Source organism: Bos indicus, chromosome 8 (assembly GCF_029378745.1).
Source record: "Bos indicus isolate NIAB-ARS_2022 breed Sahiwal x Tharparkar chromosome 8, NIAB-ARS_B.indTharparkar_mat_pri_1.0, whole genome shotgun sequence".
NCBI classification, from domain to species: Eukaryota; Metazoa; Chordata; class Mammalia; order Artiodactyla; family Bovidae; genus Bos; species Bos indicus.
The window spans coordinates 31,431,452-31,575,630 of record NC_091767.1 but is presented as its reverse complement, the minus strand read 5'-3'; the positions used below and the strand labels follow the sequence as shown (position 1 = coordinate 31,575,630).

Here is a 144,179-nt window from a genome sequence, read left to right as displayed (position 1 = left end):
TAACGTGTAGGTTTTACCTTTTTACTTTTACTATCAGTACTGTAAAATGGCTACTACATCTTTGTACTTTATCCCACATAGAAATATTTTTTATTTGGAAATGAATAGCGTCCCGAATTCTGCCTATATGACATTAGAAGTTTATCACATGGAAGGAAAATATAGAAAATGGAGGGAGTTTTTGTTGTTGTTGGTTGTGGTTTATGCTTTGGTTGCTTACTATCCTGAATAATATCAGAAACCTAATTGTAAGGGATAGAGAGAGAGAAACTGCAATTGTGGCAGCTGGGAGTATTGCCACAACAACAGACAAACAAGCACTCAAGATACCTAACAATTGTAGAAGAAGGAAAGAAACATACAGTGTGCTTTCATTTTAAAAAATCTGGTGGGGGGGGTTGCATCTAATTTAGATGGGTGATTAAAGATGAACTAAAGAATTAAGCTGAAACCTGGAGGATGAGAAAATTGCTGGAAAAGTTAATTGAACAGGCTATGATAAAAGCTGAATCCTCATTAGCCACAGTAGCATGTTAAAACATGCTACCTCTAAATTTTTTTTAAGGTAAGAAGTTTAACTATGCTCTTTAGAAATAAGGAGGCAAAATCAGAAGAATCAACTTGAAGAGCTGAAAATTACTGTATCCAGCAAGTATGAGTTGTATGTGGGAAAGACTGGAGCAAAGGGACTTTTATAGTCCTTCATGAAACTGGACTTTTTGAAAGGAGATTTAAAAGAAAAGAGGGATTTCTATTTTGAAATCTTGGTAAAGAATGACTGCCACTAAGCAGAAATTTATTCTTATTTTCCCCTATGAAATAGGAAACTTTAGACTTTTAATTTCGGAAAGAGTTTAAGAACAAACAATGAGTAAAATCTGTCATGGCTTTCAAATGGAAACTGTTAGCAAAATGAGCAAGACAGGTTATCAATCAATTAGATTAAGTAAATTACACATGGAAATATACTCTTGTATTTTTTATGTAGACTTCAAAACAGATCTTCCAACACGTGCTAAAATGTATTTCTGCAGTGTTCTTTGCTGCTAGTCTTCAGATATGGTCAGACTTTCATTAAGGTGAAAGTGAAAGTCACTCAGTCCTCAGTCGTGTCCGACTCTTTGCAATTCCATGGACTGTCCGTGGAATTCTCCAGGCCAGAATACTGGAGTGGGTAGCCTATCCCTTCTCCAAGGGATCTTCCCAACCCAGGAATCAAACCAGGGTCTCCCACACTGCAGGCAGGTTCTTTTCCAACTGAGCTATCAAAGAAGCTCATTGCATCTGCTAAAAACTGAACAGACCCTTACCACAAGGTGGCAGCTTTGAACATATTTCAAAACGTTGATTATGGACATCAAATGTTTCCAACCGAAATGAACAGTGAAGACATCTGCTCTTTCTCTTCGGGTTTAAAAAATAAATGTTCATGTGATCCTTGAAAGGCAGAAGAAATGCAATTTTTCATTTTGGTGGAAAAATGGCCTGTGAGATTAATAATCTCCACATGGCTGAAATTCCCAACTGAATTATAATGACAAAAAATGTGTCTTCTTATTGACTAGAACTCTTGTATACATTATCCTCCTTCATCATGAACACTTATCATGAGGCCCTTCTGGGCCACAAAATGAAGAGTGAGTGGCAGATCACCCAAATGGTTTCATATACAATAGATAATTATGCCAGCACCAAAGACACTGATAATTTGTGACAAGGGTTAAAGGGCTAGTCTGCTATGGGAATCAGCTCCACTCAGCCACTGAGACTACACATAATGAAAGTCATGGCTAACTTTGCAAATGTGCACCTTAAAGCTGTCAAAGAAAAATGAGCCTACTAGAAAGCTAAAAAGAGTATCAATTCATTTTACCTTACTTTGAAAAGAACCCAAGCTAGACAATAGATGCAAAAATACAATGAACTCCTGCATAGTCTCCTACATTTAACAACTGTCAATACTTTGTGCATTTTTGTCACTCTATTTTCATATTACCCATTTACATATTATGATTAATATTTTCTTGGACAAAGTTGAAAGTTAAGTAGCATATACCATGACCAACATTTGTCCCTATTTCTGTGTGTCCCCTAAGAAGAATGGCATCCTCTTACATAACCACAATCCAATTGTCAATTTCAGGAAATTTAACATGGATTCAACACTATATTCCAATATATAGTCCGTAGGAAATTGTTCCAAAAGAGTAATTTTTTTAAATAACCAATTTAATACTTAAAACAAGAAATACTATATTTTAGTATGATATAAGAATGTTAAATATATGAGGAAAACTTATTTAAATCAAGTTGAATAAAACTAAGTAAACCCAAATAGTAGAAGAAAAGTGGGGAACTGCTACTAAATTCCTTTTTAGAAAAGTACTCAACATCTGATTGAAATAGGTAAATTATATGACCAACTCTGAACCCAGACAGCCTTAGGAAGGCCTCGTGCCTCTTCTATTTATTAGCAATATGTCATTGAGAGCAAGTTGCGTTACTTTTCTATGCTGCAGTTTTGTTATCTGTAATAGAAGGGCAGTTTTATTTTTTTTTTTCAAAATAAAAATTTTTAAAACATTAAAACCGACTTTATATGGTAAGTACATTTCCCCATGGCTGGAATGCAGTAGGTGCTTAATAAATTTTATCTTTTATTCCTAGCATCTTGAAAACTTAACTCTTCTCAACAACCTCCCTAAAACTAGTTCAGCAAAAAAGAATTTCTGCTCCGAAGTTAAACTTCATGGTTCAAGATGACATGTTGCACACTGGTTTCCAACTGAACGCTCTCATCCCACGGCCATCAAGGGGCATGTCACAGCTAATTATCTGTCATCACGCCCTGTTGCATAGGCAGTACCCTGCCTGCTGCTGCTGGGACCTCGGTGCTGTCTGTTGATTCATTTGCATCGCCTCCTGAGTGTCTCTGCTCTGTACGGATCACACAGAATGAAGCCCAGGGGCCAACTAGCAGGCCCATCTGAATTGTGGAACATATCTAAAGCCCCTCCTCATTACTTAGTGAGTAATGTGGGGGATGTTCGCTGGTTCACACACCCTGGCAATGCAAACGGTCATCTGCTCCCTCATCTGCTTTTCTGCGTCTGGGGTGCAGGACCAGATCGGCTGAGGAACTTTGCTAGCACTTATGCAAATAGCTATGGGAGTTCCTGGGTTTGGCAACATTTCCTTTCCGAAGCCTCATTTGCGCCTGCACCGTCTGCCTCTTTTGTGCTTCCACGTTTTTGTGAGGAGACCTCAGAATACATCTCTCCCATATTCATGTTGTATTTATGTCAATACATTTAATCCACCCTGTTTAATGACTGTTGATGTGTCTGTTTAAACCCTAAAAGAACATATTTTTAAGATACAATCAGATTACATATAACTAATTTTCCAAATTAAGGAGAGTGTATTTTCCAATTTAAAGTACATAAATAAAATGTTAATATGTGTATAGACATACAGCAATGAGTCCGAAACTGTTAGGCATGCACATGTAATATCTTAATTTCGTACCAATACTGTATTCTTCAAAATACATTACATCATACATACTTAAAAAAAAAAAAAAACAAATTTGATTCAAATTTTTTAAATTATTTTCAACCAACTTCATAGTACGACTATGGAATCAGCAACAGCACATTAATAAATGACAAAGATACAATTTAATCTTGATACAAATTCTTATTCCATTAGTGAAGTTTCTCAACTTTTCTTCTTTTCTCCATGTTGTGTTATAATTTTTAAAAATTTTTATAAATTTTATAATTTAGGAGATACTCCTATAGAAACTAAATTCAAAATTTGCTTAAACAAGAAAGAAAAACTAAAGATTTAGAAATAAGCCACCACTGTAGAGGAGCTTGATCCATAATACAAGGAACTGGGAAAAGCTCTGCATATATGATACTTAAAACTGATTTCCTCTAGGTGGCAGTATAGTCCCAGAACTTAAACCTTAACTGGAATGAAAAACTAAGAGCTCCAAAAAATAATTGCTTATTACCAGTCCATGCTATTTATACATTTGAAAGATTTTTTTTCTTTTGAAAACTAAGCTAAATTTACAACTGTGAATGTTCATCTGCAGATGACATAGTGGATTTTGTACTAGAAAGAATAAAATGTGGTTATATTTCAGCACACATACATTGTTTTCCATATCTTTGTTGGCACTGTAAGATCTTAACATTCATTTTTGGATACTATAATTTATTTTCTTCTTTATATAGACATTAACACAGTTATAAAAACTCAATAAACTTTATCTTAGATAATTACTGATATCCTTTACAATAATTGGACTCAATTCAGTAATGCTCACTGGCACAGAGTCTTGAATTATATCTTATCACCAACTGTGTAGATTTGTTTAGTTAGACAAACAGAATTTTAAAAGCAACACAACAACATACAAAGATTCTACTGAGTATGTAGTTGATGTGTATCCCAAAATGTACTGTATTGAAACACTAGAATCCCCAATTCCTCAGCCATAAAAAAAATTCTTCTTTCTTCTCTGCAAATTAAGCTTCCCCAGTTACCTATATATCATCCTGATGCCTCCCAGTGATCAAACTCAGAATAACAGTGACACATATTCACCCACAGATTTAGAGCCTTCCAGAAATTCACTACACCTTACCATTTAATTTTTCTCCAAACTTTATTTTAAAAACATCAAATCCTCAAAAAACTGAAAAAGCAAAACAAGAAACACTTCATTCATTTCACTAGTTACTAACATTTTATGACATGTTTTAGCTCTCTAAACAAGCACTTTGGCATTTAATTTTAAGTAGAACATATTTCTGAGGAATAAAAAATTCTTGTTAATCAAAAACTTCGGTGAATGTAAATAAGTCTGACAGTTATTCATGATGTCTTCAGTCTAATTATTATACTATATGACACATAAAGGGTTCCTGAATATATGAGTGTGTCTAGTTGCCTACTAGGATGATTTGTAGTCCCCAGAAAGGACTGGAAACCTGAATCAGACAGATAAACATACGGTGCAATCACAAAACACTAAGAGGATCTTTTCAGTGCCTTCCAGAGCTCACACTACAGAGCAAGCACCACCTCTGTCTCCTCTGAACATTCAGATCACCTCACGATTTACACCATTAACATCACTCTGTAAACTGAGGAGGGAGAAATTACAGAGAGGGCTAGATGTCCTGGGTTACCAATCTACATGGGTCTGGAAGACATCACTGGAAAATTCAGAAAAAAATGGTTCTAATGACCTTACAGACAAATCCTGGCAAAATGTAGAGGGGTCTCTCTTTGATCAAATGCCATGAGAATTTTTTTTTAATGAAACTAAACTCTATGATAGAATTAAAGCTGTCTATTAAATAAATGAATGCACTGTATATTTTTTCATTAACAGTCTGAATGGCTGACAGATGATTAGCCTGTGCTGGGCCCTAAATCTCAGTCCTACTCAATTTGCTTCCATAGCTCTGTGGCCAACTCTATTGACCATGTCTCTTTCACAGTTAAGGTGAAAGTTCATGTATCAAAGTTCCCCAGAGAGTAAGATTAGAAACTATGCTCACTTTTTTGGGAGGCTTCATTTTGCACTTTGTCAAAACATATAAAGAAAAATGTCTCTCTCTGTCTAAACAAAAGCTTTTTGGTTTTTGTTTCTTTTTAATAACTCAGGAGATCTCTATATTAATTATTTTATGAGTTTAAAATTGTTTTAGTTTCCTACTTGCCTCTTAACAAATCACTACTATAAAACTGATGGGTTTTAAACAACACAAATTTACTCTCGCACTTTTGGGAAGACAGATATCCAAAAGCAGTTGCACTGGACAGAAACTGAGGTGTAGGCAGGACCATGCTTGCTCCCTTAGGAAGTTTTACAAGAAGATCGCTTTTCTTGTCTTCTCCAGTTTCGAGAGTTTTCCTCCCTGCTTCCCTTGGCTCATGGTCCCTTCCTCCATCTCTGTAGCCAAAAGCATACACGTTCTTGCTCTGATTTTGCTCTGCCACCTGGCCTTCTTCTCCCCTGTCAATCTCCCTCTGCCTTTCTCTTAGGATATTTCTTTTTTGTGTGTGTGTATGTTATTTTATTTATTTATTTTTTTAATTTTATTTTATTTTTGAACTTTACAATATTGTATTAGTTTTGCCAAACATCAAAATGAATCCACCACAGGTATACCTGTGCTCCCCATCCTGAACCCTCCTCCCTCCTCCCTCCCCATACCCTCCCTCTGGGTCGTCCCAGTGCACCAGCCCCAAGCATCCAGTATCGTGCATCGAACCTGGACTGGCAACTCGTTTCATACATGATATTATACATGTTTCAATGCCATTTTCCCAAATCTCCCCATCCTCTCCCTCTCCCACAGAGTCCATAAGACTGATCTATACATCAGTGTCCTCTCAGATAATCCAGGATAACCTCTCCCCATGTCAGGATCCCTAACTTAATCACAAGTGCAAAATCCATTTGTCATAAAAGGTAACATTCATAGGTTCCAGCTATTAGGATCTAGCTACCATGGGAGGCTCATTTTCATCCTACCACAAATACTTTCTTTGTACACCCATTTTGGGAAATTGGCTCAGTTATTACCAACAGAGAAAAATGAACCCAGCTCCAAATTTTTCATTTTTCTTCATTAAACTGCTATGAAAATATTATACTTAGTCTCTTTTCTGGCAATGAGAGAAGATGCTGAATCAAGATGGTAAAAAATACAGAAGGATTCTGCTCTGTCCTCATAAATCTTCCATAGGGACGTCCCTCATGCTCCAGTGGCTAAAACTCCAAGCTCCCAATGCAGGGGGCCCAGGTTTGATCCCTGGTCAGGGAACTATATCCCACATGCCACAGCTAAGACCCAGCATGACCAAATAGATAATATTTTTTAAAAATAAACTTTTATGGAATCAAGATGGGTTTATTTGTCACAGCTTTCACAAGAAAAGTAACCCATTTGCCCTTATTAAAATACCTTTCAGAATTAAGGAGGGTCCCGGGGGGCACCCACAGTCCAATGATTTTTGCAAAGTGCAAACTCTCCTTAGGTCATCTCAACCATTCTTTATGCTACTAATTCCCAAACTGTATATAGTTCACCCTAGCCACTGCTGTGAGCTTCAGTTCCATATAATGAGCTGCAGGTTAAACAAATCCATCTGACTGACTCTCAAGAACTTCAAACTCTATATATCTAAAATGGAACTATTTCTTTTCTCTACATTAAAATGCCTCATCTTCCTTTACCCTGTGACTCAGTTAAAATTGCCACCATCTATGAGAAGTTTAGGAAGAAATCTGGGAGTCATTTTGGGTTCTTCCTTTCTCTTTCATCCTCCAGTCAGCTATCCCATCTTTGTAATTCATCCACACTGCCGGAGTCCAGCCCCGGCTGATCCAGGGAGTTCGAAGCAGGGACGGTGTCGGCGAGGATCAGGATACAATAGCTTCAGTTAGACATTAATTAGAGATATAAAGAGTAATAGAATGAGGATAGCTCAGTAGGAAAAATCAGTGGAGAAAAGAGGCTGAGTAGCTTGGTTTACGCGGGAGACCAATAAAACTTCAAGAAGTTTGCACCACTTACATAGGCCGCAGGCGTCCTTCTGTTCTCCCGAAGGAGAGGAGACACTAAGGCCTCCCTGGTTGGATCTTAGAAGCCTAGGCATAATTAGTAAGCATGGCGGGTTCTGCGTTCTAGATGGAGACTCAGCCAGAGTTTGAGAGAGAGACCGACATGGGGAGACCAGTATTTCCAGGAACTGATCCCAATTCTTTATTTTCCATGATCTACTTTTATACACTGAGATGTTATGCAAAAGTCACATGGGGTCAGCAGTCCTGACTTTTATCCAAGTCAGGTGCTTCATACAAATGTATACAGAGGTCTTAGAGGTGTTACATCATCTTCTGGCCAGGGGGCCTGCTGACAATTTATGACCCTCTCCTTGTGACAGCGGTCAGTCAACCAGGACACTTATTTCTCCAGGGGTGATTATTCTTAAAACAGATGCCACCCAAATGAAGTTACATTCCTATAGGGTGAGGGTGTAGTGGATTTTAGTTAAGGAAAGAATTTACTTAGCCTAAGGTCTAATGTGATTAATATCAAAGGTTAATACTTATTTCTTCTATATATTCATTAATGTGTGTAAGGGCAGGGGATGTGGAGACTTAGCAACAAATATTGGCTCAACAAATGAAAAACCCTTCACCAATACAATTTCTAATCAGCCCACTATACTTATACTAATAGTTTTCTAACTTCTCTAAAGAACCTGTTTTTAGAAGGTTTAAAGCATCTCGTGTCTCTCACGGTTGGGAGGCTGTGAGCAATCACATGTGGCCAGACAAGCCTGTCAGGCACAGGAGTTTGTAAGTTTGGAACACTCCTGTAACGCCCAGGAATTATTATTAACTGGAGCTCTAAGTTAACTCCTTCTCCAAAAGAGGTGGTGGGGGACAGCCCCCGTAAAGTCAGAGGTGTAGGTGAGAGCACAAAGTAGTAAAGTAGGCAGGCTCTGGTTATGGGGGTAGATGCTCGAGGATTTCCAGGGGAACTCCTGAGGCTCGATCCCGCCTTTGTGTATGTCGAGCCTCCTTCCTCATGACCTTTGCCATGGGCGGAGTGCCTCACGCCGGCCCTCAACATCACACCATTTCTGCTCATTCATCTTCCAATTCTCCTCTCTTTCTCTGATCCTTTTAACTCTGACTATGTAAGAAAAGTCTTAGATATTTTCACTTTGTGGCATTTTCAGTACATTAACAAGGGGAAAAAAGCCAAATCAGTTATAAAACGTAGAGTATATATTAAACACTTAATTTGAATAGTGTTCTCAAAAGAGAATTTCCCTGGTGATGTAGTGGCTAAGACTCTGTGCTCCCAATATGGTGGGCGGGGGGTGGGGCCGGTGGGGAGGATCAATCCCTGTTCAGGGAACTGGATCCCACAGGAAGCCAACTAAAAATCCCACATGCCACAGTGAAGATCAAAGATCCCACGAGCCACAACTAAGACCCAGTGGAATCAAATAAATATTTTTTTAAAATGCATGTGAAACTGTGATTCATGAGACAATTACAGGTCTTATAAAAATTCAGGCTATATTACAAGAAATATAGCTAATATTGGAACATGAATTTAAAATCATCTGATACTGTATTCTTGCAAACCTGTCAGTGTTTATCTGAGTCTGAATGTATAATCTCATGTGGAGATGATATTAAAAAAACGTATACTTGAAGTCCTTGGTGAATGTGAGTACAATAGCACCTGGCCTTTCTGTAATTTCCCTCTGCACTGCCTCTGAATCATCAATGGTGAGGTTGGAGATAGATGGGACCCTAGGCTGAACAGCTGGTGTTCGTCAAATGAAGTAAAATTGAAGCTTTGTTCTTACCCAGACACTCCAAAGACAAAGCTAGTGGAGAAGCTGAGCTCTGCTGAAGCAAAGAGATAAGAGGACCACTCCTGAGGTCAAAGAAAACGTCACTGTCTAGTCATTTTGTTAATTTCTATAACTAAACTTTAAAAATCAATTTTACTTGAGACACAATTTATACATAATAAATAGATACTGCTACTGCTAAGTCACTTCAGTGGTGTCCAACTCTGTGCGACCCCATAGACGGCAGCCCACCAGGCTCTGCCATTCCTGGGATTCTCCAGGAAAGAACACTGGAGTGGGTTGCCATTTCCTTCTCCAATGCAGAAAAGTGAAAAGTGAAAGTGAAGTCGCTCAGTTGTGCCCGACACTCAGTGACCCCATGGACTGAAGCCTTCCAGGCTCCTCCGTCCATGGGATTCTCCAGGCAAGAGTACTGGAGTGGGGTGCCATTGCCTTCTCCATAGCACAATATAAAAACATGTAGACTCTCAAACTGAACAAAACTGAGTCCAGCGAACTTGAAGGACAGGTTTTCATGTCTGCTAAACTCCACCAGGTGGCACTATTTATTTTCAGTAGAGATCCAATCACAAAACTGGAAAGAAGTACAGTGTATTTGTATCCCATGCACGTATATGTGTGTGTATGGAACTCTTTTCACGCTACCCATTTATACTAATGCAACATACGGACAGTCAATTTTGGTACCTTTTTGATCTTTTCAAAAGCAAAGTTGAAAAAAATATTAAATTACCAGGCAGTTATTAGAGTCAATCTTTCTGAACAAAAAGGGACCTGGTCTCCTTTTCATTTATAGTGTTATTACTCAAAGGTTTTGAAGAGTGGACAGGACAGTGAATTTCTACTCTTGAGATCATTCAAGTCATTCCCAACTAGAGAGACAGGAGGATAGAAAGATTGGAGGGGGGCAGGTTACAAGCAAAGAGCCCTTGCTTTGTATGAATTTAAGGATACATAATTTTAAGTATAAAATCTGGATAATGATGCTTACCTTTAAAATCTGATGTTAAAGGCCTACACACTATGTAACCTATGATAAAGTACCTGGCACAGTAAAGAAACCGAAGATGTGGATGATGGTTATTATCAGAGAAATTAGATGGATCAAAAACATAAATTTCATCTGCTCTCAAAGTTCATTAAAAGATAACGTGAAGCATACTAAAAAGTTGAAGAGTTTGAGGAAAAAAAAAAAACAGCAGGAATCAGGGCAAGCCAAATCACCAAACAGGAAGGAGTTAGGAGCACTCTGCAGAGAAGAGCCAGGAGGAAGACTTTTAGAGAGAAAGGGGAGGGGAGGAAGGCAAGGAAATTGGTTGATTGGCTATAGCTTAAAGCCTAGTTGGTGCAGTGGTAAAGAATCTGCCTGCAACGCAGGAGATGCAAAGATGCAGGTTCAATCTCTGGTTCGGGAAGATCCCCTGGAATAGAAAATAGTACCCTACTCCAGTATTCTTGCTGGAAAAATTCCATGGACAAAGGATCCTTGTGGGCTACAGTCCACGGGCTCGCAAAGAGTCGGATGCAACCAAGTACTGGCTTTTCATTTTCATGATTAAAGCTGAGTTGGCTGTTTGTAATTGTCTGTCCTCAGCTTTTTAATTTTGTAACCTTGAGGCACTTACAAGCTGAGATTTTGCTTTGCTTAGGTAGACTGTCATGGCATTACAGCCACCTTTGTCTAAAGGCCTCCTGGTTTTATTACTTTAGCAAATTTAAAGAATTCAGACTGCTTTTGGTTTCAACAGACTGCCTGGCTTAGAATCTGTTTCACCTGCTGCTTTGATGTTTAACATGTCACACAGGCCTATTTTTCTCAGTTGTAAAATGAACCTTGTGGCAATCTCTGCCACATGTGACTGCTAGGGGGACTGACTTAAAAATTAGTCATTAAAAAGAAATAATCATTAGTCTAATGGTAATGGTGAAGCAAGAGTGAGTCTAGGATGTAGCCAATTATTTGCCCAAACCTCTATCCGTTAATCTCATACTATGATCTAAATCTGAAATTTCAGTTTAGAATGCTGATCCCACCAGTGATGTTATATTCAGATAATTATGTTTAACCCTTTCAATGGGGCTGAAAAATTGAACTTAATGTATGTTTTATGCCCTTTATCTCCAGTAAGAAGGTGTTCTTTCCCTTTAAGGAAGCAAAGCCTCATCTGCCTCATCTTTATATCTCCTGGGCAATTGCAACTATACAGATACTGCCTTAATTCCTATCCCAGCGCTTCCCTTAGTTGAGTGGAAAAACTTTGAGTAACAATGTCATTGTCAGTGATAGTATTCTGTTTGGGAGTTCCGCCCTTCCTAATTATGGATGAGACACTTCTTTCTAAAATAAGAAATAGAAGAAACCAGGTGTCTTTTTAAACAAAAACTTAACCACCAAGAAAATCATTCTTTTTTAAGTCTTACTTATTAGTCACCAATGCCCACTTGGGTGTTTGACTACTAAGTATGCAGACTGCACACCACTTCCAGAAGTGGAACAGAAATCATGGGAAGCGAATATCTGAGCAATGAATATCTCCTTCAATAATTAGTGCTTAAAATATTAAAATTAGAATTTAATTCCTAAAATTCACAGTTACAGATTCATTATTTGGGCTTAAGACCTTTGGCCCCAGATAAACATATATAAGGGCTTGCCTGATGGCTCAACAGTAAAGGATATGCCTGCAATGCAGACCTAGGTTTGATCCCTGGGTCCAGAAGATCCCCCGGATAAGGAAAAGGCAACCCACTCCAATATCCTTGCTTGGGAAATCCATTGACAGAGGAGCCTGGCAGACTACAGTCCATGGGGTCACAAAGAGTCTGACAGGAGTTAAACAACAACAAACATATATAAGGGCAAGTATACTTGATGCAATATCAGTTATTTGTATATAAATATGAGTAATCTTATCAGATCCTTTCCCCCCATAAGGTTTTGAAAAGGTAAGAATGGAGGAAGCATAAAGTCTCCAAAAGCTGGAAGGCAAAGGAGAGGCTGTTTTGAGTACATTAGCTACTTGATTTTAAATACTCTCAACCATGCCCCAAAGTTCATGTTTTTAAGAGGGTTAATTACATTTTGTAGGTAAAATGAAGCTCAGATAGGCCATATAAAATCGAGTGACAGAGCTTACACAGGCAGAAACCTTGGAGATATTGCAGGCTCTGTTCCACACCATAGCAATAAAGCAAGCCACATGAATTTTTTGGTTTCCTAGTACATATAAAAGTTAAGTTTATACTGTACTCTAATCTATTATGTGTGCAATAGCATTGTGTCTTTTAAAAACAACAATGTACATACAGTAATTTAAAAAGATTTCACTGCTAAAAAATGCTAATCATCACCTGTGCTTTCAGCGAGTCATCATCTTTTTGATGGTAGAGGTTGATGCTTCATTGCTTTTGACTGATCAAGGTGGTGGTGGCAGAAGACTGGGGTGGCCGTGGCAATTTTTTCAAATAAGACAACAATGAAGTTTTGCATTTGCTGCATTAATTGACTCTTCCTTTCACAACCAGTTTCTCTGCAGCATGCAATGCTGTTTGTCAGGGTTTTCCCACAGTAAAACCTCTTTTTTTGTTTTGGCTGAACCACACAGCATGCAGGATGGAACCCACGCCCCCTGCAGTGGAAGCACAGAATCTTAACCACTGAACCACCAAGGAAGTTCCCAAACTTCTTTCAAAACTGGAATCAATCCTCTCAAATCCTGATGCTAGTTTATTAACTAAGCTTATGCAATATTCTAAATCCTTTGTTGTAATTTCCATAATCTTCAACAGCATCTTTGCAGAGAGATTCAATCTCAAGAAACCAATTTTGGTTTGTTCATAAAAAACAACTCTTCATCCATTTAAGTTTTTATCATGAGATTGCAGCTATTCAGACACATCTTCAGGCTTCATTTCTAATTACAGTTCTTTGGCTATTTCTACCCCATCTGCAGTTATTTCCTCCACTGAATTTTGAATGTCTCAAAGCCATCCATGAGGGTTGGAATTAACTTAAAATAAACTCTTGTTAATGTTGATATTTTGACCTCTTCCCATAAATTATTAATGTTCTTAATGGCATCTAGAATGATGAATATTTTTCAGAAAATTTTCAGTTTACTTTGTCCAGATCCATCAGAACAATTATGGCTTATGGCAGCTATAGCCTTACAAAATGTATTTCTTAAATAATAAGACTTCAAAATTGAAATTACTCCTGAATCCGTGGGCTGAGAATGAGTGTTATGTGATTAGGCATAAAAATAATATTAATCTCCTAATATATCTTCATTAGAGCTCTTGGGTGACCAGGTACATTGTCAGTAAGCAAGAATATTTTTAAAGGAATCTCTTTTTTTCCCTGAGCAGTAAATTTTAATAGTGGGCATAAAATATTCATTAAACCATATTTTCAACAGATGCATTGTCATTCAGGCTTTGTTGTTCCATTTATCGAGAACAGGCAGAGTAGATATAGGCAAATTCTTAAGGGCCCTAGGATTTTCAGAATGGTAAATGAACATTGGCTTCGGTCTGTCCTTGGAAGCTTTGAAGCCAGGAACAGACTTTGTCCTCTCTAGCTATAAAAGTCCTGGATAGCATCTTCTTCTAATATATGGCTATTTCTCCAACATGGAAAACCTATTTTCTAAAGTAGCCACCTTCTTTAATGATCTTAGCTACATCTTCTGGACAACTGCTGCAGCTTTTATACCAGCATTTACTGCTTTATTCACCTTGTCCCTTTATGTTTTGGAAGCTCTTTGACTTTTTCCTTTAGACCTCACGAACCAACTGCTACTAGCTTTAAACTGTTCTTACACAGCTTCCTCACCTCTTCTGGCATTTGTAGAATTGAAAAGAGTTAGATCCTGACTCTGAAATAAGTTTTGGCTTAAGGGAACATTATAGCTGGTTTGATCTCCTATCTAGATCACTTAAAATTTCTCCATAAGAGCAACAAGGCTATTTCACTTTCTTATCATTTATGTATTCACTGAGAAGCACTTTTAATTTTCTTCAAGATGATCCCTTTGCATTTCTCTAACTGGCACAGGAGACCTAGCTTTCAATCTGTCTCAACTTTCAACGTGGCTTCCTCACTAAGCTTAGTCATTTCCAAGTTTTTATTTAAACTGAGAGACTTGTAACTCTTCCTTTCACTTGAACATTTTAAGGTCATTGCAGGATTATTAATTGGCCTAACTGGTTTGTCTCAAGGAATAGGGAGGCCCAAGGAGATGGAGAGAGATTGAGGAGCAGCCAGTCTAGTGGAACAGAGCAGTCAGAACACACACAACACATTTCAATTAAGTTTGCTGTCTTACATGAGCATGGTTCACGGTGCCCAAAACAATCTCAATAGTAACATCAAGGGCCACTGACCACAGATCATCATAACAAATATAACAATAATGAAAAGTTTGAAATATTGTGAGTTACCAAAATGTGACACAGATATAGATTGAGCAAACGCTGTTGGAAAAAATGGCACCAAAAGACTTGTCTGATGCAGGGTTGCCACAAACCTTCAACTTATAAAATAACACATTATCTGCAAAGTGCAATAAAGCCAGGTGCAATAAAATGAGGTAAATCTGTATTCAGATGAAATCTTTGTCTCTAAATTTTATATATTCAAAGTTCAGACTATGAGACCAAGAGAAGCCTGACTTCGTCAATGCCAAAGTTCTGTGTTGGGTGTTCTGTCTCACCATCTTTATTCTGGACACTTAAAAGAAAAGGAACTCTGAATAAAACACCCATGATAAAAAGACAACTGCAACTTTACAGCTCTTAGCCATACATTCAGATTTTCCTCCCTTATCCTTTCACACATGTTATCAAGCTTAATTTAATATATGTAAGAAACTTGAAGAGTGTGTTTTAAATTGTAGGTTATCTTCATGCAGCTATGAGGGTTCCCAGAAAATATTACAACTAGGAGGTAGTTACTTGTTGAACTTTTCTGCATAACCAACATTTATTTTATTTGCTATCTACTTTTCCTTCCCCAACTCAAAGCAGCTGTAACATACAAGAGATGTTGTATAGAATCCTAAAATGAATAAATAAATGAATAAATTCCTGCTTTCCTTCACAAAACTAAACATAGAAGTTGAAATTAACCTCTGTTAAGATTCCTGAAGAAATTTTGCCATCACAGCTTGACATATCTAATAGCATTTTGAAAAAGTGATGGCTCTATCATGAAGTTTTCAGAATTTCTGTCACTATATTGACAGGTGGTAAAACACATTTCTACTAGTAAAAGGATAAGAGTGAATTTATCAAAACCTTTTGTAAGCAAATAACGTTTGTTAGTGCAATGCTAGGTCACATCTCATATATCACCTTAAGAGATCAGTCATTTTGTTAACATTCAACAATGATACAGGGCCTGTTCAGTAATCATGATCTATGGTGCAATTTTATTATTTGTCTACAAATGTGGTTTTCTAAAGTGCTTTCTTCAGTTGACTAATGCAGGCAATAAAAAAAAAAAAAATCTTTTTCAAGTAAAGAATTTATAGAATGTGGCAAGGGTTTTATTTAGTTGTTAATTGCTTTAATTTATTCAGCAAGCAATTTATTACAAGCCTACTGTGCACAAGGCGGTATGAGTTGACAAACGTGTAAGGTATGGATGGGCCTTGGCTCCAAGAAACTCATAGGAAATTCACATATGAAAACAACATGCAAAACAGTGTATAATAAGGAAGGGCCCAACCAACTTCGCCTTTCTAAGGGCTCCACTAAAATAATGTGGAGTCAAATGTCTACAGGAGGCACAAGTTGACATAAACAAAAGAAATGTTTCAAAAAACATACACACTTTAAAAGGGCAGCTACCCATTCAATCTAGGTTAAATGTTATTATGCAAATACAAGAAAGAAGATTCAGATTTTTCATGTGGAAATCTCAGATCAGATCAGATCAGTCGCTCGTCGTGTCCGACTCTTTGTGACCCCATGAATCGCAGCACGTCAGGCCTCCCTGTCTACCACCAACTCCCAGAGTTCACTCAGACTCACGTCCATCGAGTCAGTGATGCCATCCAGCCATCTCATCCTCTGTCGTCCCCTTCTCCTCCTGCCCCCAATCCCTCCCAGCATCAGAGTCTTTTCCAATGAGTCAACTCTTCACATGAGGTGGCCAAAGTAACAGAGTTTCAGCTTTAGCATCATTTCTTCCAAAGAAATCCCAGGGCTGATCTCCTTCAGAATGGACTGGTTGGATCTCCTTGCAGTCCAAGGGACTCTCAAGAGTCTTCTCCAACACCACAGTTCAAAAGCATCAATTCTTCGGTGCTCAGCCTTCTTCACAGTCCAACTCTCACATCCATACATGACCACAGGAAAAACCATAGCCTTGACTAGACGGACCTTTGTTGGCAAAATATTGTCTCTGCTTTTGAATATGCTATCTAGGTTGGTCATAACTTTCCTTCCAAGGAGTAAGCATCTTTTAATTTCATGGCTGCAGTCACCATCTGCAGTGATTTTGGAGCCCAAAAAAATAAAGTCTGACACTGTTTCCACTGTTTCCCCGTCTATTTCCCATGAAGTGATGGACCAGATGCCATGATCTTCGTTTTCTGAATGTTGAGCTTTAAGCCAACTTTTTCACTCTCCACTTTCACCTTCATCAAGAGGCTTTTGAGTTCCTCTTCACTTTCTGCCATAAGGGTGGTGTCATCTGCATATCTGAGGTTATTGATATTTCTCCCGGCAATCTTGATTCCAGCTTGTGTTTCTTCCAGTCCAGCGTTTCTCATGGTGTACTCTGCATAGAAGTTAAATAAGCAGGGTGACAATATACAGCCTTGACGTACTCCTTTTCCTATTTGGAACCAGTCTGTTGTTCCCTGTCCAGTTCTGTTGCTTCCTGACCTGCATACAAATTTCTCAAGAGGCAGATCAGGTGGTCGGGTATTCCCATCTCTTTCAGAATTTTCCACAGTTTATTGTGATCCACACAGTCAAAGGCTTTGGCATAGTCAATAAAGCAGAAACAGATGTTTTTCTGGAACTCTCTTGCTTTTTCGATGATCTAGCGGATGTTAGCAATTTAATCTCTGGTTCCTCTGCCTTTTCTAAAACCAGCTTGAACATCAGGAAGTTCATGGTTCACATATTGCTGAAGCCTGGCTTGGAGAATTTTGAGCATTACTTTACTAGCATATGAGATGAGTGCAATTGTGCGGTAGTTTGAGCATTCTTTGGCATTGCCTTTCTTTGGGATTAGAATGAAAACTGACCTTTTCCAGTCCTGTGGCCATAGCTGAGTTTTCCAAATTTGCTGGCATATTGAGTGCAGCACTTTCACAGCATCATCTTTCAGGATTTGGAAGAGCTCAACTGGAATTCCATGACCTCCACTAGCTTTGTTCGTAGTGATGCTTTTCAAGGCCCACTTGATTTCACATTCCAGGATGTCTGGCTCTAGGTCAGTGCTCACACCATTGTGATTATCTGGGTCGTGAAGATCTTTTTTGTATGGTTCTTCTGTGTATTCTTGCCATCTACCAGTATTCAATTAGTGTTATCTACAGATGTTTTTAAGATACTCTACAAACACAGACACATAGGACAAAATAAAAATCAGCTGGAAAATTCTGTAGTTTTCAAAAGAATAAGGAACCACAGCTGATCAGCAAGACCTAAAAGGCTGTGTACAAAAGATAGTATTTTAGCTGTGTCTTAAAGCAGAAATAACATTGTCAAAAGATGATGTGAAAAATAAGCATTCCAAATGGAAAGTTTTAAAGAAGGGGAGGTGGCTAGAAAATATATTTAGGAAGCAAATAAGTGGGTTTCTTTTTTAATATCTTCAGAATTCTTTGTAATTTGATCAGAGTAAACTACTGATCTAGAAGATGTAAAGACAAGGAATCTCTCTTGAACTGTTGGTGGGAATGTAAATCAATACAGTCAACTGAAAATGGTATGAAGATTCCTTTAAAAACTAGGTATAGAACTACCAAATGACTCAACAATCCAAATACTGGGCATATACTCTGAGAAAACCATAACTGGAAGAGACACATGTACCCCAATGTTCGTTGCAGCACTTTTTACAGTATCTAGGACTTGGAAGCAATCTAGATGTCCATGGACAGATAAATGGATACAAAAATTGTGGTAAATATACACAGTGGGATATTACTCAGCTATAAGAATGTATTGAGTTGGTCCTAATGAGGTGGATGAACCTAGCCTATTATACAGAATGAAGTAAGAAAGAGAAAGACAAACATTGTATATTAACATGTGCATATGGAATCTAGAAAGTTGGTACTGATGAGCTTATTTGCAGGGCAGCAGTGGAGATGCAGACATAGAGAGCAGACTTGACACAGTGTGGGAAGGAGAGGGTGTGATGACTTGAGAGAATAGCATGGAAAGATATACATTATGTTAAGTAAAACAGATAGCAAGTGGGAATTTGCTGTGTGACACAGGGAGCTCAATGCCATGCTCTGTGACAACCTAGAGGGGAGGGGTTGGAAGGGAGATGGGAGTGGGGTTCAGGACGGAGGGGACATATGTATACCTGTGACTGAGTCATGTTGATGTATGGCAGAAATCAACACAATATTGTAAAGCAATTAACCTCCAATAAGTAAACAAAAAAAAAAAAAATTAAGAGTGAAAAAAAAAAAAGATGGTGAAAACATACTAGAACTTTAAGATTTAAACGATTTTGAAAGAGCTGTTTTTTCTTATTGTTACGAAATGAACTCAATTTAAGAAAATACAGATAGGCCAAGGTAAGAAAATAACATGATCCTTTTCCCATTGCCTAAATATAGGGACTGTTAACATTCGGTTAAATTATAATAACTAATATTTTATCAGGTTGGCCAAAAAGTTTTCTGATTTTCCCACTATATTAGCTATGCACATATAATATACTATAAGCACTGTACTAAGCACTCTTCAAGTCCTCACCTCATTTTATGTAAATGCAGATTTTAAGCCAAAATTGATCATATGTATATGGTTTTTAATTTATCTATATACAAAAATATTATTAATACCATTCTGTGAACCTAGTCACAGAAAAAATAATTTCTTCCAGAGTGACATCTTCTAATTCTTCCACAGTGTTACCTTCTATTTCCTACTTACTATTCCATATATTTGTGATTTTTTATTGTCAGTTCTCTATTGATAGATATTTAGGATGTCTGTAGATTTGCCTTCTATGAAAGTATCAAATGTGATTAATTCAACCAAATGAAATGATCTGATTCAAGCTGCTAAAACAACATTAAATAGCTTATTAAGGCTCACGTAACTGGCTAAAATTCCAGATGTAGGGCACAGGTCAGTTGTGGCTCCAGAGTTTTTATCTCTGAGATCGTTTTGACTCTGCTTTTGTCAAAGGGTCTGCTTAGTCCTTTGGCTGGTGAAGAAATGAGAGCAACAGTTCTGGGCTTCATATACAAACACAGCAACATCCAGAACAGAAATCACCTCTTCCAGGGCTCCCAACAGAAGGTCTCTTATGTCTCATATACCCACTTGTGAACCATTTCCTGAGATGGGCAGAAAGCCATCAATAGGTTGGCAAAGGCCAGTGTTTTTCAATAATCATTGGAAATAGAAAGTGGATTTACCATAAGACCTATGAGGCTCTGCAGGACTGGAATAGAAAAATGTCAGCCCTGAAACAATAGGGGTGAGATGGATAATTGAATGCAAGTTAAAAATACTTGGGAAGGGGAAAATAGACTACATAAGCAACCAGTGATGTTCACTACAATAAATAATGCAGCAAACACCCTTAGGAAAGGAAAGGTTGATGTCCATGTGACTGTATTAGGTTAGTGCAAAAGTAACTGTGGCTTTGCATTGGTGAAATTTGCATTTGGTATTGGAATGCATTATTAAACAAATGCAGCTATGCTATACAACATTTTAATGTGTATTTCTTGCTTTATGTTTTTTGCTAATGACTATTACTTACTGTTTACTTTATATTTATTTTAGACCATGGAAATGATATTAGACAAAAAGCAAATTTGAGCAATTTTCTTATTTGCATTCAAAATGGGTCTTAAAGCAGCAGAGACAACTCGCATCATCAGCAATGCATTTGGCTGAGGACCTGCTAACGAACTTACAGTGCAGTGGTGATTCAAAAGTTTTGCAAAGGAGAAGAGTGCCTTAAAGATGAGGAGCACAGTGGCCACCCATCACAAACTGACAATAACCAACTGAGAGCTATCATCAAAGCTAATCCTCTTACAACTACATAAGAAGTTGCCCAAGAACTCAACATCGACCATCTTATGGTTGCTCAGCATTTGAAGTAAACTAGAAAGGTGAAGAAAGCTCGGTAACTGGGTGCCTCAAGAGCTGATGAAAATAAAAAAAAAAACTGTCATTCTGAAGTGTCATCTTCTCTTATCCTATGCAACAAGGAACCATTTTTCAATTGGATCATGATGTGTGAAGAAAAGTGGATTGTATATGACAACTGGTAATGACCAGCTCAGTGGCTGGACAAAGAAGTGCCAAAGCACTTCCCAAAGTCAAACATGCACCAGAAAAAGGTCACAGTAACTGTTTGGTGGTCTGCTGACCATCTGATCCAATACAGCTTTCTTAATACTGGAGAAACCATTACATATGTGAAGTATGCTCAGCAAACTGATGAGACACACCAAAAACTGCAATGTCCACAGCCGGCTTTGGTCAACAGAAAGGGCCCAATTCTTCGCACAACAACACCCCACCACACGTTGTACAACCAGTGCTTCAAAAGTTGAATGAACTGGGCTATGAAGCTTTGCCTCATCTGCCATATTCACCTGACCTCTCACCAACCAACTACCACATCAAGCATCTCGACAACTTTTTCCAGGGAAAATCCTTCCACAATCAGCAGGAGGCAGAAAATGCTTTCTAAGAGTTCATCAAATCCGAAAGCATGGATTTTTACACCACAGGAATAAACAAACTTATTTCTCATTGACAAAAATGTGTTGATTGTAACAGTTCTTATTTTGATTAATAAAGATGTGTTTGAGCCTAGTTATAACGGCATCCGGTCCCACCACTTCATGGGAAATAGATGGGGAAACAGTGGAAACAGTGTCAGACTTTATTTTTGGGGGCTCCAAAATCACTACAGATGGTGACTGCAGCCATGAAATTAAAAGACGCTTACTCCTTGGAAGGAAAGTTATGACCGACCTAGATAGCATATTCAAAAGCAGAGACATGACTTTGCCAACAAAGTTTCGTCTAGTCAAGGCTATGGTTTTTCCTGTGGTCATGTATGGATGTGAGAGTTGGACTGTGAAGAAGGCTGAGCGCCGAAGAATTGATGCTTTTGAACTGTGGTGTTGGAGAAGACTCTTGAGAGTCCCTTGGACTGCAAGGAGAGCCAACCAGTCCATTCTGAAGGAGATCAGCCCTGGGATTTCTTTGGAAGGAATGATGCTAAAGCTGAAACTCCAGTACTTTGGCCACCTCATGTGAAGGGTTGACTCATTGGAAAAGACTCTGATGCTGGGAGGGATTGGGGGCAGGAGGAGAAGGGGATGACAGAGGATGAGATGGCTGGATGGCATCACTGACTCGATGGACGTGAGTCTGAGTGAACTCTGGGAGTTGGTGATGGACAGGGAGGCCTGGCGTGCTGCAATTCATGGGGTCGCAAAGAGTCGGACACGACTGAGTGACTGATCTCTTCTGATCTGATCTGATAAGGATTTAAAATTCACCATCTGAAACTGCAATTACGTTTGCACCAACCTAATACACAATTATTTCCTTAGGAGTGATTCCAAAAAGAGGAATTTCTAGAGCAAAGGAGATTGTTTATAATGTTCATTTTGGGTTTGTTTTTATGTAATGCTGAATTTCCAACCAGAATTGCTATATCAATTCATACTTCTTCCAGCAGTGTCTGAGTTTCAGGAAGTGTTTATTACGGTGGCATAGAAGTATACATGAATGATGACTGATAAGACTAGAAACATAGATTGGACTGAACTATGGATATCTTAAATGCCAAAATGAGGAATCTGAACTTTACTAAGCAAATATTTTTAACTCTTTTTTAAAAATTGACATGCTATGTTTTTCTAAAAAGGGTTTTGAAAGGTTTAAATATATAACAATATTAATTAAATATAGATGTGGGAGCATGAGAAGACAAGCCACACTGGAAGAAAATATTTGCAAAAGATATATCAATAAATGGCCCCAATCTAATATGAGGCTTCCCTCATGGCTCAGACGGTAAAGAATCTGCCTGCAATTCAGGAGACCCAAGTTCAATCCCTGGGTCAGGAACATCCACTGGAGAAGGGAATGTCAGTATTGCTGAGAAAATCTCATGGACAGAGGATCCTGGTGGGCTACAGTCTGTGAGGTTGCAAAAAGTTGGACATGACTAAGCCACTGAGTATGCACAGCACACATACAATATATATAAAGATGTCTTAAACAACAATAAGAAAACAAGCAACCCTACTAAAAAATGGGCAAGAGACCTTAACAGACACCTCACAGAAGAAGATATACAGATGGCAAGTAAGTATATGAAAAGATGTTCAATGCCATATGTTGTTAGAGAATTAAAAAAAAAAAAACAAGTTATCACTACATACCTATTAGAATTACCAAATCCAAAACACTGCTAACGCCAAATGCTAATGAGGATTTGAAGCAATAGGAACTCACATTTACTGCTGATGGCAATGCAAAATGGTATAACCACTTTGATAGTCTGACAGTTTCTTACAAAATTAAACATACAATCCAGCAATCACACTCCTTGGTATCTACCCAAATGAGCCTGCACAAGGATGCTTATATCAGGTTTATTCATAAATGCCAAAATTTGGAAGCAACCAAGATGTGCTTGAGAAAATGAATTAATAAACTGTAGTATATTCATGTATATACTGAGTATATAATGGAATGTCCTTCAGTCCATCCAGACAGTACAATATATTCAAGCCAGGAAGGGTATGAAGATAACTTAGGTACATAGTACTAAGTGAAAAAGGCAATCTGAAAAGGATACAATAATTATCTTTGACAAAAAGGCAATATGGTTGCCAGGGTGTTGGTGAAAGTGAGGGATGACAGAGGATTTTTAGAGCAGTGAAAATACTCTGTACGATACAACAATGGTAGATATATGTCATCGTACTTTATCAAAACCCACAGATAGTACACCACCAAAAGTGATCTGTAATGCAAACTAGGAACTTTGGATGATAATGATGTGTCAGTATAGGTTCATCAATTGTAACAAATGTACCACTCTAGCAGGTTAATAATGGGGAAGGTTGTGCATGTGTGCTGACAGGGATTACATGGAAAGTCTTTGTACGTTCTGCCCAGTTTTGCCATGAACTTAAAACTGATCTAAGAATAAAGTGTGTGCATGTGTGTGTGTGTGTGTGTGTGTACATGTGGCTTTTTTTTTTTGCACAAGATAGTAGTACGTGCTTTAGAAGATTAAACCTGTGATGTTGTTAAGGAAGAACTGAAAGTCACCAAAGCTGATGGAAAAACACAGGTAGAAAGCTGCTGTAACTGTTCAGACACAAAGTCTTAATATAATAAATTAGGAGGGTGTCAGTAGGCTACAATAGGCTACACATGGAAAAGCAGAAGGAACAGTGACATTTGCCAATGGATTGTCAATGGTGGGTGTGTGAGAATCAATCTCCTACTGAATATTCATGGAATTTGAGGAAAACTGGATCTAATTCCATAATTCTCAGTTGGTGAAAAGTCACTTAGAGTAACTTTTGTGTACCTTTACTTCCTTATATGCTGTAAATTCTCATTTATACTTTTACTCAGACTTATTGCATTATTTAGCAATCTCTAAATCACACCATGTTCTTTTATGCCTCCATACCCTACACAATCTATTCTTGAAAATTAAAGTAGACATTATCCTGACAAAGTAAGTTTAACATAATAAGATCTGCCACTAACTGGCTGGGTTACCTTGGGCAAGCTAATTCCCATTTTTGATTTCACCTTCTTCACCCATAAAATTGAAGCAATAAAATAAAAATATATATCTCATAAGAATATTGAACTAATTAATTGATATAGTATAAAATATTAAGCAAAGTTCCAGGAATGAACTCAATGTATAATAATAGTTTTTTTTCTCCTTTTCCAATGATCCTTCAAAACATACAAACACACACACACATACACACACACACAAACACACACAGGTTGACTCTATCAACCTTATTTACTCTCTACCCAGCTTTTTTTAAAAGCCTGCTCTTGTATAAAAACCTCACAAAGTGATTCTTATAAAAGTGTAAATAACTGGTAACTGATGGAGTGTTCCTTCTTTGGTATGTACTTACACTAAGTGAAACATAATTTTCTTTATTTTCACTAATGGAGAACCAGTCTGGTAGAGTCAGGCCTCTGTCAGAAAAATGAGCTTGTCATGGTAAACTGAAAATAATATGCTCCCAGAGACATGTCCATATACTTACAGCTCAGGAACATGTGAATGTTATCTTTTTTGGAAAAATGGTTTTTTGCAAACGTATGAACTCAATGGTATTAAAGTAAGGAGACTCTTCTGGATTGTTTTTGCAGGCTCTAAATGCCACTGCAAGTGTCCCTATGAGAGACAGTCAGAAGGAGATCAGATACACAGAGAAGAGGAGGCAATACAAAAATGGAGGCAGAAGTTAGAGTGATGTGGCCACAAGTCAAGAGACATATGAGTCACCAGCGGGTAAAAGAGGCATGGACTGGATTCTCCCCCAGATTCCGCAGAGTGAACATGGCCCTGTTGACACTTTCCATTTTTGACTTCTCGTCTCTGTGATTTTAAGACAATAAACTTCTCTTGTTTTAAGCTACCAAATGCATGGTGAGTTCTTACAGCAGCCACAGGAAACTAAACAGGAATGGAACTAAAGCAGATAAGCTATCAATGATCCGGGTAACTTCAGACATGGTCCATTTCCCTGTATTTCTCCTATAGAGAATGCCCAGCTTTTTATTCTGTCCTGTTCTTCTTTTTCTCAATGGAGCTTTTCTCCTCTGCTACCTTTAATTCTCTACCTCATGGTTTCCAGCAGCTCTTAGTATGTGTTACCTCATAGTTTTAGCTTGCTTTTCATTCCACCTACAATTGATAGAATCATTCTTCTCATCCTTTATGTGTTAATTCCTATCTCCACATGCCAAGTCATTTCATTCCTTTCCAGTCCAAAATCCTAAAAGAGCTAAAATAACTGACCTAGCAAATCATATGTTACTTTAGATTAGTTTCTTTGAGATTATAACTACAGTTCTATCTGCTACAGCTCATGTCGCATGGCACCAAATGGCTGCCTATGGTTGGTCCTTTGGCAGGGATCCTATAAATATGCAATTTCCCCTAAACATGGCTGTAGGTGTGACCTTCTGTGACAAACAACCTATAATGCTTCTTATGTTCAGAAAGTTATAAACAGGCTAGTGAGAGACTAATTCACCCATTATCATGGACACAGAACTTTTACATGACCTTTCCCTTATAATGCCTAAAACCAAATGGAAATTTGGTAGCCTCATGCTATCATAATAGGGTTCATTTTCCTAGACCCTTGGGTTAGATTTTGCATATTCATCACTGGAGTAGTTTTGACAAAAAAATAACAGTGCTTTGACTAATCTATTTTGAACATATCTGTGTGTCCTTAAGAAGTAAAAGGACACATCTGTCAGTTTACAAGTAGATATAAGTGTACATACGTGAGAGGCTCAAAGTAATTATGAAAATGGAATGCTGAACAACTATTACTAGCTATACATTAGATCATAGCTTTACATTGCTGTGCTTTCATGAGGTCATTTTACTAGACTGAACCTATCTGAGTTAGCACAGTAAGAGGAACTAAGCAGGCTTCTTTTTTCAAGATATCCTAAGTAAAATTGCACTTGGGATGCAGGAAGTTTCAGAAATACTTTTGGGGGATTTCCTGAGGGTGGTTACTGAGATCCACCAATCATTTTAAAGCAGCTTTTGGCATAGGAAGACAGCAGCAACAGGATATAAAGCTATACACAAAAGCACACTCACATTCAATAGCTATAAATACAGGCAACAGGACAAAGACCGTTGTTCACCTTCCCAGTTCCATCTGCTTGCACTCAAAAGGTAATTGAAAATGCTTTAAACATGATACCTGTAGACATCAAGGACAATGAAACAGAGATAAAAAATTCAAGAATATTTATAGTTTAACTGCCTTAATATTTTAGTCATATTTCCAAACTTGTACATCTAACCACCATTTAAAAATAATATTTAATCATATTTTCCCTGTGCCATTTCATTTATTGTTATTTAAATTTTTACTTAAGAGACTGTGTTTCAAAAAATGCACTATGACAATTTAGACTTACAGTCAATTAGTATAAGAATGAATGATCAGAAATTACATAAAATGATAAGGTTATTTTGATGAAATATTAAACTATTTTTAGAAAACATTCTGCTAAACTAACATGAGATAATTCAAAGCACTGTTTTTTCTAATGTAGGTATGATTTTACTCTGGATCTGTGTTAACTTTAAGTAGCTAATCTGATTACAAAGTTGACGTTTGGTCTGATGTAAGCATATCTATAGCTCCAAGTAGAGAGACAAGCTCTGTGTAGCCCCGGAGCTTTAGAATCACAGCAGCTGGTCTGACCTCCAGTCTCCTCATTAAGGGAATCAAATTACACACATAACGCCCAGGGAGATCCCATCCAAACATGTTGGCACCTCCAAGACTTGGAGATTCCCCTAGAACTCCCACCAGAACTTCCATCTCACTTCTGTTTTTCCATCTGAATAAACTATTCTTATCACATTATTGGCCTGGCAATGACCTCATGTTGAAGGTGAGCCCTCAACATGTTCATGTAGAAGCACTACATTGTGATTCAAGTTGGTGGTGGTGGTGTTTGGTCCCTAAGTCGTGTCCGACTCTTTGTGACCCCCATGAACTGTAACCCACGAGGCTCCTCTATCTGTCGGATTTCCCAGGCAAAATAATGGAGTCGGTTGTCATTTCCTTCTCCAGGGGATCTTCCTGACTCAGGGATCCAACCCCATGTCTCCTGCATTGGCATGCAGATTCTTTACCATCTGAGTCACCTGTAATACAGGTACATCCTTGTTATTATATCTTAAATCAACACATCTGTGGTTTTCTTCAAGCAGGTGGCAGGACACCAGAAAGTGACAGATATTTTAGTAATATCCCACAGAGTATTTGCTTAAAGAAGCAAATACCATGTTTTAGTCTAAATGAGTTGCAAACCAATACCGGATGAATAGTAGCAGACATCAAATGTTTCAAAAAATATTAAGGGAGAAAAAGCCAAAGTTAGAAAAATCTTTAATTACAATATCATTTTGCTGACTACTCTTCAAGAAATTAGACATACCAAGGGAACATTTCATGCAAAGATGGGCTCGATAAAGGACAGAAATGGTATGGACCTAACAGAAGTAGAAGATATTAAGAAAAGGTGGCAGAATACACAGAAGAACTGAACAAAAAAGATCTTGACAACCCAGATAATCATGATGGTGTGATCACTCACCTAGAGCCAGACATCCTGGAATGTGAAGTCAAGCGGGCCTTGGAAAGCATCACTACGAACAAAGCTAGTGGAGGTGATGGAATTCCAGTTGAGCTATTTCAAATCCTAAAAAATGATGCTGTGAAAGTGCTGCATTCAATATGCAGCAAATTTGGAAAACTCAGCAGTGGCCACAAGACTGGAAAAGGTCAGTTTTCATTCCAATCCCAAAGAAAGGCAATGCCAAAGAATGCTCAAACTACCGCACAATTGCACTCATCTCACATGCTAGTAAAATAATGCTCAAAATTCTCCAAGCCAGGATTCAGCAGTACGTGAACCATGAACTTCCTGATGTTCAAGCTGGTTTTAGAAAAGGCAGAGGAACCAGAGATCAAATTGCCAACATCTGCTGGATCATGGAAAAAGCAAGAGTTCCAGAAAAACATATATTTCTGCTTTATTGACTATGCCAAAGCCTTTGACTGTGTGGATCACAATAAACTGTGGAAAATTCTCAAAGAGATGGGAATACCAGACCACCTGATCTGCCTCTTGAGAAACCTATATGCAGGTCAGGAAGCAACAGTCAGAACTGGACATGGAACAACAGACTGGTTCCAAATAGGAAAAGGAGTACGTCAAGGCTGTTATATTGTTACCCTACTTATTTAACTTATATGCAGAGTACATCATGAGAAATGGTGGGCTGGAGGAAGCACAAGCTGGAATCAAGATCGCTGGGAGAAATATCAATAACCTCAGATATGCAGATGACACCACCCTTATGGCAGAAAGTGAAGAGGAATTAAAAAGCCTCTTGATGAAAGTGAAAGAGGAGAGTGAAAAGGCTGGCTTAAAGCTCAACATTCAGAAAACGAAGATCATGGCATCTGGTCTCATCACTTCATGGGAAATAGATGGGGAAACAGTGTCAGACTTTATTTTTTGGGGCTCCAAAATCACTGTGGATGGTGACTGCAGCCATGAAATTAAAAGACGCTTACTCCTTGGAAGGAAAGTTATGACCAACCTAGATAGCATATTGAAAAGCAGAGACGTTACTTTGCCAACAAATGTCCATCTAGTCAAGGCTATGGTTTTTCCAGTGGTCGTGTATGGATGTGAGAGTTGGACTGTTTAGAAAATTGAGCACCGAAGAATTGATGCTTTTGAACTGTAGTGTTGGAGAAGACTCTTGAGAGTCCCTTGGACTGCAAGGAGATCCAACCAGTCCATTCTAAAGGAGATCAGCCCTGGGATTTCTTTGGAAGGGATGATGCTAAAGCTGAAACTCTGTTACTTTGGCCACCTCATGTGAAGAGTTGACTCATTGGAAAAGACTCTGATGCTGGGAGGGATTGGGGGTAGGAAGAGAAGGGGACGACAGAGGATGAGATGGCTAGATGGCATCACTAACTCGATGGATGTGAGTTTGAGTTAACTCCGAGATTTGGTGATGGACAGGGAGGCCTGACGTGCTGGAGTTGCAAAGAGTTGGACACAACTGAGTGGCTGAATTGAACTGAACACTTTATTTACAGCCATTAAACAATGGCACCCAGAAAGAAAATGTGTGGAAATTTAAGCTTTTGGAACTTTTAAATCTAAAGTTGAACTCATTTTAAGTCACAGAATTTGACTGGACTTTGAGGCAAATTTGGGTCCAGGGTGAATCAGTTTGATGATCCTGATAATGTATCCTTGGAATTCATTTATTATTTTTTTTAATGAGATGAAGCCCACTACTCCCCATTACTCTTTGCTGTTCAGTTGTTAAGTCGTAGCCAACTCTGCAAACCCATGGACTGCAGCGCTCCAGGATTCCCGTCCTCCACTGTCTTTCATTGAGTCAATGATGCCATCCAACTATCTCATCCCATCCCCTTCTCTTCTTGCCCTCTATCCTTCCCAGAATCAGGGTCTTTTCCAATAGTCAACTCTTTGCATCAGGTAGCCAAAATACTAGAGCTTTAGCTTTAGCATCAGTCCTTCCAATGAATATCCAGGGTTGATTTCATTTAGAATTGACTGGTTTGATCTCCCTGCAGTCCAAAGGACTCTCAAGAGTCTTCTCCAGCACCACAGTTCGAAAGCATCAGTTCTTTGGCACTAAGCCTTCTTTATGGTCCAACTCTCACATCCCTACAAGACTAATGGAAAAACCTTTGACTAGATGGACTTTTGTTGGCAAAGTGATATCTCTGCTTTAAATTTAATACACCATCTAGGTTTGTTATAGTTTTCCTTCCAATGAGCAAGCTTTTAACTTCATGGCTGCAGTCACCGTCGGCAGTGATTTTAGAGCCCAAGAAAAGAAAACCTGTCACTGTTTCCACTTTTTCCCTTCCCATTTGCCATGAAGTGATGGAACCAGATACCAGATACCATGATCTTAATCTTTTTTTAATGTTGGGTTTCAAGCTAGCTTTTTCACTCTCTTCTTTCACCTTCATCAAGAGGCTTTTTAGTTTCTCTTCACTTTATGCCATTAGAGTGGTATCCTCTGTATATCTGAGGTTGTTAACATTTATCCCAGCAATTTTGATTCCACTTGTGATTCATCCAGCCCAGCATTTCACATGACATACTCTGTATATGGGCTTCCCCAGTGGCTCAGTTGTACAGAATTCGCATGCAATGCAGGAGATGTGGCAAGAGCATGGGTTTGACCTCTGGGTTAAGAAGGTGACCTGGAGAAGGAAATGGCAACCCATTCCAGGATTCTTGCCTGGAAAATCCTATGGACAGAGGAGGCTGGGGCGGGGTGGGAAGCGGTCTACAGTCCATGGGGTCATAAAAGAGTTGGACAAAACTTAGTAAATAGACAATAACAACTCTGTATATAAGTTAAATAAGCAGAGTGACAATATATAGTCTTGTCACATTCCTTTTCCAGGACGGAACAAGGCAGTTGTTCCATATCTGATTCTAACTGTTGCTCCTTGACCTGCATACAGTTTTCTCAGGAGTCAGGGAAGGTGGTCTGGTACTCCCATCTCTTTAAGAATTTTCCTGTTTGTTGTGATCCACACAAAGGCTTTAGCATAGTCAATGAAACACAAGAAGATGTTTTTCTGGAACTCCTTTGCTTTCTCCATGATCCAGTGAATATTGGCAATTTGATCTCTGGTTCCTCTGACTTTGCTAATCCAGCTTGTACATTTGGAAGTTTTTGGTTTATGTACTGCTGAAGCTTAGCTTGAAGTATTTTGAGCATAACCTTGCTAGCATGTGAAATGAGTGCAATTGTATGGTAGTTTGAACATTCTTTCACATTGCCCTTCTTTGGTATTGGAATGAAAACTCATCTTTTCCAGTCCTGTGGCTACTGCTGAGTTCTGCAAATTTGTTGACATGTTGAATGCAGCACTTTAACAGCATCATTTTTTTAGGATTCACCTTTGTGGTTATCTGGGTCATTAAGACCATATTTGTATAGTTCTATGTATTCTTGCCACTTCTTCTTAATCTCTTCTTCGTAGGTCCTTAATGTTTCTGTCCTTTATCCTGTCCAAACTTGCATGAAATGTTCCCTTGATATCTCCAATTTTCTTAAAGAAATCTCTAGTCTTTCCCATTCTATTGTTTTCCTCTATTCCTTTGTATTGTTCATTTAAGAAGGCCTTCTAATCTCTTGTTGCTATCCTCTGAAAGTCTGCATTCAGTTGGGATAACTTTCCCTTTCTCTCTTGCCTTTTGTTTCCATTATGATTATTATTATTACTAATAGTGCTGTGAAATTCATTACTCCCCATTACTCTTAATGAGCTCACTTTTAAATGAACCTAGTCTCTCTTTCCTCAGAGACCTTTTAGGAATCTTAACCAGATGCTGAAGCAGTAACATCTGCTGCTCATTTCAGATCTTCTTAATGGGACTTCTGCATCTCTCACAATAGAATAATATCATTTTATATGTAGCCTCTGCCATCAATAAGACCCTTCAGAAAGAATGTTTAACAGTCCTCTTGACCTATGTAATTCATTATAAAAAGACTGTAGTTCTCCCTCATGCTTAGGTGGGCTGAATAAGCTATGTCATGAGGGCTTCCCTTATGGCTCAGTGGTAAAGAAGCCACTTGCCAATGCAGGAGATGAGGATTTGATCCCTGGTCTGGGAAGATCCTACATGCTGCAGAGCAATGAAGTCTGTGTACCACAAGTACTGAGCCTGTACCATAGAGCCTGGATGCTGCAACAACTGAAGACCACGTGCCCTAGGGCCCATGCTCTGCAACAAGAGAAGCTACCTCAATGAGAAGCCTGCGCATGACACCTAGAGACAAAGCTCTGCTCGTTGCAACTAGAGAAAAGCCTGCACAGCCACAAAGACACAACACAGCCAAAAATAATAAATAAATACATAAATATACCATGAACCAAATTTGGGATCATGTTGGAGAAGGAAATGGCAACCCACTCCAGTGTTCTTGCCTGGAAAATCCCATGGACTGAGGAGCCTGGTAGGCTACAGTCCATGGGGTCCCAAAGAGTCCGACATAACTGAGCAACTTCACTTTCACTATCTTCTTGTCAGCTTTGTATTTCATCTTCTCACAAAATCTGTGAAGAGTAGAGCCCCTTAACTGACATAGGCCTGGCTTTAATTATTTTATCCCAAGGAGGATTCCTTCAACCAAACCTGCCTTGGAAAGCATGGGGTCACTGTCATGTCTCTGGTCACTCTGGTCTTACACATGCCTGGATGAGGACAGGTTGTATGCTATGCAGTTACCATCACAACTAGCTCACAATGCTTCCTACAAGGGTAGTTCATGAACACCTCATCAGAATCCTTTTGGGGTGCTTGTTAAAAACACAAAGTCTTGGATGTCCACCCAGATCTACTGAATGACAGCATCTGAGGGTGGTGCCCAGGAATCTACACTGTCCGAGCAATCATAGACGCATTCATTTGAGAACATGAGAGAAAGTAGGATGATAATATTATAGTCCTTAAACAACAGTAGTTATCTAAATGTGGTATCTAGTTATTCTTAGGAAATTAATTTGGTCTGAAAATAAATTTAAATGCAGAGAAAGCTTCCCCCTCACCACTTTCTGTGGATTTAGAAACTCTAACTCAATGAAACCCATGTCTTCAGAGTTGACTTAAATCTAGAAGATTGAATACTAGTCCATCTGGGTTTTAGTATTTTTATGTTCCTACTTAAAATTGACTTCAATTTGACTTCGCAGCAGAAATTTATGAAAGCATTTCAACTATATCATTAAATCTGATGTGTAACTTTATAGCCAATAGGAACATCTGGGAACCAAGCTCTATTACAAGTCAAGTTTTAAGTCTGTTGCCATTGGCATCCAGGAACTGGTTTTTATGCTGCTCTAAGAGGCAGTGAGAAAAATGTGAGTGGAAGAAACGCTTTAGTGGTGACATATGCTTCTGTGCATGTTTTATAGCTCTCGGTACAATTACTTGATTATTTGGAGGGAGTCACACTACCTTTGCTTAGCAACCATTTTTCTTGTGTGGTCATTTTCATGTTAATGTGCAGCTGGCTAAATATTTCTTTAACTACCCATAAAAAATAAACACTTCATACAGTGAGATTACAGCCTGGATAAATGAGAGGACGAGGGCAGGAGGGAGTGAGAAAGAGAATGAATGGACGAGACCACTCAATTGACACTTGTCTCAGAAATCTGGTCTCTCACTGCATTTTGAGAATGCAGTGTCTGAAAGAGGCTGAAGAATGGAGGGCACACTAGACTATAAGTCAGGGCACCAGTCTTCACTCTACTCTCTTACTATCCAAAGGATTGGATAAATACTTTAAATCTCCAACCTACCATGTCCTTTTCTGTAATATAAAGGAAATAAATTGAAGTGCCTCAAGGGTTCCTTTAATTTCTAACACTCTAGTACTAAACATAGAAAACTTTCTCTAACTTAGTAGAAAAGTAAAATATATCACAGAAATGAATTAATTTTATTTATGTTCAATAATAAGAAGCAGTGGTTCAGAACGTTTTATGGATGGGAAGCTCTTTTTAAGAAAATACAATAAATCTCACATGAAAGTATGTCTATTTTGTTTATAGATGGATTAAAAAACAAAATCTAATTCTTCCAGGAATTCAGAAAATACTTAAGTAAAATCTTATTAATCAGAGCAGCATCCACACACTCTTGAAAAATAACACTTATAAAATAAAACTCATTCAGTGTAAAAGCAATGTTTGGTTTATATAAAGATTCTTGGATCCCTTGAACTAACTCCAAAAATAAGTGAGGAACTACCTAAATAGTGTATGAGAGATAAACATGAGCATCCCTAAATAGAAGTTAGATCCTCGAATCTCAGTCAGTTTGGTTCAGTCGCTCAGTCATGTTCGACTCTTTGCGACCCCATGAACTGCAGCACACCGGGCCTCCCTGTCCATCATCAACTCCCGGAGTCCACCCAAACCCATGTCCATTGAGTCGGTGATGCCATCCGACCATCTCATCCTCTGTCATCCCCTTCTCCTCCTGCCCTCAATCTTTCCCAGCATCAGGGTCTTTTCAAATGAGTCAGCTCTTTGCATCAGGTGGCCAAAGTATTGGAGTTTGTTTCAGCTTCAACATCAGTCCTACCAATGAACACCCAGGACTGATCTCCTTTAGGATGGACTGGTTGGATCTCCTTGCAGTCCAAGGGACTCTCAAGAGTCTTTTCGAACACCACAGTTCAAAAGCATCAATTCCTCAGCGCTTAGCTTTCTTTATAGTCCGACCCCCACATCCATACATGACCACTGGAAAAACCATAGCCTTGACTAGATGGAACTTTGTTGACAAAGTAATGTCTCTGCTTTTTAATATGCTATCTAGGTTGGTCATAACTTTCCTTTCAAGGAGTAAGCGTCTTTTAATTCCATGGCTGCAATCACCATCCGCAGCGATTTTGAAACCCAGAAAAATAAAGTCAGCCACTGTTTCCACTGTTTCCCCATCTATTTGCCATGAAGTGATAGGACTGGGTACCATGAGATATCAAAAAGTAGAGAACCACTCAAACAAAATGGCCAGGACTGTCTTTCTGAGGAGGTGACATTTGGGGCTGAAATCTAAAAGAACAGAAAGATCTAGGCACACAGAATTGGGGTGGTGTGTTCCAGAGACAGGGTAGCGCCTGTGAAAGGTCCAGAAGATAGAACTTGCTGCACTTGCGACGCTACAAGTGGGATGGCCTGACTTGGGGACAGACAGATGAGTGTTGTAAAACAGGCTTCTGGTCCACTGCAGAGATGGTGGATTAAGACTAAGCACAAGAATCGAGTGGGAAGTTGGTGTTAGCAGATGTAAACTTTTATGTATAGAATAAATAAACAAGATCCTAATGTATAGCACAGAGAGCTATATTTAATATCCTATCCATAAACCATAATGGAAAACATAAAAGCAGAGAATATAAAAGAATGCATGTATTTATATATACATATGTATAACTGAGTCATTTTGCTGTACAGCAGAAATTAATACAACATTGTAAGTCAATTATACATCAATAAAAAATATTGGGGAGAAAAAGGCTATGCACAGGAGATAATAATGAAAGGTTTTAAGCAAAATTGTGACACAATGCAGCTACATCTTGAGAAAAATAAATTCCACTGCTATGAAGGTAATGGGTTGGAATGAGAAAAAACCAAGTGAACAGGCTAGTGGAGACTTGTGCTATAGTTCAAGACAAAAATTATGATCATCTAGAATAAAGGTGAACAGGAAAGACAAAATGGAAAAATATGAGATCACATGGAATTAACAAGACTTGATGATAGGTTGAGCACTGGGGATAACAAAAACTGGGTAACTAGAAATTACTTCTAGTTTTTTGCCATTACTGGGTGATTGATAATGCTTCTAAGATGTGAAAGAGGAAATTAGTGGAGTGGGGACAAATACAAATTATACTTGAAAATTTTCTAATAACCTATGCAATTATTATTTAGGAAGTAATAAGAGCATGGACTAGGTGGTAAAGGAGAATGTGTTAATTAACTCCAACTTTTTCAGATAAAAATATTCTAATAAACCTGTACGATCTCTCAGGAACTTCAACCTTCACTGTCTACACTGATCTGACTCTTGTCTCATTTGTACCTGTGTTCCCAGAGGGGACTTGTGTTTCAGTTACTGGCAGCCCTGGGCCGGAGGCAGCATGATGGAATGGGGAGTGGTAAGTGAGTGCTTATTAACTAATCATAACAGTATCCACCCACCCTGTGACTTCATTTCTGCATTAATGGAAGGGTGGGTGTGTTGTCTGCCTAAGAAACAGAAGACTACATTATTATCTTAAGCCTAGCAGATGCTAGAAAATGCAAGAAAGAACATTTTCCATATTTTTATTCATAAAATTTTCAATACAAAGGAAAATTTTTAAGATTTTACAGTGAATATCTATGTATCTATCACCTAGATTCTATCAGTAATATTTAGCAAAGGTGCTTTATAATGTATTTATCCACTTATCTATCCCTCTATTAATTTATCTTAACTTTTAATGCATTTCAAAGTAAACAGTGAAAAACAGGACACTTCCCACCCTGCATACCCCAGTATGCATATCCTCAGAGTCAATGTTTGTGTTTTTCTTTCAATGACAAATCATATATGTAATGCACAGTTCTTAGCTGTACATTCACTGAATTTTGATAAATATTTACATCTGTGAAATCCAAATCCCTATATGTCAACATAAAGAAAATCAACATTATTCCAGAACATTTTTCACACTCTTTCCAATTCAACCTCTGCTTCCACCTCCCCAGAGGCAACCACTGTGCTGATTTTTTCATACTAAAATTAGTAGAATTAGTAGAAAGGAATTCATACTGAATATACTCTTTGTGTGTGTGTGTATGTGTTTTATTGACTCAGCATAACATTTTGGCATGGCAGTAAAGAGTCAGCCTGCCAATGCAGGAGACACATAAGATGCAGGTCCGATCCCTGGGTCAGGAAGATTCCCTGGAGAAGGAAATGGCAACCCACTCCACTATTCTTGAATGGAAAATTCAATGGATAGGGGAGCCTGATGGGCTATAGTCCATGGGATCATAGAGTCAGACACGACTAAGCACAAATGCATACACATACATAACATTTTTATTTGTGTAAATTCTGTTTCTCCATGTTGTGTAAATCAGAATTTATTCCTTTTTATTGATGAGTAGTATTCCAATGTACCATTTGATGGATATCTGAAATGTTCCAAGCTTTGCTATTATGGATAAAACTGCTATGAATATTCTTAAACAAGTCTTTTTATGGAAATACATTTTTTTCTCTTGGATAAATAACTAAGATTAGAATTACAGAGTCATTATGTAGCTGCATGTTTAGATTTTTAAGTAACTTCCAGAACCCTTCCCAAATTAGTTGTACCATTTTACATCCCAACCAGTAAAAGTTTCAGTTGCTCCACACTCTTACCAACATTTGGTTTATTTATTTTTAAAATTCTAGATGTCTCAGTGAGTTATCACATCACTGTGATTTTAGTATACATTTTCCCTGATGACTAATGGCATTGACAATTTATTGTTAGGTGTTCATTACCATTTGTATAATTTCTTTTTTATGAAATATCTGTTCAAATCTTTTGCCTATTTTTTAAATTGGGTTGTCTCTTTTTTATTATTGAGTTGTACGAGTTCTTTATGCATCTTTGACATCAGTTCTTTCTCAGGTATATTTCTTGCAAGTATTTTTCCTGTGCTGTGACTATTTAATATTTTACTAATGATTTCTGTTAATAATCAGACATTTTAGATTTCAGTGAAGTAATTTTTTTTTTGTTTATGGTTATTTCTTTTTATGACATAAATATCCTATGTTTAATGCTGAATCAAAAAAGATCCTTCCATGTTTGCTTCCCAAAGCTTCTTAGCTTTAGCTGGGGGCTTCCCTGGTGCCTCAGACAGTAAAGAATCTGTCTGCATTGCAGGAGACCCGAATTCGATCCTGAGGTTGGGACAATCCCCTGGAGAAGTGAATGGCAACTCACTCCAGCATTCTTGCCTGGAGAATCCCACTGACGGAGGAGCCTGGTGGGCTGCAGTTTATGGGATCACAAAGGGTCAGACATGACTGAGCTACTAAGCACACTAAGCTCACAGGTATACATTTTGAATTTATTTTGGGGTATGGAGTAAGACAAAGATCAAATTTCTTTTCCTTTTTATTAAAAAAAAAAAATGATTATCAAGTTACTTGGTACCATTTCCTGGAAAGACTTACTTCCCCAGCCAAGGAATTGCCTTCCCACCATTCCTATACTTCTTTGAAATACAGGGCTGTTTTTTTTTTTTTTTTTTTTTTTGCTGGAGGGGTGTACAATTTTATGTTCTTATTCACTTTAAAGAGAAATGTAAAACAAGTGAGCAGTTCTTACTTTGTGTAAATATTACAAAACTTTCTCATTCTCCCCCAGCAAAAGCCAGTCATAATAGACCAGTTGAATCTGGCCCTTGTTGTCATCTTCCTTTCACAGACAAATTCTGTTTATTACACTGAATAGAACAACTCTGTTCTCTGATGAACAACTCTGATGATTCAGAGATCCAGGAAAGCAATGAATTAGCTTTGATTCACGAGGCACTTCCTTTAGTGCCACTCACCAGCTGTGGTTTGTGGGTAGCTCATCTGCTACCATTCTCCAACAAATACCCTGCCTTCTACAATTCTGAAATCCTTATATCCAAAAAAGTCCAGATTTTTCTCACTCCCAGGGATCTGCATGTCTTATTTCTTTGCTCATAATGCCTTTGTCCTAATGTCTAAGAAATTCTATTCATATCACCAGGGACTTTCCTCAACCTCCTCAACAGTGTTAAATATTCTCTCCTAGATGACCCATGCACATAGGTCATAATGGATTACATCACTTATCCACAGTCTTCTGATTATTCATCCTGTATTGCTCTCTCCTTCTCACATATGGCCTTCTAAATATAAACCTCTAGAAAGTATAAACCTATCTTTCTCTGCACCTTAGTAAGTCAAAACAATAACCACAACAATAGTAGATTTTCTGGATGAAAAAATTTAAATTTTCCAATGTAGTTTAAATGTCAAACGTCTTCCACCTTACACTTAAGTATATTTATATTTACTAGATCTCACAGCCTTTGATCATTTGGTTTGGAAACCATAATCATCTTCCTATGTTCCAGAACAGAGGGGAAAAAACTTCCTGGAACAAATAATAAACGCCTGGTAGATATTTTTAAGTTTCCTTATATATGAAGATTGAAAGAACGATTATAGTAGGACCTTTGAGGCACATCTTCTCAAGTGTCCTACATGCAATCTACTGTTTATTGTCTACACACTAAATTTCTAACACACTGTTGAGATTCTGTAAAGAAAGTACACCAATAAGTAGATGGAGCCCCAAGTCTGCTGTTAACTAGCTATGTGTATATATCAGTGAGAGGAAGCTGGATTTTGCTGCAGTAATAGCGATCTTGAACACTGTAGCTGTTTCACTCACACTGCAAGACTCATCATGGGTCAGCCACAACCCTTTTTCATATTGCCATCACTCTAAAAATCAGGAAAACGGCCTCACTGAGACAAAGAGAAAAGAGACAAACATGACAATCTGTACCCTGACTCTTAAAGCATCTTCCTGAGAATGTCACTCACATTACTAATGGCCACTCCTGAGTTAATCAGAGCAGAATCTTCAGTTAGGAAGGATATTTAGAATGCAGCATTTAGTCAAAGTAATTCAATCTAACAAATAAATAATTTTACAGAAAACATATATTGTACCTGAATCTAAGTTTCCTCAAATATAAAATGACAAGTATGCAATGATAAAATAAATTACTTCATAGGGTTATATGGATTAATGGAGATAATGATTTTTAAAAAATACTTAGCATGTTTCTACAATAGCCAGGACATGGAAGCAACCTAAATGTCCATCAACAGATAAATGGAAAAAGAAGATGTATTACATATATACAACAGAATTATTACTCGGCCACAAAAAGAAATAGAATAGTGCAATTTGAAGAGACATGGAAAGACAAAAATAAATATCATATAATATTGCTTATGTGTGCAGTCCAGAAAAATGGAACAGATGAACTTATTTGCAAAGCAGAAATAGAGACACAGATGTAGAGAACTCATGGATACCAAGGAGGGAAGGGGGGATGGGATGAATTGGGAGATCGAGATTGACATATATACATTACTATGCATAAAAGAAATAACTAATAAGAACCTACTGTAAAGCAGAGGGAACTCTACTCTGTGTTGACCAAAATGGGAGAGAAATCTAAAAAAGAGGGGGGGGGTACATGTATACATATAACTGATTCACTTTGCTGTACAGCAGAAACTAATATAACACTGTAAAGCAACTATACTCCAATAAAAATTTAAATATTCATTAACTAATTAAAAAACACTTAGCATGACACCTGGCATGTAATTATTGCTCAGTAAATGTTTGCTTAAAACGTTGGAAAAAAGAAAAAGGACCTTGGTTGCTGTATCTGTCAAATAAGTAATAAACTCAAATAGCTCCATGATGTCAGGGTGTTAGCTGCATGGTTAAAACAACTAGAGATAATTGAGAAGTGCTAGTCATTCAATCATGTCTGACACTTTGCAGCCCCAAGAACTGAAGCCCACCAGGCTCCTCTGTCCATTTCTCCTCTGTCCATTCTCCCTTGGGAATTGCTACCCACTCCATATTTTGGCCTGGAGAATTCCATGGACTACACAGTCCAGAGGGTCACAAAGAGTTGGACATGACTGAGTGACTCACTTCCACATCTTTCTCAGCCTTTTGGGATGCTGTTCTTGTGGAATTCCCCAAGTTAGAACACTACAGTGGGTAGCCATTCCATTCCATTCTCCAGGGGATCTTCCCAACCCAGGGATCAAACCCAAGTCTCCCGCACTTCAGGCAGATTCTTTACCTGAACCACCAGGGAAGCCCAAGAATACTGGAGTGGGTAGCCTATCCCTTCTCCAGCAGATTTTTCCAAAAAGAGGGCTTATTCTGATATTGCCTCACAAACGCAGAATATCACTTTCAGTGTATTTTATAAGTCAAGCAAATCACTAAGGTCTGCAGTGTTCTTATCCCTTTACTAAAATAAGTTAGCTAAAAAATGAGGGTTTTGTTACAGGGAAAAATATTATAATAGATGTGTGGTGGCTTATTTATCTCGCATTTCCCTAATGCCTAATTAGGTTGAATATCTTTTCATAAGCTCGTTTGATATCTGTCTATGCTCTTTATGAAGTGTCTGTTCAGATTCTTGATCCGTGTTTAAATTTGCTTTCTTATTAAGTTTTGAGAGAATTTTAAAGATATACCCTAAATATGCCTTTTGTTAAATATGAGATTTATAAATTTTCCTAGTCTCTAGTTATCCTTTTATTCTATTTATAGGCCTTGTGCAAAAAGTTGTTGTTGTTGTTTTTAATTGATGATGTCCAATTTACCAAGTTGCTTTTTCTTTTATGGATCATGCTTTTGGTGTCAGGTCGAAGAAGACTTTGCACAACTCAAAGTCACTAAGTTTTTTCTCCTATATTTTCTTATAAAAATTTTGAAGTTCTAAATTTTAAACTTAAATCTATAAACCATCTTGGGTTAATTTTATATAGTGTGAGGTATAAGTCACAGTATGACATTAGCAAAAAGATTTTTTGGTAGATGTCCTTTATCACCCTAAAAGTTCCCATTTTCTTCTTAGTTTGCTCAGAGGTCTTTTCATGGATACTTATTATGTTTTGTCAAATGTTGTTTCTGCATGAATAGCTAAAAACATGTGTTTTAACATTTTAGTCTGTTAATATGATGGGTTACATAAATTGTTTTTCAAATGTTGAACTAGCATTCCGTCCCAGGACAAATCTTACTCTGCTATTATATATTGTTCTTTTCATATGTGGCTAGACTCTGAATTGCTAATATTCTGTTGAGGATTTTTGTGGCTATGTTCATGAGGAAAATTGGTCTCTAGTTTTCTTTTCTTGTACTGTGTTTTGGCATCCGGGAAATCCTGCCCTCATAAAATGAGTTTGGAAATCATCTCTCTTCTTTAATTTCTTGGAAGATACTGTGTAGAATTGGTGTGATTCCTTCTTCAAATGTTTGGCAGAATTCACCATTGAAACCATCTGGAATTGGAGATCTCTGGAAATTTTTAAACTACAAATTCGATTTCTCTAATAGACATAGCTGTATTCATGTTACCTACTTCTTTGTTGAATTTTAATATTTTATAGCTTTCAAGGAATTGACCCACTTCATCTACATTATTAAATATATGTGCATAGAACTGTTCTTGGTATTTGCTTATTTATATTTCAATGTCTGTAAAAAAAAAGCCTATTCTCTTTCATTGCTAAAAATGATAATTCTGTCTTTTTGGTAATTTCAGTTATAGATATATCAATTTTATTGATTCTAATATACAATTTCCTATCTATTTATTTTTTTTACTATTTTGTTCTGTTTTCTGTGTATCTCTGACCTACCTTTTGATTCTTTCTGATTTCTTTGGGTTAATATTCCTCTTCATTTTCCAGTTTCCTAAGATGAAAACTTAAATTGTCGATTTGAGACTTTTCTTCTCTTCCAATACAAGTATTTAATGCTACAAATTTCCTTTGGAGCACTGTTAAGCTTCATTCCATACACTTTCATATATTGTACTTATATTTTCATCCAGATCAAAATAATATCTTTCAATTTTCCTCAAGGCTTCATCTTTGACTTCATGGATTATAAAGAATAATGTTTTTATTTGAGGATTTTCCAGCTATCTTTCTGTTATTGATTTCTAATTTAATTAAATTGTTTTCAGACAATGTACTTTGTATGAATTCACTTCTTTTACATTTGTTAAGTATTTTTTTTATGATGTATGATTTGGTCTGTTAATATATTGATGAATGTTTCTTGGACACCCAAAAAGAATGTATATTCTACTGTAGTTGGATAGGGTGTCCCATGAATATCAGGTAGACCCAACTGACTGATGGTGATGTTGAGTTCTTTATACTTGATAACTTAATGTTACCTTGTTTCAACAAATATAGGAGACAAGTTTCAAAAGGTACCTTCTAGCTATATTTTGATTAGTGTTTGAATAGTATCTTTCTTCATCCTTTTATGTTTAACACAGTTTACTTAAATCATATGGGAAATGTTGAATTGTTGTAGTCATTTTATCTTTTTTTAATATATATTATTTGGCTACACCAAATAATAAATATTAAAAAAAAAATACAGTCAGCAAAAACAAGACCGAGAGCTGACTGTGGCTCACATCATGAACAGGATCCTTATTGCCAAATTCAGACTGAAATTGAAGAAAGTAGGGAAAACCACTAGACTATTCAGATATGACCTAAATCAAATCTCTTATGATTATACAGTGGAAGTGACAACTAGATTCAAGGGATTAAATCTGATAAACGAGTACCTGAAGAACTATGGATGGAGGTTCGAGACACTATATAGGAGGCAGGGATCAAGACCATCTCTAAGAAAAAGAAATGCAAAAAGGAAAATTGGTTGTCTGAGGAGGCCTTACAAATAGCTGTGAATAGAAGAGAAGGGAAAGGCAAAGAGAAAAGGAAAGATATACCCATTTGAATGCAGAGTTCCAAAGAATAGCAAGAAGAGATAAGCCTTCCTCAGTGATCAATGCAAACAAATAGAGGAAAACAAGAGAATGGGAAAGACTAGAGATCTCTTCAAGAAAAGCAGAGATACCAAGGGAATATTTCATGCAAAGATGGGCTCAATAAAGGACAGAAATGGTATGGACCTAACAGAAGCAGAAGATATTAAGAAAAGGAGGCAAGAATTCACAGAAGAACTATACAAAAAAGATCTTCAGGACCCAGATAACCATGATGCTGTTATCACCAGCCTAGAGCCAGACATTCTGGAATTGGAAGTCAAGTGGGCCTTAGGAAGCATCACTACGAACAAAGCTATTGGAGGTGATGGAATTCCAGTTAAGCTATTTCAAATCCTAAAAGATGATGCTGTGAAAGTGTTGTACTCAATATGCCAGCAAATTTGGAAAACTCAGTAGTGGCCATAGGACTGGAAAAGCTCAGTTTTCATTCCAATCCCAAAGAAAGGCAATGCCAAAGAATGCTCAAACTACTGCACAATTGCACTCATCTCACAGGCTGATAAAGTAATGCTCAAATTTCTCCAAGCCAGGCTGCAACAGTACATGAACATGAACTTCCAGATGTTCAAGCTGGATTTAGAGAAGACAGAGGAACCAGAGATCAAATTGCCAACATTTGTTAGATCATCGAAAAAGCAAGAGAGTTCCAGAAAAATATCTACTTCTGTTTTATGGACTATGCCAAAGCCTTTGATTGTGTGGACCACAACAAACTGTAGAAAATTCTTAAAGAGATGGGAAAACCAGACCACCTGACCTGCCTCCTGAGAAATCTGTATGCAAGTCAGGAAGCACCAATGAGAACTGGACATGGAACAACAGACTGGTTCCAAATAGGGAAAGGAGTATATTTCAAGGCTGTATATTGTCACCCTGTTTATTTAACTTATATGCAGAGTACATCATGAGAAACACTGGGCTGGATGAAGCACAAGCTGGAATCAAGATTGCCAGGAGAAATATCAATAACCTCAGATATGGAGATGACACCACCTTTATGGCAGAAAGTGAAGAAGAACTAAAGAGCCTCTTGGTGAAAGTGAAAGAGGAGAGTGAAAAAGTTGGCTTAAAACTCAACACTCAGAAAACTAAGATCATGGCATCTGGTCCCATCCTTTCATGGCAAATAGATGGGGAAACAGTGGAAACAGTGAAATACTTTATTTTGGGGGGGCTCCAAAATCACTGCCGATGGTGACTGCAGCCATGAAATTAAAAGATGCTTGCTCCTTAGAAAAAAAGTTATGACCAACCTAGATAGCATATTAAAAAGCAAAGACATTACTTTGCCAACAAATGTCCCTCTAATCAAAGCCATGGTTTTTCCAGTAGTCATGAATGGATGTGAGAGTTGGACTATAAAGAAAGCTGAGCACCAAAGAATTAATGTTTTTGAACTGTGGTGTTGGAGAAGACTCTTGAGAGTCCTTTGGACTGCAAGGAGATCTAACCAGTCCATCCTAAAGGAAATCAGTCCTGAATACTCATCGCAAAGACTGATGCTGAAGCTGAAACTCCAATACTTTGGCCACCTGAGGCAAAGAACTGGCTCATTTGCAAAGACCCTGATGCTGAGAAAGATTGAACGCAGGGAGAGAAGGGGACGACAGAGGATGAGATGGCGGATGGTATCACTGACTCAATGGACCTGAGTTTGAGTAAATTCTGAGAGTTAGCAATGGACAGTGGGCCTGGCATGCTGCATTCCATGGGGTCTCAAAGAGTCAGACATGACTGAACCACTGAACTGACTAACTGACTGACTGACTTCGCTACACCAGGCCTTAGTTGCAGCATGAGAACTCTTAGTTGTGGCATGTGGGATTCAGTTCCCTGACTAAAGATTGAACCCAGCCCCCTGCAATAGGAGCATGGAGTCTTAGCCACTGGACCATCAGGGAAGTCCCACTGTAGTGGTTTTTTTCCTGGTGTTGTTTTAGAAGGCTAGTTAGACTCTTCACATACTCTGATTCACATTCTATGGACTGTGGTTCCAATATCAATTAATTATCCAAAGTCTTTGCTGGCCATTTACAACTTCCCCGTGAGTCCCCCACCCAGTGGCCAATTTGGGACCTGGGCTGTGTCTATCCCACAGTTCAATTCTCAAAGCATTTAACACATTCTTTAGCATCATATCCATTCCTGGCTCAGGGATGAACCCAAGAATTCAAATGCATTTTATGGGATCATTTTCACAGGTTGTCTCCACCCAACTAACTTGCACATATAAAAAAAAATATTTTATCAAATTAGTAATCATTCATGCTCTTCATTCAACTTAAGTTTTTGAAGCTGTGAGATAAAGTCACTCAAACTTTTCTATCCATGTTTCATGGTCTTTCACTCAATTCCACCCTAAATGCCTCGTAAGGATTTATTCAGTGTTCCCTTACTCAACTTTCCTTCTTTTCTCTCTCTCTCTCTGTATGGAAATGTCCACCAGAATATAGTCACCCTGGCCCAGTGACTTATCATATATCTATCTTCTATCCCCTGGCATTAGTGACTATTGTCTGACTAAGCCTTAATCTTACTTTCTCAGCTCAAATGCATGAGGGATAAAGCACATCAACGTTCACTTCAACAGCCTCTCTTCTTTTCACAAGCAGTGGATTATATTGGTCTTGGTGCATATTAACACTGGAGAACCCATCATCTGAATACCAGAACTAGTCCTAAACCAAATGTTTAAATAGGAGAGGTGTCTTGAGTTGCCTGCGGCACTCTGTCTCTGCTTGTAATTCTTTTTGTCCCCTCAGCACTTAGCTTAAGCTAGTTAACTGGCCAAAATTCCAAGGCTTGTCTGCCCTCTTGTATAAGATGAGAAATTATTAGATAAATGAAATCATACTGAACTGCTCAAGTCATACTCCTTCAGAGAGTATTTACATTTTAAATGAGCTTGTCAAGACATGTTACTCACTTAATTTTGCATTTTCTAGCATGCTGACACCTGAAATAGCAGGTTAGTGTGAGGCAGAGATGACCCTAATTTTTAAAAATCCTTCTGCTAGTACAAAGGGTTAAAAATGAGATGCGTATTTTGTTTAGTTTGACTGGAGAGGGGAGGTGTCTGTATGAGTTTATGAGAAGGATAATTTTTACAATTCATCGTCGGCAATATTCTAAATTTCAAAATACTTATGAGATCAGATGTAGAAATGAGTGACAGAAATGTAGTAACTTCCCTTAAAATTCATCTCTTGATTCTCCTACTTAAACTGAATGCAAAACAAACAACTTCACAAGCTATATGTGGTTATAATAAAGATCTGCAATGATTTGCAAAGTACTTCATATTCTTCAGTCATATTAATAGGCTTATAAGTACAGAGAAAAGATCTAGTTCACTCACAAATAGCTATATATTATAGTTGACAACATATGTGTGTTATATATTTCTACTTAGACTTTAAAAATCTAACATTTTTGGTCAAACTTTTCCTAAACTGATTAGACTACCAAACTCTTCTCTTCACATGACATTCATTAACATTGTGAGCCAGTGTACTGCATAGCACACTGTGGGGAACATTCTGGTAGATTCTTGGCATTTCATAGGGATATATTCTGCAGGTTTTATAAATCCCCAAAGTCATGAAAAACTCTGTAGTATATAATTTCCACCATAAATTAAATTAAAATTGATTCTTATTGAAACAATTTGTTGAATTGTTTTTCCTGTTCCTGTGAGGGGTACACGGTTGATTTAGTAATGTCTTCAATTCCACTACCTTCCACTGAATTAGGCGTTTCTCTCTACACTGATCTGAAGCTTCTTTGGTTAGAAACACCACTTTTTAAAAATTCCAAAATAAGGATTCAGTTCAGTCGCTCAGTCATGTCCAACTCTTTGCAACCCCATGAATTGCACCACGCCAGGCCTCCCTGTCCATCACCAACTCCTGGAGTTCACCCAGACCCACATCCATCGAGTCAGTGATGCCATCCAGCCATTTCATCCTCTGTCATCCCCTTTTCCTCCTGCCCCCAATCCCTCCCAGCATCAGAGTCTTTTCCAATGAGTCAACTCTTCGCATGAGGTGGCCAAAGTACTGGAGTTTCAGCTTTAGCATCAGTCCTTTCAAAGAACACCCAGGACTGATCTCCTTCAGAATGGACTGGTTGGATCTCCTTGCAGTCCATGGGACTCTCAAGAGTCTTCTCCAACACCACAGTTCAAAAGCATCAATTCTTAACAAAGGATAATTTGGGGAATATTTTTTGTCTCTTACTCTGCTTCCTGCCTCCATACACACGTATGCGTGTGTGGTAAGTCTCTTCAGTTGTGCCCAACTCTGTGCAACCCTATGGACTGTAGCCCACCAGGCTCCTCTGTTCATGGGATTCTCCAGGCAAGAATACGAGAGTGGGTTGCTATGCCCTTCTCCAGGGGATCTTCCCGACCCAAGGATCAAATCCTCATCTCTGATGTCTCCTACGTTGGCAGGCAGGTTTTTAACCACTAGGACCAAATGTACAGACACAGTTTTCATGCTTTTGTTTTTTTAGGCAATGCCACGTGGCATGTGGGATTGTAGTTGCCTGACCATTTGACCATGGGTCAAATCCATGCCCCCTGGAGTGACAGCACAGATTCTTAGCCACTGGACCAGCAGGGAAGTCCTTCATGCTTTTGTTTTATTTTATACTCTATGGAGAGGTGGTCCAACTCCATGGAGAGTCGGACTTGGTTGGACTCTATGGAGAGTCACTAAGTTGGGTCCGACTATGTAAACCTATGGACTGTAGCCCACCAGGCTCCTCTGTCCATGGGATTCCCCAGGCAAGAATACTGGAGTGGGTTGCCATTTCCTTTTCCAAGGGATCTTCCCAACCCAGGGATCAAACCCATGTCTCCCGCATTGAGGCAGATTCTTTACCACTGAGCCATTAAGGATTCCCATTCTATGGAGTAGTAAAAAGTAATTGTGACCTAAGCTCACAAGGTACTATATTAAATAAGCAGAAAAAAGACATAAGCAAATATATATAATCAACCTTATCCCTTAACCCATAATGACCTACCCATAATAGAGGAATTTGGGGGGAATGTTGGTATTACATTTGAGATGGTTTTGGAGTCAAACAGAACACGGTGGATTCCAGATACCTTGAGTAAGTTACTTTATGGAATGTGCTATCCTCATTTGTTAAGTGGGATTGTAATAGTTATTTGAAGACTAACTGACATAAGATGGAAATACACGGCACCCAGTAAATCTTCCAAACATAGTAGTAATTATGTAAGGAATAGTCTCATGGCTGACAAGTCATTAAAATAGAAGTCTTTAAAGGTTACATGTGTGCCCATGTGTACAGCAATCAAAGCTAAGAGAGCCTTGATTTTCTCAACACCTTTTGCAAGCTAATTCAGATTTATGCCATGTTAAAATTCAATAAGCATCTATTTGGACACTCTTCCTGCCCTACATAGAGAAAGCAATATTATTTGACCCAAATTCTGGGAGCAGACAACCTTCCTGTACCAGCTTTCTTTCTGAGTGGAGACTAATAGGACATTAATTTTACATACATCTCCATATGTTTTATTTCTTCAGGAACTAGTCTTTCTCTGTGAATAGAGGCTTGGACAACAACTTTTTTCTTACTTCGATGTAGGTCAACACTCTATTTTTTTAGTAAAGAAAATGAATATTAGATAAAATTAACAGTAGGTATTTACAGCAACGACCAACGTGGAAAGGAAAATAAAATCACACCCATATATCCATTTTCCAAAATACAAGTTTTTTTTTTAATTTTCATATCATTTTTTCACCTCTCAAATACTCTTTATATGACCTAAAACAAAAAAAAAAATGTGTGACTAAAACATAAAGTAGAAAACCTTCACGTTTACTCTTCTTTTATTCAACTTCTCTTCATAGCAATGATGACACAAAAATCTCTCTGATGCAACACATCAGAAACAGTGGCAGAAACACAATACTCAGTGCATTATCACCTCTCTCTGTCACACACACACACACACACACACACACACACACACACACACACAGATGGAAAGCCATAGCACAGTAGATGGTGTTTTCTGTGAGGAAAATTAAAACACAATGGCTGGATTACTATGACGACAGAGTACATGTCATGGGTTCTGGGAACATTTGGGACAGCTGCTTTCCATTTTGAGTGTTTGCTCCAGTACTTTCTATCATATTAACAGCTCTGTAGATCTTAGAAATTTCACTCATTCTGTGTGCTTCTGCTGCTACTGCTGCTAACTCACTTCAGTTATGTCCAACTCTGTGCAGCCCCATAGACGGCAGCCCACCAGGCTCCCCCGTCCCTGGAACTCTCCAGGCAAGAACACTGGAGTGGGTTGCCATTTCCTTCTCCAGTGCATGAAAGTGAAAGGTGAAAGTGAAGTCACTCAGTCGTGTCTGACTCTTAGCGACCCCATGGACTGCAGCCTACCAGGCCCCGCTGTCCAAGGGATTTTCCAGGAAAGAGTACTGGAGTGGGATGCCATTACCTTCTCTGTCTGTGTGCTTCTCAGATCACATCAGTAGTTCAGTTGTGTCCGACTCTGCGACCCCATGAATCCCAGTACGCCAGGCCTCCCTGTCCATCACCAACTCACGGAGTTCACTCAGACTCACGTCCATCGAGCCAGTGATGCCATCCAGCCATCTCATCCTCTGTCATCCCCTTCTCCTCCTGCCCCCAATCCCTCCCAGCATCAGAGTCTTTTCCAATGAGTCAGCTCTTCACATCAGGTGGCCAAAGTACGGGAGTTTCAGCTTTAGCATCAGTCCTTCCAAAGAAATCCCAGGGCTGATCTCCTTCAGAATGGATTGGTTGTATCTCCTTGCAGTCCAATGGACTCTCAAGAGTCTTCTCCAATACAACAGTTCAAAAGCATCAATTCTTCGGCGCTCAGCCTTCTTCACAGTCCAATTCTCACATCCATACATGACCACAGGAAAAACCATAGCCATGACTAGACGAAACTTTGTTGGCAAAATAATGTCTCTGCTTTTGAATATGCTATCTAGGTTGGTCATAACTTTCCTTCCAAGGAGTAAGCGTCTCTTAATTTCATGGCTGCAGTCACCATCTGTAGTGATTTTGGAGCCCCCAAAAATAAAGTCTGACACTGTTTCCACTGTTTCCCCATCTATTTCCCATGAAGTGGTGGGACCAGATGCCATGATCGTTTTCTGAATGTTGAGCTTTAAGCCAACTTTTTCACTCCACTTTTACTTTCATCAGGAGGGTTTTGAGTTCCTCTTCACTTTCTGCCATAAGGGTCATGTCATCTGCATATCTGAGGTTATTGATATTTCTCCCGGCAATCTTGATTCCAGCTTGTGTTTCTTCCAGTCCAGCGTTTCTCATGATGTACACTGCATATAAGTTAAAGAAACAGGGTGACAATATACAGCCTTGATGTACTCCTTTTCCTATTTGGAACCAGTCTGTTGTTCCATGTCCAGTTCTAACTGTTGCTTCCTGACCTGCATACAAATTTCTCAAGAGGCAGATCAGGTGGTCGGGTATTCCCATCTCTTTGAGAATTTTCCACAGTTTATTGTGATCCACACCGTCAAAGGCTTTGGCATAGTTAATAAAGCAGAAATAGATGTTTTTCTGGAACTCTCTTGCTTTTTGCAGGATCCAGCAGATGTTGGCAATTTGATCTCTGGTTCCTCTGCCTTTTCTAAAACCAGTTTGAACATCAGGAAGTTCATGGTTCACATATTGCTGAAGCCTGGCTTGGAGAATTGTGAGCATTACTTTACTAGCGTGTGAGATGAGTCCAATTGTGCGGTAGTTTGAGCATTCTTTGGCATTGCCTTTCTTTGGGATTGGAATGAAAACTGACCTTTTCCAGTCCTGTGGCCACTGCTGAGTTTTCCAAATTTGCTGTCATATTGAGTGCAGCACTTTCACAGCCTCGTCTTTCAGGATTTGAAATAGCTCAACTGGAATTCCATCACCTCCACTAGCTTTGTTCATAGTGATGCTTTCTAAGGCCCACTTGACTTCACATTCCAGGATGTCTGGCTCTAGGTCAGTGATCACACCATTGTGATTATCTGGGTCGTGAAGATCTTTTTTGTACAGTTCTTCTGTGTATTCTTGCCATCTCTTCTTAATATCTTCTGCTTCTGTTAGGTCCATACCATTTCTGTCCTTTATCGAGCCCATCTTTGCATGAAATGTTCCTTTGGTATCTCTGATTTTCTTGAAGAGATCCCTAGTCTTTCCCATTCTGTTGTTTTCCTCTATTTGTTTGCATTGATTGCTGAAGAAGGCTTTCTTATCTCTTCTTGCTATTCTTTGGAACTCTGCATTCAGATGCTTATATCTTTCCTTTTCTCCTTTGCTTTTCGCTTCTCTTCTTTTCACAGCTATTTGTAAGGCCTCCCCAGACAGCCATTTTGCTTTTTTGCATTTCTTTTCCATGGGGATGGTCTTGATCCCTGTCTCCTGTACAATGTCACGAACCTCATTCCATAGTTCATCAGGCACTCTATCTATCAGATCTAGGCCCTTAAATCTATTTCTCACTTCCACCCTATAGTCATAAGGGATTTGATTTAGGTCATACCTGAATGGTCTAGTGGTTTTCCCTACTTTCTTCAATTTCAGTCTGAATTTGGCAATAAGGAGTTCATGATCTGAGCCACAGTCAGCTCCTGCTCTTGTTTTTGCTGACTGTATAGACCTTCTCCATCTTTGGCTGCAAAGAATATAATCAATCTGATTTCAGTGTTGACCATCTGATGATGTCCATGTATAGAGTCTTCTCTTGTGTTGTTGGAAGAGGGTGTTTGTTATGACCAGTGTATTTTCTTGGCAAAACTCTATCAGTCTTTGCCCTGCTCCATTCCGCATTCCAAGGCCAAATTTGCCTATTACTCCAGGTGTTTCTTGACTTCCTACTTTTGCATTCCAGTCCCCTATAATGAAAAGGACATCTTTTTTGGGTGTTAGTTCTAAAAGGTCTTGTAGGTCTTCGTAGAACTGTTCAACTTCAGCTTCTTCAGCGTTACTGGTTGGAGCATATACTTGGATTACTGTGATATTGAATGGTTTGCCTTGGAAATGAACAGAGATCATTCTGTCGTTTTTGAGATTGCATCCAAGTACTGCATTTTGGACTCTTTTGTTGACCATGATGGCCACTCCATTTCTTCTGAGGGATTCTTGCCCACAGTAGTAGATATAATGGTCATCTGATTTAAATTCACCCATTCCAGTCCATTTCAGTTCGCTGATTCCTAGAATGTCGACATTCACTCTTGCCATCTCCTGTTTGACCACTTCCAATTTGCCTTGATTCATGGACCTGACATTCCAGGTTCCTATACAATATTGCTCTTTACAGCATTGGACCTTGCTTCTTTCACCAGTCACATCCACAGCTGGGTATTGTTTTCGCTTTGGCTCCATCCCTTCATTCTTTCTGGGGTTATTTCTCCGCTAATCTCCAGTAGCATATTGGGCACCTACTCTCCTGGGGAGTTTCTCTTTCAGTATCCTATCATTTTGCCTTTTCATACTGTTCATGGGGTTCTCAAGGCAAGAATACTGAAGTGGTTTGCCATTCCCTTCTCCAGTGGACCACATTCTGTCAGATCTCTCCACCATGACCCGCCCATCTTGGGTTGCCCCACGGGCATGGCTTAGTTTTGTTGAGTTAGACAAGGCTGTGGTCCTAGTATGACTAGATTGACTAGTTTTCTGTGAGTATGGTTTCAGTGTGTTTGCCCTCTGATGCCCTCTTACAACACCTACTGTCTTACTTGGGTTTCTCTTACCTTGGGCGTGGGGTATCTCTTCACAGCTGCTCCAGCGAAGTGCAGCCATAAAGCACACATAAATAAGGCCACAACACGTGAGTCGTGCTCAAGTCTGAACCACTTCAGAAGACACACTCAAAGAGAACCCAGAGTTCTTCTCAGTCTCTCATAGGCTATGGAGAAACTACAGTAGCTACGTCTGGACTGGCCAACCTTTTTAAAATTACCACATAATTCTTAATTTCAGACCATGTGAGTTTTAAGCACTATCATCTTTTCTTCCATGGAGAAAAATATTCTGATATGAAATAAGAAGTCATCTTTTTAAAACAAGATTGTTAGATAAAATTAATTTAACCATCCAAAGAATTCTGTGCTTTAAGTATTATCAGGTTTATTTTATGAACAATAAAAGTTGAATTTAGAGGGGTAAATCAATTTGCATCAAACCCACAGTCTGAAAATAGAAAATCCTAGATTAAAATAGTTACTCTGAAGCACTATTTGATTCTTCCTAATTTGGACTGTTCTATGTCTTGTACCGGAGAAGGCAAAGGCACCCCACTCCAGTACTCTTGCCTTGAAAATCCCATGGACGGAGGAGCCTGGTGGGCTGCAGTCCATGGGGTCGCTAAGAGTTGGACACTACTGAGCAACTTCCCTTTCACTTTTCCCTTTCATGCATTGGAGAAGGAAATGGCAACCCACTCTGGTGTTCTTGCCTGGAGAATCCCAGAGACGGGGGAGCCTGGTGGGCTTCCATCTATGGGGTCGCACAGAGTCCGACACGACTGAAGTGACTTAGCAGTAGCAGCAGCATATCTTGTACTGCATTCATGAGCATGGCTCAGGAAATAATGTTTTGGGAACGTCTTTGTCTAAGAAATATTTAATAAGGACAAATAGTACAACTAACAATAGTGTTTATTGTCATCAGTCTCCATTAGGTATGTGTGTACATATGAGAAAGTAAAAAAAAAAAAATCAGTGAACACTTTTGAAGGTCAATAGATGCATTTTAAAAGCAAATAATAATCTACTCTCATAGATAACTCCTAAGAATTTTAGTGGAAAATGGGAAGATGTGGCTGTTTTGATCCCAGGTCACATGGAGGATTTTTCTACTACTGGATAGATTGTTTAATCCTTTTATGTATGGGTTTTACAGCTATAAAATAAAAATTATACAACTTGGGTGAGTTGTCAAACAATGAATAACTATGGCCTATATAATTTAAAGCTTATACACAATCAACGGATGGTCCTTTATTGCCCACATTGAATCTAGATGCTCTAGGAGACAAAAATAAACATATGAAAACACATGGTCTCCTGGAGAAGCCTATCAGGTAGTTAGGGAGAAAGAATTTCCAGACATAAAAGAATCAATATGCACTAGAAGATAATATATTAATAGAATCAAATGGTATGAAACATGTTGCCCCCATCTCGTGACTATTGTTAGTCATATTTTCCCCCCAAAACAACTAAAGCTCCATTTACTTTGGGAAATCTTTCCCAAATTTTCTGATTCATAGATTCCTTCCTTGATCACTTTTATTTGAGCCACACTTTAATCAACTTTTGTCAATTATTATATATATCTGTGAATTTGTTAATATACAACCTGATTTCTCCACTAGATCTTAAGTCTCTTGATCAAAAACCACATGCAATATTTTATTATATCTTCAAAGCCAGATACTTTGTTTTGCACACTGGATGTACTCCTGATTCTTTCTCCTGATTACTATGAAAACAATGATAATTGCTAGTGAGAAGTATAAATTCACAGAATGGAGCCACCATAGGAACAACACTTGTATGAATGAGGTTATGTTACAAACACATTGGATTCACTTGATCTTGAGTTTCTTAAGCACAAGGATTAGGTCTTTTTCACACATGTCCTTTATTTTCATCCTAGTGTGGTTCCTGACATAGAAATGGTAATGCTTGACAAAGGAAGGAAAGTAAGAAGGGGAGAAGAACTGGAAGAAGAGAAAAATAAGTCTGTTTACCGAAGAATGGACTCATGAAAAAAGGTAGGAAATCCTAGACAAGAAGGACATTATCAGAAAAGGCAAAGTGGTTTAAACTGGCAGTGTGTGAGTGTGTACATGTGTGTGAAACTATGTGGAAGGCATTCCAGCTGGAACAGGCAATTTTCTTTGTGAGGACATGTGGCATTGTGTTGAATAGGTAAGATATTTTTCATGTTGTAGAGGTCATACTGTGAAAGTTAGAATGAATAATTTAGGACCGGGACCAGAGGCAGTGGAGCCATTACAGGTTCTTAAGATGATGAAAAGCCTGTTTAGGAAAACTACTTAGAAACAGCAGCATGCAAAGTAGATGAGAGGAAACATTAAAGGTGGCAAATCCATTTAGATCCAATTGTGATAATGTAATCATGGGGTGATGAACCTGAAACTACAGCAGAGTCACCAAAATAGAAAATCTTTTTATTAAAAAATATCAGCAGGGTTTGATGATTAACTGAATATAAGAGTAAAAGAGATAAAGGCATAGTAAATATTCTCAAACTTGTAAACGACGAAAGAGATTGAGTTCACAAACTGTGGTACAATGGGCTTCCCTGGTGGCTCAGACAGTAAAGAATCTGCCTGCAATATGGGAGACCTGGGTTTGATCCTTGGGTTGGGAAGATCCCCTGGAGGAGCATGGCAACGCACTCTAGTGTTCTTGTCTGGAGAATCCCCATGGACCAGAGAAGCCTAGCGGGCTACAGTCTATGGGGTCACAAGGAATTGGACACAACTGAGCGACTGAGTACAACACAGCACAAATTAAAATAAGGATGTACAGAAACAGCTAGCTTGAAGAATATGACAAATTTGAGACATGCTGATTTTACGTAGCATGAAGTAGTAGAAAGAACATCATAGTTGAGATAAAATAAGCAAAGACTCTGGCTCTGTGCAGAGCATGAAGAAGATACTTGTTGAATTATTGTTTTCATTAGGTCATTTAACATTTCTGGGTATTTAAGTTTCCTAAAATATTTTTAAAAGCACATAAATTCCTGTTATAATTACAATGCTGTTAGGATAAAATAGATCGTGCTAGTTCGATTTCTTGGTTATTGTCAAATCTTATGTAAGTTATAAATTCAGGATCTAAGGCAGAGGTATACATTTTTGCCTGATTCACATAGAAGTGGTTTATCTGCTCTTTCTAGGGTCTTACAGAGGTTGTTCCTCAGCCATATCTACTTTCAAAGAGATGGAAGATAAAACTGCAGTGAACATAGGAGTAATTTTCTAAAAAAAAAAAAAAAAAAAAACACACATATCCTAGGATAGACTTAATTTTCCCTTGCCAACCAAGCACCTACCCCTATTTTCCTAACTATAAAGTAAGAACAAGACACCCCAACTCATTTAACTGATCTGTTCTACAAGCTTCAGCAAACACAAGGACAGGTACATTGGGAGGGTAGAAGAGGGAGAAAGTAGTTATGAGTGACAGGGGTACACAGCCGAGTTACACCAGTCTACAAGGAGATAGCATCAAATAGAAGCAAGGGACCTGATCACAGGCCTTTGATGAAAAGGGAAAGCATTCAATAATGATTAAGTTAAGTGCATGGACTCTGGAATCAGAAGAGCATTTATCTTGAGATAAAACACAGCTCCTAGCTGTGTGGCCACAGGAAAACAGCTGAAGTTAACTAAGCCACATATTGTAACATGGGCACCATAAGAACACCCACCTCCTAGAGTTGTGAAGATAAGATGAAATATAAGCAAGTACTCAGTAAACACTAACGAACATTATTAAAAGGAAACAGTGTTAGATCAGCCTGAATCAGCATGAGACACCACTAACTGTTTTCAGTCTTTACATCTAAGGATTAAAGAGAGAAAATGGAAGAAAGGAGAGCAAGAGGGAGAGAGAGAAGTGCTAGCAACCAGGATAGGGAAAGGAGAAATGAGATAAAAATGAGGAAGAATGGAGAAAAAGTGACAGGGAAGAACTGAAAAGAGCTGTGGGGAAAGGGAACAAGGGAGGGAGTCTTATTTATTTACATATTTTAACAAATTAATTTCACTGAAGTGTATTTGCTTTATAATGTTGTGTTAGTTTCTACTGTATAGTAAGGTGAATCATCCATACGTATACATATATCCCCTCTCTTTTGGATTTCAGAAGGAGTCATAGTTGACATTTCCAAATATCATTCCTTTGTCATTGAAATAGAAGTAGAACACAATAAAATTATGAACAAAACTGTAAAAAAAAATTTAATGGCAAAGGAAAGCTTAGTTGGAGAGCAGAAACACAAGGGAGGAAAAATCCTTAGTGTTGTACAAGTGGGAATTGATTAAAAGAAGAATATAATTTCATCTAATTATTTTCTGTTCTTTTTCATACTTCCATAGCTACATAAACATGCTTGTTCAAATAATGTGCACTGAAGCCTTCTTAGTCAAATATGGTTTGGCCCTTCTACACTCTTTTAAACGAAGTACACATATAATTAGGAAAGGTACCATAATACAAAGCGAAGATATTACATTACACCAGGAAACTTAACTTCTATAAAAGGGAGGCTACATTCTGGCCAACTAGCAAATGTTTTTTTATAATCCCTATTCATACACAATTCAGAATGATGTAATGCCAGGTTATATGTCAACTAAGCCATTCTTTGTCAGTGAATCTCTGACCCAAATGCCTAGGAGTCTGTCTGGAGTTGACGGCATGTTGAAGAAATGAATAAACTCTATGGTATAACTATATATTATGGATCACTCCAGTTCTCACACAAGAACCAAAAATAATTCAATTTACAATGCTCATATTATGCTAAGGAAATGAAGATGAATAAGTGATACAAGTTTACTAAGATAAAACATGCAGTTTTCTTGTAAGTTAAGAAATCATTCATATAAACAGAATTACAGATTTTATGGCCAAGAGACTTTAACATGTAAGGCATGTACATTCATGGATGACCACAGGGAAACTGTAGCTTCGGCACTTGTATCTGATGACCCATCTCCTCTCAACTCTCTTTTCCTCCTGTATATCCAGATACATGTACCCAGACACTCATCTATCTCTCCTCCAGACATAGGACTTCAAACCAAGTCCCTATACTCCACTTATGGCTTTGGACTCTTCCCATAATATTATCCCATCTCTCAAGTACCCCTACCAAGTTATTTGCTACCCAACATGGCACAAACAAACCAGGCTAAAGGGTTCCTGAACATTCATAGATGAATTCCTTTCTAGTTAACATATTTGAATGGGAATGTGAAAGAGAAAATAATAAAGTTCAGTGATAGTGCTGTGGGAAGATAACTTTGCTAGATCGTTTACTAAAAATATAGAGCACCCATTATTTTATGTCACACGTAGTCTGCTTTTAACTATGGCATTCCAGGTTATATCAGGCAATAATCCTACTCAAAATTTGTCTTTTCAGAATCCTATTATCTCCTTAAATCATTTGTAGCACAAAACCAAAACTGAGAGGATGAGAATGAAAGGTGTTTCTGCTCCCCATTTCTCCACAGCTGTCAGATGAAACTGGTTGCTGTTACAAGAGCGATCTTCACTGTCTGCGTGGAATTGCGAGGTGTGCACCTGTCAGAAACGCTATTCCTCTCCCCCAATTCCCACTACCCATCCTTTTTTTCCCCCTTCTTTCTTTCCCTCCTTCTCTCTTCTGAGACCACATCTTGGCCTATAGTACCTCAGATATTTAGGATCACATCATTTCCACTGACTCCTAAGGACCAGCACTGATGCAAACTCAATTCAAATTTGAAGTGTTTCTGGTAGAGCATACTGAAATTTACATAGAATTGAGCAATGTTCTTAAATCAAACCAGGGCATGTTTGAAGTACCAAAGTATAACCTCAGGCAATAAGCCAAAGCTTATGGAAAGCAGGATCAGCTACTGCAAAACCAGCTACACCACGTGGGTTGGGTATAAAATGAGTGCAAAAGGAAGAGATTGAGCCAGGCCACCTCAGTTGCCTTTCATCTTCTGGAATGGCTGGGGGCCTTGGGCTTTTTCTAACCCCTGTGAATTTGCATTGCCCTAAGCGGTTGTCACATCACACTGGAAAAGAGCAGACTCCCTGGACAAAAGGTCGTAAACCTTTCTGCCCAGCACTGACTATTGCGCAAGCTTTCAGACAGCACGTTTTTATGACCTCTCTGCTTGCCCATGTCTATCATTTCTTATAGGCCATCACTTTGTGAACCAAATAATTAATTCCCACATCTATTCAAATCTGGCACTCCATGAAGTGCCAGATTCAGCCTCAAACTCCAGCTCCATGCTAGAGGAGGGAGTAATAATTCATTTGAAATCAAAGGTAGAGAATGGGAACAGCATTCCAGAACACCCTAATGCTCCCTAATGATGCACTGTAAATGAATCTCCCATGAATGCACTTTTATTTTTTCTAATCTGTTTTACTTTTTAACTCTATCTTATTTGGAATATGAGTTTTTCTAAGAACATAGGAAGCACTAATTCAATGTTGGTTTCTTAAAAATATATGTGTAGCAGTGGAACCCATACTGAAAGAGGGCTAATGCCTATCTTCAAAATATAAAACATGGAAGCAATAGGAGTTTGGGAGTCAGAAATGCTGGGCTGGAAGAAGCACAAGCTTGGAAGAAGCACAAGCTGGAATCAAGATTGCCATAAGAAATATCAATAACCTCAGATATGCAGATGACACCACCCTTATGGCAGAAAGAGAAGAGGAACTAAAAAGCCTCTTGATGAAAGTGAAAGAGGAGAGTGAATAAGTTGCTTAAACCTCAACATTCAGAAAACGAAGATCATGGCATCTGGTCCCATCACTTCATGGGAAATAGATGGGGAAACAGTGTCAAACTTTATTTTTGGGGGCTCCAAAGTCAAATACAGATGGTGATTGCAGCCATGAAATTAAGAGATGCTTACTCCTCTGAAGGAAAGTTATGACCAACCTAGATAGCATATTAAAAAGCAGAGACATGACTGTGCCAACAAAGGTCCATCTAGTCAAGGCTATGGTTTTTCCAGTGGTCATGTATGGATGTGAGAGTTGGACTGTGAAGAAAGCTGAACGCCGAAGAATTGATGCTTTTGAACTGTGGTGTTGGAGAAGACTTGAGTCCCTGGGACTGCAAGGAGATCCAACCAGTCCATTCGGAAGGAGATCAGACCTGGGATTTCTTTGGAAGGAATGATGCTAAAGCTGAAACTCCAGTACTTTGGCCACCTCATGCGAAGAGTTGACTCATTGGAAAAGATTCTGATGCTGGGAGGGATTGGGGGCAGGAGGAGAAGGGGACGACAGAGGATGAGATGGCTGGATGGCATCACCGACTCCATGGGCGTGAGTCTGAGTGAACTCCGGGAGTTGGTGATTTACAGGGAGGCCTGGCGTGCTGTGATTCATGGGGTCACAAAGAGTCGAACACGACTGAGGGACCGAACTGAACTGATGAAAGTGAAAGTGAAAGTTGCTCAGTCCTGTCTGGCTCTGTGACTCCATGGAACAGTCCATGGAGTTCTACAGGACAGAGTGGGTAGCTGTTTCCTTTTCCAGGGGATTCTGCCAACCCAGGGATCAAACTCAGGTCTCCCACATTGCAGGCAGATTCCTTACCAGCTGAGCCACCAGGGAAGCCCTGGGAGTCAGTAGAGCTGAGGGCAAATCCCAGCTTTCCCACTTATGCTCTTAGAACATTAGGTGAGTGGTTTCACCTCTTGGAGCCTCAAATGAATCTTACGAGATCAGGGTTAATAACATTTGCTTCTCTGGGTTGTTTTGAGGATTAAACGATACAAAACATGTAAAGAATCTCACAAAATAATGTCTAACATATAACACTTATTCCTTTACCCAGTTCTGCTTCAGAGTTTCTTCTTTATTTTTAAATTATTGTTAATTACTTTTTTGTTGGGATATAATTGCTTTACAATGTTGTGTTAGTTTCTGCTGTAGATGCAGACATATAGAACAGATACATTCTCCACTTTGTCACTGTGATTTGTGCTGCTCTGATTTAAAAGTGCTTTTTAAAACTCCAAAAAGGTTCTTGCTTGATTTGTTAACGGGGTGTTATAACCAGTAACTTTCAGTCTTAATATTTGAAGATGTAATTACAGTATTTATCTTTTATAAAGACGTATATGCTCAATATGTCTTATTATGGTCACATAAGTATTCTCATTGAATCATACAGACTTCTGAAAGAAAATCACATTCTCTTTCTCTCTGACTCTCCATGCAGCAAGGTTTTCATTTCAACTGTTGAGTAATGCTCTTAAGTCCTAAGACTAAGATCTATAAATCTACTATGAGAAGTTCTTGAGTTTTCACTACCAAATAATACTAACTAACCCTATGTGTGTGTTTATATAGAATCTTTATGATCTTTTTGAAATTAAAAAAATGCATAAAACTTGTTTTCCTCATTCTCTTCCTCCCATGCTTTTGAAAGGCATTTTTGCTTTTCCATCTGTACTTATAACCCTAAGAATAAGGAGAAACTAAAGTGCTGCACTCAATATGCCAACAAATTTGGAAAACTCAGCAGTGGCCACAGGACTGGAAAAGGTCAGTTTTCATTCCAATCCTAAATAAAGGCAATGCCAAAGAATGCTCAAACTACCGCACACTTGCACTCATCTCACACGCTAGTAAAGTCATGCTCAAAATTCTCCAACCCAGGCTTCAGCAATATGTGAACCGTGAACTTCCTGATGTTCAAGCTGGTTTTAGAAAAGGCAGAGGAACCAGAGATCAAATTGCCAACATCCGCTGGATCATGGAAAAAGCAAGAGAGTTCCAGAAAAACATCTATTTCTGCTTTATTGACTATGCCAAAGCCTTTGACTCTGTGGATCACAATAAACTGTGGGAAATTCTGAAAGAGATGGGAATACCAGACCACCTGACCTGCCTGTTAAGAAACCTATATGCAGGTCAGGAAGCAACAGTTAGAACTGGACATGGAACAACTGACTGGTTCCAAATAGAAAAAAGAGTTCATCAAGGCTGTATATTGTCACCCTGTTTATTTAACTTCTATGCAGAGTACATCATGAGAAACACTGGACTGGAAGAAGCACAAGCTGGAATCAAGATTGCCGGGAGAAATATCAATAACCTCAGATATGCAGATGACACCACCCTTATGGCAGAAAGTGAAGAGGAATTCAAAAACCTCTTGATGAAAGTGAAAGTGGAGAGTGAAAAAGTTGGTTTAAAGCTCAACATTCAGAAAACGAAGATCATGGCATCCGGTCCCACCACTTCATGAGAAATAGATGGGGAAACAGTGGAAACAGTGTCCGACTTTATTTTTCTGGGCTCCAAAATCACTATAGATGGTGACTGCAGCCATGAAATTAAAAGACGCTTACTCCTTGGAAGGAAAGTTATGACCAACCTAGATAGCATATTCAAAAGCAGACATTACTTTGCCAACAAAGGTCCGTCTAGTCAAGGCTATGGTTTTTCCTGTGGTCATGTATGGATGTGAGAGTTGGACTGTGAAGAAGGCTGAGCACCGAAGAATTGATGCTTTTGAACTGTGGTGTTGGAGAAGACTCTTGAGAGTCCCTTGGACTGCAAGGAGATCCAACCAGTCCATTCTGAAGGAGATCAGCCCTGGGATTTCTTTGGAAGGAATGATGCTAAAGCTGAAACTCGAGTACTTTGGCCACCTCATGCGAAGAGTTGACTCATTGGAAAAGACTCTGGTGCTGGGAAGGATCGGGGGCAGGAGTAGAAGGGGACGACAGAGGATGAGATGGCTGGATGGCATCACTGACTCGATGGACATGAGTCTGAGTGAACTCCGGGAGTTGGTGATGGACAGGGAGGCCTGGCGTGCTGCGATTCATGGGGTCGCAAAGAGTCGGACACGACTGAGCGACTGATCTGATCTGATCTGAGAAGCCTAAAATACAGATAGGAATTGAGATATTCACAGGACATTGCCAGAAATGGGCACTGACCCTGAAGCCGTGCATCCAGTTTCAAATTCTATGGCATAAGCCACATCTACAGGTCGAAATCTTTGTGTAAAAGCATAGCTCTCTGTAAACTTTCTGGACATTCTCCTCTCTGTGAGCATTCACCATTGCTTTTTTCTACCGTGATTGAGGTTCTAGTTCGATAAGCTTAGCTTCCGTGTTCTATAAAACCAATATTTCAAATAAAATTTATCAAATCATTTTCAAATCAAATTTATAAGTTTGCCTCTAAGCTAGGACATAGAAAGATGATATTTATTTAGTCCTTTTATGTTTTGCTGGTGCTAAGTTGCTTAGTTGTGTCTAACCCTTTGCAACTCGAAGAAATGTAGCCTACCAGACTCTTCTGTCCTTGGGATTCTTCAGGCAAGAGTCCTGGATGGGTTGCCAATTCATTCTCCAGGAGATCTTCCTGACCCAGGGATCTAACCCACGTATCTTAAGTCTCATGCATTGGCAAGTGGGTTCTTTACCACTAGTGCCCTCTTTATGTTTTAGTGTTATAAGGCAATGGCAACCCACTCCAGTGTTCTTGCCTGGAGAATCCAAGGGACGGGGGAGCCTGGTGGGCTGCCATCTGTGGGGTTGCACGGAGTCGGACACGACTGAATTGACTTAGCAGCAGCAGCATACACTATTAGAGCCCACCTCAAATTCAATTTCAGAAATTGTCAAGGTATTGGATGAAAGATATCAAAAGTGGATTGTATGAATTATGTCAAAGACTATGCCATTTCAAGATCAGGATGTTTCAGTGATCAAAGTTTCCTAGTCTATAAAAGCTAATAGCTGTTATTATCTAACTCATAAGTGATTATTAATAGAAGGGAAAGAGTCCTTTAACTATTTCCTTTCTGTGGCTTTCCACCTTTAAGGTGACCTCTATACATCACTACCAAATATAAAAAACTACCAAATAAAAATAAACTTCCAGTTCTTTGATATGATTCACAGCCTCATGCCTGAAGCAAATCTGTAAGACCAGACATTATTTCACAGTGTTATGGGTTGAACTGTGTTGCTGGAAAAGCTATGTTGAAATACTAGCCCTATCACACCCCCGCTGCTATTGTTTAGTCACGTAGTCATGTTCAACTCTTTGTAACCCATGGACTGCAGCACACCAGGCTCCCCTGTCCTTCAGTATCTCTGGGAGTTGGAAGAATCATCCCTCAGAATGTGACTTTATTTGGGGATACAGTTGTTACCGTTTTAATTTGCTAAGTGAAGATATACTTGAGTAGGATGGGTCCTTGACCCCAAATGACTGACCTCCTACAAGCAGACAGAAATTGAGATACAGACACAGAAGGAAGATAGCCACGTGATGACTGAGGCAGAGATTGGAGTTATGCTATCCAAGGAATGTGCAGGGCTACCAGAAGCTGGAAGAGGTGAGGAAGGATCTTTCCCAAACTCTCCAGAGGCATTATGGCTCTGTCAGCCTTGATTTTGGACTTCTTATTCTCAGAACTATAAGACAATTTTGTTTCAAGCCACTCCATCTGTGTTGTTAAGCAGCTCCAGGAAACCAACAGAGTTTTATGAGTCCTCTAAACTTTTGGCTCCAACTTCAGGACTCACTTCCCCATTACCACTTTTCCAAGCCCTTAGATTTAAAGCTTCACTGCTTTCTCTTGTTTTAGTTTTTATCTCTTAACTATAATTAATGATCATCCCCCAAGATTTTATGAGACACAGGTATACTGGAGCCAGCACATACCAGTTTATAGCAACCAATTGGAATTTTGTAAGCCAATTGCTAAACACAGCCATAATTTTTAAAATTACATTGTATAAGCTTAAAATTAGGTGAATTATACTAAGACAAAGGTAATGAATATCAAAACTCATCACTTCCTAATTATTTGACTACACTTTACTACAATCCGTGCTCTTGACGCTATTTATGTCAATTTATCTGTTCGGTGGAAACAGTAGGGAAAAAAACGTACTACGGCCCATTTTTTTCCAACTCACACTGGAAGCTTGAAATCAGCTGTGGTGGAAATATTTACGCCATGAAAACTGTCAAAAGCTACAAGTCAGCTATTTCTATATTTGCAAACAGCTAATTGTAAACATTTAGCGGCACTCCACTGAAACAACCTTTAAGTCCATTCAAACTGGGATGGCTATAGAAGAAACGAGCGGTAGAAATTCAGAGTTTAGGACATCAAGTAAAAGGAAATAAAAGACTCTATTACAAACAATGAAGGCAGAGAGATTTGACAGGGATTATGAAGAGGGGATAAGACAGACTTAAATGCTGGTGACCTACTTTTAGTATTGTCTAGTGAACCTCTCAGGATAGTGTTTAGCTCTGGTTATAAATATTAATTAGATTCCAATCAGAGTACTATTTAAAGGATCTGTGCTTCTTGGGAAGAGATATTTCAGAAATATATTAGATGGATATATAGAGCATACACATGTATAAGTTGTTCAAGTTGGTAACAAACCAGATGATTTTACTTAGTTAAACAGATCCAACTCAGCTACAAAATTATACACAAATTGAATGACAATAAACAGGCAGGGAAAAATCTTTGCAGCTTTAGCAGATATGTAATTCCACTCTAAGATCAACAGTCTTCAGTTTTGCTATGACAACTTCCTTGTTAAACACATAATCAGCTGAACAACAACAACAACAAAGAGGAACACCACCTCTACACATTTAAAACAGAGATTTAAAGAACCCCACACCCATTAAATATAACAGATATTTCCTAAAATCATTAAAGGTAACCTGAGGCTGTTGACTGCTTGATATTCCTCTGAACTGTGGGGAGTGGAATCTCAGGTTAGAGACTTTGTCCTAATCCTTGAACTCTGTGCCAGCAGAGCTGGGAAAGCTGAAAACTTCCAGTCAGTGACAGAGAGAAGGTAGAAGGACTTTTTAAATTTTTTTTCCCTTTCACCACAAGGCCAGCAGCAGATTAAAGAGTGACATTACTCACAACATACACAGTCTTAGAGACTGTACTTTTGCTCTAAACACTGTCTCATACCAGGAAGTGTTCTAAGGGTGGAATGTGTGAAGCTTAGATCACATCACTCTGTTTTTGTGACTGAGGCATTCTTTTAAAATTTGTCATCTGAGTTCAACAATGTTCCCACTTCATTAGATACTGGATTTTTTAAAATGATAATAAATAAGAGGCTCTCTTTCTTTCTCTGTGAACAGAATCCAACTGGGGAAGAAACCCAGTCTCTTAAAGTTCCCCATAGTTTAATGACCATTCTTAGACTCCTAGCTAGTCGCTCAGTCGTGTCTGACTCTTTGCAACTCCATGGACGGTAGCCTACCAGACTCCTCTGTCCATGAAATTCTTCAGGCCAGAATACCAAGTGTTTTGCCATTCCCTTCTCCAGGGGATCTTCCCTACCCAGGGATCAAACTCAGGTCTCCTGCATTGCAGGTGGATTCTTTACCATCTGAACCACCAGGGAAGTCCTAGATTCCTTAGGCATTTAAACGGACAAAAGGCAAATACAGTTCATATATAATGCAGTCAGATAAAGGATGTATATAATAAAGTAGTCTGGGTCCAGAAAATTATATTACAAATAATACAGTAACCCTAACTTTAACTTTTAGGATTTTACTTTTCAATATATTAGGCCTTGGGGAAACATCCTGAATTTAGGTTGTTGCTGGAAGATGCAATCAATTATGGAAATAAGAGGTGGTTGGAGATGGATGAGAAAAGCAGGAGTAGGAAGTCAGCACTGCTAAGACTGAGGGCTTAGTGAAATACAGAAAAAAAAGAAAATTGCTCTGAAGAGTTTTTCCTTCCCATTTTTTTTCCGCTTTACTCACCATGTGCCCTCTTCTTGTTGATGACCCTACTTCCTCCTCAGCCGGCATCCTAGACCCAGTACTGCAGTTCTTGTCAACTAATCCCCCAAATCAGTGTGTGATATAGGGCTAACAACAATTAGTTAAAGCTCTCACACATGTTTTTTCATCATAGAAAAATCTTGAAAACAAAATAGTCTCAAGACCCAAAAGTAAAAAAGACCCTTATTTTTGAACATTTTGGGTAAGGAATGTCCTCAGATCAAACCAAATAAAACAGTAGTGACAGGGTTCATACAATCTACTGGTAGCCTACTAAGACTACTGTGATTCTAACATGTTTTGAAAATGATCATTTTGGCATTCAAAATATCTCTGTTTTAAACTAAAATGTCATTAGGCATTAAGTTGAGAAATTTTAAAGGTGTAACATAATTAAACTTTTCCTAAAAAGTTTTTGTTTGTTTTATATTGCACTGGCACAAAGTATTAATTTACATATAGATCATATTTTTTCTTTTGGAGATGCTTTCTCTGCAGAAATCTAAAACAGAAAAAAAACATTTTCTATTTTTTAATTACCTTCAGTACCAAACACACATTTTACTGTCTGTGACTCACAGCAAAGAGGTGTTCCTCTTTTATACAGTTACATCGATGATAATTTTAAAATAAACTATTTTTATGGACCAAGTTCAAGTTAGATACTGTGTTTATATGCTCCTTTTCACAACCAGCCCTATGCTGAACTTTGTAAGGGCTTTATGACAAAAAAAAAAAATTTTTTTTAAGTAAAAAACCTCTTCATTATAATTCCTACCCAATGAACTTGTGGTTTTCCAAATTTAGGACAAAGCATGAAGTTTTATCAGTGAGTTGAGATTTAGTTTTCTTCCCCTTTGATTGGGTCACTTAATTTACAGCTTTTTTTTTTTTTTCTTTTTAAGAGAAGAAATAACCTATAATTTCTGACATGCTGACAAGAGAACTTTAGCAACTTTCTCCCCGATATGAAATACTTTACTCAGAAGGCCTATTTTCTATCCTTAGACTTCTTGGATATGGCTCTGCTTAAAAACATACTCTGAGATGTACCTGCCCATGTTCTCATAAGTGTAAAACCTGAGCGATGTCTCTGGGAAAGACCAAGAACACAAGTACTTATTTATCCCAGAAAGAGAGGGGTCCCTATTTTGAAAAATCCTAATGGAATCCCAAATATTAGTTTAGCAGACTGAAAAACAGTACCCTCTGCTTGAAGATTCTTAATACAAATTCAATGTTAAATCAAGACTATAATCCACAGAGTTCATAATAACTTATTTGGTAGAAGTGTCTCAGATCCATAGATGGCATGCTTTGGGTTTCTTTTAAATAGCTGGGGAAAAAAAAAAAAAGATAAATTACCAAAGACAACTTTTTACTAGTTAGATTCAATATTCTTCCTCCATAATTAAGGTAAAAGTATATCAGCAACTTTCCCCTTTTAAAATCTACCACTCAGTAATCATATAGGTTATTCTGGCTATTTAATTTTTCACATCTGCTTGTGCTGCCATAGCGTAACGTTTGATAAGACAATTAACTTTGGTTGCACACTCTCAATGAACTTTTGGTGGAATTATTACACCTTACATTAGTACAAAATTATTAGGAAAGGCTTCTCTGAAGCAAAATTTTTGCCATATAGGAAGATGAGGGAGGGGGAATACTACAGTTAAAGACATTTTTCTGCCTCTAGTATTTGTTACCAGTTCTAGAAGTTGTAGTTACCCGGCAATTTTGAAAAACTGAACCTTTAAGTCTAATCAAAGTGCTTTCAACTAAAACAGGACGTTGAAACTACAGGGAGCAGCAGGGGTGGGAAATTTTCTATTGCTCTTCTTGCCTATGCTTTACGGTACAAGGGTTGGCCCTGGTTTGGTCCACCTGCCAGCAGAGTTTAAAGTTTCTGAGGCTTGGGGGAACACAGTGACTTGGATCTAACAGCCTAAATGGGAAGAAGGGGATTTCTGCAGCATTGAGAAAGCCGTTAAACTCCTGTTAAGCAAACTTTTTTTTTTTTTTTAATGTGTCTGTGCACACGTCAGACCTCCTCTCTCATGGATCAGAAATTATTTCTGATAATCCAGGATATACCAAAAGCTTGAAGACATATGGCTGGGAAATGAAACAACCCTGGAGTGTGGCCACATCATTATTTTGTGTCGCATGGTACCAGATGGGCAGTTGGTGAATGGCGCTGGGATGTGAATGGACAGTTTTATAACGTGAATTTTTCCCCCATTGAGCTGAAACAGACATTTCCCTCTCTTGTCTTTTGGTCTCTAGCACTCGGAATTTCCCCCTCTCTGCAATATCAATTAACTTAACTTTGCAGTGGGGTGGCCAAAAAGGAAGAGGATGAAGAGGGCTTTATAATCTTATAAGTGCTGGACAAGTCACAGCGCCCCGGGAACTGCGGCTGCGACCCGCCGCGTCCTGTGTGGATTTCAGGACTTAAACTGCGCGCAGGCGGCTATGGAGTGGACAGTGCGTTTGAACCACGGAGGATAGACACCCGGGCTTGGGAGGGGTGTGTCGATCTCCAGGCAGCCTTGGAGGCCGCTGCTGACTCTCATCCGTAGTATTTTATTACCATTTTCATCGTTCTTGAAAAGTCATGGAAGACGGCCCGCTGCCCGACCTCAGAGACATCGAGCTGAAGCTGGGACGCAAAGTGCCCGAGAGCCTAGTGCGCTCGCTCCGTGGGGAGGAGCCGGTTCCCCCGGAGAGGGACAGAGACCCCGGAGGGGGGAGCGGGGGCAGCGGCAGCGGTTGCAGCAGCAGCAGCAGCTGCTGCAGTTTCCCTCTCTCCTTGTCGTCCTCCTCTTCATCCTCCCCAACCTCTGGCTCCCCACGACCCAGCCACTCCAGTAGCACCCTGGAGAGGCTGGAAACCAAGATTCACCTCCTCAGGCAAGAGATGGTGAGTGTGGTGCGCCGGCTGTGGGAGTGGGAACCTGGGAAGCAAGACCCGGGAGGTGGGGCAGGGGAGAGAGGGCAACTGGGGCGGCCGAGCAGAGGGCTGGGTGCATCGGAAACACTGGTGAGAGGGGCGCGCAGCGGGCGCGCATATGGATGTAGCTGCAGGAAGCTTGTTTACCGGAGACTTTGCTCAGTCGCAGTTCGCTAAGACCGGAAAGCCTGCCCTGCTCTGTGTACTTTCTGAAGCCAACTCGCTGCTACCGGCTCTGACCATTCAGCTGCCGGTCCACAGCCTCCCAGGCATAAACCCACCCGAGGGTCTGCAGTTACTGCACCCAACTGGGGCCTGCTGTCTGCCGTTCACACTTTCGTTTCGAAACGTGGGTCGGTCCATTGCGCTTATTGCAAAAACACTTCCTGGTTTGCCGAAAGGTGGCGCGGCGGGGTCCCTGCAGCCCTTCTTCCTGGCTCACTCCTTTTACACGACTACTGCTCCCGCCCTTTGGTGCAACCCCCCCCCACCCCCCCAAAGCCACCATGGAGCTGATTCTCCACTGCTGGTTCTGAAAACAATGGCTCAGTCGTCCTCCATGTCCTTATGAATAGCTTGTTTCACGGTTGATCCGAAAGAGCAGGTGATCCCCAGGCCCAGGGATTTGCTAATAACCACTTCCTACCCTTCCCCCCGCCCCCAGTCCTCAATCTGCAATTGTTTTCTGTGCTGTTTGCAAACGTTAGCCTAAGAATAGGACAATGGGGCTAACAGGGGTCCTAGAATACTTGTTATTCCGGATGTACTTAGAGAGAGACACTTTATTTACTTGCCGTGAACTCAGGCAAATTACTTAACCTCTCTGGACCTTGGTTTATTTTTTACAATGAACTGGTTGGAGGAAATGATTCCTTCCCAAATCCTTTTAAGATGACCACACAACAAAACCGCATTTCCCACCAGCTTGGAAAGGAGGAAAGTAACAACAGAAGCCTCAGCCACTTCTACATACATCCTATCTATAGGGGCTTTGCATGAAAAAGAAGTAACCCATAGTGTTACCCTAGCTCCTCTCTTTTTGCAGCTGGAACTCTGGGAGGGAATAAATTCCAAAGCATAAAGTAATCTTGGCAAACATATTTGTACAAAAAGCCATTCTTCAGAGATCATGTCCTACGTTCAGAATTTTTACCACACTGTCAACACAAGGGCTCCAAAAACCGCTTTTAAGATCTCTTAAACTGGTCTACTTAAGAACTTTACTTTTTATGCCTCAAGTATCCATTTTCTTCCCAACTAGAATGCACCAGATGTGGAAAGCAAACATGTAGAGATTCATACATACATAGTTCTATGTATGCATGTATATATATGTAATGCAAAGATATCATTACTCTATTCACTCTTACTATGTTTCACTAAATATATACACACACCACAGGTTATACATATTACTCAATAATTATTCAGTAAGCACATTTACTATATCTGGTAACTAATCAGGTGCTCAAAATACACAACATAAAAGTTCAAGGAGCCTATTTGCTGCTCCTGCTGCTGCTAAGTCACTTTAATTGTGTCTGACTGTGCAGACCCTGTAGACGGCAGCCCACCGGGCTCCCCCATCCCTGGGATTCTCCAGGCAAGAACACTGGAGTGGGTTGCCATTTAGAGCTCTCAAATCTCATGCACTCACCATTAATTATTTATATTAATAGTATATCAAGCCAAGTGTACTGAAGAATTTTGTAAGATTTTTAGAAAATTGTTATTTTTCAATGAAAGGTATTTTCTAGCCTTATTTATTTTTCTCCATGAAAATGTTACTAGATCAGATCAGTCGCTCAGTCGTGTTGGACTCTCTGCGACCCCATGAATCGCAGCATGCCAAGCCTCCCTGTCCATCACCAACTCCTGGAGTTCACTCAGACTCACGTCCATCGAGTCAGTGATGCCATCCAGCCATCTCATCCTCTGTCGTCCCCTTCTCTTCCTGCCCCCAATCCCTCCCAGCATCAGAGTCTTTTCCAATGAGTCAGCTCTTTGCATGAGGTGGCCAAAGTACTGGAGTTTCAGCTTTAGCATCATTCCTTCCAAAGAAATCCCAGGGCTGATCTCCTTTAGAATGGACTGGTTGGATCTCCTTGCAGTCCAAGGGACTGTCAAGAGTCTTCTCCAACACCACAGTTCAAAAGCATCAATTCTTCGGCGCTCAGACTTCTTCACAGTCCAACTCTCACATCCATACATGACCACAGGAAAAACCATAGCCTTGACTAGACAAACCTTTGTTGGCAAAGTAATGTCTCTGCTTTTGAATATACTATCTAGGTTGGTCATAACTTTCCTTCCAAGGAGAAAGCGTCTTTTAATTTCATGGCTGCTTCATAAAAATCTGTTTTCCCAAGCCAGATCTGGCTATATATGATGACTATGTTATATAAGTAAATACATTAAAAAATAACAAACAGAAACAGCAACAACAGCAGGGGCAGATTATTAAATTGACTATATTTCCTATATGAAGCATAGCTATCTATGCATCTGGGAGAATTTATGCCAGATCAGATGTTTTTATCTTTAACTTTGTCGTCTAATAAAGGTCTCCACTGAGCAAATGATAACACTGACACTGGCCATGGGAGTTTAGAGGGAAGGAATCAAAAACAGGTATATTCCCTGCCAATGAGATAATTTCCCCCCATTTTATGTAACTCTTGTGGGTGCTAAAACCTCCAGCTTCAGCACAATTGCAAAGCAACATATTTGTTTTTATGTAGACTTGGCACTTTTGTTATAAATGTGGAACAGATGTAGTTCCTTTCTGTTCTTTCTGTCTCCTTCTAGCATCCTCCTGGAGAGAAGTTGGGGTGAGGCCTCTGTGAGTTGTATGTTCTTTTCTGCCCTCTCCTGTGAGCACTGAGTCAGCCTGTTTGGACTTATGCCTGACCCACATTTTATGCTCATTACTTTGTGTTCACAGATTTTTCTTCTGGATGATCTGGAATTATCAGGCTTGGCTCCTGCCCCCAGAACCCCTTCCTATGAAACACCTTAGCCTTGTACAAGACTTTCTGGACACTTGCAGGAATTAAGACTTCCTTCTTTTCCTATTAAAATGTATGTGCTAACCATTGACAAAAGGCACCATAGACTTTTCTAAGATAGAATCTCAACACTTTAAGTTCTTGACACGCACCTGGTTTTCTCATTGTCTCTCTCTCATCTCCTTTTATGGTTTTGTGAATCATTACCTTAACTCTTATCTGTAAATATTACAATCAAAGCTCTTAGAGCTCTGTGAGACTCAGGTGTAAAGGAAGGAAGATGAAAGAGATTGAAGTGGGGAGGAACTATTTTTGTGGCCAAACTTCTTAACCTTGATACTCTTGTTAGAAACATGAATAGCACATGTTCATGTGGGAAGGAAGAGTGTCGGAAGGAAAATATTGGAAAAGAAAAATTTCAGGCATATATTTGATTGCTGCTGTTTTTGTTTTAGTGGCTAAGTCATGTCTGACTCTTCTGTGGCCCTATAGACTGTAGCCCACCAGGTTCCTCTGTCCATGGGATCTCCTAGGCAAGAATACCAGAGTGGGTTGCCATTTCCTTCTCCAGGGGATCTTCCCGACGCAGGGATGGAACCCATGTCTCTTGCATTTGCAGGTGGATTCTTTACCACTGAGCCACCAGGGAAGCCCATATATTTGATACAGTAGGGCAAATTCAAAGTAACAATCAGGATATTTTTGAGAGGGAGCACATTTTCCCAATGGGTAAAATATTTTTCAATTTAGAGATAAGGAAATTTGACAATACAATAAGCAAATGCAGGAATACATATAGGAAATTTACAACAAAATTGGAAATAGATGTCTGATGTCTTGTGCAAAGTCTGCCCAGTAGTATTTTTTCACTGCTCTTCAGTTTCACAGAGTGTTTTACTATCTGTCATATTATTTGAGCCTCAGGTCATAACTGAGAAAAAAGTGTCTTCACATTTTGGGAATGAGATCATTGTGGCTTAGAGGTGGTTGAGAAAACAGGCTAGGGTCACATAGCTAATTAGTAAACAGAATCACAATTTGAATGCATATCATCTGACTCCATGTACTATGCTTTTCCCCCATTCTAGTCTGCATCCCAATAAATTATCTTCAAAATACAGAATAATTTTTATAAATCTATGATAAGTCACAACCCTTACAGTACTTAAAGGACCAACAAAAAGAAATCATCATGATGTCATGTCCTGGGTAGTTTCAGATATTGGTTCATTCAATAACCAACAAATATTTATTAACTGCCAACACTGTACCAGGCCTGCCTTGAGACATTGGGGATTTAGTACAAAATGCTTACTTTAAAAAGTCAGTCTTTGCAGGCTCTGTCCTATATTTGGACTTTTCATTCTACTATCTATGCAGACTCCACTTGCAAAGCTTTCTTAAGAATAAGACTTTAAATATTGCTTGTCAAATACTGTTCTAAGTTTTAGAATGTCACATAATATCTGAAATATTTTTCTAATAAATGTAAATAATCTCTGTCAAAATCTGTGTTTACCAGTTAGCGGTAAATTTTATACTGCAGTTTTCTTTAACAAGATGTTCCAGGGATTTTAGTGTTATCTCAATAACATCTGTACCATACCTCTAGTTTAAGACTGAACGTTATGTGCGTTGATTTACTCTGGAAAAATTTTGGAATGAATAAGATTATAATGGTAACCACTCAAGAATCAGAGTCTGGAGTTAGAAGGGATCTAATGGACCCACCCAAGTTTGCTTTCCTAGATAATTGCTGTTCAGAACAACAAAGTATGCTAAATGAAGTATATACTATCTATTTATGCCACATCCCAGATTTTTGGAATTTTAGTCAATTCTGTCATGCTGGAATGGTAAATGCTGTGCCATTAAGAATGACTAATCTGAAAATATGGTTTCTTCGTCCCATATTTTAGCAACTACTGTTGCAGCTGTGTAATAGTGAGGGATAAACAATTTCAAGTTAGTTATTTGTCTTACTATTAAACCATTCAAATACCCTACCTAATTCTTCAACTCTTGCTTTAATAACGTTTTCTAGATAATACCCAGAGCTAGACACAAACACACATAAATACAAGGCACATAATAATACTGGAACATAAATTGAAAATTTTTGAAAAGGATAGAATTGTATTTGGTTTTTATCAATACTTTCTCTTATCTTTTCCATGCCCCTTCTCATAACAAATGGTTTGTCTATTTTGTAATAAAAAATAAAGTTACTTTATATTTCCTCAAAAAGTGATCATAATTTCATTAAATTAATTTCACAATTGCTTTGGACATGTTTCAAATTAGGCTAGGAGATTTCTATCATTTGTTCCATAATACTGTTTCAATAGTATTGTTAGTGTTTTATCATGTAGTGTTTTTTTTTTTTCTTTCAGTTGGACAAAACTTTATGTAAAACTCTTGGGTATAAACTTGAGAAGTCATAACATGGAAGGCATTTTCCTTGATGAGTTCACAAGACAGCTGAAAAGATAAAACAGGGATATAATTTTGCCAGAGAAAGATTACAAACCAATATGTCAGCAAACCATAGTGGAAATCGGACATAACTGCTGAGATTAAAAGATAAAGCTCAGGAGATTTCTCGTGGCAAATGTGTCTTGTACAAGGAATTAAAAGTGCTGATAGCCATGCAAATTAAGGGCTAAATATTAGTGATAAAGACATCAAAGAGATGAGAAAATCTGATTCCTAAACAGTAGCTTCTTCTGTTATTTTGCACATGGAATGTTATTATACTTAATCTAATAAATTATGTTGGTATGTGTTTCCTTACACAGTGGCTTAAAACTGACAGCAGTGTAGGCAAAGGTAGTAGTTTTTCTTTGCTAGAAACACATAGAATTCAGAGGATTTATGCATAAGTTAAAAAAAAGTAACCTATCAAAGAACTGATGAGCCCTGCCCTGTCCCCAGGAACGTACATCAGATGGAAAGAATTACCTTCCATTCAAGTTGTACAACCATACTGCTTCAGTCTTGAGAGACCACAAACTTTATGAGGATTTTTTAACTTCTCATAAAAGATTATGTTTACTTCCTTGGTAGCATAAAAACATTCAGTTTACCTTCTATATTATGGTAATGAATCATAATTAAAACACTTTCTCACATAAGACTTTAGTTTTTGAAGATACTACTTCTGAAACTGTGATTCATGGCTGGAATCTCTGGGATCCCTGACAAGTTGTTATTTTTGCGGGGGGGCGGGCAGGGCACGGGGGCAGTTCTTTGAAGAACATTCCTTTTTGATTGTCTTTTAAAGCTTGTTCAGTCACTACTCAAGTGGTGAAACTCTGGTTCGGTGGAACCTTCGTAAACTTTGGAATCAGACAAGCTGGGATTTCCAGTCAAGCCTAGAGCAAGTCAGGGTGCAGACAAACCACTGGGCCCACCAGCCTGCCAAGACCCTGAACCTTGTTCTTGCAGAGACTTTTAGTCCATCTTCCCTGGTGGGAGGGCCTGTCCCGTTCTCAGCAACCCTCATTCTAATCTTGGCTCTTTCACTCACTGCTATGTGGCATCTGCAAGTTATAGAACTACTCTAGGACTCTGCTTTCTGTTAACATAGTGATTAAAGCATCTCTCATAAGGCATTGTAAGACTCCAATGAAATAATATAAAAAAGAAATCAGCTATTATTGATGCATCCTAGAGCAGTAAGAATGATGACAGTAATATGTGTTCTGTCAATTACATGGCTGTTCTGTTGATCGTACACAGAGTCCTTGATGGGACTGATGATAGTGTGGGCACCTCTTCTATCAGACTGACCATCATAGCACTTCTCATCATCAGATCTTCCACAGAGACTGCCTTTCCATAAAAAGCAAAGAAGAAACCTGTGAAGCCTTTCCCCAGCTTTAATGCAAGCAAAGTATAGTAGCATAAAGAATTGTAGAACTTAATTTCTTTAGGAAATCTGAGGAATCGAGACTAGTATTTGGTTACTTATCGTGAGTCTTTTCTATGTAGAAGGCACTGTGTAAGTTTTAACAGTTATATGTACTATCCCATTCTTATAATAATCATAACTAAATATATTATTCACAAATATTTTTATAGATAAAGCATTGAGGCTTGCTGTTAATGCTCAAAACTACTGAGAGAGTGGGGATAAGCTAGGTTGGGGTCAGAGTCTGAGCTTTAAACCCGTGTTGCTACATTTCACCCTTTAGAGAACCCTGGTGCCCGTGTTGACACTCAGGTTTAAATGTACATGTGTGATTGTCTTCTAATTTACAAAATAAGTTAAACTGTGTGGTTATTTAACATAAGCCCTCCAAGGAGGAATAAGAACTAAAGACATCTGTCTAGGAACAACCAAGATTTGGACGGACATGTTTAAAATCAGCTTGTTTCCAGCAGTTGTACCCTCTCTTTTTGCTGCCATCACCAACATCCCCATAAATACTTTTCTACAAAAGCTCATGGTGAATTAATGCCCTGTCTTAACTTCAGAGTTCAATACTGGAGCTCGATTGTGTTCATGACTTGGAGTTTTAAAAACTTACCACTGGTAGCATTTTAGTTCCCTGAGACATTCTCTGAAATTAAGCTTGGCTCTTAGATAACTCACTAGAAAGTAGTAGAAATGAGAAATCCTTACACCTGCCAGGACTTTACAGATGTGTGCTCAAAACACCTTGATCCAAACTGTGCTCAATGTAAACTAGTCATAGAATTCCATAAGGAAAAATTATATTTTCAAACATACATTTGAAAAGTCTCAGTCTTTAAAATAAAACTCAAGTAACTCTCCTTTGAAAAAAGGGGATAAATACTGTGCTCAATATTTATTATATTAATTTTACAGATAAGGAAGCTATGGCTCACAGGGGTTAATAATTTGACTAGGTCACCATAAGTGGTTTCCCAGCCATTCATTCAAACAAGAACCACTGGGTATCTGCTGGATCCAAATTATTCCCAAACAGCGCTATATCTCAGCACCATGAAGTGTGCATTTATTGTGAATGGACATTTTTAGAATAATTTCATCACACAACTACCAGTGGATATTTACGTATCCCTTTAAAATATTATTTTTTCCTTTTGAACTTAAATATATGCTCTCTTATTATAAAACTTTCAGAAATACATAAAGGAAAACAAAAGTCCCTTTTCACCTACCTTTAACACATCTTCCCTGTTATTCCTGACCCCAAGGGAAACTACTGCTGGCAATTTGGTGTGAATCCTCTTGGGTGTTTCCTCTATGTCTTTGCCTGCATATATAGGCATATATACACTTACAGAATTTAACATGTGTGGATTTCATGTTTCTTGTTTTACACAATAATATTTTATTATGTCACCTGGCATTTATTGGATTAGTACAATGTACCAGTTGGAACTGTACATAGGTTTCATGAATTGTGCCATTTCGTTCTCACTCCTAACCCACTTGTGAGGTAAGACCTGTGGGGTGTTAGGTAATATAAACAGATTACTGATAAGAGTTTAAGAAATGTTTATCTAGTCAATTTGTATCTTATTCTGTCAATTCACTTATATGAATCTCAACTAGTCACTCATTAAAATGAAAAAGCCATTAGTTTGCTTTTAATAATAAACGATTATCCCAATATTCAGTAGTTCTTTTAGAATCAAATTCCACCCGTGGAAATCTGACTTAATCAGACCACTTCATCACTCCTTTGAAGAAAGTAACCAAGTCTTCAAACTGGAATGTACTTCTCATCAGTCACTTGCTATTTAACATAATCTCCGTGTTGAGTTTTTTTTAATAATAATATGAACAAAACTTTTTAAAGTTGGGTCAGAATGCTAACATGGCACAAGATGATTCATGCCGCATGGAGGAACCAGAATGGCCATCCTTGAAACTAAAGTGCCCTCTGTGGTCATGTCTCAAAACCATCTTAGATTTTTCAGACTTTGGAAGGCTCATGAGGACAAAATAGATTCTACTCACAGAGGTCAGACATAATCACAACACTGGATTCTTTATTTGAAGAAATAACTAATATTCTTCAAACTGATTCTTACATGAAAGTGATGTATAAAAGTGGGACTATATTACTGACCAATTTGCCCTCTCCCTGAAGGCACGTCTTATGGACAGTTGGAAGACTGCAAAGCAAAAAATCAGAAGAGTGAGGTATTAAAGGGCTTCCCAGGTGGCACGAGTGGTAAAGAAACCGCCTGCCAAGGCAGGAGACATAAGAGATGCAGGTTCAATCCCTGGGTCAGGAAGATCCTCTGGAGGAGGCCATGGCAACCCACTCCAGTATTCTTGCCTGGAAAATCCCATGAACAGACAAGCCTGGAGGGCTACAGTCCATGAGGTCACAAAGAGTCAGACATGACTGAAGCAGCTTAGTATGCACACACACAAATAACTTCTTGTCCTGCATGAACTAGATCCCAGTTGCTAGCAATGGCACCCCACTCCAGTGCTCTTGCCTGGAAAATCCATGGACGGAGGAGCCTGGTGGGCTGTAGTCCACGGGGTTGCTAAGAGTCAGACACGACTGAGCGACTTCACTTTCACTTTTCTCTTTCATGCATTGGAGAAGGAAATGGCAACCCACTCCAGTGTTCTTGCCTGGAGAATCCCAGGGATGGGGGAGCCTGGTGGGCTGCCGTCTCTGGGGTCGCACAGAGTCGGACACGACTGAAGCGACTTAGCAGCAGCAGCAGCAGCAAATAGGCCTGGAACATACTTTCCCAAAAGCAACATCTGAAATTATTATTGCCCAAGTAGGAAATGATCATTTCAACAGTGACAAGTCCTTTCTATTGAGTAAGGTGAATTACAAATCAATGAGTCCTTAGGATCTTAGTTGAAATGGCTGATGGTAATCGTGGACAAGTCCACCACAAGGAAGGTAACGGACTGGACGACTACTTTGAGAACATTTACCACGCATTCCACAGTTTCCTCCTAAGAGCTCATGCCTCATGCCAGAAATAGGTGGGTAGAAAATATTGACTCTGGTAGATTTTACATAGGATTTTAGTGAGAAAAGCAGTCACTGCTCAGAATGCAGAAAAGGACAAAAAGTAACTGATTATAAACAGACAAAGCCCTTTATAGGATTTCATGGATAAGCATCTGAAACCATACTCTAGCCTCTTACCATCTTACAAAGGAAAGGAAAGGAAGGTGAAGTCATTCAGTCGCATCCGACTCTGCAACCCCATGGACTGTAGCCGACCAGGCTCCTCCATCCATGGGATTTTCCAGGCAGGAGTCCTGGAGTGGGTTGCCATTTCCTTCTCCAGGGATCTTCCTGACCCAGGGATCGAAGCCGGGTCTCCCGCATTGCAGACGGATTCTTTACCAGCTGAGCCACCAGGGAAGCCACTTACCATCTTACAAGGTGATGATAAAATAGTATTGCTAGAAGGCTACCAGTTTCATCATTTAAATCAGTGATTTTATAACCACACTATAAAACTTAATGATTTAATGGTATTTTAAATATTGTTCATTGACACAATTTTTCTGCAGAAAAAGCACATGATTATTTAAGATATATTTATAAATCTCTGGAGCTAAAGAGTTCTATAAGGTGAAACTCTGATAAAATCCTTTGTTCAGTTCAGTTGCTCAGTCGTGTCCAACTCTTTGAGACCCCATGAACCTCAGCACACCAGGCCTTCCTGTCCATCACCAACTCCCAGAGTTTACTCAAACTCATGTCCATTGAGTCGGTGATTCCATCCAACCATCTCATCCTCTGTCATCCCCTTCTCCTCCCGCCCTCAATCTTTCCCAGCATCAGGGTCTTTTCAAATGAGGCAGCTCTTTGCATCAGGTGGCCAAAGTATTGAAGTTTCAGCTTCAACATTAGTCCTACCAATGAACACCCAGGGCTGATCTCCTTTAGGATGGACTGGTTGGATCTTCTTGCAGTCCAAGGGACTCTAAAGAGTCTTTTCCAACACCACAGTTCAAAAACATCAACTCTTCTGCTCTCAGCTTTCATTATAGTCCAACTCTCACATCCTTACATGACTACTGGAAAAACCATAGCCTTGACTAGATGGACCTTTGTTGACAAAGTGATGTCTGTGCTTTTTAATATGCTGTCTAGGTTGGTCATAATTTTCCTTCCAAGGAGTAAGCGTCTTTTAATTTCATGGCTGCAGTCACCATCTGCAGTGATTTTGGAGCCCAAAAATAAAGTCAGCCACTGTTTCCCCTGTTTCCCCATCTATACGTACATGACTTCATTTGTCACTTTGTATTTGGGCCAAATTTTGGCTGTATATTTCAGTTTGGTTAAGAAAACTACTGTCTTTTTCTCCCTCTCTATAATAATCCTGAGGGCAGAAGCTGTGACTAAGCACTGCACTGCTTGTGTTTCCCTAATGCCCAAGCAATCATTTAGGGACTCAGCATTTGTTTAACGTGTAAATCAAAATACATCTTACTCCTGGTTCTAATTTTTGGTTTTGGAAGGCATTAACAACACTGCCTTTTGGGACTCGAACATAGAACCCCAATCCCTCCACTGCTTCCCACCAGCCACGCCCAGTCACTGGAACTTAAGTTTTTGGTTAAGAAAGACAGACGTTTTTCTTCCTATTATCTGTTACTGTGACATTTGACTTAAGAGAGAGAAACAGGAGGGAGGGTGGGGAGAAGAGAGAGGAAGTGCGGGAAGGACATTGAAGAAAAGGAGGAAGGAAAAGAAAAGAACCCTTTTTTCCTCTGTGAAGTGATACAGAAGAATTTTTCTTGGTTTCAGGACCTATTCTATTCTCACATATGGTCAGTTTCAGAATCTGTTACTCTGAGGGATACTGGCCACATAGGAATGAAAGGATGTTTTTCATCTCCATTAGGTGCACACAGAAATGCACATTTTAGTTTCTGCCATGTTCTTTGCCTATTCTGGAATGAGGTTCTGAAGTCCCAGAGTTTAAAAAAAAAAAAAAAAAAGGAACTTATAAGAAAGATAGACATCATTTATAATATTATGCGCAATACATATTGATATATAACACAGTTTATGTGGTTTTGGTTGAAAATGATAATTTATTTTGCAGTCTACCTTGGTACTCAGAGAGCACTGATTTCTTGGGCATACTTCTCTGCCTCTCCTTGGCAAATCCTGAATACAGACGTGGGAACCCTGTGTCTGAGGTGTTTAAGGCAGTCTGCAAACTCGCAGTGAACATCATCAGCAATGTCCAGATGGGTAAATTAGATTGACAGAATGAGAAAAGTTAGGTTTCTTCCATATTTATTATAAGATTCTAGAACTGGAGACTGTTTCAGAGAATCAACCAAGGTTTCTGTTTTTAATTTGTAACTAGATTTCAAAGATGAAAAATGGCTATCAGATATGTTAGTATCACTACTAAACTAGCAGCTGCATGGGTTTCCTTCAGAATTGTTTTTGTCCCTATGTGAACTTTTAAATACTACTCACTTTCCCAAAAGCATTGGTTTTATCCCCTTCCAAGAAGCTGCACTGCATGGTCTTTTGCTGCTTTTAATCTTCCTGCTTCTTGTTTATATTACCAACAGGAAAAATTTACAAATATGTGGGGAATTTTTTTAAAACTGTATTTTAAAATAATTTTGGACTTTACGTTAAAGCTACAAAAACAGTACTGAAATCACGCTATACCACCTCCCAGGCTCTCCCATGTGTTACCTTTACCTTTTCATTCTTTCCCCCTCCCCTTCCTCCTTCTCTCCATCCTACACACATATCCACATACACATATGAAAACACACTTTTCCTTAAATATTTTTCAACTTAAAAGTTTCCCTCTAGATACTTCAGTGAAAGTTTCAGCACAAGAAGTTATAAATATTGTCCTTCCTCCCTCCTATATGCAGTATATTCATAATTAATGACTTACATCACTTTTTCCTGCTGAATTTAGACCTGTCCTAAGAATATTTTTCAACAGAGCACTACAGGTGGCCACCTCACATCAATAAGAAGCATACCTCAGGCCAGTACTCAGTTAAATTTTACAAGTGTGTCTATCTGAAGTGTATTTGGGGCAATTGGAAGAATATGCTCTCAGTTTCCTACCTTCCTATTGACTTAATGCCAGAAACCCTGTTCTTACAAAATCATCTTGTCAGTCAGAGTTTGGGCTCCATATGAAACAATGAAAGGGTAACTGGAAGATTTTGGACCCTAGGTGGTATTCAGTAAATACATTTGGCATGTTAGACACTTTCTACTACTGATATTTAAGCTGTAGAGGGGCAAGGACGCTGGAAGCTAGAAGTGAGGAAGAGCAGAGAAGACTATGCCGGAAAAGGAAATAATCTTTTAGCACTTTTTTTGTCTAAGAAAATATTTCTCCTTTGAGTTGTTATTTTGCCCTGTACACCATAGTTTACAAAGCATTTTCACATATGCTATCTTCTTTTCTCAGTCATGGGGTTATGAGGTTACAACAATTAGACAATGAATATAGCATATGCTATTTTACAATGTTTATAGCATTCATTTATTAGAATATAGTATCTGCCTAGTAAATGTGGCTAATAATAATAGCCTTCTGCCTGATATTATACTCACTTGGCTAAAGAAGTAATAAATCAAGCTTTGCTATGACCATCATCGTGTTATGTTAAATTTAGCATTTAAAATTCAGACAAACTCCTTTTGGGGATTATATTTAATAGTAAAATCCATATATCGAAGTAAGTCTTGAAAAATACCCACTTGTTTTTCCTTTAATCTGGCTATGTTCAGAGTTTGCCAAGAACTACGGCTCTGACAAGCTTGATGAAAGAGAATTTTAACTTTTATATTCTGCTTGTTAATTTTGAGTTTACTACTTCAGTTTTAAAATTTCTGTTTGCTTTATAAAGTAATACTTGTTCCAATTATTCCTTATTTGGAAGTTTTTAAAAGTTAGTTTGGAAAAACCAGAATAAATATGTGAGAAGAAAGTCAGGATAACGAAGAGTTGAGATTTATAGTTTTCTTTATATGTGTATTTTTGTCAGTGGGAAAAAATGAACTAGAATATGACAAGGATTATTTTGGTAGACACTGGACCCATGATGATGAACCCACAAGTTTTCATGCGGATCAAACTTACATAAGGACTTAGACATGGATTTTGAAATTTCTTCCACTCTGTCCAGTTCCCTCCCTCTAACCACCATCCTTCAGCCTATGAAATTATACAGAAATTAAACTGCCATGTCTACCATCATGTGTCCTGCTTCGAGATAATCTGGTACCAGAGGAAAATGACATTTGAATTTTCCATATCAGTATGCTTATGCATAATGAAACTATTTTCTTAGATGTCTGTATTGGTATAATTTCTTTGGGTTATTATTTGGGTTGATTTTTATCAGCATAGTATTGTCCATTGCCTTGATCTGTACTTCAAAGTGGAGTCTGATGAATATCCTGTGGGTCCTGGTAAGCATTTTTTGAACTTGTTCAGTTGCTCACTGGCAGTAAATTTAATGGCCCTCCTTTCCAACCAAGTTATCACTTACATTTAAAAGTAGGATTAAAAAACACCAATTTCACAGAAGATGGGAAACTTATTCAGTGAAGCAGCTGACTACTTCTATTCTGTTGCAGTTGAAATATCATCTGGATTCATACATGATAAAAAGTGGTAGTCACTTAGTTGTGTTCGACTCTTTGTGACCCCAAGGACTATAGCCCACCAGACTCCTCTGTCCATAGAATTCTCCAGGCAAGAATGCTGGAGTGAGTAGTTCTTCCTTTCTCCAGAGGATGTCCCTGACCCAGGGATCAAACCCTGGTCTCCTGCATTTTCAGGCATGATGAGATTAGGAATTTTGGAGGAATTTTTAAGATCAAGAGACCTTAAGGGTTGTCATGTATTGTATTAATGTAGTATTGTTGTTTAGTCGTTAGATTGTGTCCATCTCTTTTGTGATCCCATGGACTGTAGTATGTCAAGCTCCTCTGTTCATGGGATTTTCCAGGCAGGAATACTGGAGTGGGTTGCCATTTCCTTCTCCAATATTAACATATACTATAGCTTTAAAGGGAATTTAAGAAGACAGTGAAAGAATTTCTTTAAACAGTATTCCTTCCAGTCACAATACAAAGCAATCTTTTTAGTGAGCCATAACTTTACTTGGCAATAGACAAGGAAAATCAACAGGCTTTGAAGGGTGGTGCCAGCTCAAAATGGAATTGCCCAAACATTTTGATTTAATTAATAAACAAAGTGAGATCAGAATATTGTGATTAGCAGTCAATAAATTAAAAAACAAGGCTAAACTCACAAAAGGATACTACTTTCTGTGTTGTATACTTTTAAATAATCCCAGCACAACTGTCTTACCTTATTGGCATTAACAAGCAAATGGGTTAAATGATCACTGTTAAGAGTCCGTAACACTTTTACTTAAAACCATGAACCACTAATTAAGTTTCCTAGGAGCGCTATCAAACGCTCACATTGCTGAGTCGGAAATGGAGATACAGAGACAGAGTGATTTACAGTAGATTGAGACAAGGCCAGACTTCCCACTTTCCAGACTGGCTGTTCCGGACGCTGTGGAACAGCCAACATAAATAGAGGAGATGCATTTCCATTTGTATGTTAATTCCCAAAGCCCAGATATCATTATGGGATTCTCAGTAATTTCTTAATATCAAGTGTTGTGTTATGTTTGTTTGCTTTCAGTCTTAAGACAAACTGATTCTGTTTGGATTTCACCCAGTATTCCTTAAGGAGAGATACACTGTTCCTTTTTAGAGCTTTTTTTACATCTTTGAGTCGATTTTTTGTCAATAGGATCAAATAACTTGAAAAATTTATCTACGTGAAACCCAGGGCCTTTTTGTAAGCAGAATTCTGTGCTACTCAAGGACACTAACTCCTCTGAGAACAAATAAAATAAGTATATACTAAGAATGTCAAGTTGATTCTTGTTAGACTCATTTCCAAGTGTGTGAATCTATTTTCTCTCCCTTATACATGAAATTAACTTTGCTGAAGCCAGAAATTTTGGTTGTTCCAGTATCTATAGTAAATATACATCTTTCCAAATCCTCACTCTTTGTTGGCCCTTAAAGACAGATGGAAACTCTCAATTGCAAATCATTTAACTATGTAAATGTCCACCCTGGACACTATTCCCCATCACTGCTTCTAGAAATGTTTTCTAGAATAGAGATCAAGTAAATAAAACACATTCTAAACATCATCTTTATCCCACTACCATATAAACGCCAGGAAAAATACAAATGAATTTGAGACAAGAATTTCAGGTTACTTGCAAATCAATCAGATAAGGCATGAGGTTGTTACTAAAACAATAGCAATATTTAACCTCCACATTATTGAAAATTCTGGTCTAAAGCCAAAAGGTTCTGATCCATAATAAAATGTAATTTTTATTGGAAACAAATTATATCTAACTATTTATACTATGCATACACACTTTTCACCCACCTCAACTTCTTCAATGTGCTGTGTATACTCTTGTCTCGACATTTGTACATGCCATTCCTTTTGTCTGCATCTTTTTTCTCTCCCATCCTTATCCTTCCCACTTCCTGTTAACTCTGATTTTTTAACCTTCCAGTCATATCATGGATAATACTGTATTTTTTTTTATATCCCTCATAAGACTATAAGTTCTCTCAAAGCCAGAATCTCATTCAGTTATTTCATTTCTAGAATTCAGCAAAGTTTAAGAGCTCAGTATTGGAGGAATAAATGAATAAATCTGTCTAGAAAGTAATTAGGAGAGTAACTGTCAGTAGAAATAACAGCTTGAGCAAATTTAGGATAGTATAAAGCACTGACTGCCTGTTCAACTGTAATGAGAATGATTGAGGTGGATGAGAAGATTATGCTGGAGTCAATGAAAAGAATATTGGAAAGGTAAAATTACCCAAATGAATAGAAAATACTAATCTAAGAAGTTTGAATATGATTTGACTGGCACGAAGGACAAAGAGTAGCTACCCACTCCAGTATTCTTGCCTAGAGAATTTCATGGGCAGAGGAGCCCTGTGGACTGTATATAGTCCATGGGGGTCACAAAGAGTTGGCCACAACCAAGCAACTAACACTTTCACTTTTTTCACTAAAGACCATGTAACAAAAGCTGTGTTATATTTTTTAATATATTATTTTTCTCTTAAGTTCTCTTCTTGAGAACTAAATGGTTTCCATGTGTTTTATATTACAGGATCCTTAAAGTATGCTGTCTTTTTGAAATACTCATAAACAAGAAAGCATGCTGTTTATTACTGAGCAATGAAAGTATGCACCGGAATAACAAAATGACAAAAATATTTTTGGAACGAGGAAAGAGAAAAGATTATACTTATTCAAAATATAAATATGTCAAAAATTTTTGGTTTCTTCCTACTAGGTATAATTTCATAACTACAGATTATATGATTATAATATATGCCCTCAATAAATTTAAGTTGCCTTTATTAGTATGTTGATATTTTCTAAGCAAAAAAATTATGTTTTAATTATCCAAATGACATTTATCTATGAACTATATAATTCTGACTGATTTATTTTGAAATTAAAGTAGTTTTATGATTAAAATGTAATATACATTCCTGATACATATTTTAGAAAGTACATAAAATACAAGGAAAAGATGGAGGGACCAAAAATGATTACATTACCCTGAGGCCACTAGTGTAACATTTTTGTCTTAAAGTATTTTTCTCCTGTAATTTTTCCTTTCCATTGTTGAAGTTACACCTTATATTTTACTTTTTGTAGCTGGACATTGTATTATAAGCCTTTTCCTATATGATTTTTCTAAACTTAATTTTTATTGCCTGAAAAATACTCAGTTTTGTCTGCATTTCCCTAATACTGGATAGTTAACTTGTTTCTTATATTTTTGTTGTAATGATGTAATATTTCCTTAATAATTCCTAGGCAGGCAGAATAATTGTCATTCCTCTTGCAACAAGGTTTTCCAACTTTTCATTCCTTTTTTCTTTTGTCGGACTGAATATTTGAGTAGTTTGTTTTTCTTTAAAGGGTGCAAGAATACTCTGATCTCTTGCAGAGGGGAAAAGAGCAGGTAAGCATCTGCGTGACCACACGTTATAGATCTCAGACTGAATCCCAGCTCCATCAGTTTCCAGTTGTATGAAGCTGGCAAGTTATAGATCCTCTTTGAGTTGCAATTTGAAGATGATGATATCCATCAAAGTTTTTGTGAAAATTAGGTGAAATACACACACACACACACACACACATCATGAACTAGTGCTTTACTAAAAACTAGCCATTATTTTGTATGCAATATGGTTATTGTTGGAATTCTTTGTTGTCACTTTGGAAGTTATTCTAAACTTATTAAAACTTATTAAACTTATTAAAACTTATTAAAATTTCTAAGTGGGATTATATAAACAATATAACAAAAATTCAAACTCTGAATACTTTTATCAAAATAAAACCTCCACTACCTTTAAAAAGCACTGCTACCAGGATTTCTCCTATTTCTGACATTGGTCACAGGGCTTTACTTATGGTACCTATGCTTATTTCCCAGAATTCAGTACATAAGCTCCAGCTGCTCTTTATCTGAGCAGTGAATTCTGACATTGTATAACCAGCCTAGAAAGATGCTATTACTGAAGAACGGTAATGGGAATCACTCTGATAAGTTTAGAGAAGCCATATATACAGACTGTTAGGTGGGACCAATGTCAAGTTTTAGCTGATTGCAAGAATAACATCTCTGAATCAGAAGATGGAGAATAGGAAAAGAGAAAAAAAAATTTCCCTAGTTTTAGAGGAACCTAGGCACAACAATTGGTTATGTTTTAAATTGCATCCAACAAAATTTTAACTTCTAGACAATAATTATAAATTCTATTTTTTTTTATTTATACATTTTTAATTAAAATAGAATAGGCATAAGCCAAAGAGAGGGGAAAAAAAAATCAGGATAATGTGTCATTCTTTGAGCAGGGAGGAGGCAGGAAATGGATTTTATAAATTTTTATAAATTTTTTATTATTTTTAAAATAATTTATTTTTAATAAATTAATAATTTATTAAAAATTTATTAAAAATAAATTAAATAAAAAATTATTATTTTTTAATAATTTATAAATTTTATATATAAAATTATATAATTTTATAAATTTTATAAATTCTAGTGATATTTGACTGTAAGTCTGAACTTACATTATAGTAGTTTTGCTTTTATTCTGTATTAAAATATGGGATAGGGACTTCCCTCATAGCTCAGTTGGTAAAGAATCTACTTGCAATGCAGGAGACCCAGGTTCAATCCCTGGGTCCGGAAGATTCCCCTGGAGAAGGAAATGGCAACCAACTCCAGTATTCTTGCCTGGAGAATCACATGGACAGAGGAGCCTGGCAGGCTATAGTTCATGGGGTCTCAAGAATCAACATGACTTAGCGACTAAACCACCACCAGCACAATATGGGATAGGGCTGCTCTGAAGGACAGGGAAGGCTGGCGTGCTGCTGTTCATGGCATCACAAAGAGTTGGACATGACTTAGCGACTCAACAACAACAATATAGAATGGGGCTTTCCTGATGGCTCAGCAGTAAAGAATCCACTTGCCAATCCAGGAGACTCAGGTTCTATCCCTGGTTCAGGAAGATCCCCTTGAGAAGGAAATGGCAACCCAGTCCCATGTTCTTGCTTGGGAAATCACATGGACAGAGGAGGTTGGTGGACTACAAACAGTCCATGGGGTTGCAAAAGAGCCAGATAGACTTAGCAACTAAACAAGGACAACATCAATAATAGGATAAGCTTTTGACTTGATGAAAGTGAAAGAGGAGAGTGAAAAAGTTGGCTTAAAGCTCAACATTCAGAAAACGAAGATCATGGCATCTGGTCCTATCACTTCATGGGAAATAGATGGGGAAACAATGGAAACAGTGTCAGACTTTATTTTTTTGGGCTCCAAAATCACTGCAGATGGTGACTGCAGCCATGAAATTAAAAGATGCTTACTCCTTGGAAGAAAAGTTATGACCAACTTAAATAGCATATTTAAAAGCAGAGACATTACTTTGCCAACAAAGGTCCGTCTAGTCAAGGCTATGGTTTTTCCTGTGGTCATGTATGGATGTGAGAGTTGGACAGTGAAGAAAGCTGAGTGCCGAAGAATTGATGCTTTTGAACTGTGGTGTTGGAGAAGACTCTTGAGAGTCCCTTGGACTGCAAGGAGATCCAGCCAGTCCATTCGGAAGGAGATCAGTCCTGGGATTTCTTTGGAAGGAATGATGCTAAAGCTGAAACTCCAGTACTTTGGCCACCTCATGGCGAAGAGTTGACTCATTGGAAAAGACTCTGATGCTGGGAGGGATTGGGGGCAGGAGGAGAAGAGGATGACAAAGGATGAGATGGCTGGATGGCATCACTGACTCGATGGACGTGAGTCTGAGTGAACCCTGGGAGTTGGTGATGGACAGGGAGGCCTGGCGTGCTGTGATTCATGGGGTTGCAAAGAGTCAGACACAACTGAGCAACTGAACTGAACTGAACTTTGACTTTTAACTTCAGAAAATTCTTCAAGGATTTTATTTCAATTGAAATTATGTATTTTCTTTAATAGACAGGTATCAATAGATATTAATAGAGAGCTTTATTAAGAAGATTGACACCCAAAGGAAAAGAAATGATTTGGCATCATCTGTGCTAATTCTTTGGCACACACTTAAATAAAATCCAGCTATTATGTAGTATAACATGAAAAGTGAAAGTGACGTTGCTCAGTCGTGTCCGACTCTTTGCAACTCCATGTACTACCAGGCTCCTCCATCCATGGGATTCCCCATGCAAGAATACTGGAATGGGTTGCCATTTCCTTCTCCAGCTGATCTTCCCAACCCAGGGATCAAACCGGAGTCTTCTGCATTGCCGGCAGACTACTGTCTGAGCTACCAGGGAAGCCAATATAACATGTGTGAATGCAAATATTTTGTTTCTTTTTTATCACCTGAATTTATAGTTGTATTTATAGAATCAAATCCAAATAGATTATTGACTATTTCTTGAAAATGAACAGTAGTTTAGAGGCTAATGTATTAGGCAAGCATCACATCTTAGGGTATCTCTGTACTGGTTTATAGGTATTAATAAGTTTTATCATAGGCATCATTCTTATTTCAAATTTATTAAAAAGGGCATATATAATTATAAATCTGTAATTGCTTCATAGATGAAATTTTCAGTGTAATATTAGGATAAGGCATCATCTGAGTAAAAATAGTAACACTTCATATTATTATGAATCTGGGTGTCTAGACATGTCCTGATGAATTCATCATGTGCCATCTGTTCAATAAATCTTGCCACTAGCAGACTTATTTTTTGCCAATAGGTATTGTAGGTTTCTATCCATATTTGTTTGACTTTCTATTATTGATTTTTCTACATGGTTATGGACAACACTATGATGTAAAACAGGGGCAAACTAAGTCCTGTATTTTAAAAACACATTTTAAAACTATAGGAAAATTGGAGCCAATTATGCCTGCATTGCCTTGACTGTTTTCATTTCCATCCTTTTCACCTTATGTGATAAGAATTAAGTAAAGTGAACCATCCTGTTCCCAGTAGCTCTTTTTAAATGTGGTGACCCATCTGTTGCCATATGCCAGGCATCTGTTTTTATCACCCTCATTTGTGATCTTTCAAAGCTAGAAGTGATGAATTAACATTGAATTTATGCTAGTTTTTCTATTGTAAGAGAACTGCTATTTGCAAACCATTTAATTTGACCTCAGTGATTTTTCAGGTGGAACAGAATATGCAAGGATAAGAATAGAAATCAACAATATATTTTTATTCTCAGTTACCTTTTTGAATAGGTGTGTAAGTTTTAGGTAATTATAGTACTTCCATGACTCCAATTTTTCAACAGCAAAATGTGAGATGGGATTCTTGATTCTAAAATACATGTTAAATTTAGATCAAAGAAATATAACATCAAATATAATAGTATCGAATAGCTCATGAATCCTTATTCAAATCAGTGCCTGTTTAATCCAAGTATATTTCTTTAAAAAAAAAAATGATTCATTTTTATCCAATCCTAAACTATCATCAAAAGGTATGGATGGTCTGTTAAAGGCTAATACTACAGACCAGACCATAATTTAACATACCTCAACTTTTTAGTGTTGTGGAACTATTAATGAATTGAAACTAGAAGATAGGTTACTACTATTTCTGCCACTAAGTGGTGATACAGTGTGGGGCAAGTCATCAATCTTAAGTTGACATACAGGTCTCATAGAATGTGGTAGCCTGATTTAATTATTAACTGTGGTTTCTTTTACCACTAGCAATCTGAGAGTCTTATTCCTGTCTTTAAGGTATATACTTTTTGGTTGCATGGAATTAATCATGCATGCGTTCATCAATGCATTTAATTTTTCATTGTGTACATGTAATTCTGAAGTATTATAGGTATCAATGATATTAGATATTTTGATTGAAATATCAATGACTTTAAAAATTAAAATAAAAATGACTTAACTCACGTGTATCGTGCAGATTTTCTATCCTGAAACCATAGTATAATCTTTTTGAGCAAGGGAACAACCAGATTTTTATTGGAAACAAATTCAGTCAGTTTCATTGACCTGCTAAATTACCTTGAATTTCAGCATCCTTAAATGTGGTAGACTTTTTAGAAACAATTCAGGATGTCAAATTTTGTCAAATGCTTTTTCTGCATCAGTTGAGATGATCATGTGGCTTTTGTCCTTCAGTCTGCTACTGTGGTATATTTAATTGATTTTCCTATGTTTGAATCATCTTTGCATTCCAGGAATAAATCCTACTTGGTCATAGGCCCTTTTAATTTGTATTTTAATTCTATTTGCTAGCATTTTGTTGCGGATTTTTGCATCAGTGTTAATCAGGGCTATTAGGGCTATAGTTTTCATATTATATAGTGTCTTTGATTTTGCTATCAAGGTAATGCTGCCTCATAAAAGGACTAAGGAAGTACTTCCTTCTTTTTAAGTTTTTTGGAAGAGTTTGAGAAGGATTGTACTTAATTCTTTAAATGTTTGGTAGAATTCTCCAGTGACGCTGTCTGGTTCTGGTCTTTTCTTTGTAAGGAGGTTTTTGACTGATAATCCAACTTTCCTACTAATTTATAAGAAAGAAAAAAATTTCCTGCTGGTTCTGGTCTTTTCTTTGTAAGGAGGTTTTTGACTGATAATCCAACTTTCCTACTAATTTATAAGAAAGAAAAAAATTTCCTGACCCTCTTAGGTGCCCTAACTGGCTCTGAAAATTAAACTGACAAAGACAAATTAACAGGAGGAAAGCATGCAAATTTATTTAATATAAAGTTTATATAACACAGGAGTCTGCATAAGGAAATTAACATCTGAAGAAAAGATTAAAACTGACTATTTTCTGTTAGGTTTGCTGAAGAATGGACACTCATGGAGAAATAGCATAGGCTGAAGAGTATGCGCTCAGTATAGTGAACTGGAGGAAATCTAACAAGGCCTATTTGTTCAGATTCTTTTTAGCATACCCTTGGTTTTTAAAGACAGGGATGCGTCTTTCCTCTGAAGAAAGGGAAGGTACTTCTCACCTGAGAGTTTTAGCATGTGTTTCAGGAGAAGAATGTGGAAAGGTGGTCAGAGTGACCTTCCTGCTTCTGGTATCTTCTCAAACTCCTTCAGCTTGAAATATTCAGTATACCAAAGTGCCTTTTTCTTAGAGGTAGCCTGTCATGAATAGGTCTTTTTAGGTTGTCTTATTTATTTATGATTCGGTCTTGGTAGGTTTTCTAGAAATGTAGCCATTTCAACTAGGTATCCAATTTGTTGGTGTATAATTGTTTATAGTAGTCTCTTAAAATCTTTTGTTTTTGTGGCTTCAGTTTTCATGTCTCCTCTTTTATTTCTAATTTTTCTTATTTAAGTTTTCTTTCCGTTTTTCTTAGTCTAGCTAAGGGTTTGTCAATTTTTTTAATCTTTTAAAAGAGGAACTCTTAGCTTCATTGATTTCTTTTTTTAAAATCATTTTTCCTATTCTCTTTTCTATTTATTTCTGTTCTTTTTTTTTTTTTTAATTTTCTTCATGTTGCTAGGTTTCAATTTAGTTCGTTCTTTCTATAGTTTCCTTGAGGTATATTACATCAGGTTGTTGATTTGAGACTTTTTTTCTTTTCCAAGTAGGCGTTTACTGCTGCAAACTTCAGGAGTTAATTACACTTTGTTGAGCACCATTGGGCCAGGCTCTATGTTATGTGTATATATTATTTCATGCAGTTCTTCCAGCCATACTAATACAGTAATCTATTGGGTAACATATACCATTTTATGGATTAAAATTTTGGTGCAGAGAAAATATTAAATATCATGTCTCACTGACAAAACCTAAGAGCTAATTAATGGAATAAATGGATTTTATACCTGAAGTTTCAAGATCCAAACTCTGGTTCTTTCCGGGATACCAAACTGCCTGGGATACCATTTTCCTACCTGTTTGAGACTGGAACTTCATAAAGAAAAGAAATGCCCAAATATACTAAGTCAAAAAGGAAAAGACAAAATAAAGCAAAAATGTCTACTTCTCTTAGTTTATTTGGAGGAAAGAGGCAAAGTCTTTCTGTAAAATGGTATTGCCAATGTGTGAGCAAGAATCTGTTAAGATCATTTAAACGTCTGGTATCTTTGTAATTTTCACATTGAAAAAGAAATTATTTCTGAACAGCACTCTCTCTTGAGAAGCTCAAACAGAAACTGATACCTCTTAATTTGGACTAATCATAAAATTAAGGTGTAAAAGCAACTGAGTCTATTTAGGTCTTTTATTAATACATAGAGATAAGGATCAAATTCTAACCCTTGGTACGAAAAATTTCCCCAATGAGTTGCATAAGCTGAGAATGTGATTTCTTAATTATGATAATCACATTGCTATTCCACACAGCATCTTTTTTCCAAGAACATCTAACAACTCTACTAGCTAGCAGAGTCTCTGAGGTAGCCTCAGGATATTATTTTGAAAGTGGTTAAATATATAAAAGATAGCTAAAGCTGTCAAGAAATTGGCTCACAATGAAATGAACCAGGTGTCACTGTATATCTGAGGAATCTATATCCTTGTTTATAGGATGGAGTATCAGACATTTCTTCTTCTAAAGGGAAATAGAAATTCTCAATCATCACTCCTTTTAAGAAATATTTACTGTATTAACTTCATTAAACTGCTGTTAAGGATGTAATTTCAAAAGGAAATCTTGCTTGTTTCTTGAGAACACTTTAAATGCACTCATTTAAAACATAAAGTTTGTTTAGCATTTAAAACATAGTTTGTTTAGTAATTAAGTTAGAAACAATGTTATTGCATTTGAAAGGCATGTAACAAACTTCCTTTGTAGTCACACAAAAAAAGGCAGCATAAACATAGACTTCAGAGAAATTTAAATATGTCCTTAAATAGGGAGAACAAGTCAAAACTCAAGAGGAAATGCATATTTCTTATGAGAATTTTAAGAACAGTAAGACTGGGTTTACAGGGAGGAAATCAGAGATCAGAATAAGAATTTGGAGTCAAGACCTCTGGGCCTTTCTCTGTCACTTCACCCACATTTTTGCTTCTGATTGAAAAACAGAAAACAGCCTTGCTTCACATGTACAAACAGACTTTTATTTATTTATTTTTTTAATGCTCAGCCCAGTTCCTCCCAAACATGAATCTATCATTTTTCATTCAGGAGCATGAAATAGTAGGTTATTTAGTTTGGCAAATTAGTCCTAGAAAGAGTTTGCATCCATCCTGAAAAAGAAAATGAAATGCAAATTGGCAAAACAGTTGTCTGAAGAGGCCTTACAAATAGCTGAGAAAAAAGAGGTGAAAGGCAAAGGAGAAAAGGAAAGATATACCTATCTGAATGCAGAGTTCCAAAGAATACATAAAAAGCCCTCCTAAGTGAACAAAGCAAGAGCGTTCCAGAAAAACATCTATTTCTGCTTTACTGACTATGCCAAAGCCTTTGACTGTGTGGATCACAATAAACTGGAAAATTCTGGAATACCAGACCACCTGACCTGCCTCTTGAGAAACCTATATGCAGGTCATGAAGCAACAGTTAGAACTGAACATGGAATACAGACTGGTTCCAAATAGGAAAAGGAGTATGTCAAGGCTTTATATTGTCACCCTGCTTATTTAACTTATATGCAGAGTACATCATGAGAAATGCTGGACTGGAAGAAGCACAAGCTGGAATCAAGATTGCCGGAAGAAATATCAATAATCTTGGATATGCAGATGACACCACCCTTATGGCAGAAAGTGAAGAGGAACTCAAAAGCCTCTTGATGAAAGTGAAAGTGGAGAGTGAAAAAGTTGGCTTAAAGCTCAACATTCAGAAAACTAAGATCATGGCATCTGGTCCCATCACTTCATGGGAAATAGATGGGGAAACAGTGGAAACAGTGTCAGACTTTATTTTTGGGGGCTCCAAAATCACTGCAGATGGTGATTGCAGCCATGAAATTAAAAGGCGCTTACTCCTTGGAAGGAAAGTTATGACCAACCTAGATGGCATATTCAAAAGCAGAAATATTATTTGCCAACAAAGGTCCATCTAGTCAAGGCTATGGTTTTTCCTGTGGTCATGTATGGATGTGAGAGTTGGAGTGTGAAGAAGGCTGAGCGCCGAAGAATTGATGCTTTTGAGCTGTGGTGTTGGAGGTGAAGACTCTTGAGAGTCCCTTGGACGGCAAGGAGATCTAACCACTCCATTCTAAAGGAGATCAGTCCTGGGTGTTCTTTGAAAGTAATGATGCTAAAGCTGAAACTCCAGTAGTTTGGCCACCTCATGCGAAGAGTTGACTCATTGGAAAAGACTCTGATGCTGGGAGGGATTGGGGGCAGGAGGAGAAGAGGACGACAGAGGATGAGATGGCTGGATGACATCGCTGACTCGATGGACGTGAGTCTGAGTGAACTCCAGGGAGTTGGTGATGGACAGGGAGGCCTGGCATGCTGCAGTTCATAGGGTGGCAAAGAGTCGGACACAACTGAGCAACTGAACTGAACTGAACTGAAGTGAACAATACAAAGAAATATAGGAAAACAATAGTATCAGAAAGACTAGAGATCTCGTCAAGAAAAAATTAGAGACACCCAAGGAACATTTCATGCAGATAGGTGCAGTAAAGGACAGATGGTATCTACCAAACAGAAGCAGAAGATATTAAGAAGAGGTGGCAAGAATACACAGAACTATACAAAAAAGATCTTAATGACCCAGATAACCATGATGGCGTGATCACTCATGTACAGCCAGATATCCTGAAGTGCAAAGTCAAATGGGACCTAGGAAGCATCACTATGAACAAAGCTAGTGAAGGTGATGGAATTCCAGCTGAGCTATTTCAAATCCTGAAAGATGATGCTGTGAAAGTGCTGGACTCAGTATGCCAGCAAATTTGGAAAACTCAACAATTGTGACAGGACTGGAAAAGGTCAGTTTTCATTCCAATTCCAAAGAAAGGCAATGCCAAATATTGTTCAAACTACTGTACAACTGTACTTATCTCACACGGTAGCAAAGTAATGCTCAAAATTCTCCAAGCTAGGTTTCAACATTATATGAACCATGAACATCCAGATGTTCAAGCTGGATTTAGAAAAGGCAGAGGAACCAGAAATGAAATTGTCAATATCTGCTGGATCATTGAAAAAGCAAGAGAGTTCCACTAAAAACATCTGCTTCATCGACTATGCTAAAACCTTTGACTGTGTGGATCACAACAAACTGTGGAAAGTTCTTAAAGAGGTGAGAATACCAGACCACCTCACCTGGCTCCCGAGAAACCTGTATGCAGGTCAAGAAGCAATAGCTAGAACCGGACATGGAACAAGGGACTGGTTCAAAATCGGGAAAGGAGTACATCAAGACTGTATATTGTCACCCTTCTTATTTAACTTCTGTACAGAGTACATCATATAAAATGCCAGGCTGGATGAAGCTCAAGCTGGAATCAAGATTGCCAGGAGAAATATCAATAACCTCAGGTATGCAGATGATAATCACCCTTATGGCAGAAAGTGAAGAGGAACTAAAGAGCCTCTTGATGAAGGTGAAAGAAGAGAGAGAAAAAGCTGGCTTAAAACTCAGTGTTCACTGGTGAAAGAAATCAAAGAGGACACTAATAGATGGAGAAATATACCATGCTCATGGATTGGAAGAATCAATATAGTGAAAATGAGTATACTACCCAAAGCAATTTATAGATTCAATGCAATCCCTATCAAGCTACCAACGGTATTCTTCACAGAGCTAGAACAAATAATTTCACAATTTGTATGGAAATACAAAAAACCTCGAATAGCCAAAGCTATCTTGAGAAAGAAGAATGGAACTGGAGGAATCAACCTACCTGACTTCAGGCTCTATTACAAAGCCACAGTTATCAAGACAGTATGGTACTGGCACAAAGACAGAAATATAGATCAATGGAACAAAATAGAAAGCCCAGAGATAAATCCACGCACATATGGACACCTTATCTTTGACAAAGGAGGCAAGAATATACAATGGATTAAAGACAATCTCTTTAACAAGTGGTGCTGGGAAATCTGGTCAACCACTTGTAAAAGAATGAAACTAGAACACTTTCTAACACCATACACAAAAATAAACTCAAAATGGATTAAAGATCTAAACGTAAGACCAGAAACTATAAAACTCCTAGAGGAGAACATAGGCAAAACATTCTCTGACATACATCACAGCAGGATCCTCTATGACCCACCTCCCAGAATATTGGAAATAAAAGCAAAAATAAACAAATGGGACCTAATTAAACTTAAAAGCTTCTGCACAACAAAGGAAACTATTAGCAAGGTGAAAAGGTAGCCTTCAGAATGGGAGAAAATAATAGCAAATGAAGCAATGGACAAACAACTAATCTCAAAAATATACAAGCAACTCCTCAGCTCAACTCCAGAAAAATAAATGACCCAATCAAAAAATGGGCCAAAGAACTAAATAGACATTTCTCCAAAGAAGACATACAGATGGCTAACAAACACATGAAAAGATGCTCAACATCACTCATTATCAGAGAAATGCAAATCAAAACCACTATGAGGTACCATTTCACGCCAGTCAGAATGGCTGCGATCCAAAAGTCTACAAGCAATAAATGCTGGAGAGGGTGTGGAGAAAAGGGAACTCTCTTACACTGTTGGTGGGAATGCAAACTAGTACAGCCACTATGGGGGACAGTGTGGAGATTCCTTAAAAAACTGCAAATAGAACTGCCTTATGATCCAGCAATCCCACTGCTGGGCATACACACTGAGGAAACCAGAAGAGAAAGAGACACGTGTACCCCAATGTTCATCGCAGCACTGTTTATAATAGCTAGGACATGGAAGCAACCTAGATGCCCATCAGCAGATGAATGGATAAGAAAGCTGTGGTACATATACACAATGGAATATTACTCAGACATTAAGAAGAATACATTTGAATCAGTTCTAATGAGATGGATGAAACTGGAGCCTATTATACAGAGTGAAGTAAGCCAGAAGGAAAAACACCAATACAGTATACTAACACATATATATGGAATTTAGAAAGATGGTAATAATAACCCTGTGTACGAGATAGCAAAAGAGACACCGATGTATAGATCAGTCTTATGGACTCTTTGGGAGAGGGAGAGGGTGGGGAGATTTGGGAGAATAGCATTGAAACATGTATAATATCGTATGAAACGAGTCACCAGTCCAGGTTCGATGCATGGTACTGGATGCTTGGGGCTGGTGCACTAGGACGACCAAGAGGGAGGGTAGGGGAGGGAGGAGGGAGGAGGGTTCAGGATGGGGAACGTGGGTATACCTGTGGCGGATTCATTTTGATATTTGGCAAAACTAATACAATATTGTAAAGTTTAAAAATAAAATAAAATTAAAAAAAAAAAACTCAGTGTTCAAAAATGAAGACCATGGCCTCTGATCCCATCACTTCTTGGCAAATAGATAGGGAAACAATGGAAACAGTGACAGACTTTATTTTGGAGGGCTCCAAAATCAATGCAGATGGTGACTGTAGCCATGAAATTAAAAGATGTGTGCTCCTTGGAAGAAAAGCTATGACCAACCTAGACAGCGTATTCAGAGAAGGCAATGGCAACCCACTCCAGTACTCTTGCCTGGAAAATCTCATGGAGGGAAGAGCCTGGTAGGCTGCAGTCCATGGGGTCGCTAAGAGTCGGACACGACTGAGCGACTTCACTTTCACTTTTCACTTTCATGCACTGGAGAAGGAAATGGCAACCCACTCCAGTGTTCTTGCCTGGAGAATCCCAGGGACGGGGGAGCCTGGTGGGCTGCTGTCTATGGGGTTGCACAGAGTCAGACATGACTGAAGTGACTTAGCAGACAGCATATTAAAAAGCAGAGACATTACTTTGCCAACAAGGGTCTGTATAGGCAAAGCTATGGTTTTTCCAGTAGTCATGCCTGGATGTGAGAGTTGGACCATAAAGAAGGGTGAGCACCAAAGAATTAATGCTTTCAAATGTGTTGAAGAAGACTCTTGAGAGTCTCTTGGACTGTATTGAGATCAAACCAGTCAATCCTAAATGAAGTCAGCCCTGAATATTCATTGGAAGGACTGATACTTAAGTTGAAACTCCAATATTTTGGCTATCTGATGCAAAGAGCCAACTCATTAGAATAGACCCTGATTCTAGGAAAGATTAAAGGCAGGAGGAAAAGGGGACGGCAGAGGATGAGATGGTTGGATGGCATCACTGACTCAATGGACATGAGTTTGAACAAGATCTGGGAGATGGTGAAGGATAAGGGAAGCCTGGCATGCTGCAGCCCATGGGGTCGCAAGAAATTGGACATGATTGAGCAACTGAACAAGAAGAAAAAGATGCACACAGTAAAGCTTTCTGGTGTCAGTTTAAGCTCCAGTCCTAGCTAATGTCCCTACATGGCCAAATTGTTTTCTGTAATATCTTTTGTTGCTGCAACTAGTAAAATTTTGCCCGTACTAAAAACAGGCGTGAGATACTAATGAAGCCCTCTGAAGCTCTCCTGAGGGCAGCTAGATTTAGTAACCCACAGCACAGCAGTGTGGCGAGACTCTGATTGAGAGCTTCTGTTTAAGAGAATGTGGTGAACTCTTCTAAGGCATGGATTGTCACAGCATCTTATCCTTGCCCAGCACTCCAGACTCTCTTCATGATATGCTTTCAAACTACATTCCCACCTCCAACCACATTCTTGATCTTCAGGTCCTCTAGTTGGCTTTCCACTGCCTGAGCAGGAAGTGAACTTATACATTTCTAGACCTTTGCCTATTTTCCTCATTATGGGCTCAAATTATAATGTCCTTCCTGACTGGCCACCCGTACCCATCTCTCTATCCAAATCCATCTTGTTTTTCATTAGGCAACTGAAATACATTCTCTTTTCCCAAAGAAAATTAATACATACTTATCTCTGCTACATTACTACTACTACTACTAAGTCGCTTCAGTCGTGTCCGACTCTGTGCGACCCCATGGACTGCAGCCTACCAGGCTTCTCCGTCCATGGGATTCTCCAGGCAAGAACACTGGAGTGAGTTGCCATTTCCTTCTCCAATGCATGAAAGTGAGAAGTGAAAGTGAAGTCACTCAGTCCTGTCCGACTCTTACCATATACATATGGACCTGTTTTTTCCATTCTCACTCATTTTTTCATTCAACATACCTTTGTAGATTTGGCATGTACTAATAATTCCAGTAAGAAACTAGGATGAATGGACAGGATAGACCCACTGCACTGGAGGACACCCTGCTTACTACTTCCTTGTCATTTGCCTCTATATTCGATTGTTACCACTAAATTTGTTGCTGCCATGTCTTGAAAAATTCTCTATCTTAAAAGATCCCCTCGTTCCTGCATAAACTCTTTCTACTGATGCAGTCATCTACTAGAATCAAACTCTGGGATCATCCCGACAGTGTTCTATTGGACAAATGGAACTTCCAATTTCCTTTGCAAAGTGTATACTGGTCATTTACTATTAACATGTTACATTTGAGAATCAAGACAATTTAGGGCTGAAAGGAATCTAATGGGGAAATGGAGGCATGGGAAGATTAGGGGACTTGTTACAAGTTACTAATGGAAGCAAGACTAGACTCAAAGTTCTAGGTTTTCTTGCTATCCTCACTGAACTCCACCATCAATGGGTAATTGAATCACAGGACATCTTGAGTATCAATAAGTAACAACTCAGCCATCACCTCTGTTTTAAAAGCATAGTATGTTATTTCTTCCAGAAATAGATCATTGTAGATATAAACATGACAAACTACATCACTCTTCAAAGAAGAACAAATTCTTATACATCCAGGTGAAATCATCTAATTAGAGTAAAATTCTAGGAGAGTTCTAAATTGGGAAAATGAATATAGCGTTTGAGGCAATGTTAAAGAGCTAAAAAATTTCATTTAAAATAAAGCAAACACAATAATTTTTCAAAATCATATCATGCAAAGAGGCAGTTTAAACATTTGAGTTTCTAAAACACTAAAGATAGAAGCATATAAATTTAGTTACCGATGATCTTTGGGGACAGAGATATCATTAAGCTATTTGTGGAAAATCTAAAGCACTCAGTAAAATGAAGAGCACTGACTGGATCATCACAATACTAGATATATGCTGAATCACAGATAATCGGAGAGAGGAAGCCAACCAAAATGAAGAGCTAATCCATTCCTTCCTCCTGGAAATCACCTTGACCCACCCAGAAGAAACAAAGCTTATGGAGTCTTACTTGAAGTATTAAATTCAGAGTATGCAAGTTCTTTTATACAATAAAGGCAACTTTTTATGGAATAAATTGGAGATTAAAAGTGATTAAAGATAAAAAGGAGTTAGACTTAGTGACGCATACTTAACAGAAACTTTTGTCACAGCAAAGTCACATTTTTCGGTTCCTTCACATACATCATCTGTGTTGCATATACTTTCCTGGGCCCATCTGCATTTGTGTCTTTTCTAAGTAGGTTTCTGGCAGTGGCTCTGTTTGAGTCTACCAAAGCACATTATTCCAAAAAAAAAAAGGCGGTGTTGGGGGGTAGTGAATGACTCATACAAACCTAAGGCAAGCATATGCTTAGGTGTCTTTAGCCCTTTAATGAGGGGAAACTATAAGGATGGAAAAGGTGGATAAAGGAAGAATAGAGGCGCAGAGGTCAAATAAGTCCCTGAAAAAAAATATATTGAGTTAAATTCATCAGGATGTGTTTTTTTTTGTTTGTTTGTTTGTTTTAATACCTGTAAGACTAGGACCCTGGCAGCCACTGCCTAAATCCAGTTCACATGTTTTTGTAAATACTTTTATTGGAACACACGCTTGTTCAGTCATTTGCTGTGCCCACTGTCTAGCAAATGGGGACCTTTGCAAAGACCATAAAGAACAGCTTGGGCGTAAAAGATATTCAAAAAATTTCCCCCTGAATTTAGGGTCTTATCTTGGGAAGGTAAAATCAAAAGGGTTAAAGTATTATTAGCCTATATTTAGTTGTTTGATTAAAACACTGGCATTATGTGCTTGGAAATAATGAATGGTCATTGTTTGGCATTAAGAACATGACACAATTTTAAGTAATTCTTTAAGTAACTTGTTTTTTTTTCAAGGACAAGCCAAAATCAGCCCAAAGAATAGAAAATTTTCAGGTTAGATAAGGCATCTCTACTATCTGGGCAGATAACGGAAGAATAACCTTTTACTATATCTTACTAAGAGTAAACTAAATTCTACACCAATTTTTCATTCCAACAGAAGAAGGCAAAAAAGCAACTTTGAGCTTTGCATTGGTAATGTAGTATTTTATCCATAAACTCCTTTAAAAAATTGTTGCCTAACATATTGACTAAATGTCTTTGATAACTAAACTGTTTAACAGTCAGTGACATTTGTTGCTATTCATTATTTTAAACCTGTTTTTCTTTTAATAAAGATCTAAATCTTTAAAGATTAAAAAATTTTATCTCCTAATAAAGCCATCAAAACTGAGCAAATTTTACCAATATTTTTATACATTACATTGCTTTTTTCCCAAATAATTCTTTGTGTGTTATTCACTCAGTCATTTCTGACTCTTTGCAACCCCATAGACTATATATGCCAGCCAGGCTCCTCTGTCCCTGGGAATTCTCCAGGCAAGAATACTGGAGTGCTAGCCATTTCCTTCTCCAGGGGATCTTCCCGACTCAGGGACCAAACCTGGGTCTCCTGCATTGCAGGCAGATTCTTTACCATCTGAACCACCAGGGAAGCCTTTGTAGATATGATATTTAAAAGCAAATAATTTGGGGTTTTTTGGTATAGTCAGTTTTCAATTTCAGTTCAAGCTCTATTCTTTACTATTTCCTTTCACATTCTGGAACAAACCACTTTTACTGAGAACAAAAATATTCTTCTTCTTTTTTTTTTTTTTTACTTATGAATGTATTATTTATTTATTTTTTAATTTTTATTTATTAATTATTTTCTTTACTTTACAATATTGTATTTGTTTTGCCATACATCAACATGAATCCACCACGGGTATACACGTGTTCCCAATCCTGAACCCCCCTCCCCTCCCTCCCCATACCATCCCTCTGGATCATCCCAGTGTACCAGCTCCAAGCATCCTGTATCCTGCATTGAACCTGGACTGGCGATTCGTTTCTTATATGATATTATACATGTTTTAATGCCATTCTCCCAAATCATCCCCCCATTCCCTCTCCCATAGAGTCCAAAAGACTGTTCTATACATCTGTGTCTCTTTTGCTGTCTTGCATACAGGGTTATCATTACCATCTTTCTAAATTCCATATATATGCATTAGTATACTGTATTGGTGTTTTTCTTTCTGGCTTACTTCACTCTGTATAATAGGCTCCAGTTCCATCCACCTCATTAGAACTGATTCACATGTATTCTTTTTAATGGCTGAATAATACTCCATTGTGTATATGTACCACAGCTTTCTTATCCATTCATCTGCTGATGGACATCTAGGTTGCTTCCATGTCCTGGCATATTTTAGTTATAGTTCTTTGCCATGATTATTTCTAGTCTAGTCTGAATCACCTAGATAAGCCATAAGTTTTAATCAAACTTACTAACATTTCAGAGAAAAACTGGAGAGTAACCACTATCATATACAAGCTATTAAGGAGACCAGCAAAGCTTACACAACTACTTTATAAGATCTTCATAGCCAAGTGTACACCTTTAACACTTTTGTGGATGCAAAAATATGTTTATTAAAATGACCCAAAGATTCAGCCACTCTGTTACTATTTAAATAAAAAGCAATGATATACATAACAACTAACTGGTGACACATCTGAAAATTCTATTTTCCTTAGAAATTATTTATAGCCATAAATTTTCATTTATTAACTTGATTTATATTAGTTTAAATTCTACAATTAATATCCTCCAAATTATGTTTGAACTGACAGAACATAACACAATTACCGTTGAATAAAAAAGATTAAGAATTATAACTTAATATTGTTTTTGTTCAGTTGCTAAGTTGTTTCCGACTCTTTGTAACCACATGGATTGTAGTGCACCAGGCTTCTCTGTCCAGCACTATCTCCCTGAGTTTGCTCAAACTCATATCCATCAAGTCGGTGATGCCATCCAACCATCTCATCCTCTGTCACCCCCTCCTCGTCTTGCCCTCAGTTTTTCCCAGCATCAAGGTCTTTTTCAGTGAGTCAGCTCTTTGCATCAGGGGACAAAGTATTGGAGCTTCAGCTTCAGAATCAGCCCTTCCAATGAATAGTCAGGATTGATTTCCTTTAGGATTGACTGATTTGATATCCTTTCTGTCCAAGTGACTCTCAAGAGACTTCTCCAGAACCACAGTTCCAAAGCCTCAATCCTTCAGCGCTCAGCCTTCTTTATGGTCCATCTCTCACATCCATATATGACCACTGGAAAACCCATAGCTTTGACTATATGGACCTTTGTCAGCAAAATGATGCTCTGCTTTTTAGTATACTATCTAGGTTTGTCACAGCTATTCTTCCAAGGAGCAAGCACCTTTTAATTTCATGGTTGCAGTCACTGTCCTCATTGATTTTGGAGCCCAAGACAATATAGTTGAATACATTAACCTCAGCTTATTTCAACAGTAAACCAGTTAAAGGAATTCAGGAAGTTAGCATTAACTTATCTCTTCATTAGAAAATAAATCCAAATCTTAAACAAGAAAACTTAAATTATATGTTTAGTCTCCATATTGAAAAAAAGCAAGGAAAAGACATTTAGTTATTTATAACCTAAATTTACCAAACCAATTCATGTCTAAAGATTCACTTTGATGTTTCTAAGCTAACATTGTGAGGGATTTGTTTTTCCCTTAAAAATGTCAGTACATTAAAATATTAACGTTCAACTTACATTCTTGAAATTCTGAGAATATTAAATTTTCCAAGTATTTATTAGTATCTCTAATGAGAAAATTCTCTTTTTTCCTAAGACACTATAACTTAATTTATTCTATAAGTAGGGAAATATTTCATTTTCTTATCTATGAGCAGTAAAAGGTTTTTCTCAAATACACAGCCACCAACAGGACTTAAAACTTCAGTTCTACCACCCTAGGCACAGGACACTAGAAAACACAAAACACACATTCTCAAAGTGTTTTTCTCCTAGTCAGTGGAAATAATATGTTCTACATGGATTTGAGCACAACAAAAGACAAACAATATAGACCAACTGACCAAACTCTGTGTCATCTCTCACCCAACAGAGAATAGATTCCCATCATCCTATAGAGATCCCAAGTGAGTACATCATGAAACCAGATTGCCAATTAGATCTACCCCAAACAGGAAATCATTTATAGATTATGGGACCTTGACTGGCCTGTTGGTTCAGTGCACGTGTTCCTGGAATTGGCTGGTTTTGCATACTACTACTTTTTTTTTTTTTTTTTTAATACAGGAGGGTTCAGTACCCAGTTGAGAAAATGGACATTACCTAACATTGAGTTAACCAAAACTGGTAACTATTAGCCAAGGATCCAAAACAATAATAATGAAGCAAGGAAACCAGAATAAAAGGCACCAAATCAGAAGAAAATGGAGAGTCAGATTTCACTCAAGAGGCCACTTCTTTGGAACTGTCTCACCAGTTCCAGCAGGCAGGCATACTATGTATTTTGATGGCAATGTCCAACCCTATCAAAGTGTAATTTTTAAGTAGTTGAAAACATGGTTCTCATACAAACATAGAGGGAGCACTTGCCGAAGATTTATTTAGCTTATTTAATGAAAAAAGCAGCAAGATGATACAGCTGGCCCAAAAGAGAATTAGAGTTTAGGTAATTTCTCAAGAAAGACATATGAAATAATCTGTTTAGAGACAAAGCCATTTAACATCAAACAGGACAATAAAACCATAACTTTGAGATGTTTTTCTTTCCACTGGGCCAAAATCACTTTCAGGTCTTCAAAACACAAATCTACACGTCAACTTACAACTTCATAAGTCTGAGCCAAATTAGTAGTAAATTACAGGTCATACAAGCGTATCTGTCCATTGGTAATTAAATTATGCTTTGGTAAGCCTCTTAGGCTATGCTTCAACACATTGTTGAAGAGATTTTTAAACTCTTTGAGCTCATGGATCCTTTCCTTAGCTGTGTCCAGTCTACTGATATATTCATCACAAGCATTCATCATTTATATTGCAGTGTTTCTGACTTACAGCATTTCCTTTTGATTGTTTGTACAAATGTTATCTCTCTGCTCACATGACACACCTATTCTTGCATGTTGTCTACTTTCTATATTAGATTCCTTATCAAATTAATCATCAGATCAGTTGCTCAGTCGTGTCCGACTCTTTGCGACCCCATGAATCACAGCACGCCAGGCCTCCCTGTCCATCACCAACTCCCAGAGTTCACTCAGACTCACGTCCATCAAGTCGGTTATGCCATCCAGCCATCTCATCCTCTGTCGTCCCCTTCTCCTCCTGCCCTCAATCGCTCCCAGCATCAGAGTCTTTTCCAATGAGTCAACGCTTCGCATGAGGTAGCCAAAGTACTGGAGTTTCAGCTTTAGCATCATTCCTTCCAAAGAAATCCCAGGGCTGATCTCCTTCAGAATGGACTGGTTGGCTCTCCTTGCAGTCCGAGGGACTCTCAAAAGTCTTCTCCAACGCCACAGTTCAAAAGCATCAATTCTTCAGTGCTCAGCCTTCTTCACAGTCCAACTCTCACATCCATACATGACCACAGGAAAAACCATAGCCTTGACTAGACGAACCTTTGTTGGCAAAGTAATGTCTCTGCTTTTGAATATGCTGTCTAGGTTGGTCATAACTTTCCTTCCAAGGAGTAAGCGTCTTTTAATTTCATGGCTGCAGTCACCATCTGTAATGATTTTGGAGCCCAGAAAAGTAAAGTCTGACACTCTTTCCACTGTTTCCCCATCTATTCCCCATGAAATGATAGGACTGGATGTCATGATCTTCGTTTTCTGAATGCTGAGCTTTAAGCCAACTTTTTCACTCTCCACTTTCACCTTAATCAAGAGGCTTTTTAGTTCCTCTTCACTTTCTGCCATAAGGGTGGTGTCATCTGCATATCTGAGGTTATTGATATTTCTCCCCGCAATCTTGATTCCAGCTTGTGTTTCTTCCAGTCCAGCGTTTCTCATGATGTACTCTGCATATAAGTTAAATAAACAGGGTGACAATATACAGCCTTGACGAACTCCTTTTCCTATTTGGAACCAGTCTGTTGTTCCATGTCCAGTTCTAACTGTTGCTTCCTGACCTGCATACAGGTTTCTCAAGAGGCAGAACAGGTGGTCTGGTATTCCCATCTCTTTCAGAATTTTCCACATAGTTACTTAAAATTCCCAGTCTAATAATATCAAAATCTGTGCCATATCTGAGTCTGGTTCTGAGGCATTACTTGTCTCTTCAGAATTTTTGCTTTTTCAGAATGTCCTGTAATTTTTTGTTGTAAGCTGTGTATGATATAAAAGGAACTGAGAGAGACCTGAGATGTGAGGTTTTATATTTATCTGAATAGGAGTTAAATTGTGTTTACTGTTAGCTGTAGGTGTCAGAGACTAATATTTCCTCTCTTTTTTTTTTTTTTTTTTTTGCCTTTGGGTTTTCCTAGAGACTCCTTAAATAGAGTCTGAGGCCTGTGGGATGTTCAGCTGCAGTCCCTGTTATTTTCAGGAGCCCTATTGATATGGTGTACGGTGTAGGGAGGAGAGGCAGTCTAGAGTCCATGGTCAGGTCTCAGTCTTTTTGTGAGCCTGAGATGGGCATTTCTCTTTACCCCTAGTTGGTTCTCTGGTGACTCAGTAAAGAATTCACCTGCCAATGCAGGAGATGCAGGAGGTGAGGGTTTGATCCCTGGGTCAGGAAGATCCCCTGGAGAAGGAAATGGCAAGCCACTCTTGTGTTCTTGCCTGGGAAATCCCATGGACAGAGAAGCCTGGCAGGCTACAGTCCATGAAGTCGCAAAAGAATTGGATATGACTTAGCAACTAAACAACAACAAAAAAGGTTGGTTAGGCTTTGATAAAACCCCAGTCAGTGAGGCTCTGGTAAATAGTTTTCCTTGACAGCAGGCCTTGAGAAAGAGAACAGAGAGCTTTGGGCATACTTTACTTTGCTCCTGCCCCTAACAGAGCATCAAGGAAAGTTGGAACCTCGTGGGGCTGCTGGAGGTAAAACTCATGAAACTGTGGGGCTTCCCCTGAAATTTTTAACGTGGAGTTTTTAACTTAAAAACTAGTTACAATGCTAGTAACTAGTCTACAATGAATCTCCAGCAATTCTTCAACTTTAGTTTTAAGTCTTCCTACTAACTCCAGCGGGGGGGCTTCTGCTTCTGGGCATCTGTTCTTGGTAAGCAAAGATTCTCTGTATCCACTTCTTTGTCTCCTGGGGGCAGCAGTTTACCCTGTGACCTTAAGTCTCTGGTGGATGTAAGAAGAGTTGTTGATCTTCAGTTTATTCCATTTTTTTCTCTTTGGGGAAACAGTGATAACTTTCAACCTCTTTATATGTCAGACTGGAACCACAATGAGAATCATAATCAGCTTTACAGATTTATTATGATAATGACATTAAATATATAAGTTAATATTTAAGACATGATATATAGGAAGCAACTAATAAATGGAAGATATGTTTATTAATATTCCTACAGATTTTTTTAATCAGACAAAATAACTAAATAAGAAAGTCAGTGTATTTTCAGTGAGTTGTTTCTCACTGGCCACACTTTATAGAGTGAGATCACTGCTGCACTGCAACTCATGTCATCTGGAGAGCCCCACTCACATTTTCCCAAATGTCAATATTTAGTTGGTGTTTAGGCATCATATGAAAAATAAAACTAATCTTCATCATAAAAGGAAGCATTCCAAATATTATAAAATTATCAACATTAGCTAAAAAATGAATGGTTCTAACAAAAGGTTTGTGTCTCAGTTATATTCCCTATGCACAAGGACCATTCTACAGATCAGATCAGTCGCTCAGTCGTGCCCGACTCTTTGCGACCCCATGAATCGCAGCACACCAGGCCTCCCTGTCCACCACCAACTCCCAGAGTTCACTCAGACTCACGTCCATCGAGTCAGTGATGCCATCCAGCCATCTCATCCTCTGTCGTCCCCTTCTCCTCCTGCCCCCAATCCCTCCCAGCATCAGAGTCTTTTCCAATGAGTCAACCCTTCGCATGAGGTGGCCAAAGTAACAGAGTTTCAGCTTTAGTATCATTCTTTCCAAAAAAATCCCAGGGCTGATCTCCTTCAGAATGAACTGGTTGGCTCTCCTTGCAGTCCAAGGGACTCTCAAGAGTCTTCTCCAACACCACAGTTCAAAAGCATCAATTCTTCGGCACTCAGCCTTCTTCACAGTCCAACTCTCACATTCATACATGACCACAGGAAAAACCATAGCCTTGACTAGATGAACCTTTGTTGGCAAAGTAATGTCTCTGCTTTTGAATATGCTGTCTAGGTTGGTCATAACTTTCCTTCCAAGGAGTAAGCATCTTTTAATTTCATGGCTGCAGTCACCATCTGCAGTGATTTTGGAGCCCAGAAAAATAAAGTCTGACACTGTTTCCACTGTTTCCCCATCTATTTCCCATGAAGTGATGGGACCGGATGCCATGATCTTCGTTTTCTGAATGTTGAGCTTTAAGCCAACTTTTTTACTCTCCACTTCACTTTCATCAAGAGGCTTTTGAGTTCCTCTTCACTTTCTGCCATAAGGGTGGTGTCATCTGCATATCTGAGGTTATTGATATTTCTCCCGGCAATCTTGATTCCAGCTTGTGTTTCTTCCAGTCCAGCGTCTCTCATGATGTACTCTGCATATAAGTTAAATAAACATGGTGACAATATACAGCCTTGACGAACTCCTTTTCCTATTTGGAACCAGTCTGTTGTTCCATGTCCAGTTCTAACTGTTGCTTCCTGACCTACATACAAATTTCTCAAGAGGCAGATCAGGTGTTCTGGTATTCCCATCTCTTTGAGAATTTTCCACAGTTTATTGTGATCCACACAGTCAAAGGCTTTGGCATAGTCAATAAAGCAGAAATAGATGTTTTTCTGGAACTCTCTTGCTTTTTTCCATGATCCAGCAGATGTTGGCAATTTGATCTCTGGTTCCTCTGCCTTTTCTAAAACCAGCTTGAACATCAGGAAGTTCATGGTTCACATATTGCTGAAGCCTGGCTTGGAGAATTGTGAGCATTACTTTACTAGCATGTGAGATGAGTGCAATTGTGCGGTAGTTTGAGCATTCTTTGGCATTGCCTTTTTTTGGGATTGGAATGAAAACTGACCTTTTCCAGTCCTGTGGCCACTGCTGAGTTTTCCAAATTTGCTGTCATATAGAGTGCAGCACTTTCACAGCATCATCTTTCAGGATTTGGAAGAGCTCAACTGGAATTCCATCACCTCCAATAGCTTTGTTCGTAGTGATGCTTTCTAAGGCCCACTTGACTTCACATTCCAGGATGTCTGGCTCTAGGTCAGTGCTCACACCATTGTGATTATCTGGGTCGTGAAGATCTTTTTTGTACAGTTCTTCTGTGTATTCTTGCTATCTCTTCTTAATATCTTCTGCTTCTGTTAGGTCCATACCATTTCTGTCCTTTATCGAGCCCATCTTTGCATGAAATGTTCCTTTGGTATCTCTGATTTTCTGGAAGAGATCCCTAGTCTTTCCCATTCTGTTGCTTTTCTCTATTTCTTTGCATCGATCACTGAAGAAGGCTTTCTTATCTCTTCTTGCTATTCTTTGGAACTCTGCATTCAGATGTTTGTATCTTTCCTTTTCTCCTTTGCTTTTCACTTCTCTTCTTTTCACAGCTATTTGTAAGGCCTCTCCAGACAGCCATTTTGCTGTTTTGCATTTCTTTTCCATGGGGATGGTTTTGATCCCTGTGTCCTGTACAATGTCACGAACCTCATTCCATAGTTCATCAGGCACTCTTATCTATCAGGTCTAGGCCCTTAAATCTATTTCTCACTTCCACTGTATAATCATAAGGGATTTGATTTAGGTCATACCTGAATGGTCTAGTGGTTTTCCCTACTTTCTTCAATTTAAGTCTGAATTTGGCAATAAGGAGTTTATGATCTGAGCCACAGTCAGCTCCTGGTCTTGTTTTTGCTGACTGTATAGAGTTTCTCCATCTTTGGCTGCAAAGAATATAATCAATCTGATTTTGGTGTTGACCATCTGGTGATGTCCATGTATAGAGTCTTCTCTTGTGTTGTTGGAAGAGGGTGTTTGTTATGACCAGTGCATTTTCTGAAGCCCTTTCTAAAAAAAATCGGTTAATATGTGAAACACAAAGTCTGGTTCATGGGAGACAATAAACACATTTGTTGTTTTCCTTATCTCCTCCTTCCTTTCCGCTAGTGAGGACACATTAAAGTGAATTCTTCAAATTAAATGAATTCTGAAAAGCAGGGTTAAAATTTAGTCAATTTGTCAGTATTGAAAACTCAAAGATGTCACTAGTCTTAGTGTATTCTAAGTTCTTAAGCTATCTGAATGTTAACATCTAAGTTTATTATCTTATCATTGTACACCCTACTGTTTATGGCCCTCAAATTATAGGAGTATTATTTATAATTGATCTCTATTTAAAGCATTATCTGTGTCACTAAATATCAGAGATATCATTTGTCATTTAGCCTCAGGATAATAAACCATGCATTTGTCCTGTGGGTGATGCAGATGGCCCCTCAAAGAAGACCATGACTTCTAACATTTCTTGTCTCCATCAATGTATATTTCACTATTTACTCTATTTTTTACTTTTCTCAAGCTATAAAACAATATGCCAATAGAGTAGCATTCCACAGACATGGTGGTCCAGCATCTACTACCCCAAATTATCCACAAATAGAAAAGATATATAAGTCCTTGCTACTCACGGTGTAGCCCATATACCAATGGCATTGATGTATGTTTTTCCATTCTGTGTAACAAATACTCCAAAATTTAGCAAGGCAAACAACAAATGTGTTATCTCAGTTTCTGTGAGTCAGAAGTCTGGCACAGGTAAACTGAGTGTTTCTGGCTTGAGTCTCTTCAAAGTCTGCAATTAGCACATCAGATGGAGCTACAGTCATTTCACAGCCCCCTCACTGCTTCATGCTCACTCACATAGGAAGTAGTAGTGGGAAGGCCTCTGTTCAGTTCAGTTCAGTCACTCAGTCATGTCCGACTCTTTGCGACCCCATGAATCACAACATGCCAGGCCTCCCTGTCCATCATCAACTCCCCGAGTTCACTCAAACTCACATCCATCGAGTCGGTGATGCCATCCAGCCATCTCATCCTCTGTTGTCCCCTTCTCCTCCTGCCCCCAATCCCTCCCAGCATCAGAGCCTTTTCCAGTGAATCAACTCTTCGCATGAGGTGGCCAAAGTACTGGAGTTTCCGCTTTAGCATCCTTCCTTCCAAAGAAATCCCAGGGCTGATCTCCTTTAAAATGAACTGGTTGGATTTTCTTGCAGTCCAAGGGACTCTCAAGAGTCTTCTCCAACACCACAGTTCAAAAGCATCAATTCTTCGGTGCCTAGCCCCTTGCTAACTATTGTCCAGAGATATCAGTTCCTTATCATGGAAATCTCACAATAGTACACCTCACAGCCTGGCAGATTCCTCTCCTCTCAGCAAGTAAAAGAACGTACCCACGACAGAAAACAGTCTTTTTGTAATCTTTTCTCAGAACTGACATCCCATCATTTTTGCCATATTGTATTCCTAAGAAACCAGTCGAAAGGTCCAGTCTACACTCAGGCCGGGATGTAGATATCAGGAAAGAGGGGGTTTTATTTGGAGGCATCTTAGAGGCTGCCTATCTCTACTGGCATCTGCTGAGAACTTGTTTGAAATGCAGGATCACAGAATTAGTGGAGAGAATCTGAATTTTAACAAGACTCCAAGGTAATGTGTATGTCAAGAAGCACTGCTCCAGGGAGCAAGGCCTACGTGCTTTATGCTTTGCAGAGGCTGCTTCTTCACCTAATTTTACTCACTGCTTAAAGTCACTTTCTAAGAATTGCAAAGGTTAATTTTCCTTGCAACTCAGTTCTCTCATACTCAACAAATAGGAAAATTATAGTTACTGAAGTATTACTGAAGTACTGCTGTGCTGCAGATAGCAGATTAGAAAAAATTGAGGGACTCAGGAAGAAAAAACGGCATAAGAACTGTGGCAAACAGATCTAATATCAATATCTAGTAGTTACTGAAAGAGAAAATTGAGCACTTTTATAAGAAGGGACCATATGAACAAAGGACTAACAAGCGATTACCTCAATAACCCCTAAGTGCATTGTTGAATAACTCTGAACTAGAAATACTCTGTTCATGGTGGTGGCCTCTTACTACTACTTGATTCTGTCTGGTTCTACTACTTTGTTCTATTTACAGAGATGGAGAAGTGCACAGCATATTTTAGAAATAAATCCATGAAAAATTATAATATAGAAATGTAAATACTAAGTGGGTCTAAGTATCTTGATTATTCCCTTTCCAAATAGATTTTATATCTCAATGATGCTTAAAAGAATAATCTGTATTCAGTATTTGAAACCTTTCCATAAAAGACCACTAATAACTTTGGTATAAATATTTTACATCTCCCTCAAATTCTACTTAGGGGAAAAGATAAAATTCCATTCCATACTGACTGTATGCTTAGTGACATCATGTTGGCAGCTTGACACTGGCCATTGTAGGAGTATTTACAGCATAGAAACTGTAAAACTTCATAAATCAGAACTTGACTTAACTTTGTTGATTATCTTATGACAAGATCTTAAGGGGAAAATGATCCAATGGGGAAAATGTTGATACTACAGATTTGACTTAAAACTGTGTCATGTCCTTAGCTATTACATTATCCATAGCACAAAAAAATTACTGGGAAATACTCTGTATGCAGTCAAAAACATATCTAACTTAGCCAAATTGCTCCCATCACTGACAAATCCATAAAGCTCAGATGTTAATTCATGCTGAGGCTGAAACAGATTTCAGTTTAATGAATATAATTTGCACTAGGGTGGAAAATGGTTAAACAACAGATCACATATCAGACTTAAGGAAGAAAAATTATTTAGAAAAGAGTTAGTGGACTGGGATCAATTCTATTTGTTCAATTATGGTTGGACTGAAACTAGAAGTTGCTGTCTGTATAATAATTCAACAAAAATAAACAAAAGGAGTTTCTGAGAATCAGTTACAGTACATGAAATTGACAATAAAAGGTACTGTATATTTTATTTTATAAAACATTCTATATAAATTATATATAATTTTATATAAATATTTTAGTATTATTTGTATCAGCACAGTTTCTATTATGTGCATGTGTGCATGTTTGTGTGTGTGTAGCTTTCCAGGCAGCCAACCGTTCAACATTTCCCAGCACAGCACCCTGCCTCCTGCTTCCCTCCCATTGGAGACACAGCCACTACAAATCACGGGGGGGCACATTACCAAATCCGAGCCTTCCGTGTAAAAATCGCACTTTAAATTCTAAATTAGAAAAATGAACATGCAGAAAGAACATTTATTATAGGTTAGCAGAAACTCTTCTGGTCTGTGTTCTGTGTGGGAGCTCTTCTATTACAAATATGGGGAGTCCATGTTTCAGTGACATCATTCCAAATGAATTTCAGCTCAGGTGATTTATAGTCTTATACATTAGCCAGAATTATACTTTGCATATACATATTGAAATCTCTCAAGAAAGAAATTTTCACTGTATTAGGTTATGGTAAAGGAGTTTTCATCACAGGCATCTAAGTATCAACTGGAGCTAAAACCTGACTGAAAAAAAAAAAAAAAAAACCTGACCGAATAAGGCTGTAGAGTTCTCTGTCTTCCTTTGGTAATCAGAGGACTCACCAGCAGACACTATACAGATCTCATGAGCAGGCCTGATGGCAGGAATTTATGTTCAAGATTCAGGAGAGTCACATGTGCCCCTTTCAAATAAACCAGATGCAGCTATGTAATTTATCAAAACAATATCAATTGGTCAGCTGTGCTGATGATAGTGTTTTTATGTATGTAATTTAGTCTTTGGGGAAATTACCCCTCTATGAGGTTTTGGGAAAACAGTGAACTGTTTTAGTTATTGTTCATTTCCACATAAAAACAATTCTAATGGAGGAAGACAAAGCTGACTGATAGAAAAATGGAATCCTCTGTTGCCCAATTCAAAACAAATTCTGTTGTAAATTTTGAACTGGCTACGAAAGCAGAGGAAAACTTTGGCAGACTAGCTCTGACTTGCAAATGCTACATGCTCTTCTCCTAACGCATTCTAAACCCAAAGCATTGGATGCAAGTATTGTACTGTGTCTTCTCAGACTGCAGTAAGATGGTGCCATCCTTAAGGGTCCTCTGGACAAAACAGGAGTGCTTTAGAAATACAGCTATTAATAAAACTGCTAGAAATTTTAAGGATGAGTAGACAAGAAATCTGTATTCTTCAGAGGATGTGGCAAATTTGAGGAGGGAGTACATTTAGACAAGAGGAGGTTATACAAAGGGAACATGCAGATAAACTGGCATAAACTATTAGAGAAATAATATTCTAAGTATCTTTACAACAGCCCTTTAATTTAGTACATTAGATGCTTTTGATTTTTTTTTTTTAGATATTTAGAAATAAATACAGCTAGAAAAAAGGCCTTCCGCCAATTACAAATTTGAAAAAAAAAATGCTGATTTTTTTTTCACCTTAGACACTAGGATTAGGACATCACATTAAAAGGTAAATCTAATTTATTCTCCTTCCTTCATATTCATGATCACTAACTTGCTTGCAAAATAGTCTTCCTATAACAGCTTGCTGGACATTTGGGATTTGGGTCGTGGATACTGTGGATTTTACAGTAGGTTGCATAACTGGGAGATGGCCTGCTTTTATCTGATTAGTCAATTCCCATAAATAAAAAGATAAGAATGGTACAGGGGAGCTTTGTGCGAGATATGAACACTGGTGCTATGCAAGCCTGCAGGATGACAAGAAGGAATGAGCAATGTCCCTATTTGGCAGATATATTCAGCAGCTCATGTGCACATTTCAGTTAATATATAGACCCATTAAATATGGTATGTATGTTTATCTTGGCACAGAACACAAATATTACTTTTAGTGAAACCCAAATGGCAAGAGCTAAAATTACTATCGCCACAGAATTTCTGATAAGGTGATTAAAATTCACATAGAGCTCAAACTCTAGCCATGAGCTTTTACTAGCAAAGTAATTTGCCAGAGATGGAGCAGTAAATTAATTGCTCTGTCTCCTGTATAGCTTGAATGATTCTCTCATAGCAGAAACAATTTAGTAATCAAATGGCCACAGGAATGACAATCAGAGACTATGTTAGAATGAAGGGAAATCCTGAGATGATCTGATCTACAGAATCTTCTTATAACAATTTCAATGAAACCTCAATACAGAGAGCAGAGAAAAGTGATGTGTGGATTTCTCTACTGAATTACATTTTCAATATTGGGCAGAAATTAGACTTTGTTCATAGACTACTTTACTATGTCTATTGAGTCCAGGGGTTCACCAGAGCTCAAAATTAATCCCCAGGATTCTTCTTCTTGTATAAGAAGATTGTATATGCCAAGTCACCTTGCCCAAAGGTAGACTGTGACAATGACAGGCCAGAGCTCTGTCCTGGGTTCCTTACACACCACCACCAAAGAAGTCAATTTATTTGGCAACTTCGTGATGAAGTGAAAGCATGACCATACTCTTTCTTGGATTCCAGTGAGACAATTCATAACCTTTGTATTTTTGTAGTAGTAAAATGATAGATTGGACAAAAACATAGATCTGGAAAAGTTTATTATTAAGAATATTTGCTTTTCAAGACCCCCCATTAAGTTCTTCTATAGACCAGTTCATTGATCATAATTGACATGAAATTTCAGTCTTCATTCTGTCTAGAGTTGAGAGACCTATTTTGCTACAATTTTGAGGCACGAGAGGCTTATTAAGTACGAAGATGGGCTGTACTGCAATACTAAGGGCCAGAGGTGACAAGTGAAGAGGAAAAGAGGAAAGGACATTGACATCTCTTTGGATCAATTAATGCAAACCTTACAAAAAAATCTTTTTTTGGTAGCATCCTATTTGTTTGTTCCCTTTGTTTAATTTCTTTCACCAAGTGTTTACAGAACAGTGTTGTTGTATTAGTACGAGTTATCACCTCCGAACACACAGAATAATGCTTGGAGTGTGATTTACGTCGTGAAGTCCACTTCCTTTCAGAGATACTCTCTTGTAACCTGTACATTTAAGCTGGGAATAACCTTGCCCTAGTTACTCAGTGTTTGAACTCTGTGAGTTGGTGGGAGTGGGATTCCGTGCTTGGAATGCTTTAATACTGAAGAGCTCTTTCTTGCTACCTTATTCTTTCCCCTGAAGCACTGTATCACTAGCAAGTGTTAGTCAGTCATTTGTGTCCGACTCTTGCCGGTTCTTCAGGCAAGAACCCTGGAGTCGGTTGCCATTCCCTTCTCCAGGGGATCTTCCCAACCCAGGGATTGAACCTGGGTCTCGCATATTGCAGGCAGATTCTTAACCATCTAAGCCACTAGAGAAGCCCTATGGTATTACTGACTTATAGCAAAACTCAAGGGAGGGGCATTCTTGACAGATGGTTCATCTTATGGCAATCATTCAGGCCTTGGACAAATAAGACTTGTACATCCACTATGCGTTAAGCACTCTTAGAGGTCTTGGGTACAGTAGTGAACAGGACAGACCAAGTCCCCTGCCCTCTGTGATGGCTTACATGCTCATATGGGAGACAGAAAATAAAAAGTAAACAAGTAATAAGTAGGATGATTTCCATTAGTCATAAGTATTATGAAGGGAACATAAAAATGTAGAAATGCTGTGTACAACTAAGCACAGGAATTAGATACTATGATTGATCAGCAAGGGGCTCTCCAAGGAGGGGTCACTTAAACTCAGACCATGAGGAAGTCCTCCCAACCACCACTGTCCTCAGAGAAACATCCTGGGATCTTGTAAGACCTCAAGTGGGAAAACCACACAGGTTCCCGCCCACTGGGCAAGACTGCTGTCTTCTGAATGGATGGGCAGACTTCCTAAGGACTGATGTGCATAACAGTGAGGAAAGGCAGGGCAGCTGCTGGAGACAGAAGCCACATGGTGATTTAGTCCTGGTGGTGGATCGTTCCTACTTTGAAGGTTCACCAGGAGTAACATAATTGTACCTTAATTCCAGGAGAAAGCACTATTAGGTGGAGTGCCAGGTAACAGGCAGAGAGCCGTGTGAACCGAATGGCCCAGGGCTCGCTCCCACGGTGGGAAGCTGTTTACTCTCTCCCTGGAGGACACAGGGTTAGATGCAGTTAAGTGTGTAATCATTATCAGCCTGACCAACACGTTCTTAGTGACTTGCTTTCGTCATATTTTCCCCTACAGTGGTTCAATGGCCTGTGAATGTTTGCTTTCAGAAGAAAAGAATTTTTTTATTTAAATAAATCATTTCATGGTCAAAGGAAGCTTTTGTTACTTCAGAGTCTACTCCCCTCTCATTCATATTGCTCAACAAAACTGAACACTTCTTATGTGATGCAGCCACTGTGTAGCTCAGACAAAAACTGCTGGGAAAAGAGTATAAGTATGTTTTAACCCTCCAGTGACACAGTTGCTGGGAATGTGCATTATTGTCTTAAGAGCTGAACTTTCTCAGATCCTAAAATTACGACTGTTTCCCCTCCGCAAAATCAATCCATCCTTAAAACAGACCATAAGAGATGGACAAAACATAAGACACAGCTTTTTTAAGGAACTGAAAGCTTAGCTGAAGAAACAGCTAAAAGACAATAATAGGTAGCAACATAAGTGTACAAAATTAAGGTAGACTGTCAGATACAAACTACACAGTAGAGGGTAAACAGGCCAGCAGAAGAGATACTTCATGGAAGAATTAGGACTTCAAGAATGGGGAGGATTTGAAGGGGAAAACAGTATTTCAAGTGAAGGGAGTAACAGGGAATATGTCCAGATCTGGGCATGCGCAGGAACATTCTGACAGGACAGGGTGGGGATGTGAACAAATGCAGCTGTGGTTCATCTGGGGAGCTGTTGGGAAATGGCCACACTTCCATTGCACTGTTCCTACAATGGGCACAGCATGTTTTATCGGCTACAGATGCTTAACTGAACAATTTTGCAAGACTTTGACTTCTATTGATTTTCCTGGCTCCTCTGTGGATGTTCTAGGCAAATTGTTGGTCATTTGTAAATATTTGTTGTATTACTTGTAATTTGAACAGTATTTTGATGACTCATAGGGTGTGGGGGTAAATTCAAATATAAAAAATTGCCACAAAACCTCCTTCCCCCACACAACCTTAAAGCAAGGTCACTGAGACAACACCACAAATAGAAAACCATCTCAAGACTTACTAAGTTCTGTTCTTGAATGTCTCAGAGAAAATTGATTTTCCTTGCTGACTGCCTAAGAATTTTTGGTACATTTCTCAGAGAAGATAAGGTAGTCTCCTAAGTCACTTTATTTAATATCCTAGGTAGATTAACGGTTTTTAAATTATACTTCATACTTTATACATACATACGTAAGCATTTTTGTACATATACACATGGAATTTACCTGCAATCTTAAATCTCTGAAGTCATCCTAAAAATTTCATCTCTCTTAATAGCTGTCTGTCACATTCACTCAATCCAAAGTTCTCCTTCAGAGATGGATTGTTTCCTAGAAATACATTTACAATATAAATGCATATATAAGCTTCTTTCTCTCTTCTGACTTGAGTCACTCACAACAGAGTGCCTTGGATAATTCTAGAAACCCATAAATCTGAATTATCCTGGGTGTTCAAGAGAGAATAAGCAAGGCCCAGTCTCCTGGGTTAAAAGACCTCAGGCGAAAAAAAAATTGGAATTTCATTTAAACCCTGATGAATGTGACTAGGACCTCTGGTGGCTAAATCTGTCCTTGCCTCACAGTCCAGTCCGCTGGAATCTCTGTAGGAGCCTTATCTCTTCAATTCCAACCAGAACAAGGGCTATCTTGCAGCGCTCTCCCCCTACTTCCTTCAGAAACAATCTTCATGTTAACAGATATTCCTGTTGAACTGTGGGGCCTACAGAGAAATTCTGCTTTGTAACTAAGACAGATTTCTCTGAAGTAATTTAAAACCATCAGAAAGACTACATACCTAGAAGTCATTTAAGGGAACTGTCCCAGAGTCTCATATCCCAGTTTTGATTGGAGCTGCTCTTGACACATCTGAAGGAAATAATGAAATATACAGAAAATACTTGTACACTTCATTGTGTAAAGTAGATCAGCCTCATTTATCAGCCTCTTGGATTCAGGGAATATTGAAACAATTTGGTTCCTGTTAAACATGAAAGCATTTTTCAGCACTACATATTTGTCAGTATAGTCATAAAAGGTACAGACATTTTCTGTACTCTTAATTTTTTATTTGCAGATTTCAGTTTCTTCATCTATAAAAGAAGGATAGAAATAATAATACTTAAGGCACAGGGTTATTATTGAGTTGACCAAATGTTCGCTTGGTCATTTCTATAACATCGAAAAACCTGAATGAACTTTTTGGCCAACCCAATATAATGCGTGTTGAGCTTTTATTAATGGTGTTTGTCACCTAATCTCTCAAAAATAGGAGCTGCTACAATGATGATGATGATTCCTTAATTTCTACAGATTCCTATCCCCCCTTCTCTCAATATCCACACACATACTCTCAATTAACAAGGATAAACTATTAAATCTGAGCTTCCCTGGTGGCTCAGTGGTAAAGAATTCTGCCAATGCAGGAGACACAGGTTCAATCCCTGGGTCAGGAAGATCCCCTGGAGAAGGAAATGGCAAGCCACTCCAGTATTCTTGCCTGGGAAATCACATGGATAGAGGACTACAGTCCATGGGGTCACAAAAGAGTCAGACACAACCAAGCAACTAAAACAACAACAACAAACAATCTGGCCATAGAGAGCACAAGTCTCTTGACAGAATCTGTCATTCAATAGGCTATTTCCAGGCAGCTTGGTGAAGGTCAGAGATGCAGTGAGAGTTCATAGTCCCTTTCAGAGCCTGTTAAGGCTGGAAGGAAGTGAGTTCTTTAAATATGACTCCTAGCCTTTGTCAGCAGTTTTCAAAAAGATCCTGCGCTCAAGTAAATTTGTATTTTATTCTCTGAATGTAAAATGATGGACTGCAGGAGACAGAATTTAAATGACTCTGGGGTCTTTCAAGAACGCAGACTAACTGGCAGGTCTCTCCTCTCTCCCTGCCCTCCACAGGTTAACCTCAGAGCCACAGACGGGAAGCTCATGCGCCAGTTGCTCCTCATCAATGAGAGCATCGAGTCCATCAAGTGGATGATTGAAGAGAAAGCCACCATCACCAGCCGAGGCAGCAGTCTGAGTGGCAGCCTGTGCAGCTTACTGGAGAGTCAGAGCACCTCCTTACACGGCAGCTGCAACAGCCTCCACGATGGCAGTGACGGGCTTGACGGCATCTCCGTGGGGAGCTACCTGGACACTTTGGCGGATGACGTCCCAGGCCATCACACCCCCTCAGACTTGGACCAGTTCAGTGACAGTTCAGTCGTAGGGGACTCACACGCACTGTACAAGCGTCCCAAGTTGGATTCTGAATACTACTGCTTTGGCTAATGCCCCAGTTTTATGCATGGGATTGGTGTGCAATTAACTTGTATTTATCTTCCTTCTCCGCTGCTATATTTTTGGTGTGAATTTTTTTTTTTTTTTTTTTTTTTAGTACGACAACCTTTTAAAAGGAAGCTTATTTTGAATGGCTTGATGGTGTTTCTGTTGCTCCTAGTATTTCTCGTCTGGACTGATTTCTCTTTCTCTCTTAAGTCTCTCTATTTATTATGATGATTTTTCTCCCTTCTTTCACAGTGGCACAAATAAAGTAGGGGGAAAAGAATAAGCAATAATTATATCTTTGCTTTTGTTTTCAGAGCAAGGGGTCAGGGATTACAAGATAAACTTTGCTAAATTTTACAATAAACCAAAATCTCATAATAGCTGATTTTGTTGTCTGTATTCTTAAATGATTCAAAGGTTTGTTTTCCAGAAAACACTGTGGTTTATTACTGTTTTTATATTGGTTGGACAACATGCTTGGGACTAAGCTAGGCATTATTTTGAGGCCACAAGTTCCTAGTGTGAAATCAATAATACCGCTAACCACACATTGCTCATGACAACCATTAGGAAGCCCCAACTCTATGCAATCTATTCAATTCAAGTTTGTGTTCATACTGTAGATGATCATTTTGTCACCAGTGATTCTAACTCAAGCTGTAGACAAATTTGTGTAATTAAATATATGATTCTCCCAAATTTCAAAGAATAATTGAAATTAAGTAAAAAGGTGATTAGAGGTTAAGGTGTCCTAGATTTATTGTATTCTGAGATTTTGTTGATGTTTACTATAAGCACTTTACAATTATAGGATATATAAAAACATAGATTCATACAATGGATGTATGATGGATGAATGAAGTCGGAAGTAGTATAACTATTTACTTACAAAACCTAATAGATCCTTTCATTCTGAGAAGAATAAATAATTTCTTTGTTTTCTGGAATGATGTCTGAAATATCATTCATGTAGTGAAAATTTCAATGTGATATTAATCTTCTACATTTCCTTTATCTTGATGATTCCTCGTGAGTAAATCTAATTGAGATTTCAAACTGTTCTCTGTAATGATACATGTTTCTGCACTAAACACTTGACAATGTGAACCAAAAACTCTACTCGTAACTGAAAAATGGCCGTACTCCAGAAATAATTTCCCCCAAATTTCCTTTGTTATTATACATATTACACACAGTCAAATTTATTATTTCCAAGTTATATATTATTCAATTTCCAATTAAGATCTACGGGGTCTATATTTCACACTGGTCCTTTTTTCATAAATCGTAGATAAAATCCTGATCAACAACAATCTCAAGATGTCAGGATTGTCTCCCTTCTGTGTTTGAGGAAAATGAAACACAAAGAAGGCAGGTAACTGGGTCAGATCTCCCAGTAATTGTCAAAATTGGAATTTAAACTTAAGTCTGTCTAATTCTAAAAATAAAACTTGGTAATAAAACTTGGTACCTGTAGTTTTCTTTTTTCGTGGGATCTTTGTCAGGTTTTGGTATTAGGGTGATGGTGGCCTCATAGAATGAGTTTGGAAGTTTACCTTCCTCTGCAATTTTCTGGAAGAGTTTGAGCAGGATAGGTGTTAGCTCTTCTCTAAATTTTTGGTAGAATTCAGCTGTGAAGCCATCTGGACCTGGGCTTTTGTGTGCTGGAAGATTTTTGATTACAGTTTCAATTTCCGTGCTTGTGATGGGTCTGTTAAGGTTTTCTATTTCTTCCTGGTCGAGTTTTGGAAAGTTGTACTTTTCTAAGAATTTGTCCATTTCTTCCTCGTTGTCCATTTTATTGGCATATAATTGTTGATAGTAGTCTCTTATGATCCTTTGTATTTCTGTGTTGTCTGTTGTGATCTCTCCATTTTCGTTTCTAATTTTATTGATTTGATTTTTCTCCCTTTGTTTCTTGGTTAGTCTGGCTAATGGTTTGTCAATTTTATTTATCCTTTCAAAGAACCAGCTTTTGGCTTTGTTGATTTTTGCTATGGTCTCTTTTGTTTCTTTTGCATTTATTTCTGCTCTAATTTTTAAGATTTCTTTTCTTCTACTAACCCTGGGGTTCTTCATTTCTTCCTTTTCTAGTTGCTTTAGGTGTAGAGTTAGGTTATTTATTTGACTTTTTTCTTGTTTCTTGAGGTGTGCCTGTATTGCTATGAACTTTCCCCTTAGCACTGCTTTTACCGTGTCCCACAGGTTTGGGGTTGTTGTGTTTTCATTTTCATTCGTTTCTATGCAAATTTTGATTTCTTTTTTGATTTCTTCTGTGATTTGTTGGTTATTCAGCAGCGTGTTGTTCAGCCTCCATATGTTGGAATTTTTAATAGTTTTTCTCCTGTAATTGAGATCTAATCTTACTGCATTGTGGTCAGAAAAGATGCTTGGAATGATTTCTATTTTTTTGAATTTACCAAGGCTAGCTTTATGGCCCAGGATGTGATCTATCCTGGAGAAGGTTCCATGTGCGCTTGAGAAAAAGGTGAAATTCATTGTTTTGGGATGAAATGTCCTATAGATATCAATTAGGTCTAACTGGTCTATTGTATCATTTAAAGTTTGTGTTTCTTTGTTAATTTTCTGTTTAGTTGATCTATCCATAGGTGTGAGTGGGGTATTAAAGTCTCCCACTATTATTGTGTTATTGTTAATTTCTCCTTTCATACTTGTTAGCATTTGCCTTACATACTGCGGTGCTCCTGTGTTGGGTGCATATATATTTATAATTGTTATATCTTCTTCTTGGATTGATCCTTTGATCATTATGTAGTGACCTTCTTTGTCTCTTTTCACAGCCTTTGTTTTAAAGTCTATTTTATCTGACGTGAGTATTGCTACTCCTGCTTTCTTTTGGTCCCTATTTGCATGGAAAATCTTTTTCCAGCCCTTCACTTTCAGTCTGTATGTGTCCCCTGTTTTGAGGTGGGTCTCCTGTAGACAACATATGTAGGGGTCTTATTTTTGTATCCACTCAGCCAGTCTTTGTCTTTTGGTTGGGGCATTCAACCCATTTACGTTTAAGGTAATTACTGATAAGTATGATCCCGTTGCCATTTACTTTATTGTTTTGGGTTTAAGTTTATACACCGTTTTTGTGTTTCCTGTCTAGAGAATATCCTTTAGTATTTGTTGGAGAGCTGGTTTGGTGGTGCAGAATTCTCTCAGCTTTTGCTTGTCTGAGAAGCTTTTGATTTCTCCTTCATACCTGAATGAGATCCTTGCTGGGTACAATAATCTGGGCTGTAGGTTATTTTCTTTCATCATTTTAAGTATGTCTTGCCATTCCCTCCTGGCTTGAAGAGTTTCTATTGAAAGATCAGCTGTTATCCTTATGGGAATTCCCTTGTGTGTTATTTGTTGTTTTTCCCTTGCTGTTTCAATATTTGTTCTTTGTGTTTGATCTTTGTTAATTTGATTAATATGTGTCTTGGGGTGTTTCTTCTTGGGTTTATCCTGTTTGGGACTCTCTGGGTTTCTTGGACTTGGGTGATTATTTCCTTCCCCATTTTAGGGAAGTTTTCAACTATTATCTCCTCAAGTATTTTCTCGTGGTCTTTCTTTTTGTCTTCTTCTTCTGGAACCCCTATGATTCGAATGTTGTAGTGTTTAATACTGTCCTGGAGGTCTCTGAGATTGTCCTCATTTCTTTTAATTCGTTTTTCTTTTATCCTCTCTGATTCATTTATTTCTACCATTCTATCTTCTAATTCACTAATCCTATCTTCTGCCTCTGTTATTCTACTATTTGTTGCCTCCAGAGTGTTTTTAATTTCATTTATTGCATTATTCATTATATATTGACTCTTTTTTATTTCTTCTAGGTCCTAAACCTTTCTTGCATCTTCTCAATCCTTGTCTCCAGGCTATTTATCTGTGATTCCATTTTAATTTCAAGATTTTGGATCAATTTCACTATCATTATTCGGAATTCTTTATCAGGTAGATTCCCTATCTCTTCCTCTTTTGTTTGGCTTGGTGGGCATTTATGCTGTTCCTTTATCTGCTGGGTATTCCTCTGTCTCTTCATCTTGTTTAAATTGCTGAGTTTGGGGTGTCCTTTCTGTATTCTGGCAGTTTGTGGAGTTCTCTTTATTGTGGCTTTTCCTCGCTGTGTGTGGGTTTGTACAGGTGGCTTGTCAAGGTTTCCTGGTTAGGGAAGCTTGTGTCGGTGTTCTGGTGGGTGGAGCTGTATTTCTTCTCTCTGGAGTGCAATGAAATGTCCAGTAATGAGTTATGAGATGTCTATGGTATTGGGGTGACTTTGGGCAGCTTGTATTTTGAAGCTCAGGGCTGTGTTCCTTTGTTGATGGAGAATTTGCTTGGTATGTCTTGCCCTGGAACTCGTTGGCCCTTGTGTGGTACTTGGTTTCAGTGTCGGTATGGAGGCGTTTGATGAGCTCCTGTCAATTAATGTTCCTTGGAGTCAGGAGTTCCCTGGAGTCAGGGTTTGGACTTAAGCCTCCTGCTTCCAGTTATCAGTCTTATTTTTATAGTAGTTTCAAAACTTCTCCTTCTATACAGCACCATTGATAAAACATCTACGTTAAAGATGAAAAGTTTCTCTACTGTGAGGGTCACTCAGAGAGGTTCACAGTGTTACATGGAGAAGAGAAGTGGGAGGAGGGAGTTAGAGGTGACCCAAATGAGATGAGGTGGAATCAATAGTGGAGAGAGTGGGGTAGCAGTAGTCACTTCCTTATGTGCACTCCACACCTGGACCACTCAGAGATGTTCATGGAGTTATACAGAGAAGAGAAGAAGGAGGAAGGAGACAGAGGTGGCCAGAAGGATAAAAGGGGGGAATGAAAAGGAGGGAGACAGATCCAGCCAGTAATCAGTTCCCTAAGTGTTGTCCACCGTCTGGAACACACAGAAATTCACAGAGTTGGGTAGAGAGGGGTTAGGGAGGAGACACAAGCGACCTGGTGGAGAAAAAGGAGAGTCCAAAGGGAGAGAAAGCAGTCAAAAAGAAAACTACAGGCCAATATCACTGATGAACATAGATGCAAAAATCCTTAACAAAATTCTAGCAATCAGAATCCAACAACACATTAAAAAGATCATACACCATGACCAAGTGGGCTTTATCCCAGGGATGCAAGGATTCTTCAATATCCGCAAATCAATCAATGTAATACACCACATTAACAAATTGAAAAATAAAAACCATATGATTATCTCAATAGATGCAGAGAAAGCCTTTGACAAAATTCAACACCCATTTATGATAAAAACTCTCCAGAAAGCAGGAATAGAAGGAACATACCTCAACATAATAAAAGCTATATATGACAAACCCACAGCAAACATTATCCTCAATGGTGAAAAATTGAAAACATTTCCTCTAAAGTCAGGAACAAGACAAGGCTGCCCACTTTCACCATTACTATTCAACATAGTTTTGGAAGTTTTGGCCACAGCAATCAGAGCAGAAAAAGAAATAAAAGGAATCCAAATTGGAAAAGAAGAAGTAAAACTCTCACTGTTTGCAGGTGACATGATCCTCTACATAGAAAACCCTAAAGACCCCACCAGAAAATTACTAGAAGTAATCAATGACTATAGTAAAGTTGCAGGATATAAAATCAACACACAGAAATCCCTTGCATTCCTATACATTAATAATGAGAAAACAGAAAGAGAAATTAAGGAAACAATTCCATTCACCATTGCAACAGAAAGAATAAAATACTTGGGAATATATCTACCTAAAGAAACTAAAGACCTATATATAGAAAACTATAAAACACTGGTGAAAGAAATCAAAGAGGACACTAATAGATGGAGAAATATACCATGTTCATGGATTGGAAGAATCAATATAGTGAAAATGAGTATACTACCCAAAGCAATTTATAGATTCAATGCAATCCCTATCAAGCTACCAACAGTATTCTTCACAGAGCTAGAACAAATAATTTCACAGGTTGTATGGAAATACAAAAAACCTCGAATAGCCAAAGCGATCCTGAGAAAGAAGAATGGAACTGGAGGAATCAACCCACCTGACTTCAGACTCTACTACAAAGCCACAGTTATCAAGACAGTATGGTACTGGCACAAAGACAGAAATATAGATCAATGGAACAAAATAGAAAGCCCAGAGATAAATCCACGCACATATGGACACCTTATCTTTGACAAAGGAGGCAAGAATATACAATGGATTAAAGACAATCTCTTTAACAAGTGGTGCTGGGAAATCTGGTCAACCACTTGTAAAAGAATGAAACTAGAACACTTTCTAACACCATACACAAAAATAAACTCAAAATGGATTAAAGATGTAAATGTAAGACCAGAAACTATAAAACTCCTAGAGGAGAACATAGGTAAAACACTCTCTGACATACATCACAGCAGGATCCTCTATGACCCACCTCCCAGAATATTGGAAATAAAAGCAAAAATAAACAAATGGGACCTAATTAACCTTAAAAGCTTCTGCACATCAAAGGAAACTATTAGCAAGGTGAAAAGACAGCCTTCAGAATGGGAGAAAATAATAGCAAATGAAGCAACTGACAAACAACTAATCTCAAAAATATACAAGCAACTCCTACAGCTCAACTCCGGAAAAATAAATGATCCAATCAAAAAATGGGCCAAAGAACTAAATAGACATTTCTCCAAAGAAGACATACAGATGGCTAACAAACACATGAAAAGATGCTCAACATCACTCATTATCAGAGAAATGCAAATCAAAACCACTATGAGGTACCATTTCACACCAGTCAGAATGGCTGCAATCCAAAAGTCTACAAGCAATAAATGCTGGAGAGGGTGTGGAGAAAAGGGAACCCTCTTACACTGTTGGTGGGAATGCAAACTAGTACAGCCACTATGGAGAACAGTGTGGAGATTCCTTAAAAAACTGGAAATAGAACTGCCTTATGATCCAGCAATCCCACTGCTGGGCATACACACTGAGGAAACCAGAAGGGAAAGAGACACATGTACCCCAATGTTCATTGCAGCACTGTTTATAATAGCCAGGACATGGAAGCAACCTAGATGCCCATCAGCAGATGAATGGATAAGAAAGCTGTGGTACTTATACACAATGGAGTATTACTCAGCCATTAAAAAGAAGACATTTGAATCAGTTCTAATGAGGTGGATGAAACTGGAGCCTATTATATAGAGTGAAGTAAGCCAGAAGGAAAAACACCAATACAGTATACTAACGCATATATATGGAATTTAGAAAGATGGTAACAATAACCCTGTGTACGAGACAGCAAAAGAGACACTGATGTATAGAACAGTCTTATGGACTCTGTGGGAGAGGGAGAGGGTGGGAAGATTTGGGAGAATGACATTGAAACATGTAAAATATCATGTATGAAATGAGATGCCAGTCCAGGTTTGATGCACAATACTGGATGCTTGGGGCTAGTGCACTGGGATGACCCAGAGGGATGGTATGGGGAGGGAGGAGGGAGGAGGGTTCAGGATGGGGAACACATGTATACCTGTGGTGGATTCATTTTGATATTTGGCAAAACTAATACAATTATGTAAATTTTAAAAATAAAATATAATTAATTTTAAAAAAAATTAGAAAAAAAAAATCTCAACATTCAAAAAAAGAAAACAGAAAACAAAAAAACTTGGTACCTATGGAAGTTAAAGAATAAAGTGGAAATGAGAAAGCAAACTTAACCCGTGACAAAAAGTGACCTATCATTTTTCTTCTAAATTAGTAGGACATACATGCTCAAATCCTGAGGTTTTTGAGTCCATTCCTGAAATCACATGTCCATAGTCAGTGTTGTGTTTATAGGTGAAGCAGGGAGTTGGCCATGTGCCAGCTATTCCCCATTTTTTTACCCCTTTCTACTTGCTTTCATTTTAAACTTTTAGTAAAGGCTGGTGGGTTGGCTATTTTGTTTGGTTTTAATGTGGAATTAAACCAAGCAACTTTTAGCACAGAGTTTTTTACCAGATTAAAATCCAAGATCATGCATTATGATCTAGTAGATAGAACTAAGTTAATGAATTTCAAACACAGAGTAATGACATTTGTAACTATATGTCTACAGCACTGCAAGAACATGTTCAACAAGAGGGAAATGAGACAGCAAAACTATAAGAGGCATCAAGGCTAAATTCTAACCTCTTCAAAACCTGAGATTTGTCTAGAATAAGCCAGGCACAGGAAAGATGAGTTCTGTCCTCAGATCACTGTTTCACATTGTAAATTCAATCTGACCAATTTCTTTCACATGCTCCATTTTCCAATCATGTTCCCCTGCTATCTCCATCCCAGGCCCTCTATAAATTTCATCTCTATAGAAAGGAAATGAAAAAGCCTGAATACAATATGAATTAAATGTGTAGAACAGTTTTCATTTATGCATCTTATTTTAAGGAATCTATAGTGAACACTGGCAGAAAACTTGAAAGTGTTTTGGCTATATAAGTTTCATTATTTTATGTACTTCACTGTAATTCCTATTTTTTGTAGAAGATACCAAATATACAGTCTATGATTTAGACATGGAGTCACACATAAGCCAACAATGTTTTGATAGTTGATTTTACTAAGAAGAGGGGAATATGAAGCTAAACACTAATTATTGACATATTCATTGGTCTCAAGAGAATGGATGCATTTTCAAATAAATAATTCCCATAACCAATGTATGAGCTGGAACACTTGATACTTGATCTCTGTCAGCACCATGAAGAAATGGGGTAAAAAGTTAAAGTGCCTTCAAACTATTCTGCCTGCATTGAGTTGTGTTCTCCCAGAAAAATGGAATTTTCCTCAGTTACAGTAGCCTCTACATTTTATGGATTTGTCTGTCTTATACTGGGAAGAATACAATTGGAGGTAAGGAATTTAGGCAATTTAAAGCTAGTACATATTTGGAGTTCTGCAAATAAAGAAACTCAAGATAATCAACTTAGAAGTCTTAATTTCAAAGAAACTCCAGTATTTATACTATGTCAACCCCAAACTGCATACACAGCATCAATTAGTTCTAGGTATTTACCAACCATTAGAAATGCAATGTGGGCTTTCCTGATGGCTCAGTGGTAAAGAATCTGCCTGCCAAGGCAGGAGACTTGGGTTTGATGCCTGAGTTAGGAGGATATCCTGAAGAAGGAAATGGCAACCCACTCCAGTATTCTTGGCTAGAGAATTCCATGGACCAAGAAGCCTGGTGGGCTACAGTCAATGGGGTTGCTAAAGAGTCAGACATGACTTAGCAACTAAACAACAACAAGAAATGCAATATGATTCTTTGTTGCTGAGTGAATTGTAAAGGTACTTGGGACTCCACCATTAATGTCGTCAATATGTATTCTTCCTGAGTCCATCAAAACACCATTGCTTCCGTGATGCCAAAATGAATGGTTATTTTGAGGTTCTCCTATCATTGACATCTCAGCAATAACTGACCAATTTGATCGCTCCTTTCTTGAAGACTGTCTTCGTTTGACATCCAGCACACCCCTATCTCACGCATTCCCTCATTGCTGCTGCCCGCTTGTTGGAATACTCTGTTGCTAGATTTTCTTCATCCTCCTGACCTCCACACACAAGAGTGTCTCTTGGCATAGTTCTGGCAACATTTTCTGAAATTGTTCCCATGGGGATTTCATCCAGTTTTATAGCTTTAAATGTCATCTACATGCTGAGATTCTTCCAAGTCTATCTCTAGCCCGAGTCTCCCTTCTGAACTTCAGTCTCCCACATCCATCTGATACCACAGCATCTCTACTTGATCTCTGATAAAAAATCTCAGTCAAAACACAACCAACATTGAAATTGTGCTCTTGTTCTGTAATCTCCAGTTCAGTAAATGCTTTCTCTGTTTACCAAATGCTCAGCCCAGATCCTTGAACTCATTTCTTAAAGTGCTCTCTTTCTCTCACACCACGTCTGCCACATGCAATCTGTCATGTAAATCATAAAAGAACCACCTTAGAAATATATCCAGAACGAGCTATAGACTTTTAAAAATTTTTAGCAAGTACTGTTATTTTACAATGTTGTGTTAGTTTCTGTTGTACAGCAAAGTGAATCAGCTATATGTATACATCCCTTCATTTTAGGTAGAATTTCCAGGTTGCTCAGTGGTGAAGACCTCCCAAGAAGTAGACATGGGTTTTATCCCTGGGTCAGAAACATCCCTTGGATAAGAAAATGGCAATCCACTTCAGTATTCTTGCCTCAGAAATTATATGAACTGAGGAGCCTGGCAGGCTAAAGTCCATGGAGTCACAAAGAGTTGGACATGACTTAGCATCTAAACAACTACAAATCCCTTTCTTTTTATGGATTTCCTTCCCATTTAGGTCACCACAGACCACTGAATAGAGTTCTCTATGGTATAGAGTAGGTTCTCATTGATTATCTAGTTTATACATAGTAGTGTAAATATGTCAATGCCAATCTCCCAATTTATTGCACCCCTTCTTCCCCACCCTGGTGTTCATATGTTTGTTCCTTACATCTGTGTCCCTTACCCCTGTTATGACTCTAATGAAGTCAGTGTCACTTATCCCTGGGATTATTTAAATAGCCCTGTCTTGTCTTATTGCTTCTACCTTTACCTCCCCACAGTTAATTTTCATCACAGCAACAAGAGTAATCTATTAAGAAACAAGCTGGATTTTTGCCAGCCTTTCTTTTGAACTGTGGTGTTGGAGAAGACTCTTGAGAGTCCCTTGGACAGCATGGAGATCCAACCAGTCCATCCTAAAGGAAATCAGTCCTGAATATTCATTGGAAGGACTGATGCTAAAGCTGAAACTCCAATACTTTGGCCACCTGATGTGAAGAACTGACTCATTGGAAAAGACCCTGATGCTGGGAAAGATTGAAGGTGGGAGGAGAAGGGGACGACAGAAAATGAGATGGTTGGATGGCATTACTGACTCAATGGACACGAGTTTGAGTAAACTCCAGGAGTTGGTGATGGAGAGGGAGGCCTGGCGTGCTGCAATTCATGGGGTCACAAGGAGTTGGACACGACTGAGCGACTGAACTGAATTCCAATGCTGTAATGTTTTTATACTTCATATATGCATATAAGTCAACTCTTTACCATAGACTACAAAATCCTATGCAGTCTTTCACCTTTCTAGTGTCTGAGCTCACCTTATACCATTCTCCACCCTCTCTCATTGTAAGCCTTATTTACATCTGTACAATTCTTTAAAAATTTCAAAATCTACACAAGTTCCTACCTTAGAATCTTTGCACTTCTTATATCCTTTTTCTGAAATGTTCATAAGTCTTGATTACACAGTTCTTTCCAATCTCCAATCAAATGGCAAGGGATTTCTTACAAAGCACACCTGGAACATTTTGTTCTTACCTTGGTTTATTTTTCTTCATATTATCATCTGATACCTATTTTGTGTGTATATTTTGTGCTTTCTCACACAGGAATATAAGTTCTAGGAAAACAAAAACTATGTTTCCTCTACCACTGTATCTCCCATCAACTAGAAAATCTGTGTCTTACAATAGATACCAAATACATTTTTATTTTTACTGAAACAATTATTAATTTCCTGAGTGCCTCCTAGGTAACAGTCAATGACTATTCTAGGGATTTGTGATGGAAAAAGGAAGGTACAAACCCTGATCTCAAGAAACTCTTGTGTAGTATGTTTTCATGGTTCAGTTCAGTTCAGTTCAGTTCATTTCAGTCGCTCAGTCGTGTCCGAATCTTTGTGACCCCATGAATCGCAGCACGCCAGGCCTCCCTATCCATCACCAACTCCCGGAGTTCACCCAGACTTGTGTCCATCGAGCCAGTGATGCCATCCAGCCATCTCATCCTCTGGCGTCCTCTTTTCTTCCTGCCCCCAATCCTTCCCAGCATCAGAGTCTTTTCCAATGAGTCAACTCTTCACATGAGGTGGCCAAAGTACTGGAGTTTCAGCTTTAGCATCATTCCTTCCAAAGAAATCCCAGGGCTGATCTCCTTCAGAATGGACTGGTTGGATCTCCTTGCAGTCCAAGGGACTCTCAGGAATCTTCTCCAACGCCTCAGTTCAAAAGCATCAATTCTTCAGCGCTCAGCCTTCTTCACAGTCCAACTCTCACATTCATACATGACCACAGGAAAAACCATAGCCTTGACTAGATGAACCTTTGTTGGCAAAGTAATGTCTCCGCTTTTGAATATGCTGTCTAGGTTGGTCATAACTTTCCTTCCAAGGAGTAAGCGTCTTCTAATTTCATGGCTGCAGTCACCATCTGTAGTGATTTTGGAGCCCAGAAAAAAAAAGCCTGACACTGTTTCCACTGTTTCCCCATCTATTTCCCATGAAGTGATAGGACCGGATGCCATGATCTTCGTTTTCTGAATGTTGAGCTTTAAGCCAACTTTTTCACTCTCCACTTTCACTTTCATCAAGAGGGTTTTGAGTTCCTCTTCACTTTCTGCCATAAGGGTGGTGTCATTTGCATATCTGAGGTTATTGATATTTCTCCCTGCAATCTTGATTCCAGCTTGTGTTTCTTCCAGCCCAGCATTTCTCATGATGTACTCTGCATAGAAGTTAAATAAGCAGGGTGACAATATACAGCCTTGACATACTCCTTTTCCTATTTGGAACCAGTCTGTTGTTCCATGTCCAGTTCTAACTGTTGCTTCCTGACCTGCATACAAATTCCTCAAGAGGCAAATAATAATACTCACTCCCACCACCCAAAGATGTCATGTCCTAATCCCTGGAACCTGTGAATGCCTTACATGGAAAAAAGAAACTTCACAAATGTGACTAAGGTAAGAATCTTGAGATGGGAAAATGTCCCTGGATTATCCACATAGACAAAGCTTCCAGAAGCTTCAAAAGACAAAGGAATAAATACCACCTAGAACTCTACTGGCATCTTGATTTTAGCCCAGTAAGATGTATTTTGGTCTTCTGACCTCCATAATTATAAAACAATAAATTAGTGTTGTTTTAAGTCACTAAAGTCACGAAGTTTGTAGTAATTTGTTAAAGTAGCAATAGAAAACTATTAAGACTTTTGTAACAAAAAGTGAGATGCTGATGAAAGAAGTATCTAAAAATGTGGAAGTGGCTTTGGATAGATACTGGATGAATTTTGAGGAGCATGATAGAAAAAGCCCAGATTGCTCTGAAAAGACTGTTGGTAAAAATATGGATTTTAATGACTCTGCTAGTAAAGACTTGGAAGTGAGAAGAAAAGTAGAGAAAAGCTGTATTTCTTAGAGAATACTTAGTTATCATAAGCTGTCTCTTGAAAGGAATGTAAAAGCATTGTTGGTAAAGGCTCAAAAGGAAATGGGAAACATTACCAGAAATTGGCAGAAAGAAAATTCTGGTTATACAGAGGCGGAAAGTTTAGCAGAACTATGTCCTACAGTTACATGGAAAGCAGAACTTTTAAGTGATGAACTTGGATATTTTTTCTGAACCCAGGAAAGTGTTGAAGATGTTGAAGATATGGCTTGGTTTCTTACTGCTTCTTATAGTAAAATGCAAGAGGAAAAAGATAAGGAAGAGGAAAGAGTTGAGTCAAAAGGAAGTCAGGACTTGATGAAATAGTTCTTAGCTGTCTAGATTGCAAAAGACACTACTGTTAGGTGAGTCACTGTTGAGAAAGAATGTTCTGGAGGGAAAACCAAGATTGTGTCTGGACAACCTTTTTCTAATGCTTTAAAAAAATACAAAGTTCTGAGTATTCATTCAAGCACAGTGATGGTCTCTTTGAAGAGATCAGACATGTGACCGACTAATGGATTCTCTGAACTATGTGAGCGAAAGCCAAAAATAGAGATGGAATTTTCCAAGAAAGGACTGTGGAAGGGCTTCTTATCTAATGGAATGAATTTCTGTGACATACACAGGAGACTCATAACATTCTTGATAATCTTATACCAACAAATCCTTTGTTAGCTTGGACTGAAAGCAATAGAGATATCAAATTCACTGCTATTCTATAAATGCCCCACCACTGTATTTTGGGAGCATATAATCTATTTCTTGAGTTTCACAGGTTTGAATATAGTGAAGAATTGTGTTTTGGGAATGGGTTATACCCAAGCCACACACATACCTGATTTAGATGATTTAGCTCAATAAATGTGGGACATTTGAGGTGATGACATGCTGTGTTGAGACATTTGGGAATGTTGAAATGGAGTGAATGCATTTACATGTGAGATAGTTATACACTGTGAGGTCCAGAGAGCAGAATTTGTTATGAAGTGTAATGAACCCCCAAAGATATCTACCTCCCCATTTTTAAAAACCTGTGATTATGTTACCTAATTTGCAAAGAGTCGGACACGACTGAGCGACTGATATGAATATTACCTTACATAGCACCTCTACCCAAGTGTCTTTCTCTGTGTAGTTCTGTGCTTTTTTTTTTTAATTTATTATTATTACAAAAGAAGATGATAGATACTCAACAAGAAAGAGTTCTGGGCTGTATTATAATAGAGGATACAATAGAATGCAGCAGCTGCTGCTGCTGCTAAGTCGCTTCAGTCGTGTCCGACTCTGTGCGAACCCCTAGAAGGCAGCCCACGAGGCTCCCCCGTCCCTGGGATTCTCCAGGCAAGAACACTGGAGTGGGTTGCCATTTCCTTCTCCAATGCATGAAAAGTAAAAAGTGAAAGTGAAGTCACTCAGCCTTGTCCGACTCTTAGCGACCCCATGGACTGCAGCCTACCAGGTTCCTCCGTCCATGGGATTCTCCAGGCAAGAGTACTGGAGTGGGGTGCCATTGCCTTCTCCAGGATGCAGCTAGGTACCCACAATTTTCACAAATCATGTTTTAAGATAATTCATTTAGGACCAAATTCCTATTCCTTCTAATTTCATGAATAAACATGACAAATATAAATATGCCTGGGCTCCTAACAGGTGAAGTGATACCAGTAATAACCTCCATTCTGGGAAAATGTTCTTAAAGTTATATCTTTCTAAGAAGCACTTAGGACACTTAGGAGGGTGACTTGAACCATATTACATGAACCAGTCAGCTGTGTACTCTATGGTCTCCTTCCTAGCACACTGGTTAATCAAGAGATAAGCCACCTTTTAAAACCAGGTTTTTAATTTCAACAATATAATTTTCATTTTCTTATTTCCTCAGTGATTCTTATGAAATATTCAGAGATATCCTTCATCTTGTGTTTATCATTTGATGACATTTGTTTGAAGCATTGTTGAGCTTCAAACACATTTTTTATACTGTCAAAATGGATAATACAACAGTACTATTATTTCAGTAAAATGCATTTGTAGCCAATTATATTGCCTCCATTTCTTCATATTTTAAATACCACCTGAACCACAGCCCCCAAATTTTAAAAGCTTCTAAAATATTTTAAGTTATTTGTCTTGCTTATATAAGAGCCTATAATCTAAAGAGGAATGAAGACAGTTACAATACAGTATGATCAGATCAGATCAGTCGCTCAGTCGTGTCTGACTCTTTGTGACCCCATGAATCACAGCAAGCCAGGCCTTCCTGTCCATCACCAACTCCCGGAGTTCACTGACCCGTCCATCGAGTCAGTGATGCCATCCAGCCATCTCATCCTCTGCCGTCCCCTTCTCCTCCTGCCCCCAATCCCTCCCAGCATCAGTCTTTTCCAATGAGTCAACTCTTCTCACGAGGTGGCCAAAGTACTGGAGTTTCAGCTTTAGCATCATTCCTTCCAAAGAAATCCCAGGGCTGATCTTCAGAATGGACTGGTTGGATCTCCTTGCAGTCCAAGGGACTCTCAAGAGTCTTCTCCAACACCACAGTTCAAAAGCATCAATTCTTTGGCGCTCAGCCTTCTTCACAGTCCAACTCTCACATTCATACATGACCACAGGAAAAACCATAGCCTTGACTAGATGAACCTTTGTTGGCAAAGTAATGTCTCTGCTTTTGAATATGCTGTCTAGGTTGGTCATAACTTTCCTTCCAAGGAGTAAGCGTCTTTTAATTTCATGGCTGCAGTCACCACCTGCAGTGATTTTGGAGCCCAGAAAAATAAAGTCTGACACTGTTTCCACTGTTTCCCCATCTATTTCCCATGAAATGGTGGGACCAGATGCCATGATCTTCGTTTTCTGAATGTTGAGCTTTAAGCCAACTTTTTCACTCTCCACTTTCACTTTCATAGTTGGTGACTAAGAAGTATGGTCTAAAATGGAAAGTGGTATTGCTGATTTAATGCAAAATCTGTAAAATATGTCCTTGGTAAATATTAAAAGCATATCTTAGGGATGCTGATTTATTATTTGTTTTCTCATTACTGAGAGAGACATAGTATAATTCAACTATTTCTGCATAAATCTTTCCACCTTTAAATTGTGTTTAATTGGATAATTTTTCAATAAAACTCAAGATAATGCTAATAAATTGGTGGCTTAGAGTTTGGAGAAGGAAATGGCAACCCACTCCAGTGTTCTTTCCTGGAGAATCCCAGGGATGGGGGAGCCTGGTGGGCTGCTGTCTCTGGGGTCGCACAGAGTCGGACACGACTGAAACGACTTAGCAGCAGCAGCAGCAGCAGCAGCAGCAGCAGAGTTTGTCAATAGGCTTCTTGCTAATATAGCATCCATTTGTTACCAGTTCCAAGGGGATGGATTTATTAAACAGAATCAGAATAAAAATAAAAGAGAATGAGAATACCTATTTCCATGATTACTACCAGATACTAAATACCAGAAACTGCATCTCATGGAATCGAGAATGTTTTTCTGCTGAGAGTTGTCTAATGACCATGGGTACAATAGCAAACCCATGCTATTTTCAACCCGAATAAATCTTTAAATAAATTACTCAAGTTGATTCAAATAATAATGGTCAGATCGAAGATTCTAATTTAAGCATTACAGACTCCAAAACTTACAGCATGCAGAGTATAGCAAAAAAAATATTATGCTTAACTCAAAATATCTTTTCTTGGCCTGAGATGTACCAAAATAAGACTTGTCTGCATACAGTTATATTTATAGCTAACATTTTTATTGCAGCTCATTATCATGCTTTATCCATTATCATTTATTACAGTCCATTATCTGTTTAAGTCTGGAAGACTTAAATCTAGTTTTGCAAAGAAGAAGGATATCTCTGAGTAAGTATGGAAATATAATAGTGGTATGAAGGAAGAAGAGAGAAGGAATTAGAATTGATTTGCACAGGGTTTTAATTCCTTGCACAGGATACAGTTTCTGCTTGGATTTTGTTGACTGGTACATCTCAAACTGTTTCTATGTAACCAGAGTTACCATTGTTTAAATGTTTAGTAGAGCATTCCCATAAATGTTAAACAACACTCTTTCAAAGCTTCTCACCTATTACTCTGGATTATTGTATAGCATGCTTCATCGAAGGCCTGGTCAAACCAAACCAGAGCCAGTGCTAGGATCATATGACATCTACCTGTATTTATGAGCGCTAGTTAAATTTCAAACATTGCCTCACATTGGCATTCTTTCAGGTCATTAATATCCTGCCTGTTTGTCCAACGTGGGAGGAAGAGCCTGCATTATTTCATTCTTTACTAATAAGGGATCATGTACCAATAGGGATATGTTGCATTCTTGATGTTTTTAGATTATTCTCAGAGTGATTTATAATTATTTTTACATCAGCCAAATCCACCTATAAATCAAATACCATTTTAGCTATTAACTCTGCATTTTTTTCCCTCCTATGGAAAGGGATATATGTGAGAAGTCAGAAGACCTCCTACTCCTTTATAACTGATGCATTCCAGTTCCTTGTCACTTGGCCCTCACCTCAAAGCATTATTTTTGTCTTTTTTTATTGATGATTCTTTGCAAACTTACTACGGATGCATCTCTCAAACCATCTGACAATTATGTCCCTCATAAAAAATGAACTGAGGTCACATACTCTGCTGGACCCTCAAAGATCTGATATTTTTAAAAATCAGAGATTATATGATGATGGATCTTGAAGGGCTGTTAGAGGGCATGGAGAATAATCTATCATTTTGCAGATATGCTAAATGAAGCATTCTTGGGCAGCTTGTAACATATGACAAACAATGTGGACAATTCTTTCTGAATTATGATTTAGAAAATGATCGGATCTTAGATCCGATCTTTAGAAAATGTTCTTGCTGCAAAGAATAAATGGCTTAAGTTTTTTTTTTTTTAGGCAAAACAAACAAAAGTAATGAATTCTACTTAAAATATTAATAACATAATACAAAAAGGGAAAAGAAAGACATTGAAGAAATGAAATAGCATAGTCATTAACCTACAATTAAGGGGTGGGACAAAAGTATAAAGACACTGGTTTCCAAGTATTTCCTTCTACCAATTACTAGATATATTAGCTTTGAAATAACTAACTTTATTTCTTTGTGCCTCAGTTTTATCATCTGTAAAATGGGCTTAATACAGCCTTCCCCAGAATTGTTTGGAAAGTGCTTGAACTATGACTGAGTACCAAGAAATGCTTGATAAATTATGTTACTACTATTATAATAACTACTTAAGTAAAAGAATCTGTTTAAATTGAAGAAGGAAGAAATTAAGGATGGCCCATTGTGGGGCATATAGTATAGATACATAGACTGCTGTATGATCCAATATTATTTGCAAATAAATTCTGTGTTGATAAACTCCCTCTTCCCAACAGAAGTTAAATAGCTGTCCTGGAGCTAGCTATGGTTGTGGGACAAAACTTTGTCCAATAAGTTGTAAGCAGAAATCTGACAAGAGTTTCTGGAAACCCTTTTGCTGACTTTGAGCTGTTTATATAAACCATTCCTGAATTCAGAATATTTTGAGCTTCTCACATTCTTATTTCCTATGGCAGTTGTAAAACTCCTGCAAGAAAAGGCATTAAAAGTACAACTTGCATTTTAGGACTGTTAACACTCAATGCCAGCACTGAATTAGACAAACTGAACACAGTTGTTTTTCTTTTGCCCTCAGGGTCATGATAATACTGCTAATAAGTCTTTTTTAAGCCAAACAAGCTTTTGTTTTTACAGTACGTGCTTTAGAGCAATAGTCAAGTCTTCAGAATGACAAGAAAATGCTGAATTCAGATTCTAGTTTTTTTCAAATTAACCTTTTGGAAACCAATCACCTACATAGAGAATTCTTTAGACATTAATATTTTCTGAAACACTGCTAATTTGCTGTCTCAAATTTCATGTGGAACTATGTTTAAAAAAATGGAAAAGGAATATCTATATTTAACTTTTTTGTTTTAGCTCCCAAACACATACAGTAACAGAAAACTCATTATTATTTTAGTAGATTTATTATAGAATGAAAAACAAAGCCAATGTAAATATGAACAAAATTTAACATATAACTGTATCAGACCCACTTTTCCTACTAGGTTCGTCCTATCAATCAGTGGGAAAACAATAAATGACAAAATGATAGCCAGTGATATCATTTATAGTCACAAGTACCACTTGTCATAGAGTACATTTAATTCAGTAGGAATTCAGTGATTTATTTTTTGAAACCCTATCATAACTGTATCTTCTTCCAAATGTTTACTACCTATAGAACTTTGGAACATTAAAATACTTTTGGATTTTCCCTAGCTTAAATATCTGGATCTTTAATGTGGATCTAGGCTTAAATGACTATGCAAAAGCCTTTGATTGTGTGGATCACAATAAACTGTGGAAAATTCTGAAAGAGATGGGAATACCAGACCACCTGACCTGCCTATTGAGAAACCTATATGCAGGTCAGGAAGCAACAGTTAGAACTGGACATTGAACAACAGACTGGTTCCAAACAGGAAAAGGAGTACGTCAAGGCTACATATTGTCACCCTGCTTATTTAACTTATATGCAGAGTGCATCATGAGAAATGCTGGACTGGAAGAAGCACAAGCTGGAATCAAGATTGCCCGGAGAAATCTCAATAACCTCAGATATGCAAATGATACCACCCTTATGGCAGAAAGTGAAGATGAACTCAAAAGCCTCCTGATGAAAGTGAAAGTGGAGAGTGAAAAAGTTGACTTAAAGCTCAACATTCAGAAAACGAAGATCATGGCATCTGGTCCCATCACTTCATGAGAGATAGATGGGGAAAAAGTGGAAACAGTGTCAGACTTTATTTTTCTGGGCTTCAAAATCACTGCAGATGGTGATTGCAGCCATGAAATTAAAAGACACTTACTCCTTGGAAGGAAAAGTTATGACCAACCTAGATAGCATATTCAAAAGCAGAGACATTATTTGCCAACAAAGTCCGTCTAGTCAAGGTTATGGTTTTTCCTGTGGTCATGTATGGATGTGAGAGTTGGACTGTGAAGAAAGCTGAGAGCAGAAGAATTGATGCTTTTGAACTGTGGTGTTGGAGAAGTTGCAGTCCCTTGGACTGCAAGGTGATCCAACCAGTCCATTCTAAAGGAGATCAGGCCTGGGATTTCTTTGGAAGGAGTGATGCTAAAGCTGAAATTCCAATACTTTGGCCACCTCATGTGAAGAACTGACTCATTGGAAAAGACTCTGATGTCGAGAGGGATTGGGGGCAGGAGGAGAAGGGGACGACAGAGGATGAGATGGCTGGATG

General features: G+C 38.3%; 1 protein-coding gene across 1 annotated transcript; it reads left to right on the top strand.

The window, feature by feature from the left end:
- Positions 1–69,287: 69,287 nt before the first annotated feature.
- LURAP1L (leucine rich adaptor protein 1 like) lies at positions 69,288–125,097 on the top strand. Its single transcript, XM_019965954.2, has 2 exons — positions 69,288–70,295; positions 123,260–125,097. Exons 1-2 carry the CDS (start codon positions 69,990–69,992, stop codon positions 123,632–123,634), a joined length of 681 nt encoding a protein of 226 aa, XP_019821513.1. The 5' UTR covers positions 69,288–69,989; the 3' UTR covers positions 123,635–125,097.
- The last annotated feature ends 19,082 nt before the right edge of the window (positions 125,098–144,179 follow it).

Bases quoted from the DNA above. Each gene is read 5' to 3' on its own strand.
- LURAP1L (XM_019965954.2), top strand. From the start codon at position 69,990: ATGGAAGACGGCCCGCTGCCCGACCTCAGAGACATCGAGCTGAAGCTG. The intron at 70,296-123,259 runs GTGAGTGTGGTG...TGCCCTCCACAG, and splicing joins ACCTCCTCAGGCAAGAGATG to GTTAACCTCAGAGCCACAGA.